The sequence below is a fragment of the Puma concolor genome, chromosome C1 (genome assembly GCF_028749965.1).
Source record: "Puma concolor isolate L17-30 chromosome C1, mPumCon1.1.hap2, whole genome shotgun sequence".
Taxonomy (NCBI): Eukaryota; Metazoa; Chordata; class Mammalia; order Carnivora; family Felidae; genus Puma; species Puma concolor.
This window is the reverse complement of record NC_141674.1, coordinates 30,082,434-30,225,412: the sequence shown is the minus strand read 5'-3', so window position 1 is coordinate 30,225,412 and position 142,979 is coordinate 30,082,434. Positions and strand designations below refer to the sequence as shown.

Sequence of the window (142,979 nt, the reverse complement as noted above, 5' to 3'; positions counted from 1 at the left end):
TGAGGCTGACTTTCCGAAGTACAAGCTTCACTCTGATTAAGAACAACTTCTAATTGTCTCCACCTCTGATAACGACTATATTCTTGTTTTATGTTCTGAAAAATTTGTTCTAAGAAAAAAGAAACACACTTTTTGAGCATTCACTTTATTGTGCCATTTCTTCAAACTTCTTGTCTCTTCCCCCATGTTATTAATATTAGCAAGAAAAATGTCGATACTGAATAAAGTACTCCTCCTAGAACTCCCACAGTATGCCCTCTTACTGCTATTTTAACAATACACAGAAGAGCAGCTATTTTAGCATAAGGCTCCCAGATAGTTCCCTTTGCTTGTCTTCCTGTGACAGTGAAGACCAGATCTGCTGTTTGCTTTAGGATTAATGAGTACAACTTACAGCAAAATAAAAAAAAAACTCATCCTTCACCTAACAAGGAGCTACTTTTCATCTCCATTAAGCTGCACAATTTTACAAACTAGCATATTAGGGGGATTCTCTTACACAGGCCTTCTAAAGATGAAACTCTTGCCCCAATTGGGACTCAAGATCTTTGGGTGAGAGGACACCAGAAATCCCAGACACAGACCATGGGAAGACCTGAGATGTACTGCTTGGAATTGATGATCAGGGCTTAGAAAAGAACTTTCTGATCCTAGGAGGCAATATTTGATAGGATTCAGATTACTGTTCTGAGTCAAAGCAGTCCTGAACCAAATTTGCTAATGCTATTGAAGGGAATCCAGGACACACAAATTCACTTTCAAGTACATTCCTAGAGACAACAAAGAGTCTGGAAGGAGGTGGTTTTCAAGTTTTTCGTTTTTGTGGTAGAATATGTATCCACTTTCCAGATAATAAAGCCTCTTTATCAAACACAAAACCCAGAAAATCATATCGCCACCCTACTCATGTTATTCTAATGTATACTCTGCTATAGTTTTATTTTTTAAATGAGATTAAGTGTTAATAATGCCATTTTGCTTCTTCCTAGCTATGTGACTATGACCTTGGAAAAGTCATTCAGGATCTTTAGCCTAGTTCTTCAATATAAATGTTAAATGCCTACCTGATAAAGTTTTGAAAATCAAAATCAAAGATTTTAATAATCTTCTAATAACAAGTGACAGTACATACAGCCCAGGAATTGACACAAAATTAAAGTAGCTCTACATGCGGCTAAATTCACTAACCCTCAGCCTAAACACACAATGTAGGATTAGCAAAACTTTCCTTTAAAAATGCTATGAAGTTCATATTTTAAGTCCCCTGAATTTATTAAGATTTCACTTCATCTTTAGAACGTATTATTCTCTAGCATATACTTGCCAGATTCAATACAAGGATGTAAGGAACTGTGAAGACTTGAAACAAGAAAGGACAAGTATGAGGACAATGCTCATGAGAACAGAAGGTCTTTGATAAACCTCTAAGTGCCTCCTGTATGGCGAAGTGAAGAAATGGAAAGATACAACTTTTAGGCTGGTTAAAGGACTAGCATATCCAAGAATTGAAACATGGCATGCAGAGAAGAAAAATAAGGAAGTAGATGTGATTTTCTCTCCAAGAAGGCCACTTAAAAAAAAAAGAAAATGCAAACTTCTTTTTAACAGCAGATGGTTAACTTTAGGGACATCTGGGTGGCTTAGTCAGTTAAGCATCAGACTGCTGATTTTGGCTCAGGTCATGATGTCACAGTTCATGAGATCGAGCCTGCAGTGGGCTGTGTTGACAGCACAGGACCTGCTTGGGATTCTCTCTCCCTCCCTCTCTCTCTCTCTCAAAATACATAAACATTAAAAAAAAAAAAAAAAAAAGTGGATAGTTAACTTTAATTCTTGCCTCCTATTATTATTTGAGGTTATGCTTCCAGGTTATATCAGACTAAGCCCATCCTCAAAATTCTACAGTGATTCCTAGCTGCTACAGACCAAAATCCAAACTCTTATCATGGAACTCCATGCCTTCCCAGACTTGGCCCCAAGTTATGTTTCCAGTTCCATCTCCCACTATAACCCAGTTGCATTACATTATCCTTAATTTGTACGTTTTCTGGCCTTTGCTCAGTTTCCCTTTGTTTGAAATGTGGGTATCTTTCTTTTCCCAACATTATTCAAGACCCAGCTGAGGGGCGCCTGGGTGGCTCAGTCGGTTGAGCGTCCAACCTCAGCTCAGGTCATGATCTTAAGGCTTGCGGGTTCAAGTCCCCATTGGGCTCTGTGCTGAGAGCTCAGAGCCTGGAGCCTGCCTGCTTTGGATTCTGTGTCCCTCTCTCTGTTCCTCCCCCGCTCATGCTCGGTCTCTCTCTCAAAAATGAATAAACATTAAAAAAAAGACCCAACTAAAATGCTACCTCAATCTGGATATTTACTCTCCAACTCTCAAGTCTTGATCAATTAATTGCTCTGCACCTAGACTCACTCCATGTTTACAGGTTAGCAACACCCTCCTATGTCTGGTATCCACCTAGCTCATTTAAGCAATAAAAGACTTAATTTTATGTGCCTTTTCCACAAAAAGTGCTATGACACTTATCTTTTCTTTAAAGTGAAGCAGGAGTGCCTGGGTAGCTCAGTCAGTTAAGGGTCCAACTCTTGGTTTTGGCTCAGGTCATGATCTCACTGTTCTTGAGTTCAAGCCCCACATCAGGCTTCATGCTGACAGTGAGGAGCCTGCTTGGGATTCTCTCTCCCTCTCTCTCTCTCTGCCCCTCCCTCACTTGCTGTCTCTCTCTCTCAAAATAAATAAATAAAAACTTAAAATTTCCTCCCCCCATTCTTCCTTTTCAGTCCAGAAGGCATCTTTCACTTAAGCCAAAGCATCATATAATCAATCATTCATACTTTCTTTCATGACAGAACCATACTCCAATGAGCATTAAGGAATTTAACTGATCAATCTTTGCAAATAAATATTTTAAGTAAGATATTTTAATATAAATTGCCAAGAAGGTAGTTTGCATGATCTATCCAAAACTAAAATTTAAGATAAAAATGGACTCCCATTACTGCACTCTGCAACACTGAAGCTTCCAAAGGCATTCCATAATCATTTACTAAACAGTTGCTGTAATGTGAACTACAGGAGAATTAGTCTAAAGGGTAGTATTAGAAGAAATAAGATATTTGCATAAGATCCATGAAGACAGGGCAAGTATTAATTCTATTTTGCAGAAGAGAGACCCAGAAATTAATTCTATTTTGCAGAAGAGAAATCCAGACTATTCTTGGTGTCTGTAGGAACAGCAGAACAAAAAATATCACTTCAAGTGGGCATTTTTGTCCCCTGATTTTGAAGGACTCTTCACAAAAAAACTTTTGCAAACATTATCTCCTTCAGTACATAGGGCTTTCCAAATAGTAAGTGATCAGGGAATTTAAAGTGTAACAGAGTTCCTTGTGGGGCAACGATAGTCAGGTAATGGATGGAAGACTTAAAACAGAGCAAAAGCATAGTTTGGAAAAAAAAAAAAGTGTTGAAGTCTAGGTAAGACATAGCTGATAAATCCTTTGAATGCCAGGATAAAGAAAGGTGAACGTGAGAGAGATGCAGTGTCTAGGAGAGCTTGCCTGGCAACTGCAGGAATCTTGTGAGAGGATGAGGGCCTGAAATCTGCATTATGGAGATGCAGAGGAAAAAGGAAATAAAGCCCAAAGGCATCGGTAACTGAAAAGGGGTAAGGAAAGAATGATATTAAGGCGGTCCTAAGGTTTTGCTCATGCTTGAGGAATAGAAAAACACACATAAAGAAATCACTTTGCTCAAGTCCAGTTCTGAGGACCCTCCCCCATCTCCGGGAGCCCTTTAAAACTGCTACATATTAATTCTGATGCACTTTCCCCTCTATTCCTGCACAATGGTGGGGGGGGGGCGGGGGAGGAGAGGGGTTGTCCTAACTTTACAGTCACACTAGCTCTTCCCTTTCCCTGGCCAATGTGGAATCCTGACTGAAAGAGAGCCTGTTAGGGATAGTTGAATTCCTGCTTCTGGAATCTCTGTATGTTTAAGGATTCTCAAACATTCTAGTTAACGACCTGCCGATTTCAAGCCACATATGGTACAAGACAATAGCCATACAATTAGAAAAAACACGGCCAGTCCCTTAGAAATAGGTTCAAATCGGATTCCATGACTTCTGCGACGGCCTCCGGTCCCTAAAGACTTCAGGAAATCAGGTCTCCCTCCAAGCTACAGTACAGTGAACAGCACGCACTCAGGCCCCTTCCCAGGAACCCGCCCCCAACCCCCACCCTCAAGGCCGGCTTCGTGAGGAGAATCCCATTTTCCATGGCCCACTGGATCTGCTGGGCGGCTCTGTGCAGGCCCGGGCAGCGAAGGCAGGAGGGGCTTCGCGCACGGGAAGGGCCCAGAGCGGCCAGGGATATCCCCATCTTCCTCTGCCCACCCCTCTAGTCTCTCCAGCCCCAGGAAAACCGAAAACGGACACTGTGGCCCCACCACCCCTCCCGGATGTCTCCCATCCCCGGAAGCGACAAGGCCCAGCGCACCCCAGTTCCCGTTTCCGAGGGCAAAGAGGGGGTCTGTGGGTGAATGAGCCCAGCGCCCAGAGCCGCCCCCCCCCCAAAAAAATGCCTGGGCCTGGCTTCCTGCCAAGCCCGCAGCGCAGGTTACCCGGTGTTGGAAGGCGCCGCTCGCTCCCGGGCGGGGCGGGCTGCTGCAGAGTCGGCGGTGGGGTCTGCGTCTGGAGCAGCGGCGGCGGCTCGGCGTCCGGGGGCCTGAGGCCCGGAGTGGGGCCGGGCAGAGGGGCGCAGCGCCTCCGCTTCGGGGAACCAGGGCTCAGCAGCGCCGCCTCGAACTCCATGGGCCGCTTCAACGTCGCCCCGCACGCCATGCCGCCGAGGGGCCAGGGACCAGGAGCGGACGCGGAGGCAACTGCAGGCCAACCTCCGGCTCCTCAGCGGAGCTCGCAAGCCAAGCCGGCTCCAATGGCGCCTTCAGCACCCGGCAGCGGCGCTGGCCCCGCCTCCTGTGACGTCACGGGCCCTGGCCACCGCCCGGCAGAGGGGGAAAAGCCGGAAGAGGTCCGCTCTGGGAGGCCCGTCAGCCACGTTCCGGCCCCCGGCGCCTCCCGCTGAGGAAATGGAACAGTCTGGGCGGAGAGCCGGGTCGCCAAGCAACCTCGGGAAGGCCCCCGCCCCCGCCTCCGCCCCTCGCGGGGTCCCATCATCCCCCACCCCCACCCGGCGTCCCCCCACAGTTCCTCGAGCCGTCGCGCCGGGGTGGCCCCTTAGCTCTTCGCACCTGCGCGGCAGGGGCGTGGGGGAGGGGAGAGCTCGGAGTGGCCGGTGAGAGGGCGCGGGGGTCGGGTGTCTCCGAGTCCGGTAAACGTCCTTCTACTTAAACCTATCTAGGCCGCTCTGGTCCCCATAATGGAAGAGAGGGGCCTTCTGAAAGGTCTTCAAGGGCATTCCCGAGTCCAGGAAGTCTTCACTTAAGCATGACTTGAGACCTGAGGATGGACGTTAGGAAGTCCACCAATCCCATGAGATTGTGTACAAAATTGTGTGTGTGTGTTTTGGAATACGTGACCCGTATCTTCAGCTCATCAAAGGGGTCTGCTACTCAAAATAGTTAAAAACAAACAAAACCCATTGGCTTAAATCATCCTAGAATGGTGTCAGAGTATTAAGAACTTAAGCTGGTTACTCATTTGCCAGTCTCTCCGCATCTGACCTGGCAGCTCAGTGCTTCCTCAGGGCCATGAGAATTCTTTACAGCAGTGGCAGCTGTAAAGTGCTTTTGATAAATTCTGGAAAGGCACATAGATAACAAGAGGGTTTCTCTTTCAGAAACTGAATATGCTTATGTATTACTGGGAAGCAGGTCAAATGCTTTCAACTGTTCACCAAAGAAGCTCTGATCCAAAAAAGGTTAAAACCTTCCTATAAATATTCATATACATTAAATAATGGCCATACCTCCTGGGATCTGTCTGCTTCAACATAGCCTGGGGTTTTCCAGAAAATGGTCCCAAGTTTCAGATACTCTTTTCTAACAGGCCAGCCAGATGCCAGATCAATGTGCCCCAAGATTTGAGTTGGAAAATATGGGCATGCTACCTCAGTCCCATTCTTTGTCCTTATTCTGTTGCTTTTCTCAAGATCCAAACATAGGCTAAGTGTTTTTTTGTTTAATTTATCTTTGACAAATAGCAGAAATAATTCTAAGATGACTGAGCATAACAGATGTTATATTTTATCCCATCTCTTTTTCTAAAGACATAAGGAAGGTTTACCATAGGCTAGAAAACTAGAAATAAAACATTAGGGCCAAACTAAAAAGAGATCGCAATCAGCCTGAAGTTAAACATGTCTGTGACTGAATGTGAAACTTAGTTCTGAGCTTCCTGCCTGCCAGGGCAAAAATGAAAACATAGTACATGGCATCTAAAAGGAATTAGTGCATCAGAGAAGACAGACCATAGATTTTTTTGCCATAGCTAAATATTCTTTTTTTTTTTTTTAAAGTCAACTTCACCTCCAGTGTGAAGCCCCTTGCGGGGCTCAAGCTCACCACCCTGAGATCAAGATCTGAGCTGAGATCCAGAGCTAGACGTTCAAACAACAGCCACCCAGACACCCCTAAAAATTCTAATTCTGAAGGTAGTGGCTCATTCGACCTTATTGGGAACCAGTGAATGATATAATAAAGTAATCAAAATTTGAACAATAAATGCAAAAGCAAGATTCAAACAGACATTTCTTGTTATGCCAAATAAAAGCCAAGGACATAAAAGCAACCTAGTGATGGTTATTTTTTAAGGGGCTTGTCTAATGTGTCCTAGTAAATTGTTTTCTGTGGTCTAAACTGGTCCAAAGTTAGAGCTTAGAATGTTTAAAAAGTGTGTCCCCTGAGTCATCATTAACAGCACTTTTTCTAGCTAGGGTTTTGCTGAATGCTTTGATAATCAGTCTCTTCTCTGTGATCCTTTAAAACTTTGAGCGTGCCTTGTAAGATTAGTGTTTTAAAACAGGAAGTTATAATTTGTTTACATATTTGTGCATCAAAACTATAAATTCCTTGAGAATAATAAGCAGGCCTCATTCATCTGTGTTTCCCCACCCCAGCACAGTGTTTAAATACAGTAGGGGTAGGCACAGAATAAATATTGGTCGAATGAATAAATGGTAATTATTTCAGGGTTGTTCTGTCTGTCCCTGAAAGTTGATAGTCCACATTGCTGAATGAGGGTGGATTCAGATGATTCAGAAACCAAACAAGTAGGTGGTATATCCTATTATAAGTTGCAGTTGACAGTGGCCCAAACAGAGAGATATCCTTGAGGGAAGCAGATGGGGTACTCTGACGGCCACCCAGTGTGCTGTCTCATGAGGTCACCACAGTCCAGGTCTACATTGCTTTGCATATCCAGTCACTTGACCAGTCATACACATGCACACACATACACACACATTACTAATTACCAGCACTATGCTATCATGGTGGAGGCTTCTATGATATGAAAAGAGACACGGTTCCTAGGGCTTCCAGCCTGTTGGAGATGGCAGACATTACTCAAATCATCACAACAACAAATATATAATCACAAAGTGTGACAAGGATTATGAAGGAAAAGGAGAGAATATCATGAGAGAGTACATCGGACATCTTAACCAATCTTGGCGAGTAACGAAGACTTCCCTGAAGAAGGGATATTTGAGCTAATCAACTAAGCAAAGACAGGTTGGGAACATCCAAAGCTGAAGGAACAGCATATCCAATATCTTGTTATAAAAAAGACCATGATGTATTTGAAGAACCAAAAGAAGACTCAAGTGGCTGTGGTACAGAGCATGAATGCAGAGAGTCAGGGAATAAAAAACTGATGAGGAAGACAGGAGCCTGATCATTTAATGCCCCATTGACGGCCCAGAGATGTTTTAACCTTTATCTTAAGAGCAGTGAGAAGCCACTTCAGGGGTTGTGGTGGGAACAAAAGAGTTTAAGTGTGATCAGATTTACATTTGAAAAGATTCCTAGCAGCTGTATTGAGAACCGGTTGAAGGAGAGCAGGGGTGGATGGAAATCAGTAAAACAGGTATTTTATCTGTCCATTTTCATGCCTTGCAGTATTAGTTTTATAATATTACAAGGAGGGCCGCCTGGGTGGCTCAGTCGGTTGAGCATCCGACTTCAGCTCAGGTCACGATCTCGCGGTCCGTGAGTTCGAGCCCCGCGTCGGGCTCTGGGCTGATGGCTCAGAGCCTGGAGCCTGCTTCCGATTCTGTGTCTCCCTCTCTCTCTGCCCCTCCCCCGTTCATGGTCTGGCTCTCTCTGTCTCAAAAATAAATAAATGTTAAAAAAAAATTTATAATATTACAAGGAATCTTTTACGTCCCGGCAAATTCTTTCATATCCCCACCTGCGGGTATTTCTTTGCTAATTCACCCTGTGAACGCTCAGTAATAGGTTTTGGGCTCTGTTTACTGGTGCCAGTAATTGTCTGACCCAGGAGCATGGCTGGACTAAAGTTGGGGATGGGAGTGAAAGGAAAGAAGGATACCATCTTCCAAAATCTTCCAGAATTCTTTGCCTAAAGTTTTCAAGAGTTGTCTATATTTGCTGTCTTCTTTTACATGCTTCCTACCCACCAAGCACCAACCCACATCAGTCTGATTTCTGCCCCTCCCATTCCACTAAAACAGGTAAAGTCACCAATGATCTCCAAACTATGGAGAGAAGTGGACTGATTTGAGCAAAGTTCAGAAGATAAAATGAACAAGGGCACCTGGCTGGTTCAGTAGGTAGAGCAGGAGACTCTTGATCTCAGGGTCCTGAGTTCAAGCCCCATATCAGGCACAGAGCCTACTTAAGAAAAATAAAATAAGGATGCCTCGCTGGCTAGGTCAGAAGAGTATGCAACTCTTGATCTTAGGGTCATGAGTTCAAATCCTATGTTGGGTGCAGAGATCCCTAAGAAAAACAAATGAACTTTAAAAATATATTAAAAATAAGGGTACCTGGGTGGCTCAGTCAGTTAAGTGACCGACTCTTGATTTCAGCTCAAGTCAGGATCTCACAGTCTGGAATCTAGCCCTGCCTCAGGCTCTGTGCTGACAGAGTGGGGCATGCTTGGGATTCTCTCTCTCTCTCCCTCTCTCTCTTCCTCCCCTGCTTGTGCTCTCTCTTTCAAAATAAATAAATAAACTTAGAAAAATAAAAATAATGAAAATAACGGTAAAATGAACAGATCTTGGTGAGGATTAGGCACGGAGGTGACCGAGATGAGGACTCAGGTATGACTCCTAAGCTTCTAGCTTTCCCAGTGCCATTTTCTGAGAAAGTTTTTATCAGGTAAGTATAGGGGAAGAAATGTGTAGTTTGGGATATGTTGAGTTAGAGTTTCCTTTAAAGCATCACGTGTGATTCTCAAGTGGAGAGTGTGTGTATAAATCTGTGGGTCTGGGATTCAGAAGTCTGGGCCAGAGAAAAATTAGAGTCATTAGTGTCAAAATGATAATTGAAGTTACAAGGGCAGCTGGGATTCTCTAGGGTAGGAATTCTTGGCCATTTTTTTTCTTGGCCATTTTTAAAAAAGATTTTATTTTTAGGGGTGCCTGGATGTCTCAGTTGGTTGAGTGACTGGGTCTTGATTTCAGCTCAAGTCATGATCTCACAGTCATGATATCATGAGATCAGGCTCCATGCTCAACTTGGGATTCTCTCTCTCGCTTTCTCTCTCTGCCCCTCTCCCTCCCTCATTGCACGTGTGCGTGCACACACACTCTCTCTCAAAATAAATAAATAAATACATGTAAAAAATTTATTTACTTTTTAAAATAAAGTTTATTTATTTTGAGAGAAACAAAGAAGGGGAGGAGCAAAGAGAGAGAGAGAGAGAGAGAGAGAGAGAGAGAGAATTCCAAGTAGGCTCTGCATTGTAAGGGCAGAGACTCATACGGGGCTTGAACCTACCAACTGTGAGATCATGACCTGGCTGAAATCAAGAGCCAGGCAGTCAACTGACTGAGCCACCCAGGCACCCTATTTATTTATTTTTTAATGTTTATTTATTTTTTGAGAGAGAGAGAGAGAGAGCGCGCGCGCGCGCGCACACACACACACACACACATACATGAGTGAGGGGGAGGGGCAGAGAGAGGGAGACAGAAGATTGGAATCAGGCTCTGCAATGACAGCAGAGAACCTGACTCAGGGGCTCACACTCACCATGAGATCATGACCTGAGCCCAAGTCACATGCTTAACTGATTGAGCTACCCAGGCACCCCAAGATTTTATTTTTAAGTAATTTCTATGCCCATTGTGGGGCTCAAATTTACAACCCCTGTGATCAAGAGTCACATGCTTTGCTGACTGAGCTCCTCTTAGCCATGTTTTGTGTGCCATGAACTCCCTCGTCTAACAGTATCCATTGGATCCATTGGATACTAATAGACTACCTGGAAATATATAATATATATCCACTGGCTATTAATAAACTATCAGGAACTGTGTAATATAAAGGCTAAAAACATTATTAAGATTGAAGAAACATACTGCAAAGTGAACTCTTTTTTTTATTAAAAATTATAAAATATAATTTATTGTTAAATTGGCAAACATACAGTGTGGAAAGTGTGTTCTTGGATTTTGGGGTAGATTCCTGTGGTTCATCGGTTACATACAACACCCAGTGCTCATCCCTACAAGTGCCCTCCTCAATGCCTATCACTCTTTTTTTTTTAATTGTTATGTAATCTGTACACCCACTATGAGACTCGAACTCACAACCCTGAGATTGAGTCACATGCTCTACCAACTGGGTCAGCCAGGCACCCCAGGAAATTCTAATAATAGCCTGAAAAAAAAAATACCAAATTATCTGAGCAAGACCTAGGAATTGGAGTGGGAGTCAGGAAAGAAGTGGTAAAATCCATCTAAAGTTTTCATGTGAGTGGAGAATGGGGAAATAAAAGTATTCTAAAAGATCTTATCTTTTGGGGAGAAGGGAAGGAAACGAAGGGGCGAGAAAGTATCTCTGTAAGGCAAATAGTCGGTATTTTTATATATTTGAAAAATATATGGGTAATATAAGCATAGGGAAAGAAAATCACAAATAAAATGGAAAATTATGGGAGAACTCAAAAATTAACAAAAAAGAAAAAGGGGGAACAAATGATAGTTTGGTAAAACCAGAAGGATCAGCAAGGTAAAATAAATAATAAGCATACTATTGACCAAGAACTGAGTGTTATCAATTGCCATTAAATGTAAACAAATAGAACTATCCCCTGAAAGACAGAGATCATCAGATTGAGTTAAAAATGAACCCAGGTAAGTACTGTATATAAGAAACATATATTTTTTTTAATGTTTATTTATTTTTTGAAAGAGAGAGAGACTGTGAGCAGGGAAGTGGCAGAGAGAGAGGGAGACACAGAATCTGAAGCAGGCTCCAGGCTCCAAACTGTCAGCACAGAACCATTGCAAAGCTCAAACTCTTGAGCCATGAGATCATGGCCTGAGGCGAAGTTGAAGTCGGACCCTCAACTGACTTAGCCACCCAGATGCCCTGTATATAAGAAACATTTAAAATGCAGTAATAAAGAAAAGTTGAAAGTAAGGAGTGGGCAAGGCAAATCCAGCACATGCTAAATAAACAGAATGTAGAAGAAGCAATGTTAATATCAGGAGGAATCTAAAACAAAACAAAACAAAAAAACAAAAAAAAACCCTCACTCAATGGTATGATATAATAGTAGAAAGCATAACTTAAGAAGTTTTAACACTTATAAATTAAATAACATGGCAGCTAACTATACGAAGCAAAAACTATTAGAGAGAACCTGGCTGGCTGGCTCAGTCAGTAGAGCATGTGACTCTTGATCTTGGGGTGTTCAAGGCCCACGTTGGGCATAGAGAACATATTAAAAAAAAAAAAAACTATTAGAAAGGCAAAGAGAACTGATAGAAATACAATTGGGGGCCTGGATGGCTCAGCCGGTTAAGCATCCAACTTCAGCTCAGGTCATGGTCTCACAGCTTGTGAGTTCAAGCCCCATGCTAGGCTCTGTGCTGACAGCTCAGAGTGGAGCCAGCTTCAGATTCTGTGTCTTCTCTCTCTGCCCCTCCCCGTTCGCGCTCTGTCTCTCAAAAATAAATGAAAATTAAAAAAAAAAAGAAATACAATCATGTTGTGATCATACTGAAAAAACAGGCAAGAACATAAAGGAACTGAATAATTGAATAAACAAATGTGATTTAATATTCATTTATGGAACCTACCATCCCCTGAATATCATTTTTTAAATATGCACATGAATCATTTACAAAATTAGACCATATACGTGGGTCAAAAGAAAATATTAAGGCCTTTTTTTAAAAAGCAAGTTTATAGAGCACACTTTAATTATAACTCAATAAAATTAGAAATATGTAATAAAAAGGTAATGGCAGGCACCTGGCTGGCTTAGTCGGTAGAACATGCAACTCTTGATCTCGGGGTTAGGAGTTTGAACTCCACATTGGGTGTAGAGATTACTAAAAAACTAAAATACAATAAACTTTTTAAAAAAGGTGATAGGAATACCTTTGGATGCCTGCATATTCCTAGATAACACTGAAATCAAATAGGAAATAAAAATTGAAATTATAAACCAGAAAGCAATAAAAAAGAGCATATTTCAGATTAAAACCCATGCACACATATATGGTCAAATGATTTTTGAAAAGGGTTCCAAGACCATTCAATAAAGAAAAAAAAAAAAAAAACATCTTTTCAACAAATGCTTATGGGAAAACTGGGTATCCACATGTAAAAGAGTGAAGTTGGACCTTTACCTAACACCATATGTAAAAATTAACTCCAAATGGATCCATGGCCTAAATATAGGACATAAAATAATAAAATTCTTAGAAGAAAACTTTGGGGGGTGCCTGGGTGGCTCAGTTGGTTGAGGGTCCGACTTTGGCTCAGGTCATGGCCTCGTGGTTCACAGGTTCGAGCCCTGTGTCAGGCTCCCTGCTGTCAGCTCAGAGCCTGCTTCAGATCCTTGGCCCTCCTCTTTGCAGCCGTCTCTCACTCTCTCTCAAAATAAATGAATAAACTTAAAAAAAAAAAAAAGATGAAAACATAGAACAAAAACTTCACGACCTTGGATTTGGCAATGTCTTCTTGGATATGACACCAAAGGCACTAATAACAAAAGAAAAAAATAGGACTTTGTAAAAATTTCCAAGTTTGTGCATCAAAAAACACTATCCATAGAGTAAAAATGCAACTCACAAAACAGGAGAAAATATTTGCAAACCATCTATCTTGTAAGGGATTAATATACAGAATACATAGAGAATTTCTAAAACTCTACAACAACAACAAAATGTGATTCAAAAATGGACAAAGGATTGGAAAAGACATTTCTGCAAAGAAGATATACGAATGGCCAAGAATCATATGAAAAGAAGGTCAATATCACTAATTATTAAGGAAATGTGAATCAAAACTATAATACCAGGGGTGCCTGGGTGGCTCAGTTGGTTAAGCATCTGACTTCAGCTAAGGTCATGATCTCAAAGTTTGAGAGTCTGAGCCCGGCATCGGGCTCTCAGCACAGAGACTGCTTCTGATCCTCTGTCTCTTTCGCTCTCAGCTCCTCCCCTGCTCCCATTCTTTCTCTGAAAAATAATCATCTGCATCTGGTGAGCCCCGTTTCTCTCTCTCTCTCACCCTCTCTCTGCCCCTTGCTCACTTGCGCCCTCTTTCTTTCAAAAAGCAACTACAACTGTAATACCACCTCATACCCATTAGGACAGCTAATAGAAAAACAGAAAATATCAAATGTTGGTGAGGGTATAGAGAAATTGGAACCCTTGTGTACTGTTGATGGGAATGTAAAATAGCATAGCCACTGAAGAAAATAGTATGGTGGTTGCTCACAAAATTAAAAATGGAATTACCACATGATCTAGCAATTCCACTTCTGGGTATATACCCAAATACTTGAAAGCAGAGTCTTGAAGAGATGTTTATACACTCATGTTTGTAGCAGCATTATTTCACCACAGCTAAAACATGGAAGCAATGAAAGTATCCATTGACCGATGAATGGATAAGCAAAATGTGGTATATACAAACAACACAAGGCTGAATATTTTCAGCCTTAAAAAGAACACAAATTCTAACAAATAAAAATAAATTAAAAAAAACAAGAAAAATTCTTTTAAAGAGGAAGGAAATTCTGCAATATGTTACAACATGGATGAAGTTTGAGGATATCAGGCTAAATGAAATAAATCACAGAAAGATAACTACTGCATGATTCCATTTACAGCAGGTACTTAGAATAGTCAAAGTCGTAAAGACAGAAAGTGTAATGGTGGTTGCCAGAGGTGGAGGGGAGGAGAGATTGAGGAATTATTGTTTAATAGGCATGGAGTTTCAGTTTTATAAGATGAAAATAGTCCTGGAGAGGGGTGGTAATGATGGTTGCACAGCCATGTGAATGTACTTAATGCCATTGAACTATGTACTTAAAAATGGTTAAGACGATAATTTTAGTTCTTCAATTTTTTATTTTTTAAATTCCAGTATAATTAACATACAGTGTAATATTAGCTAAGATGGTAACTTTTATGTGTATTTTGCCACAATAACAAACAAACAAAAAAACACCTAAAATTAAGTTGAACAAAGTCAGGGGGCCTGGGTGGCTCAGTTGGTTGAGCGTCCAACTTTGGCCCAGGCCATGGTCTTGTGGTTCTTGAGTTTGAGCCCCACGACAGGCTCTGTGCTGACAGCTCAGAGCCTGGAGCCTGCTTCAGATTGTGTCCCTCTCTCTCTCAGCCCCTCCCCCACTCATGCTCTGTCTCTGGTTCTCTCTCTCTCTCTCTCTCAAAAATAAATAAACATTAAAAATAATAATAAAAAAATAAAAAATAGTTGAACAAAGTCACAGGTCATATATGAAGAACATGGTGAAATATTATTGAACAACACAAAATTGTAGCTAGACAAAAAAGAAAGTTTTTGTTCTTGGGTAACAATGTTATGAAAACAAAGAATATTTTTATTTTTTAAAGTTTATTTATTTATTTTTGAGAGGGAGAAAAAGAGAGAGAAAGAGAGCTGGGGAGGTGCAGAGAGAAAGGGAAAGAGAATGCTGTCAGCACAGAGCCCGATACAGGGCTCAGACCCACAAAACGAGATCATGATCTGAGCTGAAACCAAGAGTTGACGCCTAACCCACTGAGCCATCCAGGAGCCCCCATTTGGGAAATATATTGAATTGAATTGTTAACATAATCTTAAATCCATATGGAAGAATATAGGCCTTAGAATAACCGAAGAAAGTATGACAAAGTACAGTGAAGGGGGACTAGTTGCTTTACCAGATGTCAGAGTATTCATAAAACTGCTGTAATCAAATTAATATAATGTTGGTATAGGACTAGTTCAGTGGAAAATAATAGAAATCTAGAACTAGATCTTAGTGTATTAGACAGTTCAGCATGTGACAATGGTATCATTTGTCATAGAGGGAGAAACATGTTTCCTTTAGTAAATGGTGCTATTGAGCTGGCTCTGTATATGGAAGAAAATAATTTGACCCCTATCTTGTACAATTTTGAAAGATGACTTAAATATTTACAATTAAGTATAAATATAAAATAATAAAAGTCTTAGAAGAAAATGTAGGAAGGGATCTAATGTACAGCATGGTGATTACAGTTAGTATTACTGTCATGTATACTTGAGGTTTGCTTAGAGTAGGTTTTAAAGCATTTAAAAACTTTTTTTCAACTATTGAATACTTTTTTAAATTTAAATTCAAGTTAGTTAACATACAGTGTAGTCTTGGCTTCAGGAATAGAACCCAGTGTTTTTGTCTTTTACATATGACACCCAGTGCTCATCCCAAAAAGTCCCTCCTTAATGCCCATCACCCATTTAACGCATCCTTCCACCCGCCTCTGCTACAGCAACCTTCAGTTTGTTCTCTGTACTCAACAAGACTTTTTTAAACCTTATTTATTTATTTTTGAGAGAGAGAGAGCTGGGAGGAACAGAGAGAGAGGGTGACAGAATCCCAAGCAGGCTCCGCACTGTCAGCACAGAGCCTGATGTGGGGCTCAAACCCACAGAACTATGAGATCATGACCTGAGCCGAAATCAAGAGTGGGATGTTGAACTGACTGAAGTACCCAGGTACCCCTGTTCTCTGTATTTAAGAGTCTCTTATGGTTTGCCTATTTTTTAAAAAAATATTTATTTATTTAAAATTATTATATATTTTTTACATTTACTTATTTTAAAAAATTTTTTTACATTTATTTATTTTTGAGAGACAGAGAGAGAGCACAAGTGGGGGAGTGGCAGAGAGAAAGGAGACACAGAATCTGAAACAGGCTTCAGGCTTTGAGCTGACAGCATAGAGCCTGACGCAGGACTCAAACTCACAAACTGTGAGATCATGACCTGAGCCGAGGTCGGACACTTAACCGACTGAGCCACCCAGGCGCCCCTGTGTTTACTTATTTTTAAGAGGGAGACAGAGACAGAGCATAATCAGAGGAGGGGCAGAGAGAGGACACAGAATCCAAAGCAAGCTCCAGGTTCTGAGCAAGCTGTCAGCACACAGTCCTACGCGGGGCTCGAACCCACTAACCATGAGGTCATGACCTGAGCCAAAGTTGGACACTCAACCGATTGAGCCACACAGTCTCATTTCTATTTATTTTTGAGAGAGAGAGAGCACGAGCAGGGGAGGGGCAGAGAGAGATGGGGACAGAGACTCTGAAGCAGGCTTCCCACTCTCAGCACAAAGCCCAGTGTAGGGCTTGAACTCACGAACTGTGTGTGAGATCATGACCTGAACCAAAGTGAGACACTCAACTGACTGAGCCCCCCGGGTACCCTGCTTAGAGTAGACTTTAAAGCGTTCTCACCACACACCATGACTATGCGAAGTGATGGATGTATTAATTACCTCAGTGGTAATCATTTCAAAATGTATACGTATATTAAATCATCACTTTATACACTTTTAAAAATTGTATTGTACAACCTAAAGATACAAATGTGTATGTCAATCATACTTCAGTAAAGCTGAGGAAAAAAAAGTCACCTTCCCTGATAAAGTACCTGCATAAACTGCAGATGCTCAAAACATTTTGATAAAATTTGGATATGTTACATAATTTAAAGAGGAAAATATTTATTTATTTTATCTATTTTTTAAATGTTTATTTATTTGGGGGGGAGGGGACAGAGAGAGAGAGAGAGAATCCTAAGCCTTGCTCTCAGCACAGAGTCCTATGTGGGATTCGAATCCAGGAACAGTGAGATCATGACATGAGCCGAAATCGAGTTGTATGCTTAACCAACTGAGCCACCCAGGTGCCCCAGAAAATATTTTTTAAAAAGCAACTATTTGGGGGCACCTGGGCGACTCAGTCAGTTGAGTGACTCACTCTTGATTTTAGCTAAGGTCAGGATCTCATGGTCATGAGATTGAGCCCCATGTAGGGCTCTGTGCTGACAGTGCAGAGCCTGCTTGGGATTCTCTCCTTCTCTCTCTCTTTCTCTCTCTCTCTCTGCCCCTCCCCAAATCACATGCACGCATGCCCTCTCTCTCTCTCTCTCTCAAAAAATAAGTAAGTAAATAAATAAACATTAAAAAAAGAAAGGGGTGCCTGGGTAGCTCAGTTGGTTAAGCGTCCGACTTTGGCTCAGGTCATGATCTCATGGTTTGTGGGTTCAAGCTCTGCATCGGGCTCTGTGCTGACAGCTCAGAGCCTAGACCCTGCTTTGGATTCTGACTCCCTCTCTCTCTGCCCCTCCACCACTTGCACTCTCTCTCTCAAAAATAAATAAACATTAAAAAATTAAAAAAAAAAAAAAAACAAGAAAAGAAAATGTAGGAGACCATATGTATAACCTAGGTATGAGGTAGACCAAGGCAGCAAACTCAGCTGTTAGAAAAGTAGGGGCGCCTAGCTGGCTCAGTCTGCAGAACATGCAACTCTTGATCTCTGGTTGTGAGGTCAAGCCCCATGGTTGGTGTAGAACCTACTTAAAAAGAAAAAAAAAAGGGGGTGCCTGGGTGGCTTGTCGGTTAAGCGTCCGGCTTCAGCTCAGGTCATGATCTCACAGTCCGTGAGTTCAAGCCCCGCGTCGGGCTCTGTGCTGACAGCTCGGAGCCTGGAGTCTGTTTCAGATTCTGTGTCTCCCTCTCTCTGACCCTCCCCCATTCATGCTCTGTCTCTCTCTGTCTCAAAAATAAATAAACGTTAAAAAAAGTTTTTTTAAAAAGAAAAAAAAGTAGGAACTACTTGACTAAATGAAGCTTTTTGAATGAATTTATAAAACAGGCAACAAGTTTGGGGGGGAAATGCAAAGAGTGAACAGACAGTTAATATTTACAACATAAGAGGAATTCTTGCAAATGGACAAGAAGGGGACTAAGAACTGAATAGAAAAATGGACAAAGGACATGGAGAAGTAATTCACAAATCTGAATGCACAAGAAGCATAGAAGAGTTTTCAGACTCACAATAACCAGGGAAATGCAAATTAAAGTAACAGTAAGATTTCACTTTATACTTACCAGATTCTGAAAATTCAAAAATTCAGGTGATATTTATTGCTGATGGGATTACTAAAAAAGAGGCATTATTATATATCGCTGTAAAGTAGTATGGCCTTTTTAAAATTAGGTAATCTCTATGCCCAATGTGGGGCTCAAACTCATGACCCTGAGATCAAGAGTCACATGTTCTACCAACTGATCCAGCCAGGTGCTCCTGCTATAGCTTTTTTGGAAAGCATGCCAGCAACACATATTAAAAATAAAAAACAGGGGTGTGTGGGTGGCTCAGTTGGTTGAGTGGCCGACTCTTGATTTCAGCTCAGGTCATGACCCCAGGGTCATGTGATCCAGTCCACGCTGGGCTCCGTGCAGAGTGTGGAAACTGCTTAGGATTCTCTCTCTCTCCCCCTCTACCCTTCTCCCCCACTTGTGCACTCTTTCTCTACAAATAAAATAAAATAAAATAAAATCATACCCTTTCATCTACAAATCCCCCTTCTGGGTAGAAAAGCACTGGCTATATCTATAAGGATGTTTATTGCAGCATTGTGTACAATGACCAAACACTGAGATTAAAGAGAATGTTTATCTTTCAAGCAGTGATTGGAGAAAGTATGCTACATCTAATGTAGCTATTAAAAAGAATGGATCGGAAGTATGCATATTTACACGGTAAGATTTTTTTTTTTTTTTTTTTTTACACGGTAAGATTTTAAAAAGGCAACTAAGATATGGGGAGTGTATGTAATTTGTCCAAGATCGCACAGCTAGTAAGGAGTAGGGCCAGAACTCAAAAGGTCTGGGTCCAGAGTCCATGACCTTAGCCACTGTACTATGTTATTTCTGAGGGGAAGTAAACAGAAAGTTGGTGGAGGATGACAAATAAAAGGGAGAAAAAGAAAGATAAGCTAAATACCACAAATGTCAAAGGAGCATAGAACAAAAGGGGAATAATCATCTGGTGGCAAATGTTTGCTCCCCGTCCCCCAAGACAGGATGGGACAGCAGAGGCCACCCTCCCTAACTTGCAATACGTTATGGGAATGGTGACTTTTCTTAGGCCACCAGAAGACATTCCGGCTTCCTTTGCTGATATGTAGAACCCGTATTAGCAGGTATTAGCAATTTTAGCAACAGGTATTAGCAACAGGTACCGCATGGCAATTTTAGCAACAGGTGTTATTAGCCACAGGTACCGCAATACTTTGCGTCTTCTTGCCATCCCTCCCTGAGCTGAGACTGAGTCTCCTCTCTGCTGGGGTGGCCCTAAATGCCATTGCTGCTGGCAGCTGTTCCTAGACGTGGGATGCAGCAGAGGCCTCTCTTCTCTCTGGCCAAGAGCGGCATGATGTGGTTAAGACACAGATCTGAGGATCCGGCAGATGTGGGTTCAAATCCCAGCTCTGGTTTTGACCATGTTGGGTAAGCCTAGGCCACTTGCCGCCTCTCTGAACCCAGTTTGCTCACCCATCAAATGAACTTGTATCACTGGTGAATTACCAGAATTAACTGAGATAATGCGTCTCAAATGCCAAGCACAGCTCTTACTAATAAAGTCAGAAAGTATCTCTCGATGCAGCCACTTATATTCAGCTAGTTTTCCTTTACTTTTCAACTCAGCTCTCCTTTTCTTTCTTTCCATTATTTGCTGTGGGACCCCAACAAAGAGAGAAGCTGGGCATAGAACCACCTGTTTTGCTTATAACGTCGGAAACAGTCTTGAAAAATTGTGTACTCCTGTACATACGTTTTAATTGACATTTAAATTTTTTCATTCTAAGATTGAATACTGCAAAGGAGAGGATTTCCAGCATTTTGCAAATAACAGCATTTGAAAATTAAAAACCATTATGTAGCTGTTTTTTGATATATTGAGTGCAATCTAAACACTATAAAGTGGCCTAGAAAGAGAGCTCTAACCAATAAGGGTACCAGATCAGATAGTGCTTGACCAACCTCACCATATCCCTTTTGGGGACATTTGACTATGTGTGAAACAGTAGTTGAGACACAGAAGGAAAAAGTTCTAAGGAGAAACCATAAGATAGTAGCATCCATGAGAAAGAAGAAATCAAGCAGAAGATGGAAGAACAGGGTCAGAAGAAATCTGTAGAAACAGCAGGAAGAAGCAGGGGCAAGGACAAAGATCAACTGTGTTCACAGAATGGAGGAGTGACTTGGGTAGGAAGCAATACAAAGAGGACCTCCTGTGGATGGGGGAAGGGAGCGACCACTGGAGTCGTGTTTGTGCGCTAGAGCTGTTACTGTCTCTTAAATGGCAAAGAACCATGGTTCAGTTGCACAAAGCCTGAACGTACAGCCCAGGATGGTTTTTGTGCTTCTTATCTGTGAATCTTAACGCCAATTTCCCATTTCCTGTGGTAAGCTAGGGATGCCTTTGTTTCCTGTAGCCTAGAAGAAGTTAATGCAGAAATCAGCACCCCCAGGAGGGTGCTGTGAAGAAGTGAATGTGGCAAGCGCGGCACATTGGTGAGCTGTGAGAATCTTCTTTCTGTTAACTATAGGACAGTGTAGCCATTAGGAACATAGGCTCTGGAGCCGGGTAGCCTAAATGTGACTTTGTCCTTGTTGCAGGATTCGGGGACAGTTCTGGGCCTCAGTTGTATCTTTAAATGAGATATGTTGGTTTCCGATGGCCGCTATAGCAAATTGTTGCAAACTTGGTGGCTTGAGACAGCAGGAATTTATTCTCACATAATTCTAGAGGTCAGATGTCAGAAATAGGTTTTACTAGGTCAAAATCAAGAATCAAGGCCTTGGCCAGGATCTTCTCCATCTAAACACTCCAAGGGTAGAATCTGTTCATCGCCTCTCCCAGTTTCTGCTGGCTGCTAGCATTTCTCAGCTTGTGGCTTACACTAACCTACTCTTTGCATCTGTGGTCACATTGCCTTTTCTTCTTCTGCCTGTGGCAAATCTCCCTCTGCCTCCCTCTGCCTCTCTCTTACAAGGATACATGTGATTGACTTTAAGGTCCACTTGGATGATCCAGGTGGATTATCCTTATCTCAAGATAGCTTTAATTTAATTACATCTTTTGCCATATAAGCTAATATTCTGACACCAATTCGTGCACTAAAATAAAATTCTGGCACTACCCCTCAGGAGTTAGCACAGAACCCATGATTAAAAGTCATGGTCCTCAACTGCTTTCACTTCAGATGCCACCCAAACTTCAGTCATCCCCAGGCCACCCCCAATTAGTATGAACTGGTTACAAATGTGAGGGTTCCCACAGCCCCCTCCAGTTTGAAAATTTGGTAGAATGACTCAAATAATTTAGGAAAGTTCTATACTTAAAATTAAATTTTTATTATAAACAATACAAGTCAGGACCAGCCAAAAGAAGAGATTCAGAAGTCAGGATGGCCTCAAATGGAGAACTTTCATGCCCTCTACCTGAGAAGTCAGGGCGTATCACTTCCTGACACATCAATGTTTGCCAACCAGGGAGGTCTACCAAGCTTCAGAGTCCAGAGTTTTTACTGGAGCTTCATTATATAAGCAGATTGATTAAATCATGAACCACTGGTTGTCCATCAGCCATTGGTTGAACTCAATGTCCTTTCCTCTTTTGCTTCCCTAGAGGTCAGACTGATGTCAGGTGGGTATCTCACTGGGGTTTTTATTTGCATTTCTCTGGTGACCAATGATGAATGATGTTGAACATATTTTCATGTGTTTATGTCATTTGTATATATTATTTGGAGAAGTATCTATTCTAATTCTTTGCTCAATTAAAAATTTTTTTATAATGTTTGTTTATTTTTGAGAGACAGAAAGAGAGAGAGAGAGAGAGAGCACGCAGGAGAGGGGCAGAGAGAGAGGGAGAGACAGAACTCAAAGTGGGCCCCAGTCTCTGAACTATCAGCACAGAGCCTGACATAGGGCTCCAACTCATGAACTGTGAGATCATGGCCTGAGCCGATGTTGGAGGCTTAACTGTTCTTTGCTCGATCAAAAAAAATTTTTTTAAAACGTTTATTTTTGAGAGAGAGAGAGTGAGGATGAGAGGCGGAGGGGCAGAGTGAGAGAGGGAGACAAAGGATCTGAAGCAGGCTCCGTGCTGTGAGCACAAAACCCAGCGTGGGGCTCAAACCCATGAACTGTGAGATCAAGACCAGAGTCAAAGTTGGACGCTTAACTGACTGAGCCATCCAGGTACCCCTCTTTGCTCAATTTTTGATTGAGCTTTCTGTCTTTTTAATTCTTGAGTTCCAAGAGTCCTTTATATATTCTGGACAAACCCCTTATCAGATATATGACTTTGGAAATATTTTCCTCCCATTTTGTGAGTATTTTCTCTCATTTTTCTTTTTTGGTGGTATTGTTTGCAGCACAAACATAAATTTTGAGGTAGCCCAACTTACCTATTTATCCTTTTGTCAATTGTGCTTTTGCTGTCACATCCAGGAAACTGTTGCTTAACCCAAGGTCACAAGGACTTTACTCCTATTTTTCTCCTAGGAGTTTTATAATTTTAATTCTTATACTTAAGTCTATGATCCATTTTGAGTTCATTTTGTGTATAGTGTGAGCTATGGGGCAAACTTTATTTTTTTGCATGTGGATATCCAGTTGTCTTTGTACTACTTATTAAAAATTACTATGTTTTTGAGCCAGTTTTGAACAGTTCCAGAGTGCTGGATACAGGAAGAAAGGTTTCCTGCCACATTTCATGATGGTTCTGAATTTTATTTTAATTTTTTGATTTTTTTGATGGTTCTGAATTTTAAAATTTGCTCTGATCTGGGAAATTTAAACCAAAATTTTCCCTGTCTCGCTGTAGGTAACATAATCAATTATCTCTTTGTTACATTTTCCAACTTCATGAAATTGTTCTAATCATGTCCTCAGTGCCTAACGTCAGGGGGGACATCGTCAGGAAATCTAATAAGCACGGTTAATTAAGTGTCACAAACAGCAGACCAGTAGAATTCCAATAAATATTAATCGGGGTTGTCAGTTGCAACAATAGAAGCCAAAAGTGGCTAACTTAGGCAGAAATGAATTTATTAGAAGGATATTACATAGCTTATAGAAAAGAAGGGAAAATAAAAGAAGTAGGCTTGGAAAAGGAACAGCTAAAAAAAAAAAAAAAAGCTAGACAGCATTGATCATTTCTCTCTCTACAGTAGAGTCTGACCACAACACCACCACTGGACATTTGTTGCTTCCAGACTCTTGACATCATTGTTACAGCCCTTAATGGTTTCAAATTGAGTCTTTACAAGACTCCAGTGTCACAGGTATGAGCATCTTATTGGCCAAACCTTGGTTATTGGCCCATGGCCTGGATGCTAGGAGATAGGAAGGGCAAATATTTGTCTCCCTTCAAACCTAAAAAAAAAATTTTTTTTAACGTTTATTTATTTTTGAGAGAGAGACAGAGACAGAGAGCAAGCGGGGGAGGGGCAGAGAGAGAGGGAGGCATACAATCAGAAGCAGGCTCCAGGCTCTGAGGTGTCAGGACAGAGCCTGATGTGGGACTTGAACCAATGGACCACGAGATCATGACCTGAGCTGAAGTCGGACGCTTAACTGACTGAGCCACCCAGGTGCACCTCCCTTCAAACTTTTGTAACACAAGTTGGGCTTCTCCCTTCTACTGAGACCAATAAACGAAACCATTTCTCAAAATTAGAAGGGTGTTCAGACATGAGATGGCTAAAAAACCAATAAGGTACATTACCGAAATGAATAATAATAAATACAATAGCCAACATTCTTTGGGAGCTATGTATGTACAAACTCAGATACGGCTCAAAACAGCTGTATGAGGTATGCCCCATTATTAACCTGTGTGGGAGGCTAAATAATGCCCCCCAAAGATATCCACTTCCTAATCCCCAGAACCTTGTGCATGGCAAAAGGGTGAATATTACCTGTCATATAATGAAGAATTTTGGGGTGCCTGGCTGTCTCAGTCAGAGGAACATATCACTCAGGGGCATGAGTTCAAGCCCTACATTGGGTATAGAGCCAAGATTTAAACAAATGATACAAATTGATCGGCATTTGTCTCTGTTATGCCAATTGTGTCTCAACAAGCTGTTAGAAAAATTTATTAATGCATGGTAAAATTGCTATGGAAGATAAATCTGACTTCACCATGAAGGTAGATCTGTGGCTGCCAGCAGTTCCAGACTCCTGTAGCCACAATTTTTTTTTCTTCCGGAAAGGAAAAGAGCATATTCCTCCCAACTTTGGTTTGAAGAATCTCAGGGAAAATGCTGATTAACCTTGTCTTGGGTTATACTCCCATCCTGTTTCCCAGGGAGATCACAGGTCTGTGATCAGGAAAGAGGAGCCTAAGAGCAATTTGGGACAATGAAAACAAGATTCTGCTGCATTAGGGAATATATGCAGTGTGTATTTACAAAGATCGGTTCCCGGCCAAGCAGTGCTACAGGGGTAATGAACAGCCAGTATTCAATGCCAAGGGTACCACTGGCACAGCCGCGTGTCCAGAGCTCCGCAACCACAGCAGGTGGTGTCCTTACCACCAGTTCCATTCTGCAAGTTGACTTTGGTTGTTTCTCATTGTGTAGCCCAGAATGTGATTTTTCTCTTCAGTCCTCTCCTTACTTCTACTAGCTACTTAATGTTCTTTTAATAAATTGCTTTTCTGCTTAAAATACCCAGAGTTGGTTTGGGTTGCTTTCAATTTAGAATCCTGATGGATGCAGATAAAGAAGACAAATTCTCCCTCTTGCGTAGGGCTTTTGAGCAAGATTTTCAGTTTAAGGAACACCCTCTGCGCTGACAGAGTATGGCGATAAGTGATAGAATGGATGCCTTGGTGCTATCAGATATCTTGTATTAGGGCATTCCAGATACAGACAAACACATATATGATATTTTTTAATGTTTATTTATCCTTGAGAGAGAGATAAAGAGAGAGAGAGAGTGTGTGAGCAGGGGAAGGGCAGAGAGAGAGGGAGACACAGAATCCGAAGCAGGCTCCAGGCTCCGAGCTGTCAGCACAAAGCCCACCCAACATGGGGCTTGAACTCAAGAACTGTGAGATCATGACCTGAGCCGAAGTTGGATGCTTAAGCGACCGAGCCACCCAGAGGCCCCTGTGATAATTTTTAAATTGAAGTATAGTTGACATACACAATGTTACATTAGTTATATAGTGATTGGATAAGTCTATTCTATGCTAGGTCTATTCCTTATGTTAATGCTCATCACAAGTATAGTTACCTTCTGTTACTATACAACATTATTACAATACCATTGACTATATTCTTTATACTATACTAGGTTTTTCTTTTATAAGATCCTAATAACAAAGTTTTCCTATATATGTCTCTAGGTATCCACCTATCTATCAATCATACATTTGGAATTATAGTAGATTCTTGGTAAATCAAAACTCTTCAATTTATAGTATCCCTCTTTATCTCTGATAATTTTGTTAACTTAAATTCTATTTTGTGTGACATTAACATAACTATATGAACTTTCTTTTGATTAGTTTGACCATATGCTTTTAGATGCTTTAAAAAAATCTTTTGTATACTTAATTAAAAAAAAAGTTTTTCAAGGTTTATTTACTTTTGAGACAGAGAGAGACAGATTATGAGCAGGGAAGGGACAGAGGGAGAGGGAGACACAGAATCTGAAGCAGGCTCCAGGCTCTGAGATGTCAGCACAGAGCCTGATGCGGGGCTCAAACTCATCAACTGTGAGATCGTGACCCGAGCCGAAGTCAGAAGCTCAACTGACTGAGCCACCCAGGCACCCCTCTTTTGTATACTTTAAACTTAGATAATGTTATGTGTCAATTATATTTCTTAAAAAATTTTTTTAATGTTTATTTCTGAGAGAGAGAGAGAAAGAGAGAGAGAGAGAGAGACAGAGCATGAGCAGGGGAGGGGCAGAGAGAGAGAGGGAGACACAGAATCTGAAGCAGGCTCCAGGCTCTGAGCTGTCAGCACAGAGCCCAAGGTGGGGCTCGAACTCAAACTGGGAGATCATGACCTGAGCCAAACCTAGACGTCCAACCGACTGAGTCGCCCAGGCACCTCTATATTTCAATAATTTTTCCCAGTTTCTTAATTTGGGGGTGTGTCTTCTTTAAATAGATTAGTTCATTTAGCCTTGGTTTACTCCTGTTTTCTCCTAGGGATTCCTTAGATACCCGTCAAGGTCAGTTATGCACTAAATAAGATTTTCTTTACATTTTGTCTAGTGTTTTTAGTTCTGCTGTACTGAGTTTTCTGCAACAAAAATTTTTGTTTTAAGAGAGAGAGAGAGAGCTAGTGGGGGAGAGGGGGCAGAGGGAGAGAGAGAATTTTTTTTTTAATGTTTATTCATTTTTGAGAGAGACAGACAGACAGATTGTGAGTAGGGGAGAAGCAGAGAGAGGGAGACACAGAATCTGAAGCAGGCTCCAGGCTCTGAGCTATCATCACAGAGCCCAACATGGGGTTTGAACTCACACACTGTGAGATCATGACCTAAGCTGAAGTTGGACGCTTAACCACCTGAGCCACCCAGGAGCCCTGAAAAAGAGAATCTTAAGTAGGCTCCACCCTCTGTGTGGAGCCCAATGTGAAGCCCGACACAGGGGTTGATTCCCTGACCCTGGGATCATGACCTTAGCTGAAATCAAAAGTAAGACTCTCAAGCGACTGAGCCACCCAGGTGTCCCTCTGTGAATGGCTTATAGGTCTTTGTTTCATAAACAGAATACCTTTTTAAAAATTTATATTTCCTTTAGACATATAATGCTAAAACCGAAAAGGAAAGCTAACTTAATGGGATATTCATATTTGTAGTTTATCTAACATATTTAGGAGAGAATTCAGCATTTGGGAAACAGGCTCCAGGGAATCTGGAAGAACATAATGAGTAACTTTATGCAGCCTAGATTATATTGCTTCCTGTTGAGTGGCCTGATACTCTGGGGCCTTGAACTATCCCACAGACTCTGCACACCTCTAGGGAACCACCTGCAGTTTCACCACCCACTATGGATCACAATTCAGATGAAGAGCTTAATGGCCAAAAGAGATATGTCCTGACACCTGCTGGTGGCTGAGGGAGCCTTCACTTGCTACAGGGGGGGAACTGTTGATGCTCTTGAGTTCAAAAGTTAAACAAGCACTCACTGTTTCATACTTTGGTGTCATTGCATGGATACAAAGTGAAACAGAGTAGGTGACTGCTCTTGAAGAATTCATCATCTCAGGACATGCCCTTTAGCAGGGAAAGAGAAAGACATATACACAGATAATTTAAATACATTGTGGTAGGTGCTACAATGTGTGTAAGATAATAAAAAATATATACTGGTCTCTCCCAAGTTCCTGGCACAAAGCTCCTAAAACCCTTGTAAATTCCTAAGTGATAAGGACACTAGGAATATCTTTTGTTCTATTGAGGCGACTCTGGGTGGGCTCCTGGATGGCTCCTGGATGGGGCTGGCCACCAGAAAGAACAAGCCTTTTGAAGCTTGGAATTTTCAGCCTTGCCCCTCCCATTTCTGTAGAGAGGGGAGGGAGTTCGAGCTTCCAGGTCAGTGAACCAACCATGAATTTGGGAGGGTACACACCCCTTCTGTTTCCATGAGGACAGAGCTCCTGTGCTTAGGACTCTCTCAACTCTGGCTTGATGTATCTCTTCATCTGGCTATTCATCTGCATCCTTTATCATATCCTTTCATAAACTGGTAATGGTAAGGATTCTCAGGAGTGACCCACTCTAACACAACTAATCAAACCAGAGGAGAGGAGTATGGGAACCTCTGATTTGCAGCCACATAGAACAGAAGTTGTGGGTGGGGCACCTGGATGGCTCAGTCGGTTGAGCACTCTTTTTTTTTTTTAATTTTTTTTTTACATTTATTTATTTTTGATAGACAGAGAGAGACAGAGCACAAGTGGGGGAGGGGCAGAGAGAGAAGGAGACACAGAACCCGAAGCAGGCTCCAGGCTCCGAGCTGTCAGCACAGAGCCCAATGTGGGGCTTGAACTCACAAACTGTGAGATCATGACCTGAGCCGAAGTTGGATGCTTAACCGACTGAGCCGCCCAGGTGCCCCAGTTGAGCACACTTGATTTCAGCTCAGGTCATGATCCTAGGGTCTTGGGATTGAGCCCCTCTTAGGGCTCCACACTGAGCATGGATCCTACTTAACATTCTCTCCTCTCCCTACCCCTTTTTCTCTCTCTCCCTCTGCCCTCTACCCCCCTCCTAAAATTAAATTTAAACAAAAAGTTAAAAAAAGAAGTTGTGGGTAACGTGGGTACTGGTGATGGGCATCTGAAGTGGACAGTCTTGTGGGACTGAGCCCTTAACCTGTGGGATCTGATGCTATCTCTGGGTAGACAGTGTCAGGCACCCAGCTGGTGTCTCAGAGAATTGCTTGGTGGGGGAAGACCACATAGCTGGTGACCAGAAGTGTCAGAAGTGAAGCATCGTGTGTGGGTAGTAAAGGAGACACACAGGAAGGAAAGACTTTTCTCCCCAGATGATGTGGTAAGCTCAGAGTGCACGGAGATTAGTTTACTGTATATCTCCACATGAGGAACTCTCTATAGCTCCCAGATTTACTGCTTTTCATTTTAACTACAAGAGTAGAGTCTTTCTGCCTCCAATGCAAATTTTTAGGAAAGGGAAATGAGTTGGCCATCCCCTGATGGTCAAATGTCCTTCTCTGGTCCAATCACTATGACCAATGTTGGTCGCAAAATACATATACGACAGCCAGTCCCAAGGGATGGTGTGGGTAACAGCAGTTCTCAGAGATTTGGTGCTGGGACCCTGGTGGCAGGGTACTTGGCCCTTGTCTTTCTGTAGCACTCAAACCTGAATCAATCCTACCATCTTCTTTGCAAAAGCAGCTAAGAGCTGCTGGAGGAAAAAAAGCCACACAAACATTTGTAGAAACTTCAAACGGAACCTCCAACTAGGAGAAGGTCCATGATGGTGGTTGGGTGGGGAGGGATGGTGCTAGCTGGGGTAGCATTGAAAAGGCTGATTCGATGGCTCCAAAGGGACATGATCTTGGTGAATTCAACAAGTTCAGGGTCAGGCTCCGAATTTTGCAAGCTTAGAAACATGAGCATAACATCTCCGAATTGAGATTTGTAGGTACTGATTCACATTAACGAGGGTCACAAGCAACTGATATACAAATCCTAAATGAGAATTTATTAATTCACAAAGAATATTTAAGGGCATATCCTTCCCCAGCGCCTAGTACAATTGTTGCAGGATTTTTTACCACAATACCTGAGATTCGTTGTCTCACCACTTGGAAGAATGAAGAGGTGGACCGAAATGAGCACCAGGCAAGTTTGTTACAATATACGATTAGAAGGAAAGAACAGTAGGAAAGCTCTCTTTACAGAGAGGGGTCATTGGAAAGCGAATGCCTGCGGACTATAGGAAAGGTTCCTGGATTTATAAGGCTCTGGTGCTCCCCCCCCCCCACATATCCCCCCCCCCCCCCCCCCCCCCCCCCCCCGTTACTTCTTAGGTTCTATCCTTATTGGCTAGATAGCTTTAGGTGCTGGGTTGTCCATTCCTGATTGGCTGATTTCCATTGTAGGAGGGGTGGTCTATGGCCATATCGTTCCTTGTGGGTCATACATTCTATGGCCTACTACTTATTTTTAGTTAGGTCTTTGGTCAAATTCCTGAGGGAAACCTGAGGGGGGAGTAGATGGTGTCTGTTATATTCTTAAGGGGAACCTTAAGCCGGAGGGGGTTTGCTGTAGTCAGAAGCTCCCAGCATTGTTTCAAAGTACGTTTTTCCCACCCAGGGACCTCGGGTCCCGACATTTCCCTCTCTGCCTGTTTTATCCTATCTTTCTCTATTATACAATGAGAGTTATTACCAAAATGCATTGAATAATCAGAAACTGGTAAACCTATTTCACCAGGGGCCAAGATAGAACTAATTTTTTTTTGTAATTAAAAAAAATGTTTAATTTAATTTTAATTTGATTTTGAGAGAGAGAGAGAGAGAAGGTGGGGAGGGGCACAGAGAGACGGAGACAGGATCCAAAGCAGGCTCTGCCGCGTCAACGCAGAGCCGGATGCAGGGCTGAACTCAGTGAGATCATGACCTGAGCCCAAGTCTGAAGCTCAACCTAATGAGCCACCCAGGAGCCCCAGAATGCGTTTGCCAGATGGAACCCAGGGGGCTTGTCACTAAATCTCTGCTGAGGGTCATCTAGTCACTGCACTCTGGTGTCCAGTACCAGATCTGGCTTCCGGCCACAGCACAACCAAAGACCACCCTGCTGAGGTCTTCCCCGTGGGGGCCGAGTAGGGAAGGAAACAGATGCAGACCTAGCGCAGGACGGTAGGACTCGGAGGAGGAACGGAGTTCAATGCCAGGGCCACAGAGAAAGAGCAGAGCCTGTCACAGGCTCCCTGGCTCAGTCCCAGGCAGGCGGAGGGGAGGACTCATTCATCCAGGGCCAGCCCAGGAGTGAGACTGCAGAGCTGGCTGGCCCGGCCCAGGCCGGGTGTCAAGGCGGGGAGGGGATTTCCTCAGCCTCCCTCCCCCTGGGCTGGGCGGCTGGGAACCTGTTGAGACGATTTTAGTTTGGGGGAGGGACCAAGAAGCTCCTGGCAGGGCGGGAACTTCAGGGCAGGGGAGGCAGCCCCTTGGCCCAGGCTCCCTGGAACGCGGGGGTGCAGTCTGTCCCGGCTGGGACTGCCGTCGGCCTCCCGAGGTAAGCAGCGGGAGCTGGGACGGGTGGAGGGAGGCCCGCGGTGGGGAGGAGGCCGCGGGGCAGGAAGCGCCAGGGGGGTCAAAAAGGCCGGAGGCCGCGGGGCTCTTGCGGGAAGGAGCCGGCGTGGGGTACTCTCTTGGCAACCTCCCTCCGGGAGTATCCTTCAGGATGGCCGCTTGGGATCCTGCAACTTTCATTTTAAAAGTAACATGTTGAGGGGCGCCCAGCTGGCTCAGTCCCGGGAGCATGCGACTCTTGATCTCAGGTCGTGAGTTCGAGCCCCACCTTGGGTGTAGAGATTGCTTAAGTAAATAAATAAGCTTAAAATAAATAAATAAATAAAAGTAGCATGTTGAGTCAGGAGTGGGGGGGGGGGGGGGCTGTGTCTGGCTTCTCCCCCAGGGACACGGTTGGCAGGGACCAGGTCACGGCACTCTCCTTCAAGGTTCTGGTCGATCACTGGCTTTCTCTCCCTTCTTCACGTTTCCCCCTGGAAGCAACCTCCCTCCCCACGTCTGTCCCCCAACTTTTTTCTCCCTCCAACCAAGCCAGTTGCTAGACCTCCTTCCCCACATTAGAGACCACAGCCATGGGAAACAGCCTCTCCAGCTTCTTCCTGCTAGGCGCCTCCCCAACGTTATTTGTTTCCTCCTTCCTGGTACCGGTATCTGAGGGATTTTGCTCATTCATTTGTTATTATTCATTTGTTTATTCATCACTGTTTGAGCATATACCTGGATTCTGGGGGGGGGGGGGGGGGAGGGGGGGAGGGGCACACAATCTCTGGGAATAGGAAAACTGGTATGTATTTCACACGCGTTTAATAATTATAAGCTGGTGGGCAGCCTGGCAGAGTGGAAGATTATTTTGGGGTTGCTCAGACACTGGGATTCATATTCCAGCTCTCCTGTTCACTTCCTGAGCCCCGGCTTCCTCATCCCTAAAGTGGTGTTGTTATGACGGCAGGAGACAACGCATATCAGGCACCCAGCTGGGTGCCCAGGACGTAGCGGGGGCCTCGATAAACACCTGTGCTCTTTCCTTCTTTGGCTCCCTCCCTGCCCTGCTCCTCCCCACCGCCACCTCCCCTCTCTGTAGGGTTGTAAAGATCTGTGAGACAACCCCTGGCCTTGAAAGCACTTAGGCAGACTTGTAAACCTAGAATGGGTAGCGAAGGGGAAGGTGGAGATGGGAGAGGGAGGCTCAAAAGGGGTGGGGGTGGGACTGGGTAGGGAAGAACTGGACCAGGGCTGGGACTGCAGTGGAGGGAAAAGATGTTCCCAGCAGGCTCTCCTGCAGTTTCTGAATTTGCACTCACATTGAGCAAGTGATGGGAACTACCAATTCCTAAAACCAACTCTGCCTGGCCTCAGGCTAAGGGCTTTTAAATTAAAAAATAAATAAATAAACATTTTTAAAATGCTTATTTATTTTTGAGAGGGAGAGAGAGAGAGAGAGTGAGTAGGGGAGGGGCAGAGAGAGATGGAGACAGAATCTGAAGCAGGCTCCAGGCTCTGTGCTGACAGACCAATGCCGCTTGAACCCAGGGACTGTGAGATCATGACCTGGGCTGAGATCTGATGCTCAGTCCACACTGAGCCACCCAGACGCCCCTAAGGGCTTTTAAATGCATTATCTCATTGAATCATAACCCTGTTATGATATTATTATTATCCCCATTTTACAGATGAAGAAATGAAGATACTAACAGGCTAAGGGATTGTCTAAGGTCACATGGCTAGTAACTAATGGATCCAGAATTCAAGACTAGGTCAGACTCTAGACTCCATGCTCTTTGTTCAACTCCTTGTCTTTCAAGTTCCTCTGTATGGGAAAGAACAAAAGGACATGATCATTCTCCCAAATTCCTAGACACCAGTTTCTTAATTCCTGGACATCTCCTGCTCTGGGCTGCTTCGTCCCAGCGGGGAGGAGCACACCTCTTCCTGATTCATGAATTCATTCACTTATTCATCCATCATTCATTCAGTCAAGTGTTCTGTTGGTCCCAAGAGGGCAGGGACCATGTCTGTTTGTTCACAGTTGTGTAACCAGCACTTTGTATATCCCTAATACAAAAGTGTTTGGGGTTGCCTGGGTGGCTCAGTCGGTTAAGCCTCCTACTTCAGTTCAGGTCATGATCTGACAGCGCAGAGCTTGCTTGGGATATCTCTCTCTCTCTCTCTCAAAATAAATAAATAAACTTTTTAAAAAAAAAAAAAAAAGAAAGAAATATTGCATGAGTCCTTTGTGGCTAAATGGCTCCAAGAAACATTTTTTTGATACATTCTGTGGGCTCCCTGATAGGGATTCAAAGATGAATAAAACTGAAGTCTTATCCTCAAGGCACTCACAGCCTTGTGGAGGAGATGGTGATAACACAAAGAAGACATGGTACCCTAGACAGGAGCAGAGCCTGGAGAGGGAACTATGAGGGGCATTTAATTCTACCGTGTTGGCTTTGTTCTCTACTGTATCCAGGGCCTAGCCAATGGCAGGCTCATGGTCGATGTTCAGTAAGGCTTTGCAGAGGAGGTGTTTAGGACAGGGTCTTGAAGGGGTTGTTAGAACTTCACCAGGTGAACAAATTGGGGAGGGAAGATTCTGGCAGAGAGAGATGCTCATGAAAAGGCTTAGTGCAGGGTGGGAGCTGGGATCACTAGGGACTCAGTATGGCTGAAGTGGAGAGTATATATGGAAGAATGGCAAGAAATGAGGATGGATAAATAGGCAGGGCTCAGGTCATGAGCCTTGTCAAGGACACTAGATTTTATCCCAAGGGTATTGGGTAACTATTGAAGGGATTTAGCAAAAGGAGGACACCATCTGATTTGTATTTCAGAAGTGTGGCTGATGCATGGGGGTCACAGAAATGGCACCAAGATCTCTAGGCCTAACAGAGTTCCTACCTGTCTGAGCAAATGAACCTTTCTTTTTAGGATCTGGGTTAGGACTTCCTTTTTTGGGCTTCATAATGGTTCATGAAGGGCCTCCTAACTTGCCTTGTGTCCTGATCTACTGGTGCTTTGTCCTCAGCTGTTTGCTGGGTTACAGCCAATCCATTTTTTTTTTCTTTAAAGTTTATTTATTTATTTTGAGAGAGAGACAGGGCGGGGGGGGGGGGAGAAAGAGAGAGAATGAATGGGGGAGGGGCAGCGAGAGAGGGACAGAGAGAGAATCCCAAGCAGGCTCTGCACTGTCAGCACAGAGCCTGATGCGAGGCTCGAACATATGAACCATGAGATCATGACCTGAGCCAAATTCAAGAGATGCTTAACTAACTGAGCCACCCAGGTGCCCCTGATCTATTCTTTCTAATAAAAGTATTGAAATATACAAATGATTTACATTTGCATAATTGGGAGCAAATTTTGGGGTATACTGCTTGCTAATTTGTGCTTTCTTACGTAAAGGAGAGAGAAGGAGTTGTAGGCGGGACACCAGGAATTATATTAGGCTCTGAATATGCCCTGGAGTTTGTGTTAAATATGGAACTGGGGGTATGTGGGCATGGATAGCTTTCAGAGAATCAGTGTCCAGACCTTCAGATTCTATAGGTATTTCCTAACAGCAATCTGCTTGACTAGATTCTTTTAAGTTATCCTTGTGAACTCTCTTCCTTCCTTCCTTCCTTCCTTCCTTCCTTCCTTCCTTCCTTCCTTCCTTCCCTGCTTCTTCCCTTCCTTCCCTTCCTTTCCCTTCCCTTCCCTTCCCTTCCCTTCCCTTCCCTTCCCTTCCCTTCCCCTCCCTTCCCTTCCCCTCCCTTCCCTTCTTTCCCTTCCTTTCCCTTCCTTTCCCTTCCCTTCCCTTCCCTTCCAGCTTCATGTCCAATGTGGGGCTTAGACTCAAGACCCTGATATTGAGAGCCACATGCTTTACCAACTGAGCCAGCCAGGAGACCCTAACTCTGCTTTTGTTGTTTCCTTTCTCTAGCTTTACTAGATTTGTCCTGAATCATTCTATGGTGCATTGTTTGGGGATTTAAAAACCAGGAAAATTGGAGAATGCTTTGTTCCTGAGAGATTAGGTAAGATAAACTGAAGGGGTGGTGCCTTACTACAGACTCTTAGAATTTACTTTTCATTTGTTTTATTATTATTTTTTAAGTAAGCTCTACACCAACTTGGGGCTTGAACTCACAATCCCTGAGATTGAGAGCTGTGTGCTTTACTGACTGAGCCAGCCAGGGACCCCAGCAACCACAGATTTAATAAGTCACCCAAGGTCACAGAGCTATTAAGTGGCAGAATCAGGACTTGAACTCCAGAACCTCCCCTGTAGAATTCGTGCTTTTAACCATTATGCTACTCTACTTTAAATGTATGTGCCTTAGCTCTTTTTCTATTGTATCGTAGAGTTAATTGGGACCTGAGTTAATTGTCATGGGGATATAGATAAACTCATTTGTAGAAATTTTAAAAATGAAGGTGGATTTTCTTACAGATAGAGAATTATTCTGGTTTGGCAGATTGGTTTGACAGTAAGGCCTGACTTTAACAACTGGATTGCATGGCAGACATTTTTCATAAATTGAATCAGCTAAATCTATAGCTTCAAGGTTTAGATGCGTGTTTCTAATAAGACTATGCCAGAAAATTCTCTTTTGGTATTTTTAAAAGATTTTATTTTTAAGTAATCTCCACACCCAACGTGGGGCTCGAACTCACAACCCCAAGGTCAAGAGTTAACTTGCTCTACCAACTGAGCCAGCCAGGCACTCCCCAGAAAATTCTATCTTGGAAACTATTTTAACTTGTGAAAAATAATTTTAGTCATTATCATAAAAATGTGTGAAAGGGTCATAGCTTTTTCAAAATCTGATGGGGGGGGGCACCTGGGTGGCTCAGTCAGTTGAACCTCTCCCTTCGGCTCAAGTCACATCTCATGGTTTGTGAGCCTGAGCCCCCGCATCAGGCTCTCTGCTGTCTGCCCAGAGCCTGCTTCAGATCCTCTGTTTCCCTCTCTCCCTGCCCCTCCCCTGCTCACGCATACTCACTCATTCTCTCTCTCTCTCTCTCTCTCAAAACTAAATAAACATAAAAAAAAAAATCTAATGGGGATTCGTGAGCAAAACAATGTGAAGACTTCTGGCATATGGTATACATTACACATCACTGGCCATGTGCATCATGGTGGTGATGAGGTTTGTGGTCAGGACTCAGGAGCTGAAGTGGCTTGTCCGCAGGTAAGCAGAGGCAGAAGTGAAGCAAGATCAGGGTTTTCTGATTGCTGTGATTTCTATTACTCCATACTTCCTTCCTTCTCCATTTCTCGATGGCTTATTTAGCAAACTTTTACTGAGCACCTACAGTTGGAGTCAAAAATACACATTCTCTATTTTTTCTGCAGTTCATATTCGAGTAGAAAAGACAGACAATGAATAAACACATCAGATATTTTTAGATGGTGACAAGTGCTGGGAGCAAATAAGCTGAGGAATCTGAAAGAATATCTGGGGTGAGCAGAGGGGTGGGTCAAGGAAGACTTCCTAGGGAGGTGCTCTTTGTTATGAAGGAGGTAGCCTTGTGTATATACATTAGGGTGTGTGGGAGGGGTGAAGGGGTGAGGGAGAAAGGTTTAGGTCAAGGGAATGGCAAGTGCAAAGACCCTGAGGCAGGAGAAAGCTTGGGGTGTTCCTGGGATAGAAAGAAGAACTTGTGGAAAACATTATGCAATTTCCTTAAAAAAGTTAAAAATTGAAATGGCATGTGATCCAGAAATTCTTATTCTGGGTATTTACCTGAAGAAAATGAAAACACAAATTCATTTTTTTTTAATGTTTATTTTTTTTATCTTGAAAGAGAGAGGAGCAGAGAGAGAGAGAGAGAGAAAGAGAGAGAGAGGGAGAGAGAGAATCCCAAGCAGACTCCAAGCTGTTGGGGTAGAGCCTGACACGGGGCTTGAACTCATGAACCATGAGATCATGACCTGAGGCGAAATCAAGAGTTGGATGCTTAAGAGAAGCGACTGAACCACCCAGGCACCCTGAAAACACTCATTCAAAAAGATGCCTGCACCCCTATGTTTATTGTAACATTATTTACAATAGCCATGATAGGGAAGTAACCTCAGGGTCCACCAGTAGATGAATGGGTAAAGGAGATGTGATATATATAATGGAATGCTATTCAGCCATAAAAAAGAATGAAATCTTGCCATTCGTAACAACGTGGATGGACCTAGAGGGTATTATGCTAAGTGAAATAAATCAGACAGAAAGACAACTACTTTACTTATTTGTGGAATCTAAAAAACAAAGCAAATGGATAAACAGAGAATAAACTGGTGGTTGCCAAAAGCAGGTGGAGGTGGGATAGGTGAAATAAGTGGAGGGGATAAAGGGGTACAAATTTCCACTTATAAAATAAGTCATGGGGATGAAAAGTACAGCATAGGAATATAGTCAATAGTACTACAGTAATGTTATATGGTGACAGGTGGTAACTACACCTATTGTGGTGAGCATTTTGTAATGTATATAATTGTTGAATCATTATTTTGTATGCCTGAAACTAATAATACTTCAATAAAAATAATATTTCATTTAAAAAAAAATTTTTTTTAATGTTTATTTATTTTTGACAGAGACAGAGACAGAATGCGAGGGGGTTAGGGGCAGAGAGAGAGGGAGACACAGAAGCAGAAGCAGAAGCAGGCTCCAGGCTCTGAGCTGTCAGCACAGAGCCCGAACGCGGGGCTCGAACTCACGAGCTGTGAGATCATGACCTGAGCCGAAGTTGGACGCTCAACCGACTGAGCCACCCAGGTGCCCCAAAAATAATATTTCAATAAAAATACATATATATAAAAGGGAAACAGTGTATAAAAGAAAAAATAGAGGTTGGGGGAGAGTGGTAAAATTCTACAAAGAAGGCAGAAGTTAGGTTGTGCAGGACCTTACCAGCCTTGATAAGGATCTTGTATTTATCTGGAAGACAGTGGGAAACCATTGAGAGGTGTTTTCTTAATGTTTATCTATTTTGAGAGAGTGAGAGTATGAGAGTGTGAGGGGGGGAGGGGCAGAGAGAGAGGGAGAGAAAATCCCAAGCAGGCTCTGCGCTGCAGCCCAACATGGGGCTTGATCCCACGAACTGCGAGATCAAGCCCTGAGCCGCAATTAAGAGTTGGTCGCTCAACCATCTGAGCCACCCAAGTGCTCCCCTTTAAGAGGTTTTAAGGAGAGAGTTGCTATATTCTGCTAGACTCTGATTTATAGTTGTGTTTGTCTTGGAGGGCGGGGGCAGGAGTGGAAACTGAGATGGAGACTATTTCAGGTAAGACATCAGCAGTCTACTCTCTGGAGGGATACCAAGATGGACAATGCTAATGGGAAGGCGGAATGGTATGGGACGCCATTCTGTCTTCTAGTTCTGGTGACGTATGTTGGTAACTATTGCTGTGTTAACAAATCACCCCAAAATGTGGTGGCTTAAAACAACAATCATTTTATTTTGTCATGATTTTGTGGGTCTGGAATTTGGGCGGGGTCCAGCTGAGCTCTTCTTCTGCCCTGTATGGTATTGGCTGGCGTCACTGACTTGGCTATATTCAGTTGGTGGATGAGCTGGGCTATAAGGTCTAAGAAGGCTTCACTCATTCATAGGTGTGGCACCTTGGTGCTCTTCTACATGGTCTCTCTCTCCATATGAGTAGCTTGGACTTCCTCATAACATGGTGGCTTCAAGGTAGTCAGCCTTATTATTATTAGTTTTTACTTTTTTTTAAAAAAAATGTTTACTCATTTTTGAGAGAGAGAGAGAGAGAGCGTAGGCTGGGGAGGAGCAGAGAGATAAGGAGACAGCGGATCCGAAGCAGGCTCTGTGTTGACAGCAGAGAGCCCGCTGGTGCGGGGCTCAGACTCACGAACTGAGAGATCATGGCCTGAGTGGAAGTTGGATGTTTAATTGACAGGGCCACCCCACGTGCTCCTTTATCTTCTGTTATTATTATTTATTTGTATTTTAAAAGTAAGCTCTATGCCCAACATGGGGCTTAAACTCAGGACCCCGAGGTCAAGAGCTGCATGCTTTACAGCCAAATGCCCCAGTAGTCAACTTTCTTATATGGAATCAGGTTTCCAAGAGGAACAAGAGTGGGGGCTGCAGGCTTAAGGCTTGGCCTTGGGAGGTGCTACTTCTACCACGTATTATTGGTCAAGGCCTGTCACAGGGCTAGCCCAGATTCAAGGACGGGAGAAACAAATCCCACTCTATCTATCTATCTATCTATCTATCTATCTATCTATCTATCTATTTATCTATCTCTATATCTGTGTATCACACTAGGTTTCTGTGAACAGATTAACTGTAATCACCCTGCTGGTGCTGACTCACTTTATAAATCTAAATCACAGTATACCGTGTTGGAACAATGTGTAGAATTTTATTCCTTGCTGGGTAGGGAGGGCCTGGAAACAGGAGGTATTTTGTTTTGTTTTGTTTTGTTTTGTTTTGTTTTGTTTTTTTCTTTGTGTTTCCAGAGCCCAACATACAGAAGGCATTCAGGGAATGCTTGTCCAGTGAATGCATACATCATGTAAGCATTCATTCGTCATTAAACCACCATTCATTGGTCTTATGTACCACGGTGTACATAAGAATCCCCTGGGGAGCTGTCAAAAAGGCATGCCGATTCCTGGGCAAGACCCCAGCCCAGACCCTCTGAATCCAAATCTCTAGGGTATGAGCTTTCAGTCTGGGTTGCACATTAAAATATACAGTATCCAGGCCCTCGCTCCAGAGGCTCTGATGCCATTGTTCTGGGGTGAGCCCAAACATCAATATTTTTTTATAATCTTCTCAGATAATTCTGATGTGTGGCCAAGGTTAAGAACCACTGCCATAGGATTAGAACCAGCCACTTTCACCTGACCTCCCTGGATGATTCTGATGTAGGTGGTCTATGACAGGTGACTGTCCTCAGTTTGCCCAGCACTGTCCTGATTTTAGTGTCCCAAGTTCTACATCCCAAGAAATCCCTAGTCCTGTGCACACTAGCACAGTTGGTCATTATCAAAAGACCACTGTTCAAGAAACATTGCCAATGAGGTACTAAAAGACCTTTTGAAAAGTACCTACAAATATCTAATGAAAGCAATGATTCTGCCTCCTTACTTAAGGCACTAACGTAGTAGTATCATAATGCTATCAAACAGAGTCCTCTCCTTGAATTAAGGAAGAGGTGGCTCAGGGTCAGTGTCTCTCTTGAGCCCTGCACTCTGGTATGCTAGGTCTGTTAACGTAGCTAAATAGGGTGTCCATCTCTGGGAATTCTTCCATATTCCTTAGTGTACACGAGGCAGCTTTGAAAGCCTGACCACAATCAACAAGGATGATGTGTTGAGGACAGTATGAGGTACAGGATGAGGTTCTTGTGTCTCTACACCAGTGTGTATTATTGTTACTATTACTTATATTACAGTAAGGTACAAATATATATGTCATATCTTAGATAGCTCTGGGGAAAGTAGTATAGTATAGTGGAGAGCTCAGGATCGCCTCAGAAAAATGGCCTTATGTCCCAGCTTTCGTGTGACTGGGTAGGTATATGATCACAGTTGCCTCTCTTGCTTTCATTGCTCATCTGTAAAATGGGAATAATAATGATGTCATCTTCACAGGGCAGCTAGGAGGATCCACTGAAATGGTATAAGTAAAAGTGGTTCTGTAGACTAGGAAGGGGGAGATATTACAATTGCTGTTAATGGGAGAGACACAAAAAGACATTTTCCTATTGAGAGGCCTTGCCCGTGACAAAGGCCCCGGTTCCCCACCCCGAATCACAGCCACGGTTGTGTGGGATTCCAAGGGAGAAGCTTTTAACACACGGTGGGTGTGCAGAGACCTCAGGAGGCAGAGTGTCTCTGCCTTAGTTACCCTCAAAGTTGAGTGCAAGTTTGCTTTGCTTTAGGAATAAGAAAAACTTCTGGAAAAGGGGGTTTGTGAAAGCATTTTTTGTTTTTAAATCTTTTGCTTATTTGTTCCAAGTGTATCCTCAGAGATGTAGCAAAAAGAAAACAACCACAGCCACAAACCCATAATATTGAAAGGCTGGTTCTTAATTTCTGTAGCTAAAAAAGTGCTCTTTCAGGCTAAACCACAGAGATTGCTGCAGGCCCCTGGAACTGGGCATAATGATGGTTTGCAGTGTGATGAAGGAGGCTGTTAATCTCTGTGGCCCAGAAGCCCAATCTGTGGCCTCTCCAATTACCCAGGTTGCCTAGCAACGCCACCAAAAGCCTCCCCGCCAGGTCCGGCTGGGCAAAAACTGGGTACACCCAGCACAGCCTGCCGCCCAGCCTCCTGGGCTCCCAGGCCACATCAAGGCAGGACTCAGCCTTGGCAAGGGCCGGCCTGGTACCAATGAATGGGTGGGGCCAGCTGTTTAAAGAAACAATTCAGATATTTAAAACCTACTCATTTGAATGCAACTAGCAAAACAGCACAAACTAATGATCGAAAGTCTCTTTCTGCCAAAGAGGAGTTGTCCTAAGGCGGGCGGCTGTGCCTGTGCTCTCCTGGGTGAGATGAAGAAGGGAAGGTGAGCCTGACTTAGTCCTCTGGGTTTTCAGAGAGGCAAATCCCTTTCCTTTCCTGGGTGCCTGTTTCCATCTTGACTCCCTGTGGCCGCAGTGGAAATGGTGGGGATTCCCAGCCCCATCCTCTGGGCTGATGGCCTGCCACTTGGAAACCCCCAGGCTCTGGTGTGGGTCTGTTTGGGGAGCTGGGGGAAGAAGAGGGATATTAGGGTAGAGGGAAAGACGGGATGAACATAATCAACATAAAGATGTACGCTTCTTTAACACTTGGTGCACAGAAATCACAGGGCCGAGGAGCACACAGGGTCTGTGGGTCAGACACCCTGGGCTCCTCTCCCAGCTCTCCCCTCACTGGCTGCGTTACCTTGATCAAGTTACTTTGGAGCCTGAGTTTCCTTATCTATAAAATGGGGGTGTTATTATCCTGTTTTATTAAAAACAATTTTTTTTGTTATTATCCTATTTTATAAGGTCGTGAACATTAATGAAGAGAATGCTCATTGAGTGCTTAGCATAGAATCTGGCAGGCAGTAAAGTGCCCACTCTTTTTTTTTTTTTTAATTTTTTTTTCAACGTTTTTTATTTATTTTTGGGACAGAGAGAGACAGAGCATGAACGGGGGAGGGGCAGAGAGAGAGGGAGACACAGAATCGGAAACAGGCTCCAGGCTCCGAGCCATCAGCCCAGAGCCTGACGCGGGGCTTGAACTCACGGACCGCGAGATCGTGACCTGGCTGAAGTCGGACGCTTAACCGACTGCGCCACCCAGGCGCCCCAAAGTGCCCACTCTTATGGCAACTCTTATTTCATTTGCTTCTTACAATAATTCTGTGAGATACTAAGGAGAGAAAGGGGGTCTGTTTGACAGCTGAGGACACTGAGGCACAGAGAAATGAAGGACTATGCTGGGAGCAGAACTCGGATCTTCACGGTGCCGAGCAAAAAGTCAGCTGACAAGTCCTTTTGTAGCCATGAGGGTGTGGTGGCTCTATGGGTCTCCTCTGACAGGTCAGCGATGGGAATGATAATAGGATGGAATGTAGAGGAAAAGGGTAGTGGGAGGCGCTTTTCAACAAAAAGTGATGTAAGAGTTTTGGTTAATGTGGTCTGGATAGATTCCCCTCTCCTTCCTTCCAGTATCCGTTTTTTGTTTGTTTGTTTGTTTTCAATGTTTATTTATTTTTGAGAGAGAGCAAGCAGGGGAGGGACAGAGAGAGAGAGGGAGACACAGGATCTGAAGCAGGCTCTGTGCTGTCAGCGCAGAGCCTGATGCAGAGCTTGAACTCAGGTGAGATCATGACCTGAGCTGAAGTCGGGCGCTTAACTGACTGAGCTGCCCAGGCTCCCCTCCTTCCAGTATTCTTTCAAATAAACCTTTTATTTTGGAATAATTTTAGATTTACAGAAAAGTTGCAGAGAGTTTGTTTACCCTTTACACAGGTGTAAGTATTTTCCAAACACCTCCTGTGTGCCAGGAACTCTCTGTTGGATGATCACAGAGTTTGTCAGAGGACTGGACCCTGGAGTCCTTACTTTGTGGTCTCAAGGTGCTGCTGTCTCTACATCACTTGTCAGAGATCTGCTAAATCTATCCAATTAGTGTTTTCAGGAGTGGGGCCCAGGAAGCTATATGGAAACTGATGTTGAAAAACAAATGCTCAAGGAGATTCTAAGGCATAGCCAGTTTAGAGAACTACTGGTCTGGGGGGCAGATTGTCCAATTCACTGTGCACGTGAGAGAGAGCCATGGTTCAGAGTATGGAAGGGACAGGCTCCAGCTCACACAGCCAGGAAGTGGCAGAGTCTAGACCAAAAAACAGGTCTCCTGGTTCTGTGCTCTCCTTGCACTGTGTCTCCCTCACACAGAACAAGAAATGAGTTTAACTTATAACAGGAAGACCGCAGGTAGAAGAGTTTCTTGGCTATTCAGGTGTAATTAGGTTCTTGGTTGCAAGGGCAGAGAGTGATTCAGGTTGATTACACCAGTAAACAAATTTTATTGAAAGCACATTGGGTGGGAAAATAAAAACTATTTCTCGACTCCTATTCACACTTCTGACACCAAATATGTGGGTTTTTCACACCAAGCAATTCTGCCACTAACTTCCCCACTGGCTAAGGGCTCAGTTTCATATGACTGCTCCCCACTTCAAACCCCAGTTGCAAGTCTGGACTTCCAGTACTTTTGATCAACTGGCTATAATTTGGGGTTTCTGTGACCCCTCCCCCCCGCCCCACTTCCTTGGGCTTAATAATTTGCTAGAACAGCTCACAGAACTTAGGAGAGGGCTTTACTTATTAGTACTGGCTTATCATAAAGGATACAAGTCAAGAGCAACCAAATGAAAGAGATGCATAGAGCAGGGTATACAGGAAAGGATGTAGAACTTCCATGCCCTCTCTGGGTGTTTTGTTCTCCCAGCGCTCACTGTGGTTATCAACCTGGAAGCTCTATGAACCTTTTGCTTAGAGTTTTTATGGAGGTTCCATTACATAGGCATGATTGGTTATTGACTGTTGGTGATGAAGCGCCATCTCTAGCCCTTCTTCCATTCCCAGAGGTGGGCCTGCAAGTTCCAACCCTCTAACCTCTAATCCCGTGGTCATTTCCTTAGGCAACCAGCCCTATCCTCCAAGAGTCACTTCATTAGCATAAACTCAGGTGTGGTTGAAAGGGGCTTATTATGAATAATAGAAATGCTCCTCCCACCCCTGTCACTCAGGAAATTCCAGAGGTTTTAGGAGCTCTGTGCCAGGAACTGGGTGGGAAAATATTTGTTTCTTAGTATTTCACAGTATCAAAGGTAGGTTACAAAATCACTGGAAGGCTGCAGAAACAAGGTTTGAGAAGTAAGCCGAGACAAAGGGAGACCTAAGAGTTGTCCTAAGGCGGGTAGCTGTGCCTGTGCTCTCCTGGGTGAGATGAAGAAGGGAAGGTGGGCCTGACTTAGTCCTCTGGGTTTTCAGAGATGCAAATCCCTTTCCTTTCCTGGGTGCCTATTTCCATCTTGACTCCCTGTGGCAGAGAACTACACCAAAATCATCACAGAGCCAGGTAGGTGAAAATGGCCCTATTGCTTCTGCAGCTCCATGTTCATTGCTGCAGCCTGTATCCAAGATACAGCTGGCCTTGGATGCTGGATGTCAAACTGACCCAATGGCGAGGCTGGACAGTGGACACTGTTGCCCCTGCTTTATCGTCACCACTGGAAAGAACTCAACCAGTCTTGAAGCTCCAGCCTCAAAAATCCTAAGCAAATGCAGCTAATGGGTCAAGCCCAAGTTACATACCTGAACCCCAGGTGCCTAGGGACCTGGAACAGTTAGGATTGGGAATTTTTACCTTCCGTAGTGGGAAGTGGTCCCTGCTGCCCAGCGGGATTCATGAGATTGGGAATTCTCCAAGAACCCTGACAAATGACCATTATATAAGCATTATCAAAAGAATGTACTGGGAGTCCTTGACATGTGCAGATTCAACACTTAACAGTTTTCGTATTTCATTAGTTACCCTCAAAGGCCCGTTGTGAATGAATGTGAACTGAATGATTTTGCTAGTCATTTAGTTAGTGAGCCAGGCCCATCATTCCACTTTGACATCTCACATGACTTCACTCTTCTCTACTAGTTACAGCCTTTATGTAACCTGCATGTAGTGACTAAAGTCTTTGTTTCTTGTTGGAGTAGACAAGACTCCTAAAAATAAATCACTTGGTAGTGCCAGAAATAGAAATGAGAAGAAAGTGAAGAGGTTTGAGAAAGTGACTTTTATTTTTTATGTTTTGCCACAGGTAGAAGTCTTGGGTACATTGGCATGGAATGTCAGGTTCAGCGGTGTCTAGGATCCCTGACACCAAGAGATGTATGATGTGCGTCACATAGATACAAGGAAAAGTGCTTTGGCAAGTTGTTTTAATGAGTGCTTCAGCCAGTGAAGAAACTGGTCTTCAAGAGAGAGGTTAAAGTTTACATAAAGACGAAAGAGGCACAATTAATGAACCAAGGTTCTATTTTCTTTTCTTCTTTGGGACCTTGGGTGCAGAGTGTTGAATATAGTTAATTGATATTTCTCACATAACAAACTTTATAAATAACCTTACACCTGCAATTGTAGAATTATTTAGGATCTGAAATGCAATCGCTTAAAATTTTCTGGCCATAATTTTTAACATAATTTTGGGAGATACTATATGGTTTACTAAGGCTCTTGAAAGGTCTTTAAAAAAAATTTTTTTTAATGTTTATTCATTTTTTGAGAGACAGAGACAGAGTGTGAACGGGAGAGGGGCAGAGAGGGAGGGAGACACAGAATCCGAAGCAGGCTCCAGGCTTCGAGCTGTCAGCACAGAGCCTGATGCGGGGCTCGAACTCGTGAACGGCAAGATCATGACCTGAGCCAAAGTCAGACACCTAACCCACTGAGCCACCCAGGTACCCCAGCTCTTGAAAGGTCTTTGGAAAAATCTCTTGCCATTGTCAAGGGTCTCCTGTGTAAATCTCCTTATGGAAATCTCTCTCTACATTAAAAAAATTTTTTTCATGTTTATTTATTTTTGAGAGAAAAGAGAGACAGAGCGTGAGTGGGGGAGGGGCAGAGAGCTGGAGACACAGAATCTGAAGCAGGCTCCGGGCTCTGAGCTGTCAGCACAGAGCCTGATGTGAGGCTCAAACTCACAAACCGCTAGATCATGCTAGATCATTACCTGAGCCAAAGTTGGACGCTTAATCCACTGAACCACCCAGGCGCCCTCTACTTTTTTTTTTTTTTAAGGCAGAAGACTGTTCTGGGTAAATGAGCATTGCCCCACCCTTCCCAATCCTTGGCCAACACAATGGCTCCATGATTCATATCATGAGCAATGCTTATTCCACACAAAGACAGGATGTAAGGAAGTTCTTTCCAGTTTTCCTCTAATTTCTTTTTTAAGTTTGTTTATTTATTTATTTATTTATTTATTTATTTATTTATTTATTTATTTATTTTGAGAGAATGAGAGAGAGGCGGGGGAGGGGAGGGGCAGGGCAGAGAGGGAGGGAGAGAGAGAGAGAATCCCAAGTAGGCTCTGCACTGACAGTGTGAAGTCCGATGCAGGGCTCAAACTCAAACTGTGAGATCATGACCTGAGCGGAAACCAAGAGTCAGACGCCTGGCCGGTTGAGCCTCCCCACTTTTCCTTTTCTTGAGAATCCTTGCTCAGGTACCTGGCTGGCTCAGTTGGTAGAGCATTTGACTCTTGATCTCAGGGTTGTGAGTTTGAGGGCCACATGGGGCATGGAGCCAACTTTAAAAAAAAGGAATACTTGGCAACCATGAAGAGAAAGTCTTTGATGCACAGGGGGAATATCTTCATTTTAACTTGAAGAACATGAGTCTTTTATACTCCTCCAACATTCTTTTTAACAGTCCACCTTCGTTGTTCCATACTGGTAGGATGAGGACTTTTCACAGCAGCACCACCTGATTTTGATATGGGTGGGGGGGTGGGGCGGAGAAGGAGAGAGAGAGAGAGATTTCAACAGAGTTGACAGCCACCTGCTAAAGATAAAAGGAAGGAGGTGAGGCACAACATCAAGCCAACATTAAAGAAAGCTCAAGAAACCTGGATGATTTTTGCTTAGTAAGAAACACAATCAGTGCAGTAAATAATGCCTCTCAATATATCACACTGTGATGAGAGTGACAAAGTGAATAATTTGATAGCTGCAGATCCATTTATATCTCTTTAAGACTATGATGTGTTGTATTCATTGCTGACTTGTTTTGAGACTCCTGCCTTATTTAATTGGGCCTCCAAAAATTCCGGTAATCTAAAGTATGCTTCCAGAGACCCTACCCCAACTTTGACCTGTAGAGCCCATGGACTATCCAGGCCATGCCCATGCAGGGACAAAATTAACGCCATAACCTTAGATTAGCCTAGGGAGGAAAACATTGGACCCGGGAGCAAATGTGCTGGTGAGCAGATTTCAGCACAGTGTAAGGAAGAATTAACTACCTAAGGATTGGAATGGGGAGGAAATGCAACAACCCAACTGAGGTACATTCTAGTTCTTTGTGATTTTTCACTGCTGTAAATAGTTCTGCACTGAACATCTTTGAAATATAGCTTTGTATACTTGCTCAGATACATTTGCAGGATAGATTTCTAGGAGGAGGGTGGTTCTTTTGAAAGTTATATGCTTTTCTATTTTGGGCAATTACTGCCCAGTTGCCTTCCCAAAAGGCTGCACCTGTTTCCCACAGCCCCAAAAGTATGGATAGTCTTTTCATTGTTTGATTAGTAATGTTTCCAGGGTGGTGAGCTGTGCTCAGAAATTCAGGTGTGGGAGCAGAAGATAAACAGGAGTGGGAGGGACAGGGAATGTCAGAGCCTGGAAGTATTGAGCAGCAGATGTTGGAGAGATGGATGAATCAGGGAGAGGCCCCTGTCTCCAAGCAACAGGGCACACAGACGGGGAGGGAAGTCAGAGTGTGACCATCATTGAGAAGAGAGGTAAACCCCAAACCCTGCAGTGGCCACCAACGTTTTCATCTGTTGCGAGAGGCTGATGTAGCTAGAATTACATGTCGGATCTGTCTACTCTCCCTGCCAAGGAAGAAAGCACACCGACAGTGAGTCTTGCCTAAACCGAATGGGGCAGATATCTTTGCAGCACAGGAAATACATTTCATTAAAATACCTAAAGTGGTGGGCTTGACTTTGTAAAATTTCTGGAAAGTTTGAAGTCTGGAGAAAAGAGAAAATTTTGAGGAAATGTAAGCCTTAGTTTTCTAGTTCCTTTTATAGCTATCAAGTTATATTAACATTGTAAAATTTTATTTCCTCATAAAGTGATCGTGTATGGTATTTCAATTTACAGTAGAGCTTATTAACACAATGTTAATAATCACTAGTTGAATTTACTTTTAAAATGCTTTAGGGGTGCCTGGGTGGCTCAATCGGTTGAATGTCCGACTTCAGTTCAGGTATAATCTCACAGTTTGTGAGTTTGAGGCCTGCGTCAGGCTCTGTGCTGACAGCTCGGAGCCTGGAGCCTGCTTCGGATTCTGTGTCTCCCTCTCTCCTGTGCCTCTCCCCTGCTTGCGCTCTGTCTCTGTCTCTCAAAAATAAATAAATATTAAAAATTTTTTTAAATGCTTTAATATTTGCAGTTAAACACTGTGAGTCTCCAACCCACACTGCGTTTTGCCAATCGTGAGAAGTCACAAAACTGGAAATAGTCAACAGCATTCAAGGAAAATTAATGCAATAATTAGGTCTCCAGACTTAGTGTCTGTCCCTGGGAGGCCGGGTGAGTGGGAAGGTGGAAGATGTAGGGGAGGGAGGAAGACTTTCTTTTCAGAAAAGTTGCTGGGGGAAAAGTCACATGGAAGGGGAATTCTCTTCTTCCCTAAATTTTCTGAATATAACTTATTGTAGTGTGGGAACTGCCTAATGAAGTATTTTTAAGAATAAATTCAGTATGAGTTGATTTCCAGTAACTTGCAGTATGAAAATAGGCCCTAGACTCAGCCCATCCCTTTCATCTTTCCAGCCAGCCAACCATCCATCCATCCATCCATGCACCCACCCATCCGTCCATAACTAATAATAAAATTATGGAGTGTTTCCCATGTGCCAGATACTATTCTAAGTGCTTTACATGCATTACCTCAAACAATCTTTTCTTAGGATTTTTCAAAATGCTTGTTTATTTATTTATTTATTTATTTATTTATTTATTTATTTATTTGAGAGAGAGAGAATGAGTGAGATCATGACTTGAGCCAAAATCAAGAGTTGAGGCTTAACTGACTCAGGAGCCCCCATTACCTCCAACAATCTTTCCAACAATGCTACAAGGTAAGTTCTATGATTATCCCCACTTTAAAATGGAATCTGAGAGTTTCCCAATAAATTAAATATAGAATTACTATATTAATTATTATACTTAGTTATATACTTATATTAATTATAGTTATTATTACTATACTTAATTAATTACTATACTAAAGGAATGAAGTCCTGGGGCACCTGGCTGGCTCAGTAGGTGGAGCATGTGACTCTTTTTTTCCTTCTTCAAATTTATTAAATTCCAGTTAATGTGCAGTGTAATACTAGTTTCAGGTGTAGAATTTAGTGATTCATCACTTAAATACAACACCCAGTGCTCATCACAACAAGTGCCCTCCTTAATACCCATCACCTATTTAACCCATCATCTCAGCCTATGACTCTTGAGCTCGGTTGTGAGTTCAAGCCCCACACTGGGTGTGGTAACTACTTTAAAAAAAAAAAAAAAGGAATGAAACTTGAAGACTTTCTTCTAAGAGAAGCCAGACTCAAAAGGCCACATATTGTATGATTCCATTTTCATGAAGTCCCCCAAATAAGTAAATCCACAGAGACAGAAAAGTGGTTGTCATGGGCTGGAGGGAGATGGCAATGGAGAGATTGCTTAATGGGTTTGGAGTTTTTGTCTGGGGTAATGAGAAAGTTCCTGAACTAGATAGTGGTGATGGTTACATAACATTGTAAATGTACTTAATGCCACTGAATTGTATACTTTAAAATGGTTAAAGTGGTAATTTTTTTTTAAGTTTACTTGTTTATTTTGAGAGAGATTGAGAGAGAGAGAGAGAGCGAGTTGGAGAGGGACAGAGAGAATTCCAAGCAAGCTTGCACTGTCAGCATGGAACCCAATGCAGGGCTTGAACTCGCAAACCCATGACATCATGACCTGAGCTGAAATCAAGAGCTGGATGCCCAAACAACTGAGTCATCCAGGCGCCCCTAAAGTGGTAAATTTTTATGTTACGTGTATATTACCACAATTTAAAAAAAATGTAATCTGAGGCCCAGAGAATTTAAGTGATTTACCTAAGTTTAAAGTTGATAATGTAGTAGAGCTGTGTTTTAATCCCAGTCATCTGGCTCCGTGGGTCATATTAAAAAAAAAAAAAAACAAAAAAAAAAAAACATATATATATATATATATATATATATATATATATATACACATATATATATACATATATATATATACACACACACGTATATATATATATATCTCATTGATGAAGCACATATGGGTGATACACTGTATCTAATCTTTGCAATGACCTTGAAAGTTTTGCATTATTGTTTAGTGTGTGTGTGTGTGTGTGTGTGTGTGTGTGTGTGTGTGTGTTGGGGGTGGTGGGTAGAACATACATAACTTAAAATTTACCATTTTAGCCATTTTTAAAAAAATTTTTTTTTCAACGTTTATTTATTTTATTTTTGGGACAGAGAGAGACAGAGCATGAACGGGGGAGGGGCAGAGAGAGAGGGAGACACAGAATCGGAAACAGGCTCCAGGCTCCGAGCCATCAGCCCAGAGCCTGACGCGGGGCTCGAACTCACGGACCGCGAGATGGTGACCTGGCTGAAGTCGGACGCTTAACCGACTGCGCCAACCAGGCGCCCCATTTTAGCCATTTTTAAGTATACAGTTCATTGGCATTAAGTACTTTTACATTGTTGTGAAACTCTTAACACCATCCATCTCCAGAACTTTATCTTCCTACGCTGAAACTTTGCACCCATTAAATCAGACAACTCCCCATTTTCTCCCTTCCCCCCATGCCCTCGCAACCACCATGCTAAGGTTTATGGTACCAGGCCCGCGGCCGTTGCCTGGGGTTGCAAAGAAATATAAGACAGAGCCATTCCCCAGTCTGTCTAGCGTCAAAGCCTGTGTTCCTGTCCTCTAGTGACCTTGCCACTAGCTCCTCTTCACCGAGTTAGAGAAGTCCAATTGCAGGACAAGAGTGTTGTTGAAGCATGCAGAGGGGATGCCTGTGGCTTGGGGGCGGGAGAAGGAAGTCAGTGAATGAAATATGGTTGAGATGAGACATGGATGAAAGAAGGTCTGTTAGGAAGGTTGAAGATGAGGAGAATTGGGAACACAACCCTTGCCTTCTTTTTACTTCAGCTTATTCTGAGGAGTATGTGAGATTTTGCGTGGGTATGTGCTTTGAAATGCCAGCGGTGCTCTGCCTGCGTGATTGGGACTCACATCACTCCTTAAGTGGATTTTTTTAATTAACTTTTTTTTAATGTTTATTTATTTTAAATTTTTTTTTTCAACGTTTATTTATTTTTGGGATAGAGAGAGACAGAGCATGAACGGGGGAGGGGCAGAGAGAGGGAGACACAGAATCGGAAACAGGCTCCAGGCTCCGAGCCATCAGCCCAGAGCCTGACGCGGGGCTCGAACTCACGGACCGTGAGATCGTGACCTGTCTGAAGTCGGACGCTTAACCGACTGCGCCACCCAGGCGCCCCTTAATGTTTATTTATTTTAAACATTAGTAAACGTTTAAAGTTTATTAAATTTAATAAATTAGAGAGCGAGACAGACAGACAGAATGCGAGTGGGGCAGGGGCAGAGAGAGAGAGAGGGAGACCTAGAATCTGAAGCAGGCTCCATCTGGGCTCTGAGCTGTCAGCACAGAGCCCGATTTGGGGCTCAAACTTATGAACCCTGAGATCATGACCTGAGCGGAAGTCGGGCGTTTAACCAACTGAGCCACCCAGGCGCCCTTGAAGTGGATTTGTTTGAAGGGTGTAACTCAGGAGATCATTCCAATGGAGGATGCAGATGACCATCTGGTTAAGGGTACAGACTCCTCCTTCAAGATATTAGGCCACAAAGGGGAGGGGAGAAATAGTACAGTAGTTGAGACTTTAGGATCAAGTCAAGGTGTCATAGATATGGCTTTATTTATTTCTTTTCTAATTTATTATTATTATTTTTTTTTAAGGTTATTTATTTATTTATTTTGAAACATAGAGAAAGCTTGAGTAGGGGAAGGGCAGAGAGGAGAGAGCGAGAATCCCAAGGAGGCTCCACGCTGCCAGCACAGAGCCTGATGCAGGACTGGAACTCATGAACTGTGAGATCATGACTTGAGCTGGTTGGACGCTTAACTGGCAGAGCCACCCAGGCACACCTTTATTTGTTTTTTGTTTTTTAATTAAAATAGTAATAAAACCTTTAAAAGTCAAATATAAACAGAGACTGCCTCTGAAGCTAATAAAAGCTTAAACTTCAAGTCTCTTTCATTTGCATGGGCTCCTTCAAAGGCCAGTATCTACTTTTGCAATTTTTATATTTTGTAACTTTAATTTTATATTACTTTTTCCAAGGAAAACCCCCCAAATTGTTTACACTTTAGGCTCCACAAAATCTGGGCCCACCCCTGCACAGGAGGCAAAAATCTCGTGAAATCCCACCCACCATGCAGATATAATCATGGTTAATTTTCCAGATTTCTTCCTGTGTATCAGTATGTTACTTTTTGTGTGTGTGTGAGGTTGACTTTATTTATTTATTTTTGTTACTTTATTTTATTATTACTTTTTAATTTACATCCAAGTTAGCATATAGTGCAATAATGATTTCAGGAGTAGATTCCTTAATGCCCCTTACCCATTTAGCCCATCCCCCCTCCCACAACCCTTCCAGTAACCCTCTGTTTGTTCTCTATTTTTAAAGAGTTTCTTATGTTTTGTCTCCCTCCCTGTTTTTATATTATTTTTGCTTCCCTTCCCTCCTGTTCATCTGTTCTGTGTCTTAACAGTATGTTACTTTTTACAAAAATTGGATTGTACTCTACAACTGTTTTGCAACATTTTTTTTCCCTCACTGTTCCAGCCCTTCCCCCCACTTTGACCACAGAAATATTTGAATGATTTAAGTAGTTTAACCAGGAGTAAAAAATAACAACTAGGAGTGCCTGGTTAACCAGGGTGGCTCAGTTGGTTAAGTGCCCAACTCCTGTTTTCGGCTCAGGTCATGATCTCACGTTTTGTGAGTTCAAGCCCCGCATTGGGCTCTGAGCTGAGAGTGTGGAGCCTGCTTGGGATTCTCTCTCTCCCTCCCTCTCTGCCCTCCGTCTGCTTGTGCTCTCTCTCTCTCTAAATAAATAAATAAATAAATAAGCATTTAAAAAAAATAACAGAACCAGACCAACAGGGAAAGGACAGTACATGGCATAGGGATAAGAAAGTATGTGGATCAGCCGTCTCTGTTACAGACATGCTGCCTTGGTATCTTATACACCTGCTTGGTGTCCCCTATCACAGTGTAATGATACAATTATTTGTATGATTTTTATTGACCTCTGTTTCCTCCATTACATTGTCAACCCTTTGGACTAGGGATGGTGGCCTGATACCTAGTAGGTGTTCCATAGATGTTTACTGAATAAATACTTGAATAATTGAATGTTGAGGATTGAATTCAAGGGAATACCTGATGTGGAAATTAGGAAGAACTCAGCCAAGAGCTTTGGATGTCAGAGCATCGTTGGGGAGATGTGTTTCAGCAAGGGTATTGACCTTGTGCCTGGAGGACCAGCAAGGAATGGCCTTCCTAACTCGAGTGTGCTACCGAATGGGCAGTGCTGGTTTAGGAAGAGAGCTGGTAAGATGTAGGTTTGATTCTTTTTTGGGGAGCAGAATGGGCAGCTCAGTTTTTTTATCCATAAATGGGACTACAAATCCCCACCTCCTGGGGTTATTGTGGAAGTCCAATGAGTCAATAGATGTGAAAGGCTCCAGCATAGTGCCTGATACACAGTAGATGCTCAGTAAACTATTTTTGATTCTGAGTCAGAAATCTGAGACCTGTGTTTGGCCTGGGAGTAGAAGCGAGATGAAACTAAAATGGGAAAGGAGACCATTCACTTTAGCTGGACGAGACTGGGTTCAGTTATGCGGTGTGCATGGTTTGGGCTCTGAGATGCATCACTTCATGGCCAAGGCATCTCTTACACTGATGGTTGACTTGACAGTCAGTGGCGGAGGGGAAGGAAGGGACATACAAGGTAGGGTTTCTATTCCAAGGCTCTAGTCCATTCTTTGGGTGGTGGCAATAGAAGTGACCCCTGGGAGCCCTCTCCCTCATTTGGGGAGACCCTATTGCTTTGTCACAATTACATGCTAGGGATGAGGCTATGGATATTGTGAGTATGTGGGCACCAGATCTTCAACTGCCTTCTATTAATATCCAGGAAGGGCCAAGGAAACAAACCAGTGGTTGTACCAGACAGCTCAGGAAAGATCTGTGGCCCAAGAGTCATCTGTTTTTCCTTGACATTCATGTCCCTTTTAGGTGGAGGGAAGACCCAGGACAATGGCTGCTGATCGCGATTTGGAGATAGAGGATGTGACTCTGCATTTGGATGGAGACATGAAAGGAGAGCTGGAAGAAGAGAAGGAAATGCGAGAGGACGGGGGAGGTAAAGATCCCTTCAAGAATAAAAAGGTCCACAGGGTTGTCTCAAAATGGATGCTCCCTGAAAAAGTTCGAAGAACATACTTGGAGAGAGCTAACTGCCTCCCACCCCCTGTGTTCATCATCTCCATCAGCATTGCTGAGGTGAGTGAGGTGGGTGGTGGGCACTAGTGCAAGTACCCTTGGGGAGTTGCAAACACACGGGGGCTTCGATCACATCTAGAGAAGAGAAGAGAGCTTGGTGGTGGCAGGCACAGCCCACGCGGAACTCAACTTCACCCTCTCTGAAGTCTCCTTAGGTCCTTCCTATGTTCCCAGTCACTTTCAGCCAACGGTGAGTTTTATTTTTCAAGCAAGTCCCCTTCCCAGCTGTGACTACTATTTCTGTGGCTTCATTTCATTTTAGTTGTTGGGCCTTTAGAAACCAAATAATCTTGGGGTCACAGATTGGTTTGATCTCATGAACTGATCAGTTCTATAGACTATAGGCTGCCGCCACATTTCAGTAGGGAAAAAAAGAATGGAATCCTCTAATGATGTCTACTGTGGTAGCATGTAGTGTGTTTTCAGACTCTGATCAAGTAAGCCCTTTTATTTTCCAGAAAAGAGTACAAGGCTCAGAGAGGTGGAATGAATTGCCCAAGGTCACATATGTATGACTGGGCCAGCACTGGGCTTTTCCTGAGCCTCATCATACCTACCTTTTTCTCCTACACCATGATGTCTCATAAAGAAATTGGCAGAAGATGCATGTGTGTGGGGTGTGACTTCAGGGACATTAGGAAGTCTCTGATCATTCCCACTGATGTCTCCACTTCCTTATCAAGAATGGTATTAGTCAGGGTTCTTTAGAGAAATAGAAGTAATTGGGTGTATACACACACAAACACACACACATTATCCATCCATCCATCCATCCATCTCTACATAGATATGGAGAGAGAACTTGATTGATTTTAAGGAATTGGCTCATGTAATTGTGGAAGCTTGGCAAATTCAAAATCGAGGGTAGGCCAGCAGGCTGGAGATCTAGGGGGATAAGAGTTGTAGTTGTAGTTCAAAGGCAGTCATACTTTCCCTCAAAGGCAGAATTCCCGTTCCCTCAGAGGAGGTCAGTCTGTTCTATTAAGGTTTTAAACTGATTTGTTGGGACACCACGCTATGGAGGGTAATCTGCTTTACTCAGAGTCTATTGATTTTAACATTGATCTCGTCTAAAAAATATCTTCACAGAAACATCCAGAATGATTTTGACCAAATATCTGGGTATCATGGTCTAGCCAAATAGACACATAAAATGAACCATCATAGGGACCTGGCCTCTTATGGTTCAGATAAAGAAAAGGGTAATGAGTAAACACTCCTGGCACACTCTATCAGGTTATCCTTCCAGCCTATGGATTGGCTGGCCTGCCCATGGTCCAATCAGGTGTGTGAGTGCTGGGGGTCTGGGAGAATTGGGGCATAATAGGATAAGGTCACGTGATACGAAACATGACTGTTGTAGTCAGTGTTGTGGAAAGGGCAGTTTTCCCAGGAAGGGTTGTTGAGTGGGTGCTAAGATATCTGTCTCTCACAGAAAGATCAGTTTCTTTTTAAAAAATCATTGATTGATTGATTGATTTTCAAGTAATCTGTACAACCATTGTGGGTATTTGTCTCTCACAGAAAGATCAGTGTCTTTTTTAAAAACTATTTATTTATTTATTTATTTATTTATTTATTTATTTATTTATTTATAAGTAATCTCTATACCCAATATGGGGCTCGAACTTAGAACCCTGAGATCAAGAGTCTCATACTCTACTGACTGAACCAGCCAGGTACCCTGAAAGATCAGGGTTTGGTTTTTTTTTTTTTTTAATGTTTATTTATTTGTTTTGAGAGTGAGAGCGAGTGAGAGAAAGACAGAGAGAGAGAGAGAGCAAGTGGAGGAGGGGCGGTGAGAGAGGAAGAGAATCCCAAATAGGCCCCGAGCTGTCGGTGCAGCACTCTGCATGGGACTTGATCCCACAACCATAAGATCATGACCTGAGCTGAAATCAAGAGTTGGGCGCTCAACTGACTGAGGCACACAAGTGCTCCAAAATCAGTTTTTAAAATAAAAGCTTTATTTTTTTTTAATTTTAATTATTTTATTTTATTTATTTATTTAAAAAAAATTTTTTTTTAATTTTTTTTAATGTTTATTTATTTTTGAGACAGAGGGAAACAGAGCACGAGTGGGGGAGGGGCAGAGAGAGAGGGAGACACAGAATCTGAAACAGGCTCCAGGCTCTGAGCTGTCAGCACAGAGCCTGATGCGGGGCTCAAACCCACGAACCATGAGATCGTGACCTGAGCCGAAGTCGGATGCTTAACCGACTGAGCCACCCAGGTGCCCCTAATTTTTTTATTTTAGAGAGAGAGAGCACGAGCAGGGGAGATGGGCAGAGGGAGAGAGAGAATTTCAAGTAGGCTCCATGCTGATGTGGGGCTCAATCCCACAACCTTGGTATCATGACCTGAGCTGAAATTAAGAGTTGGATGTTCAACCTACTGAGCCACCTAGGTGCCCCTTAAATAAAAGTTTTTATGTATGTATGTATTAAAAAAAATTTTTTTTGAACATTTTAATTTATTTTTGAGAGACAGAGCATGAGTGGGGGAGGGTCAGAGAGAGGGAGACACAGAATCCAAAGCAGGTTTCAAGCTCCAAGCTGTCAGCACAGAGCCTGACACGGGGCTCGAACCCACGAACCGTGAGATCATGACCTGAGCCGAAGTCAGTCGTTCAACCGACTGAGCCACCCAGGCGCCCCTGTATGTATGTATTTTTAAATCTTTCTTGTTTTAATGTTTAGTTTTTGAGAGAGACAGAGAGAGAGAGAGAGAGAGAGAGAACGTTAGCAGGGGAGGGGCAGAGAGAGAGAGGGGGGGAGAGAGAGAGAGAGAGAGAGAGAGAGAGAGAGAGAGAGAGAGAGAGGAGACAGAGGATCCAAAGCAGGCTCTGCACTGAGAGCAGATAGCTGGATGCGGGGTTTGAACTCACAAACCATGAGATCATTACTTGAGTCTAAGTTGGACGCTTAACTGGCTGAGCCACTCAGGCGCCCCTTAATATCAATTTTTACTAGCTTTTCCACTAATGTCCTCTTTCTATCCCTTCTGTATCCTGCAACCCAGAGTTATCACATTCAGTTGTTATGTTCCCCCAGTGTCCTCTAATCTGTGACAGTTTCTCAGGCTTTGTTTTCATGACTCTGATAATCTTGAGGAGTATGGGCCAGGTTATCCCCTGATTCGGGCTTGTCTGATGTTTTTCTCATGATTAGACTGGAGTTATGGGTTTTAGGGAGGAACACGCAGAGGTGAAGTGCCTTTCTCATCCTATCACATCAGGGAGTAGGGGACCTCCACATGACGTCCCTGGTGACGTGAGCCTTCATCAACTTGGTTAAGGTCGTGTTTGCCAGGCTTCTCGGCTGAAAGTTACTATTGTTCCCTTTCCCTATTCTTTGGAAGCCAGCAGTGACTTAATATTACCGTGTAAATGAGAGACCAAATGAGAATGGAAAGATGAGGGCAGAGGGTATTTAAGGGGGGTAGGGGGCTCAGAAAGCATTTTCTTCATATTTGGTGTGGGGCTGCTCCTACTCACTGGAGGAAGTAGGCTATGACCACGGTTACGTGGGCAGATATGCAGCAGGGGAATTTAATTCCTGTCATCTTTTGAGCACTTGCTACGGAATGGCCCCCTTGAGAGCTAATCATTTGGAACCAAGGTAGTGCCCGTGGGCTTTAATGGGGCCACTCTCTGCAGAAGGTGGTTAACATTCCTGTCTGCCCCTCCCGGTCAGCTGGCAGTGTTTATTTACTATGCTGTGTGGAAGCCTCAGAAACAGTGGATCACCCTGGACACAGGCATCCTGGAGAGTCCCTTTATCTACAGTCCTGAGAAGAGGGAGGAAGCCTGGAGGTTTATCTCCTATATGCTGGTGCATGCTGGGTAAGGAATGCTATTAAGTCACTGACGGAGGAGGTTGACTGTGAGTACTCGTCACCCCCAACATTTGGTTGGTGCTTTATTATTGATAAGACACTTACATGTGCATAATCTAGCCGGATCCTCACAGGAACCCTAGGAGGCAGGTGTTATTACTGCTGCGTCGTGTCTGAGGCTTAGGGGATGTATTGCTCGCGCCAGGTCACGTGGCCACGTGGCAGAGCTGGAACCTCAACCCATTGGTGCTAACCCCCAGTCCAGTGTACTTAGTGTTGCGTATGGCTGCCTAATACTGGTAATTATATAGGAACAGTAATGAGAAGAGACCCGATCATTACTCAACCACACGTATGTTCCCATACGTATGTTGTTTGATGTTGTTAAAATGTTCCCTTTAGGACATGAATCATCAGTCCCTCCCAACCCACCCCTGCCACACACTTAAAAAGAATTAATTCACGAGCATTTTGCTGAGTGTATAGTACTGTTTTATTCCATCTGGAATAATACAAGCAATGGGCATTGGTTTTCATTTATAGCTTCTTCTACGCTAGTAGTCTTTTATGACCTCACTCAGAACCCACGACTCAGAACCCACTGCAGACAGTGAGCAGCTTGCTGCTGGCCCCCACCCTCCCCACTGAACGCCTGGGGCTTCAGATGAGGCCAACTTCACCTATGTGACCTACCCAGCCCTGGACCTTGAAGGATGACTCTGGCCAATGGCTAAATAGGTATCCATGGCAGGACACAGGGCTCAGAGGCTTGACAAGTCAAGGACAAAATTGCTAATTGCTCAGTTTCTATGGATACTTTCAGTTTGGTCTTCCATCTACCACGTTCTGAACAAATGTGGTTCCTGTACCACATTTAAATTTTATTATGAGGGGGACAGTCAGTTAAATAGTAACGCAAGGCCACATAGTATTACAGAGTAGTTACTTAACATCTTGCTGCCTCAGTTTCCACATCTGTGAAGTGGGGTAGTAAGTACCGACCTCACAACGTTGCTGTGATTAAATGAGACAACGGTTATAATGTCATTTTTGCAGTGCCTGATACATAATAAGACCCTCAGAAAGACTTCTCAAGGAGGCGTAGGACAGGTCACATATGGGGTTGTATAAGTTAGGAATGCTTTTGGATGGAAGTAGTCAAAAATCGAACGGGGGCCCGAACAAATGGAGGTTAATTCTTTACCGTATGAGAAGCCTAGAGGTATGTGGCTAATTCGTCAGTTTAATGAAGCCAAGACTCTTGGTTCTATGCTGGCATCTCTGCTTTTCCCTTGACCTTTCTCTCATGGTTGCCAGTCGGCAGCTGTAGCTTGGTATTAAAAGCAGGAAGGGGAAAGGTAGTACCAGGTGCTGGTGACATCAATCCCTTTTGTCAGGAAAGAAGCTCTCTTACCAGTCCCCCGTCAGCGCCACTCTTACCTGCATCTCATTAGCCGGAACCATGAGACACAGCTACCCCTAGCTAAGAGAGGTTGGCAAAGTCAACATTAGCTCTTCCGGCATCACTACGGGAGGCAGACAAGTGGTAATGAAATGGATATGGGATTAGCTACTGTAACATAAACAGAAAGATGGAAAGATTGGGATGGGGAGGGTCTCACAGATGACATGTATTCAAGTTGTACCTGGAAGGGTAGATAAAATTTGGCCGAGAAAAGTTGGGATTTCTATTCCGAGTATATGGCAGGATCTCATCTTTATGCCACTTCTACTCTTGCTATTGAGCCGCAAAAGAATGCTGAGGGTGATTCTTTGTTTTTTGTTTTTGGGTTTTTTTGGTTGCTGTTGGTCACTTTATCCCCAAGCTGTTCCCAAAGGATAAGATGAGATGGCTTCCTGTGACTTTGCTCAAATTCACAAAGTGCACGTATTTCCAAATGCTCTTTCTGAGGTCTCCTTAAGGCTAGTGTAACTGTCCTTGCTAGACTATTTTGTGCTGAATTACATGTTACTTCTTGGATATCTTTGGAGATGACTTGGACAGTGATAGTTGTGGCTGGGTGCACATGTGGCCATGGAGGTAAGTAATCTGTTCTGCAGGGTGTGCCCTGAGAACCTCTGCTGGGTAATTTGTTAAGTAAATTATAACCCAAAAACACAATCCCTAAAGCAAATATGAAAGCTCTTGCACTTTGTGGAAGATCCAACACCTATTTTGTTTAAAAAAAAATTTTTTTTTTTACATTTATTTATTTTTGAGAGACAGAGGGAGACAAAGGGTGAGCAGGGGAGGGGCAGAGAGAGAGGGAGACACAGAATCCAGAGCAGGCTCCAGGCTCCCAGCCGGCAGCACAGAGCCTGATGCAGGGCTCGAACCCATGAACCGTGAGATCATGACCTGATCCAAAGTCAGATGCTTAACTGTCTGAGCCACCCAGGCGCCCCCTAACCTTTTTGGTTTAACCTGAAATCTCCTTAAAAAAAAAAAAAAGTCTTGTGCTACATAGCAACTAAATTAAGGATTACTGTAATATGGGAATGTACCAAAATACATGCAGAGATTCTCCAGAGATACTTGTGGAGTTTGACAAGCAAAAGAATACGAATTTTTTAAAAAAATATTTTTACCTATTTAAAAACTATAATAAAAACCACCTGTATAGTCAGTTATGTTCTATGCAAACTGTAGTAATGGGACATAGTAAATTTAGCTAATATTACTGGGTAAACTTTCTTTTTCATTTTGGTAAGCTTTGTTTTTCGACTTTTTAATGTAGAAGTGGGAATAGGGGTTTCTCTTGCCATCTCTATTTTATTAAAGAATAGCCTAAGATTGCAAGACTGTTGTTTAAAAACCTGAGCCTGGCTGGCTCAGTCTGTAGAGCATGTGACTCTTGATCTTGAGGTTGTGACTTCAAGCCCCATTTTGGGTGTGGAGCCTACTTTAAAAAAACAAAAACAAAAACAAAACAAAACACACTATTGAAATTTAAACTCAATGTGAGTGAATTAGGATTTTCTCAATACCATGCAACTGAAACAAAATCAGATGCTGGGGCTGACGTAAGATGGCAATTGTCATCTAAACCTAAATTCAAGTTTATGTTCCCTAAGCTAGCCTCATCACTCTCTGTTTGACATTGTCAGTTACTGTTATAAAATAGAACCTATAAATGTATACTTCTAAAATGTCCTTTAATCTTACATATTGAAGCTCCGTGTTGAGATTTTATTTTTAAAAAGTCACCTAAAAAAATTAGAGAATGGAATTTGAGTTAAGCAAGTCTGTAACTACCCTGTTAATGTCCCAAAGAAATAACTATGTGGGTTACTCATAATGTGTTTGTCTCCACAGAGTTCAGCACATCCTGGGGAATCTTGTTATGCAGCTCATGTTGGGTATTCCCTTGGAAATGGTCCACAAAGGCCTCCGAGTAGGGCTGGTGTACCTGGCTGGAGTGATTGCAGGTTAGTGTTCTGAGGGTAATACAGAATCCGTGTCTCTTAGGAAGCAATAAACAAAGCAAAAAGTAATAAACATTTCAGTCAAGATTTATTGCACTCCTAGTCTGTGCTAGGGAATTTGATAAGCGTTAGAAATAAATTAATTAGGGGCGCCTGGCTGGCTCAGTCAAAAGAGAATGTGACTCTTGATCTCAGGGTCATGAGTTTGAGCCCCATGTTGGGTGTAGAGATTACTTAAATAAATAAAGCTTTAAAAAAGAAAAAAATAAGTTCGAGGGTTGCCTGGCTGGCTCAGTCAGAAGAGCATGTGACTCTTGATCTCAAGATGGTGAGTAAAATAAACTCAAAAAAAAAAAAAAAAAGAAAAGAAATAAGTTGATTAGAATTAAAATATTTGAGGTAAGGTAAGTAGATAGAGGGGCGCCTGGGTAGCTCAGTTGGTTGGGTGTCCGACTTTGGCTCAGGTCATGATCTCGTGGTTCCTGGGTTCGAGCCCCACGTCGGGCTCTGTGATGACAGCTCAGAACTTGGAGCCTACTTTGGATTCTGTGTCTCCCTCTCTCTCTCTGTTCCGCCCCCACTTGCACTCTGTCTCTCTCTCTCTCAAATGTAAATAAAGATTAAAAAAAAAAAAAAGCAGATAGAGGGGCACATGGGTGGCTCAGTTGGCTAAGTGTCCAACTCTTGATTTTGGCTCAGATCATCATCTCATGGTTTTGAGATTGAACCCAGCATCAGGCTCCATGCTGGGTTGCAGATTCTCTCTTAAGATTCTCTCTCCCCCTCTTTCTCTGCCTCTGTTCTGCTCATGAGCTCTCTCAACAAAACAGAACAAAACAAAACAAAACAAATAAGCAGATAGAAGTCGTTGTGCCTGTCCTCAGGTATTTCAGTCAGACACCGTTTTGTACAGTTGGAAGTCATGTGTAGTTTGGTGTCCGGGTACATATATTGGGGAGAGACCTACAGCCAGATCATGAAGGCCCAATGTGTCAGACTAGTGATCATGGGAAGTAACATGAGCAAATTTCCATTTAAGAAAGAAAGCTTGAAGAGAATGTAGAGAAGAGCTGGAGGGGCCCAAAACTTCAGTAGGAGCTAGCAGCATATGCCTGTGATCTCTGAAACTGGGTGTGCCTTAAGATGACCCACTTTGGTCTGAGCAGAAAATATTAGAATTTCCATCCATCCACTTATTTATTTATTGTAAACATTTTTTTTTTTTTTTAGTTACACTTTTTACATCACAGTTGTAAGAAATAATACCTAGGGATCTCATGTATCCTTTAACCAGTTACTCCCAATGGTAACAGCTCGCAAAGTATAGTACAGTATCACAACCAGGAGATCCACATTGAGACAGCCACGGTGCAAAACAACGGATTCCTCACGTTGCATTTTTACAGCCATACTCTCTTCTTTCCCACCCCACACTCTCTTTCACCCCTGACAACCACTAATCTGTTCTCTATTTCTGTAATTTTCTCACTTTAAGAATGTTGTATGAATGGAATATATATGTATATATACATATATATACATACATGTGTGTATATATATATATATATTCCATATATATATTCCATATATATGTATGTATGTGTGTGTGTGTGTGTGTGTGTGTGTATATTCACCTTTGGGATTGGCTGTCTTCACACAGCATAATTCTCTGGAGATTCATGTGGGTTGTTGTATATAGCATTAGTTCATTCATTTTTTTTTTTTGAACAATTAAAAAATTTTTTTTAAGTTTATTTATTTATTTTGAGAGAGAGAGAGAGAGAACAAAGAGGGGAAAGGCAGACAGAGGGAGAGACAGAATCCCAAGCAGGCTCCATGCTGATAGTGCAGAGCTGAACATGTGGCTTGAACGCATAAACCGTGAGATCATGACCTGAGCCAAGATCAGGAGTCAGAGGCTTAACCGACCAAGCCACCTGGTGCCCCAACAGTTCATTCATGTTGATTGCTGAGGGGTATTCCATGGCATGGATGTACCACCATTTGTTTAACGCTTCATTCGTTGGAGACTACCTGGGTTGTTTCCAGTTTGGGGCTATTACAAATAAACCTGTTAGAAACCTTTGTGTACAGGTTTTTGTGAACAGAAGTACAGAGTTTCGTGAACATAGGTTTTCATTTCTCTGGGATAAATGCCCAAGAGCACAGTTTTTAGGTTGTATGGTAGTTGCATATTTAGTTTTTTAAGAACCAGCCAAAATGTTTTCCAGAATGGCTGTTCCATTTTGCATTCCTCCCAGTATTGTATAAGTAATTCCGTTCTCCACATCCTCACCAGCATTTGGTGTTGTCACCTTTTTTTTTTTTTTCAACGTTTATTTATTTTTGGGACAGAGAGAGACAGAGCATGAACGGGGGAGGGGCAGAGAGAGAGGGAGACACAGAATCTGAAACAGGCTCCAGGCTCTGAGCCATCAGCCCAGAGCCTGACGCGGGGCTCGAACTCACGGACCGCGAGATCGTGGCCTGGCTGAAGTCGGACGCTTAACCGACTGCGCCACCCAGGCACCCCAGTCACCTTTCTTATTTTTAGCTGTGCTCTGTGTAGTGATATCATGATCTTAATTTGCTTTTCTCCAATGACTAATGATGTTGCACACCTTTTTGTGTGCTTCCTTGTTATCTGTATAACCTCTTTAGTGAAATACCTGTTCATGTCTTTTGTCCATTTCCTAATTAGATTTTTTTAAACCATTGAATCCTAAGAGTTCTTTACATACTCTAGATCCTAGCCCTTTACTGAATATGTAGTTTAAAGGTACATTTTTCTCAGTGTGTATTTGTCCTTGCATTGTTTTAATAATCTTTCATGGAGCAGAAGTTTTTAATTTTGATTAACTCTGATTTATCAATTTTTCCTTTATGAATCATGCTTTTGGTCATATCTAAGAATTCTTCACTGGGCCCTAGGTCCTGAAGATTTTCCATTATCTTCTAAAGTTGTAGTTTTACACTTTATATTGAAATATGTGACCCCTTTTTGAATTGGCTAATTTTTGTATAAGATGTGAGGTTTAGATTGAGATTCTTTTTTTTTTTTTTTGATATCCAATTACTTCACAACAATTTATTGAAAATTCTACTTCCTTCATTGAATTTTTTTGGCCTTTGTCAAAAATCAGTTGGCTGTATCTGTAAATAAATAATAAATAAATAGAAGTATACCTTTGTACTTCAGGGTTGTGATATTTAATGAGGATTTTAAAAAAAGAACGAGGCTTATTTTAAAAATCTGCTCATTGAAAGATTTTATAAGTTATTTTGATTTTTTAGAGTGGTTTTAGGTTCATAGAGAAATTGAGAGGAAGGCATAAGGATTTCCCCTACACCCCTTGCCCCCCCCCCCACATGCATAGCCCCCCATCATCAACATCCCCCAACAGAGTGGGCATGTGTTACAATTGATGAACCTCCATGGACACATCATAATCACCCAAAATCCAGAAAAAAGTTCACTCTTGGCATTGTACATTCTATGGTTTGGGATACATGTGTAAAGGCATGTATCCATCATTTTAGTATCATACAGAGTATTTTACCTGTCCTAAAAATCCTCTGTTCTCCACTATTCACCCCCCACTCCCAACCCCTGGCAACCACTGATCCTTTTACTGTCTCCATAGTTTTGCCTTTTCCAGAATGTCAGATAGTTGGAATCGTACAGCATGCAGCCTTTTCAGGTTGGCTTCTTTCACTGAGCAATATGCATTTACGTCTCTTCCTTGTCTCTTCATGGCTTGATACACATTTTTGTACCATTAATAAAGTAGAAATGATTTAAAAATATCATGTAGTCAATGTTTCATCCTTTAAAAATTCTATTTTTATATTAAAAAAATACTAGTCTATGAAAGAAAACCAATAAAATGTACCCACCATTAACAAACCTGCATTAGTATAGTAGTACGTATATACACGTACTAAGTCCATAAATAAGTTCAGATACTTCTACTGCAGTGGGTGCTTGTATAAGTTTCCTGGGGCTCCTATAACAAAGAATCACACATTGCATGGTTTAAGCAACAGAACCACACTGCCTCACAGCTCTGGAGGCTAGGAGTCTGAAATCAAGGTGTCATTAGGGCCATGCTCTCCTCTGATACTGTGGGGGAGAATCCTTCCTCTCTTCCCCCTGGCTTCTGGCCGTGGCCATCAGTCCTTGGCACCCCTTGGCTTGCAGACGCAGGTGTGTGATCTTTGCCTCCACTGTCACGTGGAGTTCTCCCTTCATATGTCCCAGAGGAGTGGGGCCACAGAGCAGGAAGCATTCATGAGATGTGTTAAAGGCATAGAACTGGCAAATGCTTAGTGATACAGCTCACCATCCTGCTTCCCTCCTACTTTTGTGGATTCTGTTTTTCGACCTTCTGTTTCCATTGCTGCGCACACCTGTTTTTCCATTCCTGTGTACATCCTTGAAAACCTTTGTGCTGATGGGGTCCTGCCTGGCTCTAGCATCAGTGCCCGTTTCCCCTGCAGCTTGATTTCAACGTGTGGACTCAGCCTTTCCTTGGTTTCAGAGGAGGGACAGAAGAGAGAAGGTGAATAACCTGTTCACATCCTCTGCCTATTTTTGCAACAGCTTTTTGGCAGGTATCTCTTTGCCATTCCAGTCTACCCTTCACACTGTTGGCTGGGTCACCTTCCTCAAGCATAGATTAGATGGTATTATTTGCTTCCTAGAACATTGCCAGTGCCCAGAAGAAAGTCAAACCATCCAAGATTGCTTGTTACCCTCCACTATGTGGTCCCATTGCCTTTCACTTCTTCCCTTTTCTTGGAAAGCATAATCTTTATTAATAATCCAAAAAAGAAATTATACATGAAGAGGTTAGGGGGAACTTGATGTAAAATGTTTTTTTTTAAATAGTTTTTTTGAGGTATAATGAACAGACAAAAATCGGTACATATTTAATGTATACAACTTGATGAGTTTGGAGATAAGTACACACCGTTGCTTTTTTTCTAGATTCCTTAATATGTCAAATAACTTTCGTTTCTCCATCCTTGCTTCTGGCAAAGGTGGTCCACGGAGCAGCAGCATTGGTATCACCTGGGAGCTCGTTAAAAATGCAGACTATTGGGCTCCACTAACCGAATCTGCATTCGAACACATCCACAGGTGATTTGTATGCACATTTAAGACTGAGAAGTGCTGTTCTGCAGTCCCACCCGTGTTCCCCAGGCTGACTGATCATCACATCACCTAGAGAGCTTGTCCTAGCTAAAGCGACCCAGATCCCACCCAGATCTACTGAATCAGAATCTCTGGGCATATGGCCCTGGGATTTGTGTTTTTGTCTTGTTTTCTATTTAGTGGGGTATAATTAACATATAATAAGCTGCACACATTTAAAGTATATAATATGGTAAGTTTTGATATGTGTATACAATCAGGAAACTATCACCACAGTGAAGATAATAGACATATCCATTGCTCTTTATGACCCTTGGGAATCTCTCTCTGTTGCCCCTCCTTGTCCCTTCCCTGGCAGTTACTGATCATTATAGATTAATTTGTATTTTCTAGAATTTTATATAAATGCAATCATAGAGTATGTACTCTATTTTTGTCTAGCTTCGGTCCTTTGTCATAATTATTTTGAGATTTACGCATGTTATTCCATGTATCAATAGTCGATTCCTTTTTGGGGCACCTGTGTAGCTCAGTCAGTCGAGCGTCCAGCTTTGGCTCAGATCATGATCTCATTGTTGGTGGGTTTGAGCCCCATGTCAGGCTCTGTGCTGACAGCTCGGACCCTGGAGCCTGCTTTGGATTCTGTGTCTCCTTCTCTCTCTGCCCCTTCCTGCTCACACTCTGTGTGTCTCTCTCTCAAAAATAAACAAACGTTAAAAAAATTGTTTTAAATAGTTGATTCCTTTTTATTGCCAGGGATATACCACAGTTTGTCCATTCTCCTGCTGATGGATATTTAGGTTGTTTTCAGTTTGGGGCTATTGCAAATGAAGCTACTTAGAACATTTGTGTGTATCAGATCGTTTTTTTTTTTGGGTAACGAAAGTATTTGTATAATCAAATATTTTTGGGTTTCTTGGGTAAATACCTAGGAATGGAATGGCTGGATCCTATCAGAGGATATGTTTAACATTTAAGAGACTGGTAACATTTTAAAGTAGATTTACTGAGATGTAAGTCATGTATCATACAATTCATTCATTTAAAATCTATAATTCAGGGATGCCTGGGTGGCTCACTCAGTTAAGTGTCCAACGCTTGGTTTCAGCTCAGGTCATGATCTCACGGTTTTGTGGGTTCAAGTCCCACATTAGGCTCTGGGATGCCAGCACAGAGCCTGCTTGGGAGTCTCTCTCTCTCCCTCTCTTTGCCCCTCCCCCACTTGTGCTGTCTCTGTCTCTCTCAAAATAAATAAATAAATAAACTTAAAAAGTATATAATTCAATGTGGGGTTTTTTTTTTTTTTAATTCACAAGGTTATATACCCATCATCACAATTGAATTTTACAACATTTTTGTCTGCCAAAGAAACCCTGTACCATACCCCCTTCCCCAGCCTTAGGCAACCATTCATCTACTTTCTGTCTCTTTAGATTTGCCCATTCTCTTGGGGCGCCTGGGTGGCTCAGTCGGTTGGGTGGCCGACTTCGGCTCAGGTCATGATCTCGCGGTCCGTGGGTTCAAGCCCCGCGTCGGGCTCTGTGCTGACAGCTCAGACCCTGGAGCCTGTTTCGGATTCTGTGTCTCCCTCTCTCTGACCCTCCCCCGTTCATGCTCTGTCTCTCTCTGTCTCAAAAATAAATAAACGTTAAAAAAAATATTAAAAAAAAAAAAAAAAAAAGATTTGCCCATTCTGGATATTACATATAAATAGAATCATGCCATATACGGCCCTTTGTGATTGGCATTTTTCACTTAGCATAATATTTTCATTGTTCACCAATGTTGTAGCATATATCAGTGCTTCATTCCTTTTTATTATTGAACAATGTTCCGTTGTGTGGTTGTACCACATTTTGTTCTACTCATTTGTCAATTGATGGACATTTGGGTTTGTTTTCACTTTTTGGCTATTATGAATAACACTGCTATGAACATTTGTGTACAAGTTTTTGTGTTGCTTTCTTGGATATATATCTATAAGTGAGATTGTTAGGTTATGTGATACCTGGTATAGTTCACCCTTGAACAACTTGATGGGTAGGGGCACTGACCCCCCTCACACAGTTGAAAATCCACATATAACATTTGACTCCCCCAAAACTTAACTACTAATAGCCTACTGTTGACCTGCAGCCTTATTGATAACAGTCAAATAATGCATATATACGTACATACATATGTATGTATATATGTTAAGCCTTTATTTGATACAGAGACAGAATGTGTGGGTGCACGAGCAGGGGAAGGCAGAGAGAGAGAGAGGGAGTGAGAGAATCCCAAGCAGGCTCTACACTCAGAGCAAAGCCCATGAGATCATGACCCAAGCCGAAATCAAAAGTTGGATGCTTAACTGACTGAGCCACCCAGGCACCCCCATATTTTGTATATGTATTATGTACTGTGTTCTTACAATAGAGTAAACTAGAGAAAACATCTTGGGGTTGTGGGTTTGGGCCCCACATAAATAAAACTTAAAAAAAATCATAAGGAAGATAAAATACGTTCACGGTACTGTACTGTATTTAATGGAAAAAAAAATCTGCATAAGAGTGGACCTGAGCAGTTCAAACCCGTGTTCTTCAACGGTCAACTATAGTACCATTTTGTACCTCCACCAGAAGGTCCAGCTCCTCTACATTCTCAGCAACACTTGGTATCATCATTCTTTTTAATTTTAGCCAATCTATTGGGTATATAATGGGATCTCACTGGGTTTTAATTTGCATTTCCTAACAATGATGGTGAACATCTTCATGCACTTGCTTGCTATCCACATGCCTTCTATGGTAAAGTATCTGTTTAAAAAATTTTTTTTTTTTCAACGTTTATTTATTTTTGGGACAGAGAGAGACAGAGCATGAATGGGGGAGGGGCAGAGAGAGAGGGAGACACAGAATCGGAAACAGGCTCCAGGCTCTGGGCCATCAGCTCAGAGCCTGACGCGGGGCTCGAACTCACAGACCGCAAGATCGTGACCTGGCTGAAGTCGGAGGCTTAACCGACTGCGCCACCCAGGCGCCCCGTAAAGTATCTGTTTAAATCTTATGCCCATTTAGAGGCACCTGGGTGGCTCAATCAGTTGACAATCTGAATCTTGAGTTCAGCTCCTGTCATGATCTCAGCTTGTGAGACTGAGCCGGTGTCAAACTCTGTGCTGATCATGTAGAGCCTGCTTGAGATTCTCTCTCTCTCTGCCCTCCCCCATGTGCATGTGCTCTCTTTCTCTCTCAAATTATATTTAAAAAAAAATCTTATGCCCCATTTAAAATTGGATTGTATTTCTTATTATATATAATAATGTATATTCTGATTGTAAGTCTTTCATCAGATATATGACTTGCAAATATTTTCTCCTAGTCTGTTGCTTGTCATGCTTTTAATGGTATCTTTTGAAGAATAGGAGTTTTAAAGTTTCGATGAGGTATGATTTATCATTTTTCAAATATTAGGAACTGTGCTTTCAGGGTCAGCCCTTGCACATTTTGGGGGGATCAGATTTAACTCCATATTTCATATTTTTGATGTGCTGTGAATGGTACTGTTTAAAAAATTTTCCATTTCTGATTCCTCATTGCTATGACATAGAAATAAAGTTGATTTTTTTTTTTTTTGTACATTGATCTTCTATCCTCCAACGATGACAAATTCACTTATTATTTCTAGTAGTTAAGTAGGTAGGTAAACTGTTAAACAGGTATCTTCTACAGGGCTCCTTATTAAATTAATTAATTAATTAATTAATTAATGTTTTTATTTATTTTTGAGAGAAAGAGACACGCAGAGTGCGATTGGGGGAGGGGCAGAGAGAGAGGGAGACACCGAATCCGAAGCAGGCCGCAGGGTCCAAGTTGTCAGTACAGAGCTGGACCTGGGGCTCAAACTCATGAACGGCGAGATCATGACCTGAGCCCAAGGCGGACACCCAACCGCCTGAGCCACCCAGGCGCCCCTTTTCTACAGGGATTTAAGTAATAAGTCAAAATCTTGTGGGTTCGACCATGTTCTTACCACTTCCGGTGCCCTTCATTCCTTTGTGTAATTCCGTATTTCCATCTGATGTTTTTCCTTCTGCCTGAAGATTTCCTTTAACATTTCTTCTATGGGTCTGCTGGTTATCCATTCTTTCAATCTTTGTGTGTCTGAAAAAAGTTCTTATTTTGCCTTCACTTTTGAAATATATTTTTACTAGGCATAGAATTCTAGCTTGACTGTACTTTTTGTTCAGTAGTTTAAAGACAGTGCTCTCCTATTTTCTCATTTGCATTATTTCCAATGAGAAATCTGCTACCTTTGTTCCTCAGTATGAAACATGTCTTTTTACTCTGGCTTCTTTTAAGATTTCCACTGCTTGGGGCGCCTGGGTGGCGCAGTCGGTTAAGCGTCCGACTTCAGCCAGGTCACGATCTCGCGGTCCGTGAGTTCGAGCCCCGCGTCAGGCTCTGGGCTGATGGCTCGGAGCCTGGAGCCTGTTTCCGATTCTGTGTCTCCCTCTCTCTCTGCCCCTCCCCCGTTCAGGCTCTGTCTCTCTCTGTCCCAAAAATAAATAAACGTTGAAAAAAAAAATTAAAAAAAAAAAAAAAAGATTTCCACTGCTTTTGAACAATTTGACTTTGTAGTGACCTGGTGTAGTTTTATTCATGTTTCCAGTGCTTAGAATTTGTTGCGATTCTTGGATTGGTGGGTTTATAGTTTTTATAAAACTTTGGAAACATTTTGGCCATAATTTCTTCAATTATTTTTTCTGTACGTGACTTCTCTCCTCTGCTTTGGGGACTCTAATTATGTATTTAATAGGCTGCTTAAAATCGACCCACAGATCATTGATGCTATATTTCTTTTTAAAAATATTATTCTCTGTGTTTCATGTTGGATGCTTTTACTGCCATATCTTCATGTTTGCTAATCTTTTCTTCTGCAATGTCTAATCTGTAATTAAACTCAACCAGTTTATTTTCTTTTCATCTTAGACATTACAGTTTTCTTTATTTTTAAAGGAAGTTTTATTTATTTATGTACATAATTAATCTCTACACCCAGTGTGGGGCTCGAACTCATGACCCTGAGATCAAGAGTCACATGCTCTTCTGACTGAGCCAGCCAGGTGCCCCAAGACACTGTAGTTTTCATCTTTAAAAGTTTGAGTGTTTTATATCTTGTATGTCTCTACTTAACTTTTGAACATATGGTATACAGTTGTAATAATTATTTATTAGCATTATCTGCTAAAACTTACACTTGTGTCAGTTTGGGGAGGTTTGAATTGATTGATTTTTCTCTTCATTATGGGTCGTAGTTTCCTGTTTCTTTGCATGTCTGATAGTTATTGTTTGGATGCTAGATATTTAACCTTTGGATGGTGAATATTACTGTATTCCTATAAATATTCCTTGAATGTGTTCTGGAACACGGTTACTTGGAAGTAGTTTGAAACCTTGATAAGATTTGCAAGGTGAAACTGTGTTTTTGAGTCATGTTTAGTGCTATTACCCACTACTGGTGCAGGACTCTTCTGTGTACTTTAACCAATGCCCCAAGAATTATGCAGTTTTCTAGCTTGGAAAGTTACTTAGCCTCTCTGGTGCTGTGAGAGCAAAGCTACTTACTCTTCCTTTTACTCCTTTCTGGTGGAACTTTCCTTGGCTCAGGTAATTTCCTCACATGCTTCTCTCTGTGTAGCTCTTTTCCTCTCTGGTGGTCTCTCTTGCAAATTCCAGCTGCCTAGCACTATCTGGACTTTATTTATTTTTTAGTTATTTAATATTTGTTTTACTGTTTATTTTTGAGGGGGGGGGAGAGAGAGAGAGAGCACGTGAGAGCAGGGGAGGAGCAGAGAAAGAGGGAGATGCAGAATCTGAAGCAGGCTCCAAGCTGGAGCTGTCAGCACAGAGCCCGATGTGGGGTCTGAACCCATGAACCATGAGATCATGACCTGAGCTGAAGTCTGATGCTTAACTGACTGAGCCACCCAGGTGCCCCTTATTTATTTATTTTTAATGTTTATTTATTTTTGAGAGAGAGAAAATGTGAACAGGGGAGGGGGAGAGAGAGAGGGAGACAGAGGATCTGAAGCAGGCTCCAAGGTGTCAGTGCAGAGTCCAACATGGGGCTCGAACCCTTGAACTGTGAGATCATGACCTAAGACAAAGTTGGACACTCAACCTACTGAGCCACTCAGGCACCCTACTATCTGGACTTCAAACTCTATCTCATCAACTTAAAGTTCACTGAGATCTACCTGGATTCCCCCTTCACACATTATAGCCTGTAATCCTCTCTCTCAAGGCAGTAAGCTGGGCGATTGGAAAATTCACCTCATTTATTTCTTGCCTCTGAGGGTTTACTGTCCTTTCTCATCTGATGTCCAATATTTTGGAGATCACTGTTTCATTTTGTCCAGTGCTTTTAGCTGTTTCAAGAAGGAGAGAAAATCTTATCCTTGTTACTCCATCATGGCAGAAGTGGACATTTGTATCTGTATTTTATTTTATTTATTTTTTCAAAGTTTATTTATTTTGAGAGAGAGAGAGTGACTGAGTGGGGGATGGGCAGAGAGAGAGAGAGAGAGAGAGAGAGAGAGAATCCCAAGCAGGCTCTGTGCCACCAGCCCAGAGCCTAATATGAGGCTCGAACCCACGAACCATAAGATCATGACTTGAGCTGAAGTAGGTCATGTAACAAGTTGAGCCACCCCGGCACCCCTGTATCTGTATTTTATTTTATTTTATTTTTTGAGAGAGAGCATGAGCGGGGGTGGTGGTGGTGGCGGGGCAGAGGATCCGAAGTGGGCTCTGCCCTGACAGCAGTGAGCCTGATGCAGGGCTGTAACTCACTAACCGCAAGATTATGCCAGAAGTCTGACGCTCAACCGACTGAGCCACCCAGGTGCCCTGTATCTGTATTTTAAAAATAAATTACTCATGTGATTAAGATGCAATCACTCCAATCCTAGTCTGAAGGTTAACATTTGAGGACCACTGCCCTAACCCTACTGGACTCAATGATCTTTAGTCATCCATATACTTTGTTTCTATGCCTTTGCTTTCCCAGTTCCCTAAGTTCTGAATATTTTCTCCTCCTTTGTTTTCCTTCCAAATCTTAAAGGTATTTTAGGGTTTGTTTGTTTTTTTTAATTTTTTTAACATTTATTCATTTTTGAGAGAGAGAGAGAGAGGGACAGAATGCTAGCAGGGTAGGGACAGAGAGAGAGGGAGACACAGAAACTGAAGCAAGCTCCAGGCTCTGAGCTGTCAGCACAGAGCCTGATGTGGGGCTCGAACTTCCGAACAGTGACATCATGCCCTGAGCCGAAGTCGGTGCTTAACCGACTGAACCACCCAGGCGCCCCAAAGATATTTTAGAGTTTAACCAAAATGTTATCTCCTCCTTCTCAGAGTGCCAGGGCCTCCACACCTCTGCTGAAAGAATCATTCCTTCCTAAGTGCTTCCATAGCAAATTCATTACATTTAAGAAATCACAGTAGTTGTTTTATTCTGCACCTTATGGTAATTGTTTACTCCCCTGTTTGTAGGATTCCTAAGGCCACTTTGTCTTTCTTGCACGAAGTAGGTATTACATAGTATCTTAAGGAATGAAGGCAAGTCTTCAAAGCAAAAAATCGAGTAGTAGAACCGAGCGGTACAGAGAGAACATCTTAGATTTTGCATAAAATGGTTTTAAAGCCTTGTTTGGGTTAGTAAACAGTTTCGTCTTTCTTGGTGGATCTGATTGAATGCTGTGTTGAGAAGGGTTCCGAGGCCACATCTTGACTCCATGAGAAAGCTAGCCATTAGATAACAAAATGTTGGAATATCGGGGAGCCTGGGAGGCTCAGTCGGTTGAGTGTCCGACTTCGGCTCATGGCATGATCTCTGGGTTCATGAGTTTGGGCCCTGCACCAGGCTCCCTGCTGTCAGGGCAGAGCTTGTTCCCTTCTTTCTCTGCTCCTCTTGCTTTCTCTCTCTCTCTCTCAAAAGTAAACAAACATTTTAAAAAATGTTGGAATGTCTCAGGTATTTTGATAGTTTTGGCTAAAGGTATGCAATATTTTGAAACAATAACCAATAAGTACATAACACGTCATGCAGTGTTTACATCAACTAATTTACTTCCCCGAAAATGCATTGAGGTAAGTTCTATTAATATCTCCATTTTTTAGGGAAACGAAGGCGCAGAGAGGTTAAGAAACTCGCTCAAGCCACACAGCTGGTAATTCTGGCTCCAGAGCTCCAGAGTCTGTGCTTTTTGTTCTTGTTATTCTGTCTTCATGTTGTTTAATATTTCAGAAAAAATGGAGGTAGTTAGCCCACACGTCTATACCTTTATAGTATGGAAGGGACAAACAGAATAAATTTGTTGCTTGTTAATATGGTAATGGTCCAAATGTCCCAACTTCTACATTATAGATTTGTTTTTCATGATTCTTACGGTTATGTCTGATCCTTTGTGTCTTTCTTTCTTTAGGGTCCCTTGCCAGCTCCATTTTCGACCCACTCAGATATCTTGTGGGTGCTTCAGGAGGAGTCTATGCTCTGATGGGAGGCTATTTTATGAATGTTCTAGTGGTAAGAACTTTGGGAATGGAATCTATGGACTTTTTTCTTTTCTTTTCTTTTTTTTTAAATTTTTTTTTTCAACATTTATTTATTTTTTGGGGGGACAGAGAGAGACAGAGCCTGAACGGGGGAGGGGCAGAGAGAGGGAGACACAGAATCGGAAACAGGCTCCAGGCTCCGAGCCATCAGCCCAGAGCCTGACGCGGGGCTCGAACTCACGTACTGCGAGATCGTGACCTGGCCGAAGTCGGACGCTTAACCGACTGCGCCACCCAGGCGCCCCTGGACTTTTTTCTTTTAAACGATAACTGGTATTTGGGAATCATGGTATCTTCATTTATCAATATTCGCGGAGCACTTATCTTCCTTCTTGGCACCAGAATTTTTCTTTCATCTTTCATCTTTATTTTTATTTCCTGATCTCAAAAATGACGAATACTAAAAAAAAAAAAAAAAATTAATTGAAAAATAGAAAGTCAAAATCTCTAATACAGTATCTGTTAACGGTTTCATATACCTCCTTTCAGACCTTTTTCTTTTCTTTTTTAATTTTTTTTTAATTTTTTTTAACGTTTTATTTGTTTTTGAGACAGAGAGAGACACAGAATGAACAGGGAAGGGGCAGAGAGAGAGGGAGACACAGAATCGGAAGCAGGCTCCAGGCTCTGAGCCATCAGCCCAGAGCCCGACGCGGGGCTCGAACTCACGGACCGTGAGATCGTGACCTGAGCCGAAGTCGGACGCTTAACCGACTGAGCCACCCAGGCGCCCCTCTTTTCTTTTTTTTTTTTTAATGTTTATTTTGGAGGGAGGGGTGGGAGAAGAGCAGAGATGGGGAGACAGAGGATCCAAGTGGGCTCTGTGCTGACAGCACAGAGCCCGATGTGGGGCTTGATCTCATGACCTGAGCTGAAGTTGGATGCTTAACTGACTGAGCCACCCAGGCACCCCTCAAACCTTGTTCTGTCTGTACTCAAAATCCTGCCAAAATTAAGGCTACCAAAATGGACCAACTCTTAAAGATACTGTTGTACATCTTAATGTAGAATTATCTTGGCCCCATCTACCCATATCAGTACACAGAAATCCACTGCAGCCTGTTCAAGGGCTCCAGAGCACACTGTATAGCTGTATCCTGATTTAATCCTTCACCGAAAAAAAAAAATTGAGGTGACTAGCTTCTCACACTTGTAGATAATGCTGTAAGAATGTTCTCTTACATTTATCTCTTTGTATTTGTGATTTTTTTTTTTTTTAGGATAAATTCCTAGAAGTGGATTTATTGGATGAAGGCTTTACATTTTCATAGATAAATGCTAAACTGCCCTCCAAAGTTGGCATACCATGTTACACTCCCGTGGTATAGTATGTGTGAATGCCAACCACTTTTATTTATTTATTTATGTATTTATTTATTTTGAGAGAGAGAGAGAGAGAGAGCAGGGAGGGAGCAGAGAGGGACAAGGAGAGAGGAAGAAAGAGAATTTTAAGCAGGCTTCATGTTCAATGTGGAGCCCAACTCAGGGCTCTATCCAACAACCCTGGGATCGTGACCTGAGCCGAAATCAAGAGTCGGAAACTCAGCCAACTAAGCGACCAAGGCGCCCTGCCAACCACTTTGTAAAAACAGCCTCAGCCTAGTGTTAAATCCTGATTAGTTGTTAACCCGTTAACCACATAGGTATACTTTAAAAATACTCTCGGAGGAAAAATATGAAGCAGTTATAAAACTATTCCAAAAATATGTCATTTAGAAAAGTGTTTTTCAAACTTTGGATTGCAATCCCATTAGTGGTTTGAACATAGTTTCAGGGATTGTGACCAAAAATTAAACAAAAAGAAGGGCACCTGGCTGGATCAGTTGGTAGAGCGTGCAATTCTCAATCTTAGGGTCATGAGTTCAAGCCTCATGCTGGGGATGGAGCCTACTTGGAAAAAAAATAAAAAAGTAAATAAAATAATGTAAAAAATTCAGTTTATAGCACATGTAATACTGTTTGATTTATATGTGTCCTGGATTTTTATGCAAATTGTTTCCTACTGTAGGTTGTGACCCCAACAGTTTGAAAATAATTAATTTAGAATAAACATGGGTATTTCACTATCTTTACTCTTCAGGAAGAGAATTAATAACTTGAAAGGGAAGGGAGATGTAACTCAATAAATTTTAAAGTGGAGATATCTTTTTTTTTAAATGTTTATTTATTTCTGAGGCAGAGAGAGACAGAGCATGAGTGGGGGAGAGGCAGAGAGAGAGGGAGACACAGAAGCAGAAGCAGGCTCCAGGCTCTGAGCTGTCAGCCCGGAGCCCGACGCGGGGCTCGAACCCATGAACTGTGAGATCATGACCTGAGCCGGTCGGTCGCTCAATCGACTGAGCCACCCAGGCGCCCCAAAAGTGGAGATATCTTTCTGACTCAGCAGTTCTTTGGTAACACAGAAGGATACTATAAACTGGATTGAGATTTTTCAAAGCTAAAACTTTATTTTTTTTAACCAATATTTTAAATTTGGGGGAAATTATCTAAAAAAATTAAGGTAATACTCAAAGTTTAGTTGACCCTTAGCTAGCCCCTATTTGGAAAGAGGATAAAGCATCGAATGTATATTAACAAAAAAAATCATATTTCCTCATACTTAGTTTGACATCTATCTATCAATCATCTCTCTAACTATGACATGTTAAGTATTGATTTATATTATTTATATTTAGATTATTTCCTGCTAATTCAGTTATGTGTAGTTTATATCACAGAGTTAAATATCATGCTTCATTTTGTTCTCCAAAGGGCACCACCCTTGTACTTCCCAAATGTGTTTGAAAACTGGGCTGTTGCCGCGTTTCTTTATTTTGTAAATACTGGACACTGAAACTTTAAACAAAAAAGTGGATGAAGAGAGAGCACAGTTGGGGTTTCACTTGCCAACAGATAGCTCGTATTATGACTGTTATTATTTATCTCTTTGCAAGAATTTTCGAGAAATGATCCCTGCCTTTGGAATTGTCAGACTCCTGATCATCATCCTCATAAGTAAGTTTGTTTTGTGAACACCTCGCACCTTCCATTTTATTGGTTTGCCCTCCAGGAGGCCTCAGGCTTCCTAAACACTGGCAAGGAGTGACAAAGAATTGTGGCTCCCTAGCCTTAAGCAGAAAGGTAAATGGAGGAGTTTTCACAGAGCTTCATGGGTGGTTTTTAGAGGTGCCTCAGTAATGAGGTTTTGTTTTTTTGTTTCTTTCTGGAGTGGGGGAAGTCAAGAGAGTCAGATATTTTGTCTACTTCAACCACAATAACTTCCTGTTTTATATTCTGGATTTTTCTCATTCGTACATTGGATTCTGTATATGATCTTGTCTGAGGAGGGAAAGCTTGAAAACCACTGACCTAATCTATTTTTTCTTCAATTTCTAAATTCTCAGATTAAAAACAAACAAACAAACAAACAAACAAACCCCAAACAGATCTAGGATCCAAGCATGGGGTGCTGGCTGAGGGCTGAAGACAGGAGCAGGGGGTGAAGGATTTGAGAGGTCAGGGAACTAGCAGGACGGCGGATGTGGCTTTGGAAATCTCCAAGTATTACAGTAGAGAATTACATGCTGAAAAAATTTAGGAAGAGTGCTCAGTCTGGAGTGGAGGCGGAAATTTTAGCTGGGTCTGAACGTCAGGGGGGATCTTGGGTGGTGGCGGGGACACACTGGGTAGAAGACAAAGGGAGCCAAGGCGAGCTGGGGCCTTGTGTCTCTGAACCTGCTCCAGCTGAAGCCGGAGCCGCACAGAGGGTGTGGGGAGAAGGCAGACCCGGGGGTCGGACTGTAGGCTCATACTTGATGGCCGACACGGAGGTGATGCTTGATAAAACCCAAGATCTGGGCCGTCCCCATGGTAAGCAAAAATGGTTCTGCTAATTGGTATCGAGTTCAATTGTCCACATTGCTGGGAACAGGGCCAACTACCTCTGAGGAAAGAGACTAAATCCAGTGTACGGCCAGTTAAGCTGTAAAAACAGTGTTTCATCCTGGGAGAAGATAAGTGACTTGTTTATAGCTTATACATACTCTCTATACTATTTTTGTCCGTGGGAAGCTGAAAATGTGAGGTAAAGTTGTGAGCACAGAAAGGAGAGTGAGCGCCTGGGGTCAGTGAGGAGAGTTGCCGTGGAGCAGAGCGGTCACCTGAGCTGTTGAGCGTCACTATCAGGACCAAGGGACAAGTCCTGTGACAAAAAAAAAAAAAAAAAAAAAAAAAAAAATGTTGCTACACACAGGTTACCTGGGTTTCAGTCTATTTCTTTTAGGTAATTATGAATGACTTTTGTAAAGTGAGCCTCAAACCCTTGATGGGGAAATGGTTTTAATACTCTTCAATGTTGGAGTAAAAACCCTTTCCTCATGCACAGGGAATCTCCAAAAATAGTTTATGTAACATTTTGTCATTCCGAGGGAAGTAATAAAGCGGCTTCTTTATCTTACAGAGGAGGTAAGAGCCGCTAATGTTAGCCTTCCCCACCTCCTGGCACGCTTCATTTCTAAAGATTCTTCCGCCTGGTTTGCCTACTCTTAAAGATGAGAAAAGTTAACACACGCCAGATTAACAAAACACAAGTACAGTTTTATTTTAAACCTGTTTCCTTGCGAAATGTATAGTTTTAAAACAAAATGTTTAAAAAATGGTAAATATTATTCTTAACTGTGAAGGACAGTTGGCCTGGCCTTGAGGACTTTCCTTCCTGAAGCATTATTTGTTGGATATGTCTTCTAACAAAGCCACTGAGCTAAGCTTTGGAAAAAAGAAAGCTCACATTTTCACTCTTCAAAAAAATCCGCATAAAGGCAACTCTTTTAAAATCAGTGACAAACTTTTAGCAAGGACAATAACTTGGTTTATTGGAATAGGGGCTTCTTTTCAGGTGGAAGACATGTCTCAGTGTAGAGACCGCAGCAAGGCAGAAGCAAACTCCCCTAGGAAGCAGAAAGAGCTAGGCAGAGATCTGCAGGAAGGACATGATCAGAGAGAAATAGATTGGAGAAACTGACATGCTGAGGGTTACAAAAGCTTTTTGAAAGGAGGCCTCCCACTGTGCAAGACTAGACCAGAGGAACTGTTTCCAGTTGTTACCCCCTCCTCCAGTGGTTTTCTTCCACTTTCCTAGTTCTATCTCTGTTATTTATACTGGATTAAGAAATTCAAATGATTGAAAATAGGACACAGCCACATTTATCCAGCATTTATGTGTACTAGTCATTTATAGTTAAATTGAATACTTCCTCGACCTCAATTCCTGTCTAGTCACTTGAACGCTGATCAATACGGTATTGAAAGGGGAACTGGGCAGAGCACATGGTCCTGATGCTATTTTCCCAAAGGCAAGGACTGGGTCTTTCCATCTCCGAGGACACAGTGGTTCACTAAGTGGAGCACAGGGAGTTGGGGTGTGGAATGTGACAGCTGCATGAGATGTTTCCAAGTGCAGGGCACATGGAGGGTGGACTTCTAGGCCAAGAAACCCCAGGAGCTCTTTTTGCATCATGGATCTGACTTAATTGAAGAATGTCTAAGTTCTGGGCTCTCACTGTTCCACTGGAGAATGTGGACTCATTTCCTTTCTTGGCCTGGTGGTTCTTAGAGGCAGTTGGTGCGGTGGGTGAGAGGCAAGCCTCCATAGCCAGACTTCTTTTTTTTTTTTTTTTTAACGTTTATTTATTATTGAGAGAGAGACACACATACACAGAGCATGAGCAGGGGAGGGGCAGACACAGAATCCGAAGTAGGCTCCAGGCTCTGAGCTGTCAGCACAGAGCCCGACGCAGGGCTCGAACTCACAAACCGCGAGATCATGACCTGAGCTGAAGTCGGACGCTCAACCGACTGAGCCACCCAGGCGCCCCTCCATAGACAGACTTCTTAAGGTTCAAATCCTGCCCTTGCCTCTGAGCTGTGTGGCCTTGGACAAGCACTTACCCTCTGTGTTTTTGTTTCCTTATGTATAAGATGCCACGGTAATTCCTCACTTGGATTGCAGCAATATCAATAATCTAGGTGGTCTTCCTGCCCCTGGCCTTGCTCCTTTACGCTCTTTCCTATATAGCAGCCAGAATGATCTTTTAAAAGTGTAAGTCGGATCATATCACTACTGTGCTCAAAGGCTTTCAAAGGTTTCCTACCACTTGGAGTCAAAGCCCTTACAGTGGCTCCTTAAAGCCCTTCCGTGATTGGTCCCCCGCCCCTCACCTATAATTTTATCCCAAACTGTAGTCTAGAATCACCTGGAGGTCTTGTTAAAACAGATTTCTGAGCCTCATCTTCAGAGTTTCTGGTTCAGTAAGGCTGGGGGTGGGCCTGAGAATTTCAGTGTTTAGTAAGTTCCCAGGTGAATGTTAATGCTTGGAGGGGCAGGGAATCACGCTTTGAAAACCACCCATCCAGCCAGCAACTCTGCTTTGGGATTCCTCCAGCACCCCAGGCACATTTCCTGCCTCAGGGACTTTGCACCTGCTCTTCCCTCTGCCTGGAAGACTCTTATTTCAGATGTCAGCACGGCTTGCTCTCTTATCTCCCTCAAATGTCATATTCTCAGTGAGACTGTCCCCGACTCTATTAAAAATTACACCCTACTCCCAGCATTCCTAATCCTCCTTCCTTTCATTGCATTTTCTCTATAGCCCTTACCACCATTTGATGTGTTTTACTTATTTGTGTGCCCCCCCCCCCCCCCCCCCCCGCCGCGAGACTGTCAGCTCCGTGAAGCAGGGCTCTTCACTGCAGTATCTCTACCACCTTCTCTGGCACAGAGAAGATAACCAATAAATACTTGTTGGATGAATACATCTGTAAAATGGGATAGTGATATACTTATTTCCTAGGGTTGTTGTGAGGATTAGTGAATGAATACTCATAAGGTTCTTACTACAGCACCTGGCACAGAGTAAGTCTCCATAAATGTTAGCAGCTACCATTGTCAGAAAGGAATCAAAAACATCTGGTGCACTGTTGTGGCGATTCTGGGGCTTCACCAGGTTGTTTTTCTTTCTAGTTGTGTCGGATATGGGATTTGCTCTCTACAGAAGGTTCTTTGTCCCTGCAAATGGGTCACCGGTGAGTTCAGTTTATTATTATTATTATTATTTTAAGTTTATTTTGAGAGGGGGGAGCGGTGGAGAGAGAGAGAGAGAGAGAGAGAGAATCCCACGCAGGCTCCATGTTGTCAGCGCAGAGCCCGACTCGGGGTTTCATCTCACGAACTTGTGAGATCATGACCTGAGCCGAAATCAGGAGTCATATGCTCAACCGGCTGAGCCACCCAGGCGCCACCAGCTTATTATTTTTTTAAGTGAAAATTGTTTAACAGTAGCTTAAAAGGGTCAGCAAATGGGGACAACAAGTCTATGACTTAGGGCAGCCAAATTTCCATTTGGAAGTTAAGCAAATTCCTGAAGACTTTTGGATTGTCGTTTTCACTTAACTGTCTCAGAGCCCTGACGTCGGCTCTGCTTCCCTGCACCTGACCTACTGGTGGCTATTGGTAGCGAAACAGGAGAGAAGGGATTTTAATATCCCTAGAGAATAAAAAGCAGATTGAAAACAGCAAAGAAAATTTGGGTCTGGATGAATTTGCAATACAAAGAAAACTGACAAAGATTTCCAGTTTCGTGGTGATTAGTCTTTGAATTTGGTAGTTTGTTTGCATATCTGTGTGTATGTTATCTATGTTCTCATTCTGACATTCCATTTATGTGGGGTCAGACAGTGCTCCCACAGAGATCCCTTGTGGCAATGCAACACATTCTCTCGGGATTATGTAGAACCATCCCCAATGCGATGATGATAGAGAATGAGAAACACGGCTCTCTTGTGTACTCGGAGAGTTGATGAAATAACATGTTTTAGCTTTGTATGTTTTTAGAACATCTCTTTGCACATGCAGCTTTGTGTCTCTTTTGCCTCACTGCCTTCTTCCTCAGGCTTTTAAGGCTCTTGTTTGACTCTGATGGTACTTGTTTTTTTAGAGATGCAATTGAAATATGCAATTAGCATGTTCTTCACTTATTTCCATTTCTTCCCCCTTCCTCCCAAGGTGTCTTTTGCAGCCCACATTGCGGGTGGATTCGCTGGAATGTCCATAGGTTACACTGTGTTTAGCTGCTTTGATAAGGCACTGCTGAAGGACCCAAGATTTTGGATAGCAATTGCAGCTTATTCAGCGTGTGTCTTATTTGCTGTGTTTTTCAACATTTTCCTGTCCCCAGCAAACTGACCTGCCTCTAGTCTAAGCCAAATAATGAAAAGAGCTATCTGGGAAAAAAAACTGAGGTCTACGAAGAGACAGAGAAGTCCTTGCAAATGCTAACAATTTTATAAAGAAGTCAAAACATGATTCAAGTCATCAGTTGCAAAGACTGTTTACAAAGGAATCAGGGTTAGGGAAGGGGCTTCTGAATGCAGAGGGAGGGAAAAGGAAGAGAGAAAAGGGGAGGGACAGAAAAAGCAGGGGTTGGCTCTTTCCAGACATGCGGTGTGCATTGTATGTATCCTCTAAGAGAGACTTGGTCTCCTTGGAGGATATGTTGTAGAGACTGCTTGATATAATCCACAAATACTGTACTGTGCTGATAATAAAAACTTTTCGTACCTGTGCCAGACTATTGATAATCACTTTCAATCACCTTTGGGGTGGATGAGGTGCTTTATATACATTATTGCTAATCTTTTCAACAACCCAGAAAGGTGGCTATTACTCTGCATCTAGAGAGGAGGACATGGAAACTCATTAAAAAAAAAAAAAAATCAAGGAACTTGTCTAGGAGGGAGCAGGATTTAAAGGTTGGTAATGACTCAAAAGCCCATACTATCCTTCCTTACTGGTCTAATGATGCTGTGTTCCCCAAACACTTAAAGTTGAGAGTATCTTGGAGTATACGAACAAACATTACTGAGAGCACCCCATGAATGGTAGAAATACCTTATAAAAGAAGACTGAAAATTTCCCGGACTGCTAGTTTAAGATTCTAGAAGTATGTCTAGGATCCCAAGGGACCTAGAACTAGCTTTCTCATGCACACTGGGTACCTGGACTTTTGGTATTCTCACCCATAAGATATTTTCATCCTTTCCATGGCTGGTGGCTTTCCTGGGAGCGGGCAGAATTTATTTACAAAAGGTAAAATGTCATGTCTGAAAGCTGAGTAGCCTGTCTCCTTTCCTATTATAGAACCTGGATTGTTGGCCATTCTCTTTCCAAAATGGTAGTTTGGGGCCACCTGAACACAGGGAATACATGTTTTTTTCTTTCATCATTGACCTGTTTCATTATTTATTTATTAAAATTAAAAAAAATGTTTATTTTTGAGAGACAGAGGTGAGCAGGAGAGGGGCAGAGAGAGAGGGAGACACAGAATATGAAGCAGGCTCCGGGCTCTGAGCTGTCAGCACAGAGCCTGACGTGGGCCATGAACCTTTGAACCCACCAACTGCGAGATCATGACCTGAGCCGAAGTTGGGCACTTAACCGACCGAGCTACCTGGGTGCCCCAACATGTCTTATTTATAAACAACTAGCTAAACACGTTGCTATATTCTGAAAGGAGCATCCATACTTACTTAGATATATTGAGAAAAGTAGTTCAACATTTTGAGAAAAACGGATCTGAGATTTGTTAAAAACATATTCTTTGAGCGTGAGAATATGCATGTGTTTTTGCTTAAACAAAGATTCGAACAAGAACTTAAAAGATAAGAGTCCCTTTTATCTTCCCGTCCCAAACCCTGCTCTTTTCCCTTGGTGGTGACCGATGTCAACAGCTGGGTGTGTATTCTTGCAGACCTTTTTCTGTTCAGCGTGTGCAGAAAGGATTTCGTTGATGCCTAATCACTCACTGCGCTGAATGGCACTGAATCTGCTCTGTACCCCCAAAGGGACAAGTTCAGAAAACAAGTTGAAGATGACTGTGATTGAACTTCGAAGGAGAATTTGCTTCTCGGATTTACCCCAACTAAGCTTTGGGTTAATCTCTCTGTTTTAGCTAATTAAATATACATATGAAATGTATGTTTTAACGAGATAAGTGAGATTATACTACATGGATTGTTCGGTCACTTGCTTTACAATGTGACATAGGGACCCTATTCTCGGAGTTGCTGAGTGAGAAAGTTGTAGTTATTTAACCACATCTCTACTGGACATTGAAGTTGTTGCTGCTTTTGTACTATTGTCTACAGTGCTATGTGACCTTCCTAGTACATGCAGTGTGTCTTTGAGTATGTTTGCTGAGTGAATATTTTGAACATCCAGAAGCAGAAATGCTATGTTAATTTTGATAGATTTGGGGGGCACCTGGGTGGCTCAGTTGGTTGAGCGTCCGACTCTTGAACTCAGCTCAGGTCTTTTTTTTTTTTTTTTTTTAAGTTTATTTATTTATTTTGAGAACTCAGCTCAGGCCTTGATCTTAGGGTTGTTGAGTTCAAGCCCTGCGTTGAGCATGGAGCCTACTTAAAACAACAACAATGACAAACAAAAAACCAACAAAAAACTGCCTTTTAAGTAGCTGCATCCATTTGTTGACAGTATATGATAGTAACAGATTCCTTACACTCGTGCCAAGAGCAGGTATGTCTTTGAAAAAGACGTCAGCCCAGAGCCCGCTTTGGATCCTGTGTCTCCCTCTCTCTCTGCCCTGACCCTGCTTGTGTTCTCTCTCACTCGCTCTCTCTCTCTAAAATAAAACATTAAGATGAAATAGCCAATGTCTAAAAAAATTTGCACTTTTGATAGTTAAAGAAATACTTCATTTAAATTTGTATTTGACTACTAATGAGGCTTAGTGTTTTTCAAGTTTATTAATAATTTATGCATAGTTTATGTATTATACATAATATGTAAGTTATATAATACATAAATACAAATATGAATATATATGTATAATTTTTTCCCCTATGAAATAGTTGCATTTAATCTGAAAAGTATGTGTTAGTTGGCAAAGAAGCCCAGGGAAGGAGCACCTGGCTTGCTCAGTTCGTAGACCATGTGACTCTTGATCTTGGGCTTGTAAGTTTGAGCCCCATGCTAGGGAGTAGAGGTTACTTAAAAACAAAAAAAAATCTTAGGAAAAAAAAAAAAGCCCAGCAAAGAAATAGTCCTTTGTCATGGCCAACCCATCAGGTCACTAGCTCTGAAGAGAGACCTTTAATGACCTAAATGGAAATGTAACTGTATGTAACAGAAAACTAGACAGAGAAACAGAATTCATTTAACTATGAAATTGGACATGACCCATTGATTATTAAGATTGATGACTAAGAAGTTACTATTTAGTCAGAAAGACTTTTTGGTACCAGCCACATCGTTCACATAACCAAAAACAGTGATATCTAATTTCCCCAGGAGGCAAAACTACTGTAAAGAAAAACAAAATCACCCAAACATCTGGTGTTCTAAATTTAGCATCTCTGAATTATAGAGGAACCACCTATTCAGCTTAATTTGGGGCTCGTAACTGTAGTCTTCTAAACTGCTGTGTTATTGGAAATATTGGAAATATTCTTTATCTGTCCTGTCCAATAAAGCAGCTACTAGGCACATGAAGCTTTTAAATTTTAGTTAAAATTAAATAGGATAAAAAATTCAGTTCCCGTGTTACACAGACACAGCACAAGTGCCTGGTGACTATACATAGCTAGTGGCTACCTTATTGGACAATGCAGAGTTAATTTCAACATCACTGCAAAAGTTCTATTGGATGCAGCCAACTTAGAAGGAGGAGCACAAAAGGATCTTAGCTGATGGCTGACTCAGTGCATGGAACTGAACCTCTCTACACCTGCAAAGGGGGGCACATTCAGAGAATAAGCATGATTTGCTTCTCAGATTTATCTAAACAGGTTTGTGTTAATCTCTGTTTTAGCAAATTAAGAAAGAGTTGTTTGAAATGTTTTTATTTTTTGCTTTTGGGTTCTATGGGATTGAATCTATGTAGACTAGTATTCACGTCATTTGTTATGAAAGCTTCAGAACCTAAGATTTGTAGCTGAATAATTTACTGCTCCTTCTTTCAGGAAATATTATGCTCTTGTCCCTTAAGGAGAAGAAAAACATTTTTTTGTGTGTGTGATTATAAAAGTGCTCATGGTAAAACAAACTAAAATACATATTACGAAAAATTAAGTTAATTGTAATCACACCATCCAGAGATAATCATAGTTAATATCTCGATGAATATCCTTCTGGGCTTTTTTGGACGCATCTCTACCTATAAAAAATATATAATTATGGGGTCATACTGTTCTATTTTATAAACTGAAACAACTTATCAAATGTCTTTTTATATTAGTATATATTTACCATTTTTATTGGTTGCATAGTACCATACCATGGATGTACTGTTATTTATTAAGTGCAATGCTGTCTTTCTTGTATTGATAGTTATTTTGGACATTTTCAATGTGTGAGTATTATAAACAACATGAATAATACCAATTTCTTACACTTGAAAGTGTTTTAGATTGTTGGATCAAAGAATATACTATTATTAACATAATAAAGTTAAATAGAAATTTTCTCTATCAGGAATACAACTAAATTTTAGAACATTGATGGTTTTGAATCTTTTCAACTGTATGAAGCTTTTAGAAAAGGAACTAAATAAAGACTTTTGAACTAATTGTTTAAAAAGCCCAACTACCACTATTTGACATACCTAATTTAAATAAACTTAAGGGAAAACAGATGATTTCTTAATGTTTCAGTGCAAAGAGGAAAAATAACAGTTTAGTAGAATAGGAACTGATTTTAGAGCTACACTGTTTTTTTTTTTTTTAATGTTTATTTCTGAGAAAGAGAGACAGAGACAGAGCACGAGAAGGGGAGGGGCAGAGAGAGAAGGAGACACAGAATGGGAAGCAGGCTCCAGGCTCTGAGCTGTCAGCGCAGAGCCTGACGTGGGACTCTAACCCACAAACTGTGAGATCATGACCTGAGCCGAAGTCGGATGCTTAACTGACTGAGCCACCCAGGCGCCCCTACACTGATTGAGTTTTAATGCCAGTTTCAGCTGTGTGACCTTGGGTAATTTAAGGTGTGCCTCAGTTTCCTCGTCTGTAAAATGGGGAAACAACGTATCTACCTCATAAGATTTTTATGATGAACGTATCGTGTAGCTACAGTATCCCAGGATTTTACTTGCATATGTAACATTTCCCTTTAGACGAGGGATATAGGATATATACTGATATATATATATTTCAATTTAATTTCTTTTTCAAAATTTTATTTAAATTTTAGTTAACATACAGTGCAACATGTGTCAGGAGTAGACACCACACTGATATTTTAAACCTAAGTGATGAAACCATTCCCTCTTTTTAATCTTTCCCATGGGATATATTTCCTCTTCGATACCCTAGTATATCTACCTTAGTATGGAACATACTATCTGATAATCCAAGCATCTGAATTAGGATTTACCCACCTGCTCCTTCCTCAAAAGCAAGATATATGTCTTAAATATGTCAAGTATTATTACAATGAAAGTATGTATAATACAACCACCACATCAGCCATCCATTTATTTCAAGAACTATCTAATAACATTCTGGTAGTACAGAAATAGTTGAGAATTTTTGGAGTTCATTTTAAGATGATAAAAATGTACAAAATTTTTCATAGATAATTAAGAATTTTATGAATATTCATAAATATTACTGAAATTTCTGACTTCTGAAAATGCTCAACAGCTGCCAGAAAGCAATTTAGACATTTAAATGTGGATTAAAAACAAATCTAAATTCCTATAGCAAGAGCCAGATCCGTTTCCTCTGGTTTCGTTAAATGCTGTATCTTAGTGAATTGTTAAATGAAACACGTTCATTTTCCTTTGTGTGTAAATGAGATTTAAAAATCACTGACTTTGGTTATGATTAAAAAAAATTTTTAATGTTTATTTATTTTTGAGAAAGAGAGAGACAATACGAGCTAGGGAGGAGGAGAGAGAGAGAGAGGGAGATATAGGATCTGAAGTGGGCTCCAGGCTCTGAGTGGTCAGCACAGAGCCCGATGCAGGGCTTGAACTCACGAACAGTGAGATCATGACCTGAGCTGGAATCAGACACTCAACTGACTCAGCCACCTAGGTGCCCTGGCTATAATTTTTATATAATCTTAATAAATAGGCTTGTAAGATCATGTCAGTAGTTTTAGGAACCTCTTCAGAAGTTCTCAGTTTAACAAAGTAAAACAGTAAGTAAGCTTCAGCTAATAATAACAAGACTCCTTTCTTGTAGGGAATCCTACAGTTCTATTATTATTTTTTTTTTAATTTTTATTTACTTAAGTAATCTGTACACCCAATGTGGGGCCCGAACTCATGACCCGCAGATCAAGAGTCGCATGCTGTTCTGACTGAGCCAGCCAGCCACCCCATCTACAGTTCTGTTCTTCATACAGAATATACACAACCCCTCCTCCAGGTATCTTTTTTCCCCTTCTTTGTTGCAGTATGAGGTCTAAACATAAGTGACTTAAAATTCCTGGTATCTTAAATATATTCTTCATAAGATTATCATAGATCTCTAGGAAAAAATTAAAGCAACCAGCACACTAAAAGAGTGATGCTTTGTTCATGTTTTGGCCATAGGTTTGCTTTACGAAATAGCATGGCCTTCAGAATGGAAGAATGTATCTGCCTCCTATTTGATGGGGTTCAGAGCTAAGATGGCTGACTAAATAAACATGGGGAACTGGAATTTCCTTGGAGGCATCCTGGAGGAAGTTCACATCCACTCCACCATAATTGGAAAGATCTGGCTCACTATCCTGTTCATATTTCGAATGCTTGTTCTGGGTGTAGCAGCTGAAGATGTCTGGAACGACGAGCAGTCTGGCTTCATCTGTAATACAGAACAACCCGGCTGCAGAAATGTATGCTATGACCAGGCCTTTCCCATCTCCCTCATTAGATACTGGATCTTGCAGGTGATATTTGTATCTTCACCATCCCTGGTCTATATGGGCCATGCTTTGTACCGACTGAAAGTTCTGGAGAAAGAGAGGCAGAGGAAGAAAGCTCAGCTGAGAGGGGCACTGAAGGGGGTGGAGTGTGAAATGCCCTGGGACAGGAGGAGACTGGAGCAAGAACTTTGTCAGCTGGAACAAAGGAAACTAAGCAAAGCCCCACTCAGGGGGACCTTGCTTTGCACTTACGTGATACACATTTTCACTCGCTCTGTGGTAGAGGTTGGGTTCATGATTGGACAGTACCTTTTGTATGGATTTCATTTAGAGCCTTTATTTAAATGCCACAGCCACCCATGTCCAAATATAATTGATTGTTTTGTCTCAAGACCAACAGAAAAGACAATATTCCTGTTATTTATGCAGTCTATAGCCACTGTTTCACTTTTCTTAAATATTCTAGAAATTTTCCACCTAGGTTTTAAAAAGATTAAAAGAGGGCTTTGGGGACGATATAAACTGGAGGATGAGCACAATGAATTCTTTGTGAACAAGTCAAAACAAAATCTTGCCAAATATCAGAGCACATCTGCAAATTCACTGAAGAGACTCTCTCCTGCACCTGATTATTATTTGTTGATGGAAAAGCAAACACACACAGCAGTGTGCCCTAGTTTAAGTTCACCTGCATTTCAGGCAGATCCTGACCATCACAATGGAAATGATGAGAAATGCGTTTTGGATGGGCAAGAAACTGTACTTTCTAATGAGATGTGCACACTTAGCGCAACCTGTAGTCACCTTCAACACATCAGCTCATGTAATAATGAAGACAGTCGCAAAATATTTAGAAAAGAAGTGGGTAACCCGTTAAAGGGAAAGAAAGAAATCGATGGCAAAGACAGCAAAAGGAACCACTACTCTAGAGGTCAAGGTTCTATTCCAGGTGTTGCTATAGATCCAGACGACCACGTGGGACAGTCGCCTCAAACAGCTTTCTCTCTGCCAGCTAACTGTGCTTGGAAACGGAGGTGGCTTAGTGCTACATGGGGTCCCTCTACAGAAGGTGAAAATCGGACGTCACCTCCTAAAGGAAACCTCAAGGGCCAGTTCAGAGAGGGCACAAACAGAACCCTTCCTCCTTCCCAGGGAGACTGTCTGGACATTCCAGACACTCCTGATTCTTTGGGACGGTTGTCCTTAGAATCTGATTTGATCAGGAGCTGCAATAATTCTACTGCTTGCCCTCCAAATCATTTAGCGCTGCTGACAAACAACCTCATCGGTAGGCGGGCTCCCACAGACCTTCAGATCTGAACAGCTGTTGACTTCTAGACATCCTGCATATTATATGACCCTAGCGTGGTGGTGGTGGAGCAGGCAAAACAAATAAGGGCAGCTCTAAAGACGAGCTGTTTAGGCAGACAATTGCAAACCTACTTCAAAAAGGAAAAACACATTAATTCTAAATGGTGATGGGGCAGTTTTAAATTCAAGGAGGGCTACCGGATCAGGATTACTTTTTTCACAGGCTCCTTTCAGAATTCGTGAAAACTGATTCCGGGAACGTCACGTTAAGAATCCAGGCTTAATGGTTTGGAACTACGTTTTTCCTTGATGGGAGCAGAGCCTTAGGAGACTATACTGATTCTACATAAGTCTCCCTTTTAGTTACTAATCTTTTATTTCTGGACAATGGTTAAATTGTTTGTCCCTGGGACTTAATTTCGTTTCCTTATATAGACTGCAACCTGATGTCTCTTGAGTATAATCAAAATGTTGCTATCTAGTAAATAAAATTTTAAAAAGATTGGTGGCTTTAAAACATCGTGATTCAGTGTCCAGACTGGAGTTGTATCTCTACACTCCCTAGTCCTCTAACCTCGACACTTTACTAACTGTAGCTACCTTACAGGGATAGTGTGAGAATTAAAATAAGAAACGTTGTGTTTAGTACAGTACCAGGCACACAGAAAGAGCTCAAAAGGCCTATTATTAGCACGTTACTGCTCACCCTCCAGAGGCCCACATCAAGCCGGCCACAAAACAAACTGCAAAAGTAAAAGCTGGAGCCGAAACATACGATTCCAAGCGCTCTTCTCAAGCCACTGGAAACCCAAGGGGCGCCCTGCGTCGGTCGTGCGCACCTTTTCGGGACGAAAGCCAAGAAGCCAGCACGTATAGGCTACCACACCTAATAATGATGAGGCCCGGGTTGAGACTGGTCCGCTCCCACACCGCTGCCCGGAGATCCCACCCAGCTACAGTCCCAGCGCTCCCGGACTCCGCAGGCCGCGCCCCCGGGCGCCACGCCCATCCTTGGCCCCACCTGGACACCCTCCCCGAGTTACCAAACCCTCGCCTCTCTCTAGGCAACCGAATTGCCGCGAGGACCGGAAGAGGAAGGAGAGGTGTTGAGCCGGGAGCGGAGAGGCGGGCATACGCAGCCTCCCTCGGCTTAGCTCACTATGGGGCATCCAGAGCGTCCTGGTCGCCATGAAAACAGGCCACACCCCCGCGAGCTCACACAGTGGTTCGCAAGTGCGCAGGCGCGCGCGGCCTTCCGCGCATGAGCAGTGCTGCTCAGAGCCCGCCAGCCACGGTCTCGGGCGCCAGCTACGCCGCTGCCGCTGTCACTATGGCCCATTACAAAGTGAGGGGGGCGCGGCGTGGCTGGGGGCGTGCGGGCGGTAGCCAGCCGCTGGTCGGCTCCGGGTGGGAATGGGGGTGCGCGCGCAGGTTTTGGGGGCCTGCGGCAGCGAGGCGGAGGCGGGGTTGCCGGACTCCCAGCGCCTTCTTCCTGCTCTGGCCCCTGGGCTTCGGCTACTGACCCGCCGTGTCTCCTCAGGCCGCCGACTCGAAGCGGGAGCAGTTCCGGAGGTACTTGGAGAAGTCGGGGGTGCTGGACACGCTGACCAAGGGTGAGCATGGGCTAGGAGAGGGTTCCTCGTGTCCACGTCGTGCTCCTCGGCGCTGCGTCCCTGTAGGGCCAAGGCGTGGGAAAGGAGGGAGAACAGGTGGGACCTGTCTGGGGTCCAGCAAGGTGGGCCTCGGGGTCCAGTAGGGACTGGCGCACGTCTGGCTGCTGGCTGTCGGACGCCGCTCGAGTGGGATAGCCTTGCTCACGCTACCACCCTCCGGGCGGGGAGTGAAACTCCTGCAGCTGTTGCAAAGTCCCTCCAACTTCCGTTGCTTTGCCTCGAGTGGCCGCAGCGAGTATGTTTGATAAAGACCTTGAGCTCCTAACTCCTCCCTCCTTACAGTTTTTGCGGACCCCAAATTACGAAAAGAAGCATTTTCCTTCGAAAAAAGGGCAAGTGGGAAAATTAACCAGATTTCAAAGCTGTCTATGAAATAACTAAATGAACTCAGTCCCCATAGTAGGCGATTCATAGTAAATTTGGCTGTGGTTTTTCAACCCCGGTTTCGTAGGCTATACCAATTCCTACTTTGTGCAGATTTCATAAGTAGGATTACAGTTTAAAGAGCTTGAGGACACATAAAAATGGTTATATTGTTTTCACTTTTTAAAATAGAAGCTATTACACTGTATCTGTTTCTGGGAGTGGGGTTCAAGACCTAAGATGAGTAAGGAGCTTGAAACTGGAGAGTTCCAAGAGGTGGTTGGGGGTACTACTTATTTCATTAGCTCAGCAATAATGTGAATGCCTGCTATGCATCATTCAACTCATTGGCTAGAACTTGCAAGGGTGTAGAACAGAAGAGCTGTCAGGGATAACGACGTGGGTCCACACGAGAGGTGTCTGGGAAAGAAAGAATTTGGTAACTGCTCTTTGGCCAGAAGCAAAGGTTAGGAGACAATTCTGGGAGAATAACAATTTTGGGTCTTAGCAGAAAGCAGGGCTTTTAATTCCCATGCATGGGCTGGTAATTTTGAATTGCTGCCTACGTTAGATTCAGGTACCAGTTTCCCTATCTTGTTGCAATTACACTTCATCAAACATACAGGAGTACCTATGAAAGTGCTATGCTCTGTCCTCTCTTGAAGTGTCAGAAATGCTTGAAATTTCATTGACCCCCCCCCTTTAAAAAATTCTGTGGGTTCATTTCTTTCATTTATTTAACCATTTTATTCAAGTCTCTGTTCTAGACACTGGGGATACAGCAGTGGAAAAAAATGTCCCTGCTCTAAATGAGCTTATATTCTAGTTGGGGGAGACCTAATAAATAAATACATAGTGCCAGCCAGTGTCAAGTGTTATGAATAAGAAACATAGAAAAGGAGGGGCGCTTGGCTGGCTCGGTTGAGTATCCGACTCTTGATTATGGCTCAAGTTGTGATCCCAGGGTTGTGGGATCGAGCCCTGTGTTGGGCTCTATGCTGAGTGTGAAGCCTGCTTGATTCCCACCCCCCACTCCCCGGTTCCTGCCTGTATTCTCTCTCTAAACAAAACACCAAACCAACCAACCAACCAACCAACCAACCAACCAACCAGCAAAGGGGATAAAGAGCTATGGATGTGCCATTTCATAAGAGGTGGTGGTTACTTCTCTCTCAAGAAGTAACATTTGAGTAGAGACCTGAATGAAATGTGATGTTAAGAGTTCCAGGAAGTCTGGGGCGCCTGGGTGGCGCAGTCGGTTAAGCGTCCGACTTCAGCCAGGTCACGATCTCGCGGTCCGGGAGTTCGAGCCCCGCATCGGGCTCTGGGCTGATGGCTCAGAGCGTGGAGCCTGTTTCCGATTCTGTGTCTCCCTCTCTCTCTGCCCCTCCCCCTGTTCATGCTCTGTCTCTCTCTGTCCCAAAAATAAATAAACGTTGAAAGAAAAATTAAAAAAAAAAAAAATTAAAAAAGAGTTCCAGGAAGTTCAAGGAGGCCGGAGTGGCTAGACAGAGTAAAAGAATGTTAAAAGGTAGAGAAGTGACCTTGGCAGGAGGTAACTGAAGATGTACAGCCTTGTGCCATACATGGATCTTCCTTCATGAGACTGGAAACCACTGAAGGCTTCTTTTCCCTTGCTCACATCCACTGGCATCTAACTCCTCAACCACTGCAGATTTCCAGTCTCCTAAATAATGCCAGACAACATAGTACCTACTGATGTGACGTATTTAAAATCTGATGTTTTTCAGCTTCAAACATATGTACTTTACACATATTTAATTTAGAATTTTTATCCGGCTTATTTCCAAGAGGATCTGAAATTGCTTCTAACATTAAAACACTATATGGCTAAAGATAAAGATAAGTCATTTGGAAAAAGAGGCATTTGAGTTATTTTGAGTACCATTTCAACCTCTAAAAATCCCGGCTGCTAAGGCAAAAAAGGGAAACGCGGGGTATGGCATGCTTCTTGTCTGATTAAAAGGAAGTATATTTCATCTATAGAAAAGCACAGGAAACTTGCTATTTACATTATGTTCTGTAATTATCAACCTTGTAGTACCACTGACCAATTTAGAAGCTGAAAGAAACGGGGTGGGGAACAAGAAGTAGAAAAGGTAAGAGTATTCATGTCTTAAAAGTTAGTTGGCAGAGATCGGTGGAAATCAGTGGAAGAAAAAAACAAGTTTGAGTATGTTATTTAAAGAAAAACACTTAGGGGCGCCTGGGTGGCGCAGTCGGTTAAGCGTCCGACTTCAGCCAGGTCACGATCTCGCGGTCCGTGAGTTCGAGCCCCGTATCGGGCTCTGGGCTGATGGCTCAGAGCCTGGTGCCTGTTTCCGATTCTGTGTCTCCCTCTCTCTGCCCCTCCCCCGTTCATGCTCTGTCTCTCTCTGTCCCCAAAATAAATAAACGTTGAAAAAAAAATTAAAAAAAAAAATAAAGAAAAACACTGAGAAACGGGAACCCTCTTGCACTGTTGGTGGGAATGCAAACTGGTACAGCCACTCTGGAAAATAGTGTGGAGGTTCCTCAAAAAATTAAAAATAGACCTACCCTATGACCCAGCAATAGCACTGCTAGGAATTTACCCAAGGGATATAGGAGTACTGATGCATAGGGGCACTTGTACCCCAATGTTTATAGCAGCACTCTCAACAATAGCCAAATTATGGAAAGAGCCTAAATGTCCATCAACTGATGAATGGATAAAAAAATTGTGGTTTATATACATAATGGAGTACTACGTGGCAATGAGAAAGAATGAAATATGGCCCTTTGTAGCAACACGGATGGAACTGGAGAGTGTTATGCTAAGTGAAATAAGCCATACAGAGAAAGACAGATACCATATGGTTTCACTCTTATGTGGATCCTGAGAAACTTAACAGAAACCCATGGGGGAGGGGAAGGGAAAAAAAAAGAGGTTAGAGTGGGAGAGAGCCAAAGCATAAGAGACTCTTAAAAACTGAGAACAAACTGAGGGTTGATGGGGGTTGGGAGGGAGGGGAGGGTGGGTGATGGGTATTGAGGAGGGCACCTTTTGGGATGAGCACTGGGTGTTGTATGGAAACCAATTTGACAATAAACTTCATATATTGAAAAAAAAGAAAAAGTAAAGAGAAACACTGAAAGGAGGGGGGAGGAGAGGGTGGTGGTGATGTAGACATACCGACTTCTCAAAAAATAGTGTTGTAAGTACACTTAGAAGAGTAACTATCAGAACTCAGTGCTGGTTGTTAAGTCATTGCCATTTGATTTTTTCTGTCTATATTTTGATGAGTTATTAGAGCTAAAAAACTAAAAAGGAAGAGTGTTGTCTTACAACAGTTTCTTAACTTGGGGTCTAGAGATGCACATTTTTTTGTGTGTAGTTACGTTTTTTTGGCTTTTGTCACTTTTCAGAGGGTTCTTTGCACAAAAAAAAAAAAAAACCTTAACCACTGGTTTAGAGAGATTTATATCTGAGTAGTAAATCCTAGGAGGAATTTATTCAGTAGAAGATGAACAAGTCAGTGCTGATGTAAGCTTTTGGATATGAACTGAAGTATGTATTTTAATGTTGATTTAAGCATGTTGATTACTGGTGAAGTTTTTGGTTGGTGGTTATTTAGCATGTTGTGTATGAAACTCTATCCTTGAAGCATATTTTCAATTCAAAGCTTCTTCCAGTAATTATCATAGCCCTGTTGATTCTCTCCAAAAATTTTCTCAAATTTATCTTTGTTTTCACCCCTCCATCACTCTAGTGCAGGTTACTATCTTTTTCAGCTGAATTACCACATCTGCCTCTTAAACTGCTCCTCCTGCCTTTATCCTTGTCCCATCCTGGATCTTCCACACAGCAGTCAAGAGTGATCCTGTCACTCTCCTGCTTAAAACTGTTTAATTATATGCCTGTTGTTCTTAGGATCAAAGTCCAACTGAACTTGCAGGATCTTCCCTGGTCGGCCTCCTGACCACCTTGCCAGCTTCCTTTCCTGCCACATTGTTCACAGCTCCATCTAGCCATACTTGAATTTTCAGTTCCTCAATATGTGTTCTCTTGCCCTCCCCACCCCCTCACCTTCCCATTTTATCTGAAACCCTCATAGCCCAGGTCTCAGGTCTTACTTCCCCTTGTTAGGATGCCTTCCTTGGTGCCCTAGGCTGAGTTAGGTGTTTTTCCAGTGTGCTCCCATAATCCATCATCCTGTATTGACACTTGATGCTTCTTCTTTTTTTTTTTTTTTTTTTTTTGGTTTAGTCCTTTGCTTATCTTCTGCACTAGAGTATAAATGAGAACAGGGAGGTTATCTGCTGTGTGTGCCATGGCATGGCAGTCCTATCAATGTGCTTGGCGTATAATAGGCACTTAATACTTACTGGGCTGTGGAATATAATTTCAGTCATTCAAATTTAAGACTTTAATTATTGCTTTTTCTGCTTTTTGATTTGCAGTATTGGTAGCCTTATATGAAGAACCAGAGAAACCTAATAGTGCTTTGGAGTATCCTTTTCATCTTTCAAGTCAGAAAAAGGACTTATTTTTGGAACTCTTATTTTTTCACATAGATACTATTTAAAATATTTTTGATGATTGAAAAAGTTACTTTCTGTTAAGTTTTGCGATGATGATCTCTGGGTAAATGCTGGTGGTAAGATGCGGTGACTGTGATCAGAGACATTGATACTACTCTGAGCTATTTCATTAGTTTCATTCAGCTCAAGTAAATTCTTAACTTTGATATTAGTTTTTTAAAGCATCACTTAGGAGCTGCTACCCCAGAAAATCCAGAAATAGAGCTGCTTCGCCTAGAATTGGCAGAAATGAAAGAGAAATATGAAGCTATTCTAGAAGAAAATAAAAAACTGAAAACAAAGGTAAATGTTTTAAAAGAATTCATGTTAAAAATAATTTCACCTTTAATGATTATAAGATCAGAACCTCACTAAAATGGATAGTAGGGGAGGGAGGAGGAGAAATAATCTCAATTAACTGCAAGGCTGAACTGACGCCCTATCGAGAAAACCACAGACAGACTGTAAATAGGACAAGCAAAGTGTAGTCAAGAAGAGGTTCTTGGGAACCTGCATCAAGAAAAACTTGAGAACATTGGTTAATGCTGCTTATGAGTAAATGGAAATTTTGGGGAATCATAAGCAGTTGATGTAAGTAGGTCAGTGTAGGGTCACTGCTTTGTGAAAGGCACCTCTTACAGTTGTGTAGTGTGCAGTGTGCACAGTCGTATTGTGGTGGCTCTGTAATGTGTTAATTTGTTTGCACTGAGTTTTGTCTATTGTTCAAGTTTTTTCTTTGTTTAAATTCCTGTGAGAATCTTCATAAGCTTCAAATTAGTCATCTCTGAGCCTTTGAGGTTTTACCACATTCTGAATCACATAACTTATTTTACATTAGGCAGTTCTCATGTGATTTATCTTCTCAACAACCTTGCGAAATAAGTGAGATAGGGACACAGACCATTTTGTAGGTGAGGGAACTAAAGCACAGCGAAGTCTCTCTTCTCGCATCTGACAGCTAATTCAAATAATCTCAATCTCAGCCTAGTGTTCTTGCAGAGAACCAGTTTAGCGTAATAGAAAATGCAGTACCTTAAATTATTCAAGATTCCACAACACAAATACCAGTTAACTTCTTGGTTAAGTTAGACCTTTTAAGTCAGACATGAGCTGCTTTTCATTGACTAGCTAGATTAATATATGTTACATTATTCTTTTTTTTTGCTTTTTGAGAGAAAGCTCAGTAAAACTTTGGTAAAGACAAAGAAAGTACCTTATCAGAAGCCACAACATCCTTGGGAAGATACAGATAGGTTGTTGCCTATCAAGTATTTGAGCAGTGCGGTATGAACTGGAATTCAGTTTTGGGTTCCCAGTAATTTTAAAGGTTTATACGAAAAAGAGTTTTCCTCAGACCTGATTGCATTAAATCTTAAAGTGTATTAATTTTAAGTGGCTTAAAGAGAGTAGAATATTCTTATAAAGTTACTGATTCAATAATTAAGTTGAATATAATAGTTAACTTGTTTTGTTATTATGAAGTTTTTTACCCAATTTAGAATAAGATTCACCTAAACTCCTCTGTCTTTGCCCTATAGCTTGCTCAGTATGAACCACCTCAGGAGGAGAAGCGTGCTGAATAGGAATCTTCTCAATTGAAAAGACACTGACAAAATGGTTTTGTATGACTTGAATAGTTTGTATAGTATATAATCTTTTCTGAACAGATGCTATAGAACTCTTTTAATATGTTGAATTCACCTACCACACTTTAACTGTTATAAACACATATACTTAGAATCACCAATAAAAACTCAATATAACTTTCTTTGGGTCTTAAAAGCAGGAGAATCCAAAGTGAATCCTGAAAAAAAATCTAAACACAGCCATCTAATTCATTACCTTAAAAGACATTCTGTTTATTAGTCTGACTAGGAATGATGGTACTGGTGGTATTTTAGCCAAGGAAGTTCAGCATGGAGCTGTTCCTTGGTTTAGTTCAGGATATGAGCACAGGTACCTTCATTCTTTAAAATGAAGCCGACACTGTTGTTTATATCCTCTGTAGGCAGCTGGAAAGATGTGTGTGACAGAAGATGCTTTTGCACGGGTTCCCATGAATCTTCTGCTCTTGTTTATATAACGTGGAACAAATAACTCTTCTTTGCCACCACTCTGCCTTAGATAACTGTGTGTGTGCCAGTGTGAACTCTGACACCACGTGTCCTTCTATGCAATCATGCCCTACCTGATAACGTTGCCTTGCTTTGCTCTGTGCTTCAGTGGGTCCTAGCTGCACATTGGCCTGTGTTGTTTTTCGATTTGCCATACTAGCAGTTATCCTGACTGTAATTTATAATAACTTAAAGCAGGATCACACTGTTCCCCTGCCTTACTTGTTGCTTAGCTGAGCACAGAACAGAGGCAATCTAAAATTCTGGGTTCATGCACAAGCTGGGATAAGAAGGGGAATGAGCCATATATCGTGAAAAATTATAGTTTGCGGGTATAATTATACAGTGCTTTTTCCCCCTCAAAGTATTTTTCTAGCCTTGAATTCATTTTATCTTCATTATCCCTGTGAAGTAGGTAGGGCAAGTATGAGGGGAGGTTGGGTGCTGAATTTTTAGGCCAAAGACTGATATTAATACAAATTATTTGCTAACTGTAGAACCTTGGGCACATCAGTCAACTGCTCTGAGATTCACTTTCCTCATATGTTAAATGAGAATAGTATCTGTGCTGCCTACCTCACAGGGTTGTTGTGAGGGTCAAATGGAATGTATGTGAAGATCTGTAAATGGTAAAGCACTATATTCTTGTTTGTTAGTCTTTTTCCTTTCTTTTAGAAGACCTACAATCAGGTGTTTCATTTTATTGGTCACTTATTTTCCTTATTGCTGACTGACATTATTAAGAATCCTGTTTCATATATTCTAACCCTATTGTTAGAGAACCCGTCTTTACGCTTTGGTCAAAACACACGTAGAAAACAAAGTGAACCGATGACAGCTGATTTAACTAGCAAAAGCGTCAGCACTTGCTGGAAACTGTGACCAGGCTAATTGTAAGGGCATTTTAATCAGTCATGTTGGCAAGAATGTGGCAATGGTCTGTCTCTTTTAGTCACAAGTTCGTTTTTGGAAGGGGGCCAGACACTACTGGAAGAACATTCACTGGAATTGGTTTATCTTTTACCAATTTGAGGGCCTCCTACATGCTCAGCAGTGGGCTGAGTGCTGGGTATTATAAAGATAAATGACTTGAAATTAGTTATAAGACATATACATAAGCAATTACAATGTGGGATAGGAAGTGCTGAGAATCATAAGAATAATAAAACATGGCCCCATGGGGATTTTGGAAGAGAGGGAGACTTGGCTTCTTTAAGCAACTGGTATGACAGCCCCTTTGTGGAATACAGACAAGCAGGATTTTTTTTTTTTTTTTTCTGGCAGCCAACCCTCATTTGCTTTTTTCCCATGGGACTAGTATTAATATTTATGTAACTCAGGTTACTGTCTCTTGTACTATCCTTTTGGACAGAATGGCAACCTGTGGGTTGGTTAACTGCACTTTTACGGAGGGCGGGGGGGGGAGCTGACCTGCTTCAACTGCTGTACCAGTCAGTGCTATTTAAGAACTCAGAGTCAGCCTGGCCTCTGGAGATCTTCTTCATCATTTCTATCAAGGATCTGGATGAAGAGACTATACAAGAAGTTGCTCAGTGGAGTAGAAAAAGGATCTCATCCATTCAGTTCCTGCTGTACTTTAGCTGCCTTGTCCATACAATGTAGATTTCATATCTTGCCTACCTCACAGGGTTGTTGTAAGGTTCAAATTAAATATAATGGATGAAAAGTGCCTTGTAAATTGTAAAAGACTACACATGGGTTGCATGGTGTAATACCAAATCTGTAAATGCCACAAAGTTGGCTGGTTAGTGGACTATATTGAAACAAACTTGAAAAGAACAACTTGGAGTACCCAAAATTCTGGGCCTGCACCAACAAGCTGAAGTGTCAAGTCTTATGTTTAGGTTAAAAAAAAATGCAGTAATACAAGTCTAGGCACTAGGATTGCTGACAAAATACTAGTTCCAGTGATTATCAGTACGAGCCACATATACTCTGGATACATATATTAAAAAAATCCATTCTGTAAAGCATAATCGAAGTATTGTCCAGATGCTAAACAGTCATCCTGACGGTTGTATTGGTCATTTTGCATTGTGGGTGCCAGACATTTGGTAGATGTTGACAAGCTCACATGCATGTAAAAGACAGTGAGCGATCAATAGAGGGCTTTTGAAAATAATAAGGTTGTGCTGCCCAGTATGGGAGCCACTAGCCACATCTGGCAATTAAAGTTAAAAAAAAAAAAAATTCAGTTCCTCACAGTAGCAACATTTCGAATGCTCAGGCCACACTGGCTTCTACATCGTTGCAGAACATTTCTATCCTCACAGAAAGTTCTATCGGACATCACCATAGAAGCGATGGTCGAAAGAACAGAGTACGTTTTATGTGGGACAGAGAAGATTTAGTGGATAATGAAGACTGCAATCTAATATTTGAAGGGCTGTCATGAAAAAGATGAAGACTACTCCTGTGATCCATTTTAAGCTCCAAGGAGTGTGATTTTTGGTCTGAATAGGAGACTTTCAAACAAAATCCTACCTCAGTGGAAGCGGCTGCCTTTTGAGATAGTGAGCTCTCCTCCCTTGGAACTACTGAGGTGCATGTTGCATTATCAACAGCCACAGGTGTCATAGGGTGGATTCTCTTTAGGCGAGAGATTGGACTAGATGACTTCTAAGGATGTGTCTGTCCTACCTTCCACTTACAGATTCAGACGTAGCCAAGTCCCAGACTTACAAGAACATGCTTTCCTTTCACAATCTAGAAGTTCGTTTCTTTGGAAATTCAGTGCCACCACCACCACCTCCATTTTAAGAGGATCTTGGTTCGTCAAATTTCCAATTCTAACTCCTGACAAGGATGAAAAATCCTCTAGCTATCTCAAACGTATTTGGTGAAAGCATTGGCTTTAATTTGCTTTCATTATTCATTCCTTTGGTTTGTGAACTGAAGGTCATAGAAGATGCAATGTTCTATTGGGGGCAGGGGTAAATTACATGAAAAGTAGACTGACTAGGTGGGAAGGAGGGAAAATTGAGTCCTATTGAGTTTAAAGTGGTGGTGGTATCCACTGTCTGTTTTGCTGAAGGAGGATAAGCAGTTCTAGCTTGGCTGCATTTGCTCTCCTCTCAGGGTCCCGCTACCTGCTAGAAGGAACTGCATCACACCCATGGCTCTGCCTTTGGTTGAGGCTTTACCCTCACTCAGACTGGCTCCTCCTCCCTACCTACCAGATCCATCCATCTAGACCTGCTGAGAGACAGCCTCCTTACAGACTTTCTCACCCTCCCAACTCCCGAACATTGTTATCTTCACCTTTGACCTTTCCATTTCATACCTCGTACCGAAGCTACTTACGCAGAGATCCGATCTCTATCAATCTTCGAGCAACTTGAGGGCGGGCAGGGTCCGAGTCCGTCTCAGTTTTGTGTCCCTTGTCCCCCCAGGGCATCGCGGGCATCAATAAATACTGGTCGGGCGAGTACCACTGTAGCAGCACAACTAGTTCTTCCCCCAAATGCCCAGAGGGCATCTCCGGTTGCGATGGCCTCCAGAGCTCCTAAGAAGGCAGGGGAGCGGCGAGGAGTACCGCGCGTGGCTGGCCAGGACCGGGGTGCTCGCTAGGGCGGAGGGCAGAGGGCTCGGCCGGCCGGGCCACCCTCCTCGTGACTCCTCCTCCCCCCTCCACGGCTCCAAGTCAGGTGATTCCGGGCACGTGACGGGCACCACCTACCCTGCTGCTCCCGAGTGGCAGCTCGGGCGGCCAATGAGGGGCTGGGTCTCGGCGCGGAGCCTATGAGAGCCGGGTTCCAGGGGGCGGGCCGCGCGGCGGTGGCGGCTGCCGGGGGCGGCGGCGGCGGCGGACTGGGGAGGCGGCGGCCTGGCTTGGCCTGGCCTGGCCTGTCAGGGCGCGGGCGGCGGCGGCTCCAGCACCATGTCCCTGCAGTACGGGGCGGAGGAGACGCCCCTGGCCGGCAGTTACGGCGCGGCGGATTCGTTCCCGAAGGACTTCGGCTACGGCGTGGAGGAGGAGGAAGAGGAGGCGGCAGCCGCGGCCGGTGGGGTTGGGGCGGGGGCCGGCGGAGGCTGTGGCCCGGGGGGCGCTGACAGCTCCAAGCCGAGGATTCTGCTCATGGGACTCCGGCGCAGCGGCAAGTCCTCCATCCAGAAGGTGAGTGGGGCCGCGCCGGGTCCCCCAGGCCCTCTCTCCCCCTCCCGGGGGCTCGGGTGGCCGCCGGGCGGGGGTGGGGGGCCCCGAGGAGGGCGGCGGCCGGGCTGGCCGGTAGGGCTACCCCACCGCGCGTTTTCTTGTCTTCTGGGGAGCGGGGCCAGAGGCACGGCCCGCGGAGGACCCCGACCTGGGAGTCCACGCCCAAGTCAGCTGAGGCCGAGCGGGTCCCCGAAAGCGAGACTGGCTGGAGGGAGGCAGGTGCCGGTGCCACCACCCGGGACCTCCGCCCCCTGGGACCCAGCCCCTGAGTGCTTTTCCGAAACTGGGACGTACACTCCGGTCCCAACTTGGAGAACTTGTCCGACTCCCTCCCCTACCCGGTTTTTGTGTATTCCTCTCACTTCAGGTGGCCTGAGTTTGCAGGGCTTCCCAGGTGAGCCCCAGGGAGCAGCGTCTGGAAGAGCTGTGACTAAGTCACTGGCCATTTTAATGCTTGCTCTTCTTACTACTACGAAGGAGAATTTAACTTTCTTGGGGCTCGGGGGCTGTTATTCCCCCAATTTTAGTGCTGGTGGCCAGGCGAGTGTAGTTACTCGTGAAGTCCTCCCGTATGTGTGCCAATACAAAAATCTTCTGAGACCTCGAGAGTATTTGCAGACCTAAGTCAGCCCATTTGCTTTCGCTTCGGGTCTGCCAGGAACGGATGGAGGGCTAGACCCTTCTTAGTAAGGGGGAAATTGAGGCAAGATTGACCACCTCCCCTACCCCCCCCCCCCCCCCCCCCACACACACAACACACAAGTGAGCTGGTATTAAAACGCCAGATACCCGGTCTGTTGCCCTTTCCAGTCTGTTGCAAAGGTCTGTCCACAATAAATCTGTGATATTTTGTAAACGTGATGGCTTTAAAAAGTAGCCTTCTTCCGAAATTACTGGATTACTGTGTTGTGTTTACTTCCCAATTTACTGGGTTGCTGGGTTTTATTTATCATCTCACTTACTGTAGCAAAATTTGAGTACATTTATGGTAGGGCTTTAGCAAACTGCATTTCATTCTTCTCCATTGTTACTCATTGACTAGACCTTGGGAGTAACCACCTATTTTCCTTTTCTAGAAAGTGACAGGGACAAATTAGCTTTATGTTAGAATTGTATGGATTGTGATTATCCTGATTCTCAGTCATTACCTTTACTATTTCTTCTTTCATGGGAGCTGTTTTTCCTTGTCACCTCCCCTCCCCCCATGTATGACTATTTCCCCCCATATATCACTTTCTACTTGGTATAATTACTGTCTGTTTTATTTCTTCCACAAGACTGCAAACTCAGTGAAGACAGAGTCTAGTCAGTTAACGTTTCTAACGATTTCCCAGAGCCTGATATAGGCATCCCAGTAAGTTTTCAATGAACAAAAATTCTTAAACTTTAGCTGTACGTTTTTGTAATCTTAAAGCAGATTTTGGCAGAATTAATAAGTTTAACAGAAAACAAAATTAACACGAGAGACATGGCTACAACTAGGATTGAATATGGCGCAGAGAAAATAGCAGAAAAGTTTAGCTCCAAAATAGGCCTGATGGAAAGTAATTTGGTGTCTTCTCATCTCTCAGAAGCCAAAGGGTAGTGAGTACTGATGGACACACCATTCACTTTTTTATCTCTTTAAACATTTTTGTTGTAGGATCACGTTTTTTACATGTGAATTCAGAGTGGAACTTTGACCTTGAAATACAAAGTTGAATAGTTATAAAATTATCTTCTTTCTTTTAACAGGTGGTGTTTCATAAAATGTCACCCAACGAGACCCTCTTTCTGGAAAGTACCAACAAGATCTATAAAGATGACATTTCCAATAGCTCCTTTGTGAATTTCCAGATCTGGGATTTTCCTGGGCAAATGGACTTTTTTGACCCAACTTTTGACTACGAGATGATCTTCAGGGGAACCGGAGCGTTGATATATGTCATTGATGCACAGGTAGTTAGGAATAATGATGTTTACTTCTTTTTTCTGCTGTCAAAAGATGTAGAAACAAAGGAAAGTTGTTTATCTTCTTTTATCATGTGCTTCTTGCTGCTTATTTCTTTGCCTGTAGAAGTCTTTGCGGTACGAGAGATGTAGCCACAGAGGTGTGTTGGGAGCAGGCATGCCATTGTGCGAGTGCAGAATAAGAGATGACTAGGAGATAGTGGCTTATTTATTATCTTTGAGTTCCAGTTAATGAGCAGGTTTCCACTTTTATTTGCTAGTAGTGGATATTGCTGTACTTCATTAACTATTATAGTGATGTCACTTGCTGGAAAAATCTCCTCTTTGCCCTTAATATAAGGAGGACGAGGAGAACTGAGTAAATATTAAAGTGACTGGTTTCCTTGGCTGTCCAAATTGGGTTTAGCTCAACAAGCATTTATTGAGGGCCTAGCATGTGAAAGGCACTGAGAAGGATGGGACATGTCCCTGTCCTTAAGAAGCTTACTTTATATAAGCTTAAACATCAGTCGGGAATGCTTTCTGAGTGACAGGCTCTGTAATGGATGCTTCCACATACCTGGTCCAATTTAATTTATTTTTCACGATACCGTGAGGTAGGTATGGTAAGGCCAATTTTTATGAAGAAAACTCAGATCACAAGTTTAAGCAACCTGCTTAAAGTCACACATCTAATAAATGGCAGAGCTGGGATTACTTTTAAAAAATTCTCTTGGGAAGACATGTCCATTTCCTTATATTACCAATATTTAAAAATTGCAAGCTTTAACTTGGTAATTACATTTTTTATCTGGAGAGATTAAAGATTTAGAGAGATTAAAGTATGTTAGTGTATTTGAATGTTTTGAGTATTTGTGAATAATTAGGATAATATATTTTCTATGGTTGGGGAAAGAGGTGGTTTGAGGCTTTCTTAACTCGTTACTGACTTTTACAAGATTTCTTTTTAAAAAAATATTTTGTTCTGACTTACAGGATGACTACATGGAGGCTTTAACAAGACTTCACATTACTGTTTCTAAAGCCTACAAAGTTAACCCAGACATGAATTTTGAGGTTTTTATTCACAAAGTTGATGGTCTGTCTGATGATCACAAAATAGAAACACAGAGGGACATTCATCAAAGGGCCAATGATGACCTTGCAGATGCTGGGCTAGAAAAACTCCACCTTAGGTAACAACATGTGTGTTTGATATGAGAGCCCTGAAAAATGTGTAAATGTATTCCCATCTCTGTCATTACAAACACGTAGTTTTCTGTTACTGGTATATCCTTCCCAAAGCTGTAATGTTCTTGATCTCTTCTATGTCGAATTCAGTTTTGGGAGCCTGATGTTATTGAGAAGTTACTTTCCCGGTTTTTTGCATTTTCCTGGAGATTGAAGTCATGTTAAGTGTTTTCGTTGGTGCTTGTAGAAATTCATCTCAAGAGACTGGGATCAGCCTGTTTCCTCATGGCATAAATCTGCTTTGGGACTTCCCTCTCTTAGTTTCATCTTTTTTTTTTTTTTTTCTTTCTTTTTGCCTTCATTCAAAGACTCTCTGTCACATTTGTTGTAGAACTCTGTAGCTTGATTCTTCACGGTATATATATATATATATATATACATATATATATATATATACATATATATATATATATATACACATATATATATATATATATATATACACATATATATATATATATATTCCCCCCCCCCCAGTAGGAAGGGTCTTTTAAAGAGGATATGGTTTCAAATCTGGACTCTAATGTATCTTTTGTATGTTTTTAAAACCAGTTTATGCTTTTATGAATCTCTAAAGCTTGGGTTAGGTGAGTTTAGTCTATAAATCTGTTTAGGGCTCCTGTTAAGTTTAAAGAACTGATTCATAGTTAAATGTAATTAAAAATTATTACTTAAAAAAACACCTACTAGATAGGATTGATGGTTTATGTGCTTGTCTTCTGAAAGTATATGAGGAATATTCTATATTTTGTAATTTTTTGGTGGCATAGGTAGATACGAGTGATCAAAAGTACCCAAGAAAATGTTCTCTTGATGATGTAAAAGCTTAAAGAGGAAGCGGGGAGACACACGTGTAGCTATTTCCTTATCCCTGGTCTGTTACAGTGACTTCCTTATAGGCTCAAGCCAGTCCCCATCCCTATCCCTAATATTCCCTAGGGTCTCAGGCTCCAAGGTCTTTCAGTTATTTTTCTAGGAGGTCCTGTAGAAAAAAACCTCATTGGTCTATACTTTGCCTGGATTAAAATTTTAAAATATTTATTAGTAAGTCACAATTAAAAAAATATTCAACATTTGTAAGAGAAAATGAAAATGCATCCCTATTAAATTCCTCAATCTTACTTGTTGGGAATCTACTATTAACAGTGGATTTTAGGCCGTGATTGTCCTGTGTTCCCTAGTGCCCATGGGAATTCTAATCGTTACACTACTTCTGTGTCCCTTTCTGGGGCAGCCCACCCCAGTGGTACCTGCCATCCCTTTCTCTAGTTCCTTATAGGGCCTTAGGCCTTGTTAACCTCTGTAGAATTTTGCATCTAGCTTTTGTTAATTACTAGCATACCTGCAGATTAGGCTTCATTTGATTTCCAGTTACTAGAAACTCAGCTTACTAAATGCCCTGTGTGTCTCAGGTTCTCCATGTCCCCATCTACCTCCAGGTGTCACAGACCTTGCAGGATCTTCTCATATTGCTAACCTTCTTGCCTACAGGAAACAATAAAATACTCTTTTGTCCTTAGTGCCTTTAGGGGCTCATCTTGGGCTCTCTCTTTCATTGCTCTAACATCTAAAGGCAAGCCCCATCTTGCGTAGGGTTAGGGTCCTAGGTCAGCTCCTTGAAAGTATTTTTAAGTTACCCGTAAAGTGTGAAATCCACAGTTCTGTGTTTCTGACTTTAATATAAGCTTGTAAGTAAATAGAACAACTGTGTAATGAAAAGTATACTTCCTGACCTAAAAAGCCGGTGAAATTGTATTGTTTAAAATGTTAAAAAGTGTCTCTTTCTCACATGTTTTGTTAAATCTATAGATATTACTTCTCCGCTGTATGTCCTTTTAGGCTACCAGATTCCTGTTCCATTCTCAATAGGGCCCTAGCTCCTATCTTTCTAAATATGTTATTTATATAAATTCTAAGCATCAATTGTGTTCATTTGTGTATTGAACAAATATTTATGAGCACTGTTGAGGGCATTGGGGTTATAGCTATGAGCAAGACTGTCAAATCTCTGTCCTCATGAAGCCCGCATCCTGATGAATAAGACAGCTCAAAAGTACTTACAAATAAGTGTATAGTGTAATTTTAGGTACTTAACAGTGCTATGAAGAAAATTAAATTAGGTGAAAGGGGTGCTGTTTTAGGTGTGGGGGGGGGGGTCAGGAAAGAGCTTTCTGAGGAGATGACATTTTAGTAGAGACATGAATTACATTCTTATTTAATAAATGTCACCCTTCTCTGTCATCTCTTTTGGTTTTTATCTTGGTTTTTGTCAGTTAATTTAGCTTAAGAAATCAAGCTGTTTGGATCAGGTTGCAAAGAATTAGGTGAATATTCAGGTTTCTGCATCTGGAAATGCTTTTCTGGGTACTAGGGAATTGCCCTCTGTGTAAATGCAGTAACGGGATGGATGGTTACAAGCCAAGTGGGAAAGCTGCATTTGTGTAAAAAGGCTTTGTGTCAACTTCCTGAAATGAAATGATAAGAAACTTAAAATTTTATATTTTATGATAATTGTCACTTTATTTTCCAAAATAATCAAACTGTGTTGTGTTTTTCAGCTTTTATTTGACTAGTATCTATGACCATTCAATATTTGAAGCCTTTAGTAAGGTGGTGCAGAAACTCATCCCACAACTGCCGACTTTGGAAAACCTATTAAATATCTTTATATCAGTAAGTGAGCTAATTCACTACAGTCTCTGATTCCATTTTCTTGAATATATTTGTGTTATCAACGTCTCCAAAAACTGGCTTGAATTAGTCTGAATCAGGCCGAAAGACTAATGACACACTTAACATGTAAAATAAATCATAAGAACATTAAAAAAATGGCTTGAGTTTTTTTCTGAGCACTTTAGTGCTCACCCTTTTGGTCTTAAAATGGACTAATGAAAGATTTCTTCATGATTTCTTAATTAATAAAAAATCTTCATGAAAAAAATCATAATATCTGTTTCCTGCGTGAGGAGTAGTAACTGGAAAAGACTGGGTTTTGGGAATTTGACGCCTGCTTAATCTCTGCTTTATTGGAGGTCACATTGAAAAATTGATCTTTTCCTTTCCTTGCTAACTGTAATCTTAGTATCATATTTCACCTTTCTTATTTTGAGGATTCAGCTTAATAAAACAGGATATTCCTTCAATAAACTTAACATTCAACCTTTATATTTCCCAGACATTACTTTGAAGGACTCAGCATGTAGTGATCCCCAGTTCTTTTGGGCTTTGGGGTATGTTAGATGTTGACATAATATTAATTCTTTTATGTTTTGCTAATTGCCACGGAAAGCCTTTCTGGTAGCAAGGTCATTCAAATCAGAGATTGATTATTGTAACAAGAAAGGATTATTGAAAATGTAGGATGGCTTGATTTTTGGAGGGTTTTTTTTGTTAATTTTTTTGGTGGCATCTTAGCAAATGATCCATTTAAGTAAAGGAGGAAGAGGAAACAGATTTAGTGCAATCAAGTTAGTAAATCAGAGCAGAGAAGTAATTCCACTTTTATTCCTTGGATAACAGAAGTGTCTCTGAACCAAATACCTTTTGATTTTTTGGTATGGGGTTGTACATTTAAAAATGTCCTTGTGTGTTAGTCATTCACGATATTAGGTAAATTACAAATTTTGATTCTTAAAACTGACACTTGCCCAATTTTGTTTTTCCAAGAATTCAGGTATTGAAAAAGCTTTTCTCTTCGATGTTGTCAGCAAAATCTACATTGCAACAGACAGTTCACCTGTGGATATGCAATCTTATGAACTTTGCTGTGACATGATTGATGTTGTAATTGATGTATCTTGTATATATGGGTAAGTTACATACATATTTTTGCAAGATCTCAGACAGATGGAAAACTACCTGTTCAGTTTGTCAGAGGGATTAATTTCTGAGGCTTCTAGCAGGTACTGTGTGGAGTGGAATTGTTCTGACCATAGTTCTTCAACTTGGAACGTGATTTCTCTGTAGATGGACTGCTATGTCTTACTCCTTCAGAGAGGATGGATAAGAGCAGTTGAAAAGGTGTGCTAATGCCAGACTTCATTATCACTGAAAGTTTCTGCCATTATTTGGGGGCTTTGCACTGTGTCTTCTCCCTTAGGGTCTTAGCTAGATCAAAAAAGTAGATTTATTTATTAAAAACATTTGGAATAACAGAGTAAGTCCTGGTTCCTAATTTAACTTCAGGCTTTGTGGGAATGAGGGATCCTTAATCTTTCATAGAGCTCAGAAACAGGAAATCAGAATTTTGGATGTCAGAAGGACTCGCAAATAGAAAAATTTGACCCACACATCTATGTTTCCAAAATAAATGTCTAAAAAAGTGTGTGACTTTATAGTATAGTCCAGAGGATGAGTGAAAACTCTGGAGAATTACTGTTATTTCAAAAGCCAACAGCCTCTGTTGCTTATAATAGCCCTGATCCCCCTCACATATTAACATCAGCACTCTCAAGGCACTTTCTGACGCTCTGACATTACCTTTGTTTTCTGGTACCTGTGTCCTTTATCTGTTCCTCTCTCCACCTGATCTGAACTCTTTTTTCATTGCTCTGTTCCTGCCCTTCACCTTGGTCTCTCAGCCTGATTTGTCCGCGTCTTTCTCTAGCTGCCTCTGAGGAGGAGAATGCATTTCTCTTAGCTGTTCTTTACCTGTCTTCTATTTCTCTTTCCCACTGTTGCGCTTACAGGCTCTCCTTTGTTCTTTTTTTTTTCCATAGTAAAAATGTGATTTTTGTTTATTATATTATTCAGGAAAGTTTCTTGTTCCCATTCCTAATTTTAAAAATGGACAAATAGAACATTTGCTTTTTCTTTAAAATAAAATTTCATAACCCCTTTTTTTATAATTTAAAAATCAAATTTAGTTGCAAAATTTTTTTTTCAGTGTAAAGTACATTGTAAAATACATTATACATCATAAGGCATGTTATAAAAGAGAAAATCTCCATTGTCATTCTTCATACAATCCATGCACGCACTTTGGTGTGTTTTATTATTATATTTGCTTCCTGCTTGACTCTTGATTTACATCTTTTGAAGGATAACTACCTATAATTGTGACAATTCTAGTAAAATAAAATAGGTTTCAGACCTGAAGGCTCGCTTTGTAAGCGAGGATTAGGATTCCATGGTGCCTTTGACGGACTCTATTCATTTTAGTTTTTATGCTTCCTCCTTTTTCCCCGATGGCAGCCCTCTTATGTTGGGGCCTTTTTTATTTGCATGCGGTCAGTGCAGATGAGTTATGACTGACGAAGATTTGAAACCTGTTGAACTCCATGTATCCTAGGGAAACAAGGTGATGGTGTGAACACATGGAATACTGCATCCTAGTCTGAGAACCGTATTTCTTGAATGAGAACCTCTGTTCCAGCATATTTAAGCCAGTAATTTTTCTCAAAAGACACTTGGGAAACTGGGTAGAAAGACTCGTCATTGTGAAATTAAATGTGACAGAACACCTCACTGGGAAACCTGTAATGAATATTTTCTTTTAAAACAGGTTAAAGGAAGATGGAAGTGGAAGTGCTTATGACAAAGAATCTATGGCAATTATCAAGCTGAATAATACAACTGTCCTTTATTTAAAGGAAGTGACTAAATTTTTGGCACTGGTCTGCATTCTTAGGGAAGAAAGTTTTGAACGAAAAGGTAATGGCATTTTAAAAGGTTGTTTTTATTGGAAGTTCTTTGTCCTCATTTGTTAGGCTCTTGAAATAAGGGTAAATAATATTGCAGTGTTAGAGGATTATCAGCTCAAACTACTCTTGTCCCTTCCTTTCCATGTATAGTCCAGACTTTATCCTTCTTTTGATCTTTGATGTTGAATCACGTGTTTAATTCCAGCCTTTCTTATTTGGGGTCCTTTTAATACATGTCCAAGTGCTTGTTGTTTGGCTTCCACCCGAGTCTGTGCACCGAGGTTTCTTTGGCAGGTTCCCAGGTCCCTTCCTGCTATGCACAGTGGCCTTTTCTTCATTCTGTAGCCTCTTCAGCCTTCGGAAGCATATGGCCCTGCCAGTCCCTCCTTTCTGTAAGTTTTCCTCTCTGTGTGCTTCCCTAACGCTGAGCTCTCCAGGTTATTTTATGTATTTGTTTCTCTGACCACCTCTCAAGTTTCTTCCGGCCATTTTTCTCAGCCTGAGCATTCTTCAGAGCCAAGTCTTTCTGCTCGCTTCTTCACTTACTCTCCTGGCCAGCGCATCCAAGCCGTGGCTTCAGTTAATTTTCTCTATGTAGCTGATTGAAATATTCACATCTCCAGCTCTGACTTGGGCCCATATTCCAGTTCCACGTTTGGAGCTGTCAGTAAGACATTTTCACTTCATTTGACTATTATTGTACGTGGTGTCAAAACTGATGAATACTTTCACTTCTGTTTCATGACCCTCTTGGCTACCTACTTTTGTTACTAGTTATGACGGTTTCTGGTGTCCAAGCTCAGATATCTTGTAGTCAAGTAACTGTGTGGTGGCATTGCTGAAGGGGCCCTTGCACATCATTTCACAGAAGGTATTCTGTGTTCTCTTTTTTCTATTTTCCTGTACTGTTGACATTGAATTTTCACCCAATCTTACTATTTGTTTCTTGGGTTTCCTTTCTGTTTCTACTGTCAGTGACTCCAATCCAGGCCTGTGGTGCTGCAGTAAAGTCCTGTTTGAGGTTATGCACTTGGCATGTGTTTTCAGAGCTTTGGTATGTGTTGTCTTTTATTCCAAAGGCAGACTAGCTTTCAGAAAACGACTTTCATCATGTTGTTTGAGTTCTCATGTATCTATAATAGCTCTCTGCTGTTCACTGTAACAAGTCCCTGCTCCTTCTGCATTTTTAGTAGTAATTTAGTGTTGAATGAATGAATATCATTTCACTAATGTTACTAAACCACATCAGATACACAAAATTTTGGGGTAAAACAAAAACGTGTGTATTCACCTTTGAGCTTCAGAACTAAAACATGGTAGAGACATACTTGTCTTTTATGTATTTCTCGCTTGAAGTCTCCTTGGCGCTATGTTGAATGTAGTATTTAGTTTTCCTATGTATGGTTTATTCTTTACTTTGTATCTTCCTTAACATAGAGCTTCGTATTGTGTATCTTTGTGTAAATGATGTAAAAACGTAAATGGTCTTCGGCAACTTGCTTGTTCTTTTCACTCAAGATCTTTTTTGAGATTTATTTGTATCGATAACATGTATGTTCAGTTCATTCATTTTCTCTCCACACCATACTATATGGATTGAATATACCACAATTTATTTTCTTTTTGCTGGACATTTAGATTATTTTTAAAATCACATACAGTTTTGCAGCAAGTACGCAGATGTGACAAATGACCACATTTGCCTTTGCACGTGTGGAGAATTTCTCTTAGGATGTATTTAGTAGTGGAGTTTATAGAGATGTATTCATACAACCTCAGCTTTATTAAACATTGCCTTCCGAAGTAGCTTTACTAGTTTCACCCCTGGCAGTACTGTGTGGGTGGGAGTTCTTGTCACTTCATGTCCTTGATAATGCCTGTCAATCTGGTAGGTGTGAAATGGTATCTTATTTGGTTCTAATTTTTACCTTAATTACTAGTTAGGGCAGACATTTTCCTCGTGGCAAGTAGCTTTTATGCCAGTTCTTATAAGTTCTTCGTTTTTCTCCATTGTCATCTTAAAAAACAAAACCAAACAAAAAACAGCCAAACTTGGAAAAAAGGGGGTGCCTGACTGGCTCAGTCAGAAGAGCGTGTGACTCTTGATCTTGGGGTCATGAGTTGGAGCCCACATTGGGTGTAGAGATTACTTAAATAAAACTTCAAAAAAAAAAAGTTAAAAAACAACCACTTTTTGGTTATGGAAACTTTCAAATATATACAGAAGTAGAATAACACAGTGAATGTCCATGTGCCCATCTTCCTGCTTCCTGCTTTTCTGTTTATCCTACCAGCCAAATCATTATTATTTTTTACTCTTTTGTTGTGGAAACTGTCAAAAAAGTAGTGAAGATAACATAATGAACCCCTTTTATTTATCCCCCAGATTGGATGATTATCAAAATCATAGCCAATTGTACTTCATTTCTGTACTTCTTTCCCTACTGGATAATTTTGGAACAAACCTCTGGCTTTATCAAATAATTTTGTCTATACAGATTTCAGCAGGTGTCTCTAAGAGACAGTGTCCTTTTAAGAACATAACAGTAACATTAATAGACATTAAAAAAAAATGAACGGTGGTTTCATAATATCACCAAATCTCTGGCTAGTGTTCAAGTCTCCCCGATTGTCAGTTTTTTACCATTTTCACAGAAGTCCATTTTAATGTAATTGAACTTATCAAAAACTTTTATAGTTTTTTTTTTTTTTTTTTTCTGAGTCTGAAAGACCTCCCAGATTTGGCTGTAATCTCCTTATTCATACTTGATTCCAGCTGCTTCCCAGTGAGAATTCTCTGTCCCTGTCTGCAGTCATGCCAGTGTCTTCCACCTGTGCTGTCTTCTCACTGCCAGCTCCCTGCTGGTTTTTTGGTGATATTGCCCCTCTTTCCTGCTTAATTAAGTCTTGCCTGTACCCCCAAAGTTCTGCCTCCTCCCTGAGGCTTTTTCATTGGCTGCTTTTGCCCTGCACTGGGCTCTCCCTCCTTTAGACTTCTTTGACATTTATAGTCATTTTGACACCATATCGTGTGTGTGTGTTTTAAGCAGTTTGTTTATTTTGAGAGAGGGTTGGGGAGGTACTGAGAGAGAAGTAGTAAATGTAGCCAGAGAGGGAACCCCAAGCAGGCTCTGCGTGGTCAGCACAAAGCCCGCTGCGGGGCTTGAACCCACAAACCATGAGATCGTGACCTGAGACGAAATCAAGAGTTGGACCCTCAACCAGCTGAGTCACCCAGGCGCCCCTGACACTGTGTTGTTTTGATTGGTTTCTTGTGTGGTTGTCTGTATGTCACACTGTCCTCAAGGGCATTGATGCTTCTTCTGACCTCTGTTCTTCTCACTGGCTCCTATTCTCAGCTCAAGGTCACCTCATGGTCCAGAATGGCTCCTGGAACTCTGTATTCCACACAATAAGGAGGAACAGGGCTGGGGAAAGAATGCATCCTTTTCCTTCTAAGGAGATTTCACAGAGGTCCCACATGCTTCCACTTATCTCAGTGGCCAGAATTGGTCATGTGGCCGTACATAACTACAGGGAAGGCTGGGAAATGTAATGTTTTAGCTGAGCACCACTGTGCTCATCCAAAATTGGGTTTCTTTTACTAAGGAAGAATGGATTTTTGGTAGGTAACTGGCCATTTCTGTCACAAAAAGAACTGTTTGACCAAAATCTTGTTTGGAAACCATTCAGGAAACAGATGCAGAAGGCGCTGCCTTGCTGAGGAGCGGGTGGAGGCTGCCTGAGGCTCTGCCCGACGGGCCTCTCTGGTGCCTCCCAGACCCCAGGCCTCTCCCGAGCAGGGTGCCGGGTTGCCGCGCTGAGCCGTCCCCTTCAGCCTTTCGTTGGCCACCCGAGAGACTTGTAAAAGGCAAAGCCTGATAATTTGAAAAATGTGTTACTTTCACTTTAGATTTTATTGTAAGCTTTCTTAGCACATTTACCTTCCTGGTTGTTTTATTTATTGACCTGCTTTATTCCCAGGCCCCAGAGGTAACGAGTGTTAACAGTTTGGGCACATGATTTAGCATAGAAAATTCCTCATAAAATTCCCATGCCTTTTTTTTTTTTTTTTTTTTACATAACAATTATTTTCTTTTGTCGCTAAATATTTCCTAATGGATAATTTCACCATTGACGTTCAGGGGGCCTGATCTTCTTTTTCTCTCTTGCAGGTTTAATAGACTACAACTTCCACTGTTTCCGAAAAGCTATTCATGAGGTTTTTGAGGTGGGTGTGACTTCTCACAGGAGCTGTGGTCACCAGACCAGTGCCCCCAGCCTGAAAGCATTGGCACACAATGGCACGCCGCGAAATGCCATCTAGCCTGAATTCCAGCTGTCGGGGCTCTGTGCCAGCTTACTCTTCACTCCAGGGTCAGATGCCACGTGCTACAGGACATGGGAGTTGCCGCTTGTGGGAATCCTGGTGCCTGTCCCACTAGAGACGAGGGGTCGAGTTTCTCATTTGGATGAAAACCCCTTCAACCAGTGGTGTGCAGCTGAAGCTACTATTTCTTTTTTTTAAAAATGGCAAGAAAGAATTCTAAAGACCCCAGAACTCAAGTGTGTCATTCTCCTCTTTGGGGTCCTGTGTTAAGTAGTTGGGATATTTTGGACCTGGAGATAACACCACTTACCCATCCTTACCGGAGAATGTTGCTGTCAATTACCAGTTGGAAATAATAGAAAGAACTGAATTTTTATATGCTTCACTTAGGTTTTCATTTGAGTAGTCTCTAAAAATCCTGCCTTGCTTAAGTTCTAACACTGCCTCTCAGATTTCAAGTTTGGACGTTGCACACCTAAGACCTTTTAAATGCATTTGCTTGCTAACTCAGAAGACACATGGTCTGACCGCAGCAAAGGACATTCCTGTACTTGTTACCGAAGAAATGAGAAGGTTTTATGCTGCATCAGGTCTAGAGCAAGGCTCCACAGTGGCTGCTGCATTAGTTCTCTGGGGAGTGTTGAGGAAGAAACTTTAAGACAGAAGACAGATCTGCACCTGTGTTTTGGGTACTAGATACCTGGGTTCTTTCTCCTCCATTAGATAAGTGATCATGGTCGGTGTAACAATGGGAATTGAACAAATTTGTTTTCCCCACAAGCTCCTCCTCCCAGGGGAGAAATTTCATCATGTCGTTGAAATACTTAGCTCACTTTTCTTTAAACTTGGTACCAGCCGCTACACACCTTTTGTTCTAAGCTGTTTAGATTCTTTAAGAATTGCTGTTTTGTTAACCATGAATGACCCTAAGGCACTGGTGGGCCGTCCACTGGGAGTCGGAGAGAGCACATGGCGCCACAACATGTGTCATTAAACATACTTTGTCTCCAGTATTCTGACACCAAGTGTCAACTGTGGTACTTTCTTCACTTAGGATATTAATTCGTAATTGTTTCTTTTTGTTGATGGTTGATACCCTGTCCGTTGATTTAAAGTTACACATTATTTTTACTCGACATGCCCAGTAGTCCTGTATCCAAAGCCACTGGACCACTTGAGTACATAAGTGCCACTGTTTAATGAAATATGTATATTCAGGTCTGTAAACCTAACAGTGTGACTTGAAGTGCTTCCTGCAGATGATTCTGACTGTTGAGTATTTACATGGACCATGGTGATATCCAAAAGAAAACGCTTTTATATTTATAGATTATTTCACTGAAGTATATAAAATGGGTATCAATAAATGTATTTACTCCAAAACCTGTTTTTTATTTTGCCTCAGCCACGAAGAGGGTGGGGTGATGGAGCGTTGGGTTGTCTCATTTTACCCATTTCTTTTGCTGCCACGTATGGTTGACATGCCATATGTTTTCGGATTTCAAGCTCTGTCCTGATGCAGGAATTTCATACCTGTGTCCAGACCTCTCTCCTGGCCCCTTTCTGCTTAGGGTGGGGAAGTCTAGGCCTCCGTGAACGTGGTTTTTTAGTTGTGTTTCATACCAACAAATTTCTCTCCTGGTGGGGAGTATTCAGGGTTGGCACCACTGATGTGTTATATCTAAAGCCAGGAAGGGGTAAGGAGATGAATTAAGTACAACGCCGTATACAAAATTTGTGCCAATTCCGGGTTTGTTCATTTCTTCTAGTGACTGGGATACTCTTCTTTTTCTTTCTTTCTTTTTTTTTTTTTAAATTTTAGAGACGGAGGGGTTGGGGGGAAAGCAGGAGATGGGGGAGTAGAGAGAGCATCCCAAGCAGGCTCCACACTCAGCGCGGAGCCTGATATGAGATTTGATCCCACAACCCTGGGATCATGACCTGAGCAGAAACGAGGAGTCGGACATTCAACTGAGCCACCCAGATGGCTCCAGATACTCATTTTTTAATTTTTATTTTTTTCAGTGTTTGTTGATTTTGAGAGAGAGAGTGCAAGCATGAGTGGGGGAGGAGCAGGGAGAGGAGAGAGAGAATCCTAAGCAGGCTCTACATTCCATGCTGAGCCCAACGCGGGGCTTGATCTCACCACTGTGAGATCATGACCTGAGCTGAAATCAAGAGTCAGATGCTTAACTGACTGAGCCACCCAGGTGTCCCCTAGGATACTCTTATTGACCCTTAAATGTCGGTTATGTTGATCTAGTTAGGTGGGATCTAAACTGATTGGGGTATACATTCATTTATAGAAGGGAGGAAGGTGGATAGAAGTTGAAAGATTTAAAAAAAAAAAATGTTTATTTTTGAGAAAGACAGCAAGAGTGGGAGGGGTAGAGAGGGAGACACAGAATCTGAAACAGGCTCCAGGCCCTGAGCTGTCAGCACAGAGCCCGACGCAGGGCTCAAACCCATGAGTCGTGAGATCATGACCCGAGCCGAAGTTGGCTACTTAATGACTGATCCACCCAGGCGCCCCGAAGTTGAAAGATCTTCGAATTTTCTTGATCAGATGACTTGAGAATTCAGTTTTAAAACTTTGAAATGGAAAGCACATAAACATTACAAAAAGAACCTCCTAAATACCTCATCCTGTATCCTTTTTCAAATTCTGGAAACTGAAGTCCAGAGGAGTAAAGAATCCTTGTCTGGAATCGCAGATGGGATGACCATATAAATCAAACTCCAACCCAGGATGCGGTTGAGAGTGGAAGGGATGCCATCCATAATTATGCCAGAGTGATGCGTGTAAACTAGCACTGCCTTGGTAAACCAAGGTTGGCCAACGAAGTCCTCGATGTCGTTAGCGTGCCATGGGGCCTGCGTTCCGGATGTGACGGCCCAGGGCTGCCTGCCCCTGTCTCCGGCCTCAGGCTTCTATCGGTTAAACAGAAATAATGCCTCAAGATGAGTACACCATGGCCCACAGGCGCCCGAGAAAAAATTTTCTCCTACTGCTATGGAAAATTATAAATTCAGGAGTGACTAAGGAGAAAAGTTGAAAAAGGGTGACATAGAGACAGTGAATGAGGGAGACAACTCAGGATGAAAGGAAATGGAAGAATCCTATAAAACTATTAGGAAGGGGTTGCCTGCTTACCTGTTCCAGGCTACCTCAGAGAGAACTGCAACCTCTCTCTCTCTCTCTCTCTCTCTCTCTCACACACACACACACACACACAATGAAGTCCCAATATAGATGCTGAAGGTATTTGTCAGTTAATCTACCTTCTACATTTTGAGTTCTGTGCATTCACAGAGAAATGATTTTAAAGCTAGAATTATATTTGTAAGCCTTACAGTTGGGGAAAGCAATGCCTGTGATTTGTGGACTTTGTTAGGGTTCTCTATTTGTCCTGTTTTGCAAATGCTGAAAGCCTTTCTAGTTTATCCAAAAGAGGTTATTTGTGAACGTCATTATTTTCCATCTAAGCTAGTAAAGTAACTTAAAGCACTCCTCTGTGTCCCCCAGAGACCCCCAAAGGAACATAGTTTCTAAAGGGAATTGGGCAGCAGTTGGGCCTGGTTGGAGTGTTTCTGTGAATAGCATTTTCCCTGAACTGCTGGCCCAGAGTTGGAAGCCTGTGGACATGAGGAGCCGCCAGGAGAGACATGAAGGGGTAGCCACTCCTACCAATTATTTTAGGGGGTATATGTGTATTACTTCGTGGAGGTACTCTATTCCTTGTGAAGGAGGTACTATATGCCTATTTTGAGGGTGGAAAAAAAGGCATAGAGGGACTCCATGGTGGGTGGTGGAGTTAGAATTGGAATCCATGCAGCTTGATTCTAGAACTTGTGTCTTTAATTTTTTTTTTAATGTTTATTTTTGACAGAGAGAGAGAGACAGAGCATGAGCAGGGGAAGGGCAGAGAGAGAGGGAGACACAGAATCCGAAGCAGGCTCCAGGCTCTGAGCTGTCAGCACAGAGCCCGACGCGGGGCTCGAACTCACGGAACACGAGATCATGACCTAAGCCGAAGTCAAATGCTCAACCGACTGAGCCACCCAGGCGCCCCTAGAACTTGCGTCTCTAAACCACCACTTGGCCTTGCTTCCCTAAGTAGGGAGGCAGGGTTTGCCATGGGAATGTTTTGGGGAAAAAGAATCCTATAGTCAAATTTTGGAAGTAACATTCTGTAGTCTTTTGGAGAATGACTATTTTCAGTCAAATATTAAAGGTTCTGAGAACACTGCAATAGAGAAGCTTTTTACGCTGGTTTATACCCCATGTTCTTAAGCTTATGTGACCCTCTAAAAAAATGCCTACTCGGGGCACCTGGGTGGATCGGTCAGTTGAATATCCAACTGTTGATTTTGGCTCAGGTCATGATCTCAGGGTTGTGGGATCGAGTCCTGCATCAGCTCCGCACTGAGTGTGGAGCCTGCTTAAGATTCTCTATCTCTCTCTCTCTCTCTCTGCCCCTCTCCCCTGCTCACTCACTCGCTCTCACCCTCTCTCAAGGGAAGAAAAAAAAAAGGAATGCCTACTCAATCAGTGTGTAATGAATACACTGAAGGGCACTTTACTGAAATGTTTTCGGTGGGTTTGTAAATAGGAGTCCATTTCCAAGTGTCTTAATACAACCTTCGGTGACCTGGTTGTGTAAGAGAGTAAAGCCTGTATATTTTCACAATCGCGGTTCTTTCAACCTGGAATCAGCTTCCCGTGACCTGTAATGCCAGATCCTCCGTAAAAAGCACTCTAACCACTGCCTTTTCATCTACTCCCCCATCCCTGCACCTTGTCTGCTCCCCGGCCTTTTCTTGGTGATTTGCTCAGCACCTGCTCTTGTCCGTTGTGATGGGGGAGGCATATTTTTCTACTACGCAGCACTTCCTCAATATCTCATTAAAAAAAAAAAAAGCCTGTGCTCATTTAAATCGCCTTTCATTGCCCCTTTGATGCGAAGGAGGGGTTGCCTCTCTGGTCCCGGTAGCGACATGCCTAACTTTTCCCTTGGTTTGGCCCTTGTGTCCAATCCCGAAGGGTTTGACCTCTAGGTGGCGGTGTTGTACTATTTAAACACAGCGTTTAGCTTTCCTGCTCCTACATTTTTGCTCTGCCTGAAAGTTTAAATTGTCTGGATCACCCAGGTGTACATCCAACTTAGAGATCCAAAGAATTGCTGAAGTTATTTCCCCTGAAATAACATTCAGGACTGATCTGAGACATTTTAGAAGGGCAGCAGTTTGTGATTTTCGCTTTTTGTATCTACCATCAGCTTTTTAACAAGGGGCGGGATAGGCCAGAGGTCATAACATCATTCACTTTGGGGATTATGAGTTACAAAGGGGCTTTAACAAGGCGGCTTTCTCCACATTCCACATACAGCAGACAGGACTACGTGCTTCCTAAACCATCTGTCGTGGATGTGTGTGCTCTTAAAAACTCCCATGGAAGGAAAAGCCACGTATCTGAATTAAATTACCTGCTTTCATCAGTTTCCTTTGCCTCAAATGAGGTCTGTTGTAATTATTTCACTCTTTTTTTTTTTAATTTTTTTTTTCAACGTTTATTTATTTTTGGGACAGAGAGAGACAGAGCATGAACGGGGGAGGGGCAGAGACAGAGGGAGACACAGAATCGGAAACAGGCTCCAGGCTCTGAGCCATCAGCCCAGAGCCCGACGCGGGGCTCAAACTCACAGACCGTGAGATCGTGACCTGGCTGAAGTCGGACGCTTAACCGACTGCGCCACCCAGGCGCCCCTAATTATTTCACTCAAGAGCTAAAACACTGCAAGGGAAAAGGCTGCAATACATTATTCTTCCACAGCCTTTGTTTTTCTTTCTTCTGGGGCCATAGCATCTCTCTACGATCCCCAGGTGTGACCCTGTTCTGCAAAGACAGATTAAAAAAAAAAAAAACTTTTAAAAAATGTTTATTTTTGAGAGAGAGATAGAGCACAAGTGGGGTTGAGGGCAGAGAGAGAGCGAGACACAGAATCCCAAGCAGGCTCCAGGCTCTCAGCCGTCAGCACAGAGCCCGACGCAGAGCTTGAACCCACGGACCGTGAGGTCATGACCGGAGCCAAAAAGTCAGATGCTTTAACTGACCGAGCCACCCAGGCGCCCCTGCAAAGACAGATTTTAATGTAAAAAGAACTAGATACATCAATTTATCTTCAGAACTGTTTAGAATATAATTGTGAAAATTGCAAAAGGACAGTTATAATGAGGAACTGAACTGAAGGAAAATAGTGGAAGGAAACCACCCCCCCCCCAGACCCCACTTCAAAGTGCCTGTTACTCCCAATATGTTGTTACACAAGTGTTATAACTTCCACTTTAAGACATTTACCCTTTGTTTGTTTTTTATTTGTTTGAGAGAGAGAGAGAGAGTGTGTGTGTGAGTGGGAGGAAAGGGGCAGAGGGAGAGAGGGAGGGGGAAAATCCCAAGCAGGCTCCATACTCAGCATGGAGCCTGACTCGGGGCTCCATCCCCCCATCTGGGATCATGACCTGAGCTGAAATCAAGAGTCGGACGCTCAACCGACTGAGCCACCCAGGTGCCCCAAGACCCTTACACTTTGAAAAGCATCTTTTTTTTTTTTTTTAATTTTTTTTTCTTCAACGTTTTTATTTATTTTTGGCACAGAGAGAGACAGAGCATGAACGGGCGAGGGGCAGAGAGAGAGGGAGACACAGAATCGGAAACAGGCTCCAGGCTCCGAGCCATCTGCCCGGAGCCTGACGCAGGGCTCGAACTCACGGACCGCGAGATCGTGACCTGGCTGAAGTCGGACGCTTAACCGACTGCGCCACCCAGGCGCTCCCTGAAAAGCATCTTTTGAGCTAAAGTGACCAAACATCAGAAGGCACACGGCAGACAATTAATTTGGTTTATTTATTTAAAAAAAAATTTTTTTTTAACGTTTTTATTTATTTTTGAGACAGGGAGAGACAGAGCATGAACAGGGGAGGGTCAGAGAGAGGGAGACGCAGAATCTGAAACAGGCTCCAGGCTCTCAGCTGTCAGCACAGAGCCCGACGTGGGGCTCGAACTCACGGACCGCAAGATCGTGACCTGAGCTGAAGTTGGTCACTCAACCGACTGAGCCACCCAGGCGCCCCGATTAATTTGGTTTAAAACAACATAACCTGCAGAACAAAAAAGCTTGGGCTACTAAAATGGAATATTAATCTTCTACAATGTTGTTATTAAAAAAGTTTTTTAATGTTTATTTATTTTTGAGAGAGAGAGATCGAGCATGAGTGGGGGAGGGGCAGAAAGAGAGGAGACACAGAATCCGAAGCAGGGTCCAGGCTCTGACCTGTCAGCACAGAGCCCGATGTGGGGCTCGAACCCACAAACTGTGAGATCATGACCTGAGCCGAAATCTGACGCCCAACCGACTGAACTACCCAGGCGCCCCTGTTCTTTGTTATTTTTAAAGACAAGTGCTGGTACATTCACTTTGGTAATGGTCCTCCCTTTCCTTCCATGTCCTTTCTCCTCTCTCTATTTAAATAGGCAAGCAAGCTTTGTGTTCCAGGTAACGAGTCAGCTGAGAAGGGAGTGTTAATTGTTTTGAGCAGACTGGGCTTATCTTATTCTGAAAAGCTGTGCTGGAACTCTCTGTTCTGGGGCTTTGTCCCAAAAAAGGCATTGGGTTTACAGCTTTGGAAGATGAACTGAGAAGTAAGCTTACAGCCCCACTGGCTATTTCCCTAACACCTGTCTTGATTTTGGAAATGGAACTGTTTGCCATTTCTGTGCTTGGAGGGTGCTTTTGTGCTGCACTGTACCTCCTTCTGGTTAGGTGTCTAAGACCGAAGGTTCTTTGGGCTCTGTTTCCTCACTATGTGACCCCAGTGGCCGTCTATTGATGGAAATGGCGTAATTGAGAAAGGCAAGCTATTTGGCAAAAAGGAACTCATTCAGGTGTCAGGGGGCCCAGGATCTCAGGGCAAGTGTTCTCTGGAGCTGGATGGAGGGGAAGAAGGCTGAGCCGAATGAAGACTGAGCTGGCATACTGAGGGGGCGGGGGCAGAACCTGGGGAAAGCCATGGTCAATCAGCAGGAGGAGGATGGCTGGGAAAGAAGTCAGAATAATCCTTGCAGCAAGAAAAAACCAGGTAGACTGTGAAATGCGAAATGCAGCGCAGATACCTGAGGATGAGAATAAAGAGACCTTAATTTTGCTTAGGGGTATTGGTGACTTTGAAAAACCTCCAAACTGGAGATCTGGGCCACTTTATGCTTTTGTAGGTCCTCGACTCTCCTCTCGCAATGTGTTATTGGATCCTTAAATTATTTACTCTTGATTTCTTTCAGATTCAAGAGAATGGTTATAAAAGTGCTTAATTGGTATTCTTCTTCTTCTTTTTTTTTTTTAATCTTACCCCAGGCCAGACCCTTGCCACATTTTATCTCAATTCTTACAGGAATCTGTGTTTGTCTCTCAGATTTTTTTCTTCATTTTCAAAGCCTATAAGAATGAGAGTACTCTTTGTCATAATTATTAGCAGTAGCATTGGCACTGTAATATTTGAGTGCTTACAACTCACCAGCCGTTGTACTAAGAGCTTTACTTATGCCTTGTCATATAATCTACCCGATGTCCCGAAGTTAGAGCTATTGTCGTCCGTTTTACAGGTGAGAAAACTGAGGCACAGGGAGGCTAAGGAACTTGTAGGGACATATTGCTAGTTACCGGTAGAGCTTGGGCTTGAAGTCCCATCTGTCTGACGCCAGAGCAAAGGTCTGCCTTCTTAGTAGTGGCAGAGCACCTTAGAGGCGGAGTCTACAAAAGGAGGAAGGAAAATGTCTACTGGAGGACTCTCAACAGCTTTCCCCAGAGCTCTTTCAGAGTAGCTGTAGGCACCCTCTGTGGCCGAGGAAGGACACCTGTTCAACAAACAGGCTGTCTCTTCTCCTTGGGCCCCGGTTAAACATTTCCAGCCTCCCTTGCAACTAGGGAGGGTCAGGGGGCCAAGCTCTGGCCAACACAATGCAAGCGGAAGTGACGTCCGCTTCCGGGCCTAGCCCATCAAAATCCTCTCAGGCATGAGCCTCCGCGCACGATGCTTTCTCCTTCCGCTGGATTGCTGCCGATGAGTACAACGCTGTCACAAATGCAGAGCCTCGACACGGAAGGACCCTGGATCCCTGGATCACCCTTTTGGGAAGGGCCATCTGATGACCAGAAGCACTTGCATCGAGATGTTACATAAGCAGTGAATAAACGTCTCTGATGTGAGGTCTTGGGATTATGAGCTTTGTTTGTTATAGCCGCTGGTGTTGTCCTGATGTATATACACCGATACATTACGTAGGTCATGATTCTCGGCCGGGGGCTCAGTTTGGTAGTGAGTGAGAAGGCAAATGATGTCTGGAAAGAAGTGAACTAGAAAGATCCAGTCTCAGGGCTCCTGGGTGGCTCAGTTGGTTAAGCATCTGACTCTTGGTTTTGGCTCAGGTCATCATCTCATGGTTTGTGAGTTCAAGCCCTGCATAGGGCTTTGTGCTGACAGTGAGAAGCCTGCTTAGGATTCTCTCTTTTTATTTCTCTGCCCCCTCCAGCTCACATTTTCTCTCTCTCAAAAAAATAAACTTTAAAAAAAAAAAAAGATCCAGTTTTTGTAGCCAGTTGTGAAATGCCAAAAGAATAATGTTTTTCAGGCCATGGAAATTATAATGATTACAGAATTTGAAGTCTGGGGTTTGCTAGATATTCTTCAAGGCAAACTTCTTTTTTTAAAAAAAAGTTTTTTAGTGTTTATTTTTGAGAGAGAGAGAGACAGAGACAGAGACAGAGACAGAGTGCGAGTGGGAACCAGCAGAGAGAGAGGGAGACACAGAATCCGAAGCAGGCTCCAGGCTCTGAGCTATCAGCACAGAGCCTGACGTGGGACTCAAACCCATGAACTGCAAAATCATGACCTGAGCCAAAATTAGACGTTTAACCTACTGAGCCACCCAGGAGGAGCCCCCAAGGCAAACTTCTAATGCAGGAAGCTCATTGCATGACCGTGGGAGTCAGTGGAAGTGTTTGGAGAGTCCTGAATTTGTGTGCAAAATCACATGTACCAACTAAGGGAACCTGGCCTTCTCCTCATTCCCCAAGCGGTCTGCACTCAAAACAGTGAAGAACCAGTTGTAAGCTGAACACAAACCACTTAGGAGTCTTATTTAGAACAGAAATTAAAAACCCAACTTGGCTGAATGTTCTGGATTTCACACGTTTTCCTGGGTTTTCCATTTCTCCCCCTGGTATATGTAAAAGTATAAAAGGAGAGATTTTCTTAAACCCAATACATTAGCATATGGTACAGGTGTCAATGAGCAAGTTAAATCATCCGGACGAGGGAAATCATGAGTATAAAACATAATTGCCTTGTGGTCAAGAAGGAATAAAAGTAAGCCTAGGTCGTGGTTTACCATCTGGCCTACCAGCTTCCTCTCTCCTATAGCAATAGCTTTTCTTATCCACAGGAGACTCTCAGTGGATGCCTGAAACTACAGGTAATACCCACCTCTACACTTACTATGTTTTTTCCTATCTGTACATACCTATAAGAAAGTTTAATTTACGAACGAGGCACAGCAGGAGAGTAACAATAACTAATGATAAAACAGAACAACTATAAAAATATAATGTAATAAAAGTAGTGTGAATGTGGTGTAGAGATCTCAAAATATCTTACTGTTCCACACTCACCCTTCTTGTGATGATGTGAGATAAAATCCCTGTGTGAGGAGATGAAGAGGGGTGAAATGATGTAGGTGTTGTGACATAGGCTACTATTGACCCGAGGATTCGTGGAAAGGAGGATCATCTGCTTTGGGACCATGGCTGACAATCGCCACTCCCCTCCCCTCCCTCCCCTCCCCCCTACCACCTTGTAACTGGACGCTGCAGAAAGCGAAACTTCGGAAAGAGAAACCGTGGATGAGGGGGGACCCCTGTGTGTCTTCGCCCTTCAAATCCCCTGGTGGGCACCTCCTTCTGTAACACGCCTTCCCTGATCCTGCTTTTCCCTTCCTTTTTTTTAAAGCCTATTTATTTATGTTTGTTTGTTTGTTTGTTTGTTTGTTTTGAGCGAGTACTTGTGCACGAGGAGGGGAGGGGCAGAGAGAGACAGAGGGAGAGAGAAAGAGAATCCTGAGCAGGCTCCATACTGTCAGCTTAGAGCCTGACCTCACGAATCATGAGATCATGAAGACCTGAGCCAAAAATCAAGAGTCGGATGCTTCACCGACTGAGCCACCCAGGTGCCCCTGCTTTTCCCTTCTTGATCTCCTGGCCCATCTCCTCCCCTTGTTTAATTGTTCTATATGTACAATGAAATCCCGCAAGGGCCATCGCCAGGCTGAAGAGCCGGGTCTGTGTGTTAGCCCTCTTTTGTATCCATCAGGGGTGCTCAGCAGAGGCCTGGCCTTGCACTCCACACTCAGTCCATACTTCACTGTGGCGGGGCATCATAGGAAAAGTACAAGCAGCAGGACTGGGAGATACAGCTTCCGATCCTTGAGGACCTCTTGGGAACAGCGCAGTCAGGGATTGCTGTTGGTGACCGATATTTACTGCCTGCCTGCCTGCCTGCTCTGGGCTAGGGTCCAAGCCAGATGCTTATTCATTCAACAAATATTGAGTGCCTATGGGTGCAAGGCTCTGTTCTAGGTTCTGGGGATATATCAGTGAATAAGCTAGCAAAGTTCTCGCCATTAGAGTGGTGAATTTCATCCTGACAAAAGTTAGCATGCAGGTGGGCGAAGGAGAGGCTCCGGAAGTGAAGGGCGTGCCCTAAATCACACAGCAGGAGAGTGAACCTTGATCTTCTGACTCCAAGTCCCACGGGCTTGTCAGCACTTAAGGAGGGTAGGGAAGAGAGAAAGGAAAGATAGTAGAGGCAATTTAATGAAGAGTTCTGTTTATTGTTCCTTTTTTTTTTTTTTTTTTAACATAAGAATGAAAAACTTCTTGGGGCGCCTGGGTGGCTCAGTCAGTTAATCATCCAAGTTTCGGGGCGCCTGGGTGGCGCAGTCGGTTAAGCGTCCGACTTCAGCCAGGTCACGATCTCGCGGTCCGTGAGTTCGAGCCCCGCGTTGGGCTCTGGGCTGATGGCTCAGAGCCTGGAGCCTGCTTCCGATTCTGTGTCTCCCTCTCTCTCTGCCCCTCCCCCGTTCATGCCCTGTCTCTCTCTGTCCCAAAAATAAATAAATGTTGAAAAAAAAAAATTAAAAAAAAAAAAAATCATCCAAGTTTCTTTTCGACTCATTTAAAAAAAAAAAAAAAGAATGAAAACTTTTTAATGTCAAAATAGACTACTATAAACAAAACAGGAGAAACTAGGCAAACCTGTTTGCTGAGGTGTAATACACAAAGTCAACATTCTTTTTTTTTTAAGTTTATTTATTTATGTACTTATTTAAGTAATCTCTACACCCAACCTGGGGCTTGAACTCATGATCCCGAGATTAAGAGTCATGTGTGCTCTTCCAACCGAATAAGCCAGACATCCGCAAAATTACATTTTTTTTTAAGTTTATTTATTTATTTTGAGAGAGAGAGTGCGAGAGCTCATGCGTGTGAGTGTGGGGGAGGGGGAGAGAGAGAGAGAGAGAGAGAGAGAGAGAGAGAGAGAGAGAATCCCAAGTAGGCTCCACATAGTCAGCAAGGAGCCAGACTCCGGGCTTGAACTCACCAACAGTAAGATCATGACCTGAGCCGAAGTCGGAGGCTTAACCAACTGAGCCTCCCTGGTGCCCCAAAGTTAACGTTTTTATTTTTTTTTATTTTTTTTTTTTATTTTTAAAATTTTTTTTTCCAACGTTTTTTATTTATTTTTGGGACAGAGAGAGACAGAGCATGAACGGGGGAGGGGCAGAGAGAGAGGGAGACACAGAATCGGAAACAGGCTCCAGGCTCTGAGCCATCAGCCCAGAGCCCGACGCGGGGCTCGAACTCACGGACCGCGAGATCGTGACCTGGCTGAAGTCGGCCGCTTAACCGACTGCGCCACCCAGGCGCCCCCCAAAGTTAACGTTTTTAATACAGTTTTACAAATCAGTAAGAAACACATTCCAGAAGAAAGTAAGGAAAAGATATTAGTGTGACATGTATGTACAAAGAAGCCAAAAATATGAAAAATGATAAAACCCCACAAGGAAGAGAAGAAATGCAAATTAAAATAGCAACGGGCTTCCCTTTCTCTTTATCAAATGGACATTTCTCTAAGTGGTGATACTCAATGTTGATGGGGGTACAAGAAGAGGACCTTTCGTTCCTGCTGTAAGAATCAAATTTAGGGTGTTTCAAACCGATTGATTTTTTTTTTTTAATTAATTCATTTTTGAGAGCGAGAGAGACAGAACATGAGCGGGGGAGGGGCAGAGAGAGAGGGAGACACAGAATCTGAAGCAGGCACCAGGCTCCGAGCTGTCAGCACAGAGCCCTGCGTGGGGCTCAAACTCACAGACCGCGAACTCATGGACCGCGAGATCATGACCTGAGCCGAAGTCGGACTCCCAAGAGCCACCCAGGAGCCCATCAAACTGATTGATTTTTATACCTCTTTAAAAGAACAGGGATTTGAAAAGCCCCTTTTTCCCCCTACCTTTTTAACAGTGTTTTCCAATTTTTTTCTACAATGAATATGTATCCTTTTCTATAATTAACAATATACATACATGCATTTTAAAAAATCCTATAAATATTGAAGAGAAGGTGAGGAGGAGATTTTATTGGTTTCTTAGTAGAGCATGGTCCTAGCCTCAGAGCAGGGGAGCAAATTTATCGTCTGCAGTTTCCAGTGTAACCATTTGCCCTTCTTTTTTTTTTTCAACGTTTATTTATTTTTGGGACAGAGAGAGACAGAGCATGAACGGGGGAGGGGCAGAGAGAGAGGGAGACACAGAATTGGAAACAGGCTCCAGGCTCTGAGCCATCAGCCCAGAGCCCGACGCGGGGCTCAAACTCACGGACCGCGAGATCGTGACCTGGCCGAAGCCGGACGCTTAACCGACTGCGCCACCCAGGCGCCCTTCCATTTGCCCTTCTTTTATGCAACCTCATTTGGCCCAGTCTGTGGCTCTCTTCCTGAGAGGTGGTTCTCAACCCCAGCCACACTCCAGAATCACTTGGAATGATTCTGAGAAATAGTGATACCAAGTCCGTTCCAAACCAGTTAAATAAGGCTGTCGGTGATTTAATGTTAATTAGTGTTGTTGAGAACCACTGGCTTACAGGCTGGACCCAACCACTGGCCTATAGGCTGGACCCAACTACATCTAGTTATTTTGTGTCCCCGGGCCTAGGTCATGTGATATGATACAGGCTTGTTGCATTGAGTTAAATAGATCTGGTTTCCTTGGTCCTCCAGCATAAAGAATTCTGATTTTGCTGCTTCTCCCTCTCTCTTTTTAAAAAAATGTTTAGTGATTTATTTTGAGAAAGAGAGAGAGAGACAGTGGGGAGGAGCAGAGAGAGAGAGAGAGAGGGAGGGAGAGAGAGAATCCCAGACAGGCTCCACACCGTCTGTGCAGAGCCTGATGTGGGGCTCAAACTCACAAACCACGAGATCACGACTTGAGTGGAAACCAAGAGTCAGAACACTCAACTGGCTGAGCCACCCAGGCGCCCCTCCCCCTCTCTCTTTTTTTTAATGCTAATCCAAGGGGTCAAACAGGGACACACAAGAGGTGTAAGATGTCTATCTGTTAGTACATCATTTTTTTTAAATTCTAAATTCCCGGGTGGTAATAGCTCAAAGCACCTGCAGTTAGTCCCAGGTTTACTGTGAAAATTTCAAAGCAAGATGAATTTTGATTCATTTGGTTAAACAGAGAAGTTGCACGGCACTATTTGATAGTATCAGCAGCCACCAAAGGGGGGTTACTCTGTCCATCTCTGGCACTTGGTAGGTGCCCAATAAATACAAGATGAATGAATGGATGGATGGATGGGTAAATGACAAAACGGAAACCAGGGCAGTACAGCGTCTTTCACTTCAGACTTGTCTCTTAGAAGGGTTTCTAGCTCCTCCAGCTACTTCCTATTCTGTTCTTCACCACGAAATTGTTACTTGGAACTTGAGTTGAGTATCACCGTTCCGGTGAGTGTGTTACTCAAAGCAACTTGCAAGCACTAAATCTTGTCTTCCAAGCAAACCAATTTAGGGGCTAGGACAATGTCCAAGAGCATTCACTCCAGAACCTGGGCACCTGCAGACGATCGGTCAGTCTCTCAAATGCCAGCATTTGCTCTGATACAAAACTCCCCCTTCCTCTCTGCTCTGATCAAAGCCTCTAAAGCACAGGTATGAGCCTCACCAAGTTTCTCTTGTTGCATCTGTCGACAGGCATGGCACTCTGAAAGCAAATGTCACTGCCGCAGCCATAATTTAAGACGTCCTTTTAAAAAATTTCAATTTCATCATTTCACAGAAGAATAGATCAATATTTCTACAGTTAAGAGTTTAGTTAAAAACCCTGCTGTGCAATGAAATAATGCATCTGCTATTGGCGTAGAGCGACTGGGATGTTAATTCTCTGGTTTTGTGTCAGTTAAGGGCAAATTAGCCTTCCAGCACCAGTCATGACTCATTATGTCATTATGTGGAAGGCACTTACTGTACCTCCACTACTATGCAATTTAGATCCAATAAAAATTGTGACAGCGTTTTTATCCACTTCATTAAGCTACTAATTTCTTGTAAAAAAATGTACATTAATCTTTTTATAGCTTCATGCAGAGTGGCATATTTTTAGACTCTAACATTGATTAGGTCCTGGTTAAGAATAATTTTCACAGTACTTTTAAGAAATGTAAATAAAGTTACAATAATTTAATTTTTCAACATAGTTATGACAGTATTGATCTTAAAATGAACATGTTGGCTGAATTAAACGTGTAGCCCAAATGAAATACAGACTGAATATTTAAACATGCAACAAATTACAAAGCATGGCTTAACAATACCCTGCAAACAGAATGAAGAGAGGGAGCATGAACCTCCATGGAAAATATTAATTGCTCACATTTTAAAAGATGTAAATGGGGATTTTTTTTTTGACATCTGACTTTTCTTACCCAAATGTTTAAAAAATACAGTAAAAAATTGTCTCCCTCCTTTGATTTTTCCGTCTTTGTTAAGTATTAATGGCTCTTTTGCCTGAATGCATTAGGGAAAAGTAGAAAAGGAAAAAGTTCCCTCTGCCAAGGTTGTGCTATTAGTAGAGGGAGTCAGAGAAGATGTGCCCGAGGTTTACAGAGGGTTCTGTGGGCAGTCTAGGGTACTTGGTGGCCAGAGCCGCTCTTAGTCACTCCAAGCACCCACCCTTCCCGGGGTGTTTTGAACAAGGCAGACCAAGCCCTGAGTCATGTCCTCACTGGCCATCAAGGCGAGTTCTAAATGCTGGCTGCCATTTGATGCAAGCATTCGGACCTCCCATTAGATCCTGGATTGCCTTGCTGGACTCAACTCCTTGCTCTGGACTCTTTGAGCTGTGTTCTGACTCTGCCTTCCTTCTGCTTTCCCACACCAGGGAACCCCAGCTCTGTCCTGGCCTCTGGATCTACTCTGTTCTGGCTCCTTGGCAAGGGTCCATCCACCATGTCAGCCCCAGGGGGCCTGCAGGGAGGGGGAGAGGGTGTGGGGCTGTTTGACATTATCATAGGGGACAGAGTGTGAACAGTATCGCTCCGGAGTCTAAGACTTCCATTTTCCCAGAGAAAAGCATTGTCCCCTCTCCAAGCAGGTCCCCATCTCCTGTAAGGAGGCTTTGTGCTGGGTGAGTACAAAGCGCTCTAGGACCAAAGTCCTAGGACCGAAGGCCTCCCTCCTGATGTTGGAATTCCTCCCTGGGACATCCCTGGCCTGGTGTGTGGATGCATCCAGTGTTGGGAAGCTCACTTAAAAAAATTTTTTTTTTAATGTTTAATTTGTCTTAGAGAGAGACAGACAGAGCACGAGCAGGGGAGGAGCAATGAGAGAGGGAGATACAGAATCCAAAGCAGGCTCCAGGCTCCGAGCTGTCAGCACAGAGCCTGACATGGGGCTGGAACTCACAAACTGCGGGATCATGACCTGAGCTGAAGTTGGACGCTCAACTGCCTGAGCCACCCAGGCGCCCCAGGAAACTCTCTTAAAATTTTTCTTTTGAATTTATTGAGTCCTGTGTCTTTCTGGCAGGATTTAAAGTCAGGGTAGAGAGACCTTCTTGCCTCCTAACATGCTCACGTTCACCGAGAGGGTGCAAATCAGAGTAGCTAAGTGCTGCTGGTGGCCCATCACGTCTCAGGATGCAAGATACTGCAGCTGCTGTGAAGGGCAATTGTATCCTGTTATCACTCCCCGGGTCCCTGGTTCTGACCAAGGGTGTGGTTGCCCCCAAGTGGGCTTGTGTGGGGCCAGAGGCGTGTCCTTAGCCCCCGGCCCAAGCAGCATCTCTCTAAAGAGCCCCAGTGCCTGGAGATGGTCACTCTGATCTTTGGCTGCCCCAGACCCTGGGCTTGTGCAGAGCCTCCTTCCCTGGGGTTTCTCCAAAGCCGCTCCTCTCTGCTGCTGCCACTTCCCTGCTGTTTGCGGCTGATCCACTCTGCTCCTGATAGGGAAGCTCGTTTCATCGGAGCAGGCCTTTACCCATTAGGAAGAGCAGTCAGGCTCAGCTCTCCTCTCATAAGAGCATCACTGCCTCTCTGGGAGGCAGCCAGATAAACGGAGACCCAGAGAGGCAAAGTGACTAACCTAAGGTCACACAGCTAGGAGGCAGTGGAGCCAGGACTAGAACCCTGGCCTTCTACCTCCAGATCCTGTGCTCAGCTGATCAGAACTTACAAAATGCTTTTGGCAGTGGGGCAGGATGGTGGTCAAGAGCTTGGGCTCCGGGGTTGGGTAGATTTGGGCTCAAACTCCAGCTTCCATTTACTAGTTTACTTGGCTCGGGTAGATTACGTAACTTCTCTGAACCTCTGTTTCATCTGGTATGAAAAGGGGATAAATACTTTTTAACTTCACATGGTCGTGGGGAGGATTCCACAAGATACAATGCAAAGCCCTCAGGCTCATACCTGGCGTGCCCTGAACCCAATAAATGGATAGCTGCTATTATTATTGTTACTATCGTTACTATTATTTCATCAGAATCTCACCATAACCCCATGCAGCACATATTTATTTATAGATATTCGTAAATGTAACAGCTGAAACTGACAGGGCAAGACAAGGCTCACGGTTTGTTAGGATCTCCCTGGAGCCTGCTCCTGTATTTCTTCCTGCCTGTGGCCAGCACCACTTTGTGAAACCCCAACCCTAGAAGGCTTCTGTCTTCTCTCTCGCACACACTCAGGCTCAGGGACGCCGGGCTACATGGCTAGGCGGCCTCTGGTTCTCAGGAGGCCACCTGGGAGGCACGGATTCAGTGGCTGGGGCAGCAGGATCCGGCCCAGAGGAGGAGCTCAGCTGTGCCCCGCGCCCCCCAGCCTCTCTCTCTCCAGGAAGAACCAGTGTTCTGGGGTCAGGTAATTACTCCCCGCAGAAATCTCTTTCAACTTAAGTATAGGGTTCTGTGTGTGACGCTGTCTGCCAGGCAGCTCTGAGGACCGGCGGGAGGTTAAGTTCCGTTTCTCTTCAAAACAATGATCTCTCCGAGGTTTTATATAAATACTCAATCAGTTTCCTATTATGACAATGGGAAGGAGTGCTTGGTTGCATCCTCACAATTAAGACTTGAAGAAAAGTCAATGACAGTGAATAAATTAGGCTTGGAGTTTTGTCGCCCGCCCTCCTTGTCCGCCCCCCTCCCCCCCACCCCCATACACCTTGGTGCCCTCCGGGAACCAGCCTGCGGGCCAGGCCCTGAGCACAGGCTGAGTGGGCCCCCTGCCCTCCTCTCCCCACCCACCAGACTTCAAGTCCCGGAGTAGGAGGAGCTTAGGCCTGCAAAAGCTCTTTTGCCAGATGGCATTTGATACGAATATTGATGTTAATGGCGTTTGGATAATGACGCTGTCTGTGGCAGGGGCTTTATTACTGTTACGAACGGTGCGGTCCTGGAGGGAACCATTCCGTTTAGTTACCTTTGTGTGCGAGTTGCAAATGTTTAACAGATAATTGTCGGGAGACGGTGTTCTAGGGGATTTGGGTTATTCCTGGATTCCCAGGCAGGGTCTGAAATCGGTGCACGCCGCGGAGCTCAGGCGCCTCGGAGGAGTGGGTCGGGGCTGCCCGAGATCGTTTCCCTTCTGCAGAGACCGGTCACCCTAGTCTTTCCCATTGTCCGGGGGTCTGCTTTGTCGCAACCTCTCCATTCCAGATACATCAAAACCCTACCTTTTACACTTCCTGGGGGGTTTGAGTTTCTTCCTGTTAAAAATGAATAATAAAACCCTCCGCTTTCATCCTAATGGGGTTAGTAGGAGGTGTTTAGCTTTTTATAGCTACCTAGATGATTGAAGGAGGCAGATGAAGCCATCACAAAATTAAGGAAGAGGTCATCATTAGAAGGCCAGAGACCCAAGTCTTTTAAAAGCATTTCTGGTCTTAATTCAAAGCGCCTCTCTGGAGAGCCTCAGTGAGCAGAGGCTGTGGGTTTCCTCTGTTGGAACCAAAGCTTTGGCAGGGTGGGGACCGTGTGGCAGGCTTCTCTGCAGGGCCTGTGAAGGGCCAGTCCCTTTAGAGCAAATATGACACTTGAGAGACGCATTATCTGGGGGATAGTCCGGCCTGTTGCCCTACATCAGGCAGAAGCCTCCTGCCCTTGTGAGAAACAGATGAATCAATGAGTGGAACCTCAGGTGTTTTTGGGGTCCTGGAAAATGGCTTCAGAGGCCGGGCTGGTAGCTGCTTCGGACAGAATGCTCCTGGGATCTCAGATATCTGGCAAAACGGGAAATTGGGAGGCTGAGCTGAACTTCTGGAAACAGCATAAAAATGGATTGTTGTGTGTGCTCCCAGCGCAGCTCTGAATCTGAATACAAAACAGAGAAGATGCTCTTTTGCTCCTTTCAGACTAATGATTTTGTCCTTTTTCCCTCTCCTCCTCATTTTATTTCTTCATCTATAACAGCTGCAAGAGGGCAGCCAGACTAATAAAACAGCGCTAAGCTTGCCTAATGCCAGCCATTGATCCAAGGGTGGGACCCGATTAATCAATGGGATTTTAGCGGCGCTCACGTCCCCAAGGGACATCAGGCCCAAAGACAGCTCTTGGCTCTGCAGAGGGGAGGACCGAAGCAATGGAACTGATTCTGTGTACGGGTTCTAGGAGGTGGCGAGAGGTGGGGTGCCCACCCCCTGGGAACAGCCTTTGAGGCAGTTTCAGATTGCCACCTTGGATGTTTGCTTGACGGCCTGGCTTTTGGGATGCTTGCTTGCTCTGCAGTGTGATCTCCCTGCAGGATTTTCTGGGCTCCGGGGGTGGGTCCTGCAGGAGGTGGGAAGAGGGTTCTAGAACAGAGAAAACCTCACCCAGCATACTGGGCACCTCTCACATAATTACAGGCCTGGGGAATCATCTCGGACCTCCTCGCTGTGCAGTAGAAGAAACAGGCCCTGGGAGGGAAGGGATTTGCCCAAGGTCGCACAGCGAATTGGAAACACTGCAGAACTAGAATTCAAGTCTCCTGGGCCAAGCTCTTTGCCTTCCCTCTGTCTGTAGGACTGAGTCAGGAATCTGTCGCAGCTGCATGAAAGACTGAAAAGCGTTGATACAAGTGGTTATAGAGAATTCAGGTAGGGTATAGACACCCAAACTGAAGAATTCAGTTTGAAAAAATTGTAATATATTTAAAAGCTACGCCAGGTAGTCCTTTTCTTCCTTTTCCTTGAATATGTTTTTCTTGTGACTATGCTTTCTAATATGTATTTTTATGTTTTTATATCACACAGACATAGAAACGTCTATAAGACACAGATACAATCTGGCAAATCATTTATAGAGGAAATACCTTTGCAAACACCATGCAGTTCAAGAAATAGAGTATTCTCAGAGCCCCCCCTCAAGCCCACTGTGTGCCCCTCCTTTATGTCAAAGCCCCTCTTTCGTAGAAGTAATCCTTATCTTGACTACTATGAGGACCACTGACTAGCTTTTCTTCATAAATTTTCAACCCAAATAGTTTCTTGCTAGCTCCTGCTTTAAAAGGAAAGTTTAAAACTTTATATAAATGGAACCACCTGTGATGTGTGTGGTCTTTTGTCTTGTTTCTTTGATTTAACATTATGACATTTGCCCGTGTTATTGCCCATAGCTGGATTTTATTCATTTTTTTTACTAGTAATTTTTTTTACATGAAAATTATTTTAAAGAAACCACTGGAACTCTGCCCTGTGAAATAAAGTGTGATTTTTGATATAGTTCAGTCTTTGGGGTGGGTTTTGGGACAAGGGTACCCCAAGGAGATTGTTTGGTTGGTTGGTTGATTTTTTTTATTTATATTTTGGTTCTGGTTGCCCTGACCAAATACCGATCTCTTTTTATAGTTTTCGGGACTTGTTTTATAAATTCCCTCAAAACATACACTAATTTCAGCTTCACAGGATTGTTCTGGGATCCACTGCTGGACAGGGGAGGGAACCCCAGAATTCCTCACTTTGCAAATTGAGGTGCTTCACTTAGACTGTGAGCCCCCTGGGGGCAGGGGCTCTTTGATCCTTCTTATATCCCCAAAGCCCAGTAAAGAGTCAGTCCCTAGCAGGAGATCAATAAATATTTGTCCAATAACGAAAGAATGAACGTCATTCAGAATGGCCCTTCGCAGGATGGCTGAATTTCCTCAACAACATGGTCTTGGTTGACCAGTGACCAAGGAACTATTTCGTTGGACTTACAGAGATCCCCCAAATGCAAGAAGCCAGCTTAATGGTGTAGGCAGGAATCCTGATCATCCTTAGTACATTTGTGTCTTACATTCAAAAGGACCTTAAAAAGGTCAGCGTTGACCAGAGATTCACCAGTTTTCAAGAAGCCACGTGAAAGAGAGTGTGGGAAGAGATACTCATTAAAAACAGTATGTAATGTGCATTTGCAGGTTACTGCTGGACGGCTGGGTGAGGCTGCTCTGGGTCTCCCCTTCTGAAGGGTAGGATTTGTGGCCACTGTGAAGCTTCTCTGGGTGGCTCTGAGCCTCTAGGAGGGTCTTGCACACCTCCTGCTTAGTCCGCAGAGGAAGCTGGAAGTGAGGCCATCTCTGCTGCTTTGGTGGGTTGGGCTGGCTGGAGCATGGTCTGCCCTTTCTCTTCGTTTCTTTTTGCTTTACATCCCCACCAGCTGGTGCTCAGTGAGCCTGCTTTACCCAGCCAGGTCAGACATCATGGCAGCTGCAGATACATATGCATATTGTTTGAATTATTTTTGTTTTTAAAAGCTCATTATTGGGGCGCCTGGGTGGCACAGTCGGTTAAGCGTCCGACTTCAGCCAGGTCACGATCTCGTGGTCCGGGAGTTCGAGCCCCGTGTCAGGCTCTGGGCTGATGGCTCGGAGCCTGGAGCCTGTTTCCGATTCTGTGTCTCCCTCTCTCTCTGCCCCTCTCCCGTTCATGCTCTGTCTCTCTCTGTCCCAAAAATAAATAAACGTTGAAAAAAAAATTTAAAAAAAAATAAATAAAAGCTCATTATTTAAATAAATGCCTTAAAATATTTAGGACACTAAAGGCTTATTGCAGGATCATGCCTATGCCATCCTTAGGGCTCATGGAAGCTCTCAGAACTTTTACGGTATCCATACTGGAAGTTAGAAAAAAATCTGTACTTTTTTTTTTTTTTTTTTGAGGCACTGACTGTGATTTGCATGTATTTATTTGTGCGATTGTTCACTAAATCAACCTTCCCCACCAGATGTGAATCTCAGGTCTGTTTTGATCACCAGTATTCAGCGAAGGGCTTAATAGGTACTTGGTGATGGGTAAATATTTGTTGAATGAATGATGGGTGAGTGTTGAGGGGTTTGGCTCAGTTGTGGATTGAAGGAGAAGGATGGGTCCTCCTCTGACCCCATCCAGGCCTCAGTGAAGGAAGGCTCAGAGCTCTCAGAAGATAACCACCGGCCCGGAGGCCCCGAGAGCCCTGGAAGGCGCCGCGGGGAGGCCCGCCTTCCTGGAAAGCCTCTCTTGGAATTGTCTTCAAAAGCTGCGACGCAGCCCCCGGAGTTTGAGCACGAATAAATCATTAGCATTTTATTTACAATTCTAGGTTTACAATTCCTAGAAAAGGATCCTGCTGTTCAGTGCGGATTCCTGCTTTGCTGCCTTCCCGCAGCGCCTCCTTCCTCTCTCGTCTTTGGGGGAAGGCGTTATAGCTCAAGGCTCATTTTGGACCGGCGTGGGGTGTGGAGCCGGCGCACCGAGGGGGTGGCCTCGAGGTGCGCCACTTTGGGGGTCTTGCGTTTCCCGACGACCCCGAGCGGAGAAGCCCTATCCTCTCCCTTATCACCGGGAAAGGAGGTTTGATTCCAAGACGGCCGGAGACTTGTCCAAGGTCACACAGCTCGTGCTGAATTTGCAGCCGAGTCCTTGGCCTCCAAGGCCAGCCTCGCTGCCGCAGACGCCGCGAGCCCTCTCCGCCCCAGCCTGGCTCCAGTCCCCCCGCGGCGCCGGCCCGTGGCGCCCGCTAGATGGCAGCCTTGGTCTCCGCCGCGCAGCGCGGGCCGCGAGGGGACTCAGCGGGCGCCGCCGCCACGCTCCGGACCGGTTGGCCTCGCGGGCTGCTCCAAGGGAGGCGCCTCAGTTGGCACCCAGGCCCGGGGTTGCAGGGTCCGTGCGACCAAAGGAAGAGAGTTGCTGGAAAGCAGTCCAGGATCCCCTGCCTGGGCTGGAGCGAGGGCTTGCTCCAGGCTTTCCCGGCGCAGGGTCCGAGGGCTCTGGGAGCGCTGCCGGGCGGCGGGCGCTTCCAGCCCCGGGGCAACCCCCTGGGCAATGCGGGACGCGAGTCCAGGGCCTGGTTGGGCCGGCCCTCGAGGCCAAGCGGGGTGAAATCGGCGGCCGGAGGTCACCTGGCCTAACCCGATCGGGCCCTTTAGACGTGGCCTGGGGTTAAGCCTGCCCCCTGCTCTCTCCCCCAGACTTGGTTGTGAGGAGTCTCGCACTAGCTGCGCAGCGACCTGGGGTTAGTCACCGCGGGCCTCTTAGCCACAGCGACAGTCCTCCCACCCAAGAGCCACAATGGCAGGTGGAGTCATACCTGCCCCTCCCCACGGTCCAGCCACTGGAGAGAGGCGGCCGTTTGTGCAGAGGAGGCAGCCTTGGTGCTGGTGGTGGTGACAGTGGGGCAAACGCTGCCTTTCCCAGAGTAGAGATAAGGTGGGGCCCAGGGGGCTGGGGTCAGTCCTGTTGTCCCTAGAGAGTATGATAGGAAGTATGGATTGATTTTATTGCCCCTTTTCTTTCAGGCTCCAATTCTTAGGGTGTCTGCCTTCCAGGATCCTCCATTACTCTGCTGGGAGCTGCCTCCTGGGCAGGTGAGGTCTGCAAACACCTCCCACCTCCCTTCTCCAG

At 43.0% G+C, this 142,979-nt stretch overlaps 5 protein-coding genes and 1 long non-coding RNA gene across 11 annotated transcripts in view; 4 read left to right on the top strand and 2 right to left on the bottom strand.

Moving 5' to 3' along the window:
- AKIRIN1 (akirin 1) overlaps window positions 1-4,971 on the bottom strand; it is a 10,922-nt gene extending 5,951 nt beyond the window's left edge. The window contains exons 1-2 of the mRNA XM_025912628.2: window positions 4,628-4,971; window positions 1-109 (exon numbers count right to left, since the gene is read on the bottom strand). The exon at window positions 1-109 is cut by the window's left edge and continues 32 nt beyond it. Coding sequence (XP_025768413.1) covers window positions 1-109; window positions 4,628-4,847 — 329 coding nt within the window. The 5' untranslated portion in view covers window positions 4,848-4,971. The remainder of the gene's footprint in view (window positions 110-4,627) is intronic.
- Window positions 4,972-31,140: 26,169 nt separating this feature from the next.
- RHBDL2 (rhomboid like 2) lies at window positions 31,141-84,826 on the top strand. Of its 5 annotated transcripts, XM_086716524.1 has the most exons (9): window positions 31,141-31,267; window positions 35,201-35,294; window positions 54,948-55,214; window positions 58,910-59,058; window positions 62,368-62,480; window positions 76,100-76,200; window positions 79,163-79,223; window positions 83,227-83,288; window positions 84,268-84,826. In XM_086716524.1, the coding sequence occupies exons 3-9, from the start codon at window positions 54,969-54,971 to the stop codon at window positions 84,445-84,447; spliced, it is 912 nt and encodes a 303-aa protein (XP_086572650.1). In that variant the 5' UTR covers window positions 31,141-31,267; window positions 35,201-35,294; window positions 54,948-54,968; the 3' UTR covers window positions 84,448-84,826. The 5 variants fall into 5 exon arrangements, with proteins under 5 accessions (XP_086572650.1, XP_086572651.1, XP_086572653.1 ...); XM_086716525.1 differs by lacking the exon at window positions 35,201-35,294 and having other exon boundaries at window positions 31,149-31,267; XM_086716527.1 differs by lacking the exons at window positions 31,141-31,267; window positions 35,201-35,294 and adding an exon at window positions 41,679-41,806.
- Window positions 76,481-104,828, bottom strand: LOC147577934 (uncharacterized). The gene is made up of 3 exons (XR_015254616.1): window positions 104,480-104,828; window positions 80,252-80,409; window positions 76,481-76,629 (listed from the first exon to the last, which is right to left on the bottom strand). It is a non-coding gene; the product is annotated as an uncharacterized LOC147577934 (long non-coding RNA).
- GJA9 (gap junction protein alpha 9) lies at window positions 90,177-93,665 on the top strand. Its single transcript, XM_025912087.2, has one exon. The coding sequence runs from the start codon at window positions 90,913-90,915 to the stop codon at window positions 92,449-92,451; it is 1,539 nt and encodes a 512-aa protein (XP_025767872.1). The 5' UTR covers window positions 90,177-90,912; the 3' UTR covers window positions 92,452-93,665.
- MYCBP (MYC binding protein) lies at window positions 93,655-101,805 on the top strand. 2 transcript variants are annotated; one of them, XM_025932128.2, is made up of 5 exons: window positions 93,655-93,787; window positions 93,983-94,055; window positions 98,922-98,970; window positions 99,215-99,344; window positions 100,580-101,805. In XM_025932128.2, exons 1-5 carry the CDS (start codon window positions 93,704-93,706, stop codon window positions 100,622-100,624), a joined length of 381 nt encoding a protein of 126 aa, XP_025787913.1. In that variant the 5' UTR covers window positions 93,655-93,703; the 3' UTR covers window positions 100,625-101,805. The 2 variants fall into 2 exon arrangements, with proteins under 2 accessions (XP_025787913.1, XP_086572654.1); XM_086716528.1 differs by lacking the exons at window positions 93,655-93,787; window positions 98,922-98,970 and having other exon boundaries at window positions 93,805-94,055.
- Window positions 104,829-104,957: 129 nt separating the features above from the next.
- RRAGC (Ras related GTP binding C) lies at window positions 104,958-119,867 on the top strand. The gene is made up of 7 exons (XM_025935319.2): window positions 104,958-105,293; window positions 107,067-107,270; window positions 108,258-108,457; window positions 111,071-111,185; window positions 112,179-112,321; window positions 114,016-114,164; window positions 118,330-119,867. Exons 1-7 carry the CDS (start codon window positions 105,057-105,059, stop codon window positions 118,479-118,481), a joined length of 1,200 nt encoding a protein of 399 aa, XP_025791104.1. The 5' UTR covers window positions 104,958-105,056; the 3' UTR covers window positions 118,482-119,867.
- Window positions 119,868-142,979: the final 23,112 nt, after the last annotated feature.

Bases quoted from the DNA above. Each gene is read 5' to 3' on its own strand.
- RHBDL2 (XM_086716523.1), top strand. From the start codon at position 48,370: ATGTCGGATCTGTCTACTCTCCCTGCCAAGGAAGAAAGCACACCGACA. The intron at 55,215-58,909 runs GTGAGTGAGGTG...CCTCCCGGTCAG, and splicing joins TCTCCATCAGCATTGCTGAG to CTGGCAGTGTTTATTTACTA. The intron at 83,289-84,267 runs GTGAGTTCAGTT...CTTCCTCCCAAG, and splicing joins TCCCTGCAAATGGGTCACCG to GTGTCTTTTGCAGCCCACAT.
- GJA9 (XM_025912087.2), top strand. From the start codon at position 90,913: ATGGGGAACTGGAATTTCCTTGGAGGCATCCTGGAGGAAGTTCACATC.
- MYCBP (XM_025932128.2), top strand. From the start codon at position 93,704: ATGAGCAGTGCTGCTCAGAGCCCGCCAGCCACGGTCTCGGGCGCCAGC. The intron at 94,056-98,921 runs GTGAGCATGGGC...TTTGATTTGCAG, and splicing joins GCTGGACACGCTGACCAAGG to TATTGGTAGCCTTATATGAA. The intron at 98,971-99,214 runs GTATCCTTTTCA...CTTTGATATTAG, and splicing joins AAACCTAATAGTGCTTTGGA to TTTTTTAAAGCATCACTTAG.
- RRAGC (XM_025935319.2), top strand. From the start codon at position 105,057: ATGTCCCTGCAGTACGGGGCGGAGGAGACGCCCCTGGCCGGCAGTTAC. The intron at 107,271-108,257 runs GTAGTTAGGAAT...TCTGACTTACAG, and splicing joins TATATGTCATTGATGCACAG to GATGACTACATGGAGGCTTT. The intron at 111,186-112,178 runs GTAAGTGAGCTA...TGTTTTTCCAAG, and splicing joins TATTAAATATCTTTATATCA to AATTCAGGTATTGAAAAAGC.